A 118250-nucleotide genomic window follows, 5' to 3' on the forward strand; every position below is an offset into this window, starting at 1 on the left:
TAGATACAATCAAGAATCAATCAAAAAAATCAAAAGCAAAAGAGTGAAAAAAAAGTAAAAAATTAAGATTTTTTTTATAATCTTTTTTAGTATTTTAGGTTTAGATAATTATGATTTTCTCTTGAGAGTTCTGTGTTGAAGAAAAAAATCGAAAAAAAATACAAAAGACAGGCATTCAACAAAAATTTTTGGTAGCAAAATTTTTTAAAGTTTCTTATATGTATGTTTTAGATTTTTATTTGATTTTTGTTTAAACAAAAAAAAAATCACCATAAATGAAAGGCGCTAGTAAAGTTATAAATTATTTTGTAGAGAAACAAGAAAGAAGATAAGGTAATTTTTATTTTTTTTCTTTATTTCTATATTTCTATATGTTACTTAGTTGTTTTTCTTTTTTCTTTTAAAATAAATTTTTATAATAAATTCATAATTTCTATCAAATAATTAAAGAATTTAAATCTTGATTTATAAATTCTATCAAACGATTGAAGAATTTTATAATAAATTTTTAAAAAATAATTTTTTAATCTTATCAAATAATTGGAGGATTCAAATTTTTGTTGAATCTTATTAAACTATTGAAGAATTTAAAGAACTTTATTTTTAAAATTTTCACAAAAATTTTTTTAATAAAAATCTCATCAAACAATTGAGAGATTTGCATTGATCTAAAATCTTACTAAATGATTGAAAGATTTTATTGTTGGATTTCAAAAAAAATATTTCTTAAAAAATATATTAATAAACTCAATGACAAAACCTCTTCAGAGTAAGACAGACTTTTCATGAATACTCTTGAGATAAGTAAATTATCTTAAATCACTATCAAACGATTAGAGTAATTTTAAGATCAATTTTTAATAATTAAATTTACTTGATAAAAATTTAAAAATATTTTAAAGTTTGAATAACAAGAAATCAAATTGATACCATCATTTAATAAGCATTGTAAAAATACTATAATCTTCCTCACACGTGATCGTACTTTGAAATTTAATCTTGATTTCATAGACATAAAATCTATCTTTTAAAGATACCTAAGTTAAATTTAAAATTTCTCTTTAAAAGAGAATAAATTTACTTAGAAAACAAATCACAATTTAACAAAAAGATTAATGATAATTCTTAAAATCAAATCTAGCTATAAATTTATAAATTTATACCTTATGAAACTACTGCATAAGCATCCTAGAAAAGCACTATGTAACTTTCAAGCTAGAAAATTGATGGAAATCGGTTGTGACAGTTAATGGTTGAGATACAAAACTATAATTTTGGATTAAAAGCAAGTGGGGAGGTGGTGACACGCCATTATTTAGCTCCATCACCAAGCAAGCTTATCCTTATGCTTTCTGCCTTTTCTTTTTCTTCCTTATCTTTTCTGTCCTCAGGAATCATTATCAAGTCAAAAGTCACTTCATCTTTGGCATGAACAAAAGCCAATATTCTGGCAAAACCAAAGATATACAAAATAAGACCCCTTCTTGATAAAGTTTACAAACCTCAAATACATTATCGTAACACCTGCATATACACATCAAGTTATGATAACAACAGAATTACTTATGAATCTTTTTTCTTGATATAGTGATTCTAAAAGCATCCATTGCTAAAAAAATTTAATCCAAGTTGAGATTGAAGCAGTTTGTGGTCCTCTACGTGTTACAAATGTTGCAATCGGACGCAGATTGGACTGTTTCAATGTCAACATCTACATGAATTTTGATACTATTGGAAAAGAAGCTATCAGAGTACCCCACTTGGAAGTTTCCAGAGTATAGCTAGGCTTGAAGTGGTTATCCAAATACTAATTAAGATTCAAAGTGAAATCATGAGTCTTGAAGTGGATATTGTTTGATACAATTCAAAATGACGAAGAATGCAATTAGAAACCAATTAAATTCCAGGTATGCATTGAGACACTTATTTTTACTCCTTCCTTATCTAATTAATCATACTCGATCGACATACTTCATGTCATAAATTGCTTCACAAATTGCATCAACTTCGTCAAAGACTTCTAGTGAACACTAATGTACATTACTGATATTTGGTCTCCCGGCCGCGACCAATAGTTAGTAGTCACACATTTCCTCTACAAGGAAGCTTTAGATCAGGTTCAAATCTTATTCCACGAACTACCAAGGGAAAAAGAAGAAGAATAAGTCAATTAAAACTGAAAGTTGTATGAAGAACTATATACATATATATCAGTGGAGTTGACTTCAAAAAGAAAACTTCTCAATCTCTGTAAAAATCTATCCCAATCCCTATTTGTATTTGATCCATTAACAAACTTTTTGCTGCAGAAAAGGCAAAAAGAAGGTTGAATTTAAGAAACCATTGCTGCTTCGAATTCATCAGCAGGCAGAAAAACAGGAAGAGGCTGCTATATATGAGAGTTCGTGGTTATTATTAGAAAGATAATATATTTAGTACAACATGGAACTAAAAGCAGGAGATTAATTCTACTCTCCTTTATTCTGATCTCAATTGATAACATAATGAGAACATGTCTGACTCCAAACATAACATGTCTCTGCAACTTGATAATCTCAATTTGTGACAATTAAACTTGCTCTTTCATCACTTAAGACATAAAGCTCCCAGTCTTGGCATTATTCATCCTTGTCTTTCTAAAAGTCCCAAGTTACAGTTAACTTTATTTAGATTTAGCTTTAAACAAAAGCATGATCTGCCATGTTTTGTATAAGATTACAAAACTAATCAGACAATCGAGATATGGGTTTTGGATTTTTAAAACCTGCCAAAATGTAGTAAGCATATTCACACAACTAAAATAGGTAGGGCATTAGGGGAGTGGAGTTTTTTTTGTCTTTTCTTTTCAAAGTGGTTGGCAGTTAAGTTGCACTCAGGAAGATAGTAGAAAGCTCTTGGATCCTTTTGCTTTTAATTTTGTTAAGTGGGTCATCTAAATTTCCATTGACTTTACTCACCTCTCCCTCCTTACTGAGTGATTCAAAGTACCTTTTAACATTATTGTTTCTTATGCCAATGGAACCTCCATGTAAGGACAAGTCATGAGTGAAAAGTATTTTGTTTTCATTATCAGAAGAGACAATTTACTAATGAAAAGTTGAAAAAAAGAATGGTGATGGAGTCATTTCCAGAGAAACAAAGTACTCCTTTCTTTTTTTTTTTTGGTGGAAGGAATCAGCATGGATAATCCTTAATCTACAAGGTGTCTTTTATACTAACTTCTAACTACCCAATGATCAATCAAATATCTTATTGGTATTTCCTTCTTTGAGATTTGCATTGATGTATTATAGCAATTCCTCGGCTTCATCCATGATTATTATCACGATCGGATCGATCAAGAGCTACTAAGCTATAGACAGAGCTCTCTGAGGCCATGTATCAGACAATCCCTTTAGGGCCAATGCATTCAGGTTAGATCCATTATAGCATCCAGCGATCAGTGTGCAAATGACAGCATGGAGAAGACACCTTTTCGGATTCACATGACTCGTGTTGTGATATAATATAGACCAAAATGACAGCAATTTGTTTGGGAATGATTATAAGTTAGTTCACTGCACCATTCAATATTTTATTAGCAAAAAGCCAAAATTCAAGGGTTGGAATGCATAGAAAGTTGAAAACCAGAGGCCTGAAAAGAACCATTTCTAAAACCAATTCATTCCCCTAATCAATAAAATACTTGACAAGACTACGAACATGAACCAGAGTAACTTCATTGGACAGTAGAAAAAATTAGGCCAATGTGTTTCTGGTTCGAATGAACCCTCTTTCAGAGCTCCTATATATGGACAAAATGGGTTAATTATATAATCTGAGGCCACAGGTGGCTATCATTGCCATCAACAGCCGATCTAATTAATGGAATGATTACATCATCTAGAATCTATGTGTTTCCTATTTGGGTTAAAGCATTTATAGTGGATTTTTGAGATCCAACAATCAGCAGAGATCAGTATTTTATATCAGCTTTGCATAATGGAAGCTCTTTATGTAATCACCAGTAAAACATATCACATAATAAACCAACTTTCTTCTGTTTCTTGTTGTTTTTTCTCAGGTATATCTGGGTTTCAATTGGTTTTAAACGTTTCAAATCAACATCCAGATTAAGTGCATCCGCACCATCAGAGAGAAGAATTTATATAATAACCAGGGTGTGATGAGAAGAAAATGATAACAGCAGAATGTGTATGAAAACGAAATAAAAGTGCCAAGGAAAAAGTACATATACAGGTAATATGGAAGCTTGACAAAATCACACAGAACAAAAAAGGAACTTTACAGATGTAATAATCTAATAAGTATCTACTAAATTGAATATTTCGTATACTATAACGAGGTAAGATCTTGAGAATTTAATGTAGTTAATTTACATGGTCTGCCATTACTAAAAAGAAACCTATTATTTCTACATGCTGAACAAAAAAAAATGGATTTAATAACTCTTCCATGGTCAGCATGCTGTTACTTTTAATATTTTCAATCTCACATGCGCAGCATCGCCAATGGAAAGTGATATATATGCCTTATTTGCATGGAAAACCTACATTAAAATTAACTGAGAGGTGGAGGACTGATGTTTTCAGGCCTTGGATGAGCCATTGGTTTCTGTCATTTACAAGATTTAAAGCCAAAACAATATGTTAAGGAGGATGAGGCAAAAGCAAAGAAAGTGAAAAAACCAAGGAAAAAAGTTCCTACAAAGTTCACATACGACACCACTTTTGAGGCTGGATACCATAAGGCTTGAACATCACTTTTATTCTGTGTCTGCAAGTAATGCTTTCAGCATCCTTTAAGTGCAAATAAAGTCTCAACTTTCATAGCCATCAATGTAATTGCCACTTTAACTAATTCAACCAATATTGGCTAAATCTTTATGCTTTCTTGCATGTTTCTTTTCCATGGACACCACTAAAATCAAATATTTTTACCCCTATGTGTATCCAGTGGAAATCAGAATTTTAAGTGCAAAGCACTCAACTATCGATGAAATTCAGACATCAACTCATAGTGTAAATATGACTTTAAGCTAAAAATTTACTTTGGTCTCATTGTCAGCCTTTTTTACTAAACTCCGAATAGCCCATGTGGTAATTTGTAAATTGCAAAATAAGCATAACCAGATGGATGCATCCGAAATGAGTTGGAAATTATTTTTCAATTTCCACTATTGTCAGGAAAAGGATGAAGGAAACTGTAAATATGTCAGTATAGCCGCCAACTTTTTGATGATCAAACCTTAACTGTGGGCATCAATGTTTTAGGAGAATCTCTTTTAAGTGAATGCAGCTGTCACGAATTGACATTTATCATTACTCATACCAAAAATGAACTGACATCTGAACATTCTCCCAACTTTCATTGAACCAACATCTAATGGCCGGGTCCAATGCCACCTAGCATAAAGTTTTTGCAGAAAAAACTTTCTACTGAAGTTGACTACTTTAGCATCCTCCCCCACCCAATGCATATACATATACACACATAAATATACCAACTGGTTTACTCAGAGACCATATGTTCAAATTGAAAGCACAATGACCGATACAAATGATCTGATCCAAACATATGTATCAATATCCTACAAAAACAGTCAGTCGAATGATTTTCATTTCACAAAGTGAATTATTTTGCTTTTCTAAATGTGCGTATCTTTTTGATCTTCTTGTTCTTCAGAAAACAACAATATTAAGACATTGACAAGATTGATAAAATCATTACTCTTCATTATCTTCACTTTTCTTGGATAAGTGGAGTTGAAAATCAAGGTATGCAGAAAAACACAATGATTTGAATGACTTTGATTTTTACAACTTCACAAAAATAAAATTCATTTGGAAAACTTGCATCAAGTTGCAAGCCTTAGTGCACTACTGTTTTACAAGAAGAAATGATGAATCTTTAGTAGTTGCTAATGTAGTTCTATGGAGCTACTTGCTACAGGTATATATGTATACAAACCTGTTTGACTGATAGGGATAGCAAACAAGCCATTGGTTTCCTCTCTCAGGTATCATTGCAAAGTTCATTTTCTTCTATTCAAAATCCGAGTTCACTTGCTCCTATGCCTATCTCAATTTGGGCATATTTTGTTACCCAAGTTTAAGTTATATAAAGCATTTTAAAAAGACAGAATAGAATATAAATAGATTAAGGAAAGATCTAGCTTAAGTATCCATGTATAATTTAGGAGCCAAAGATTTTGCTATTTGAGTTAGAATTTTCTTACCTTATCAAAGATACTCAATGTGCAGATGATGTCTCTTCATCCCATTGATAAACAACAGAGTTAAAAGCTTGTTAGCGGTGCATTTCAGCTCAGAATCAAGATAATGTCTTGGAAAGTGAAAAGGTTGAGATATCAAGCTTCTAAAACCAAAGTGAAGAATAAAGTGAATAGGGAGTTATAGCAGACATTCTTCATAATTGACTACATATTACACAGATAACGGCTAAATATTTCTAACAGAAAACCAATGGATTTATATATTCAAGGCATGAGCCAAAGACTGAAATAGAAAATCTCTCTTAATAAAAGTTGGCAATGCTAGGTCAGGTGGCAAAGGTACAGCAATATTGGAGAAAAGATCTTAGTTTATTTTTTATTTTTCATTTTTTTGAAGTTACACTCATAATTAAGTTTTACATTCATATAATCAATTATTACATCACGGAATGATAAACTAATAAACTATAACTCAACTAAACAACCAAACCCATTTACAATGAGACTTGAACTAAGGAATTTAAGGTTTTAGAGCCTCCTCCTTACCACTAAGCCAAGGTCTCATTGACATCTTAGTTTAATCCTAAATGCTCTCTTAATATATAAAAAACAAAAATGTTATACTATAAACATCAAATAACCTATATTCTTAATAAAATATCCGTTCTAACCCTTTTTCACCTATATATTCTGATGCATAAGTTGACCAAGAATAGTCAGTAAAGCTTTTGGCTAACAGGATTTATGCCATAAGAGATAATACCCTTCAATCCCTTAGACCAATCACATTTTTAGAGTTGAAGAGAAAATCCTAACCTTTCAGAATGAAAGAAGTATCACCAAACCCTTTTATTACATAAATGTTGCGTTTAAAAAATTAATAATGAGAACACTGTTTTAGAATAAGTGCTATCTAATTAAGTATTATATTAGCAAGAGAGAGAATCAAAAGGATCAGCTATTGGAAGGGAATTTCATGACCAAGAAAAAGCCACATGAAAGTGGATTTTGTGACATATTAATGCAACTAATGATAACTTTAAGGAAAAGAAATTTTTAATGAAAGAGAAAGATGATAAGCTTTTCTTACACAAAAGTAGATAATATTTATCATAAATATTCCTCATTGGGTAAAATCTGATTTGAGGCATCCCACCAAGGATTGAGAGGAAATGGGAGAAAGGAGTGGTGAAGGGAATGGGTCGGTGTGGTGCTGGTAGTGGAAGTGATGGTGCTTTTATGTGTGGGACCTCATCAATACTTTCACTCCCACTGGTGATTTGACAAGAACCATATAAATGTTCTTGAACCAGATCTTCTCTACTCTCCATGGAATTGTTGGGCTGCAAGAATGTTGGCCTTAATTTCAATGGTTAAGCACAGAAGATAATCTTTGTTAATTTAACCCAAAAAATTTGTAAAAGTGATTTCAAATTTTCTCTAACATGCTTGAGAAAAAGCTGTATCTAAGCTTGGGTTTGGGATTTAACTAGTTTATTAATTAGAAAGAACGATGTTAAGTAATTTGTGTATCTGATTGGCTGGTTTACTGACAGACTTTGGTTGTAGTTTTGAAAGGAATAGATCTTTCAGCATTTTACATAGATATTAGTGGACATAAAGTTGGACTGCTAATTAATTTTCTTGATAATTTACAGGACATGCTACATTAAATGAAACACTAGAAACTAATTAATCAAAAACTAGATCCCTATGGAAATTCACCACACTATATGATTATACTAAGTTCCCTTCTCGGGTCGATCCCGGTCCTAGTCATAGTTACATTCTTATCTAATGATTTTCCCCCTTTTTGTAATTCATTAGCTAAGTTTTGCATCTTTTAGGCTTTAGCTATCCCAAACCCGGCGCCCAGAACCCAGAGTCTTAATCTTCCTCTTCACCAGGCTATATGATCATTGAAAATATTGAGTACCAGCTATTTAAGCTCAATTAATGTAGGGGATTTGTCTTTTTTTTTTTAAAGAATGTTAACTGTGAAGGGTTCGACTTGATTGAATTATTACCATGGACATTCCCTGATCTTGTCTGAGTGTGTCCATTGGATTTAGGCCTACGGTGTTTCCGAGATCAAAGCCCTCCATCATGTGGGCTCCACCGGTAAGACCCATGTTGACCCATATGATGAAGAGCCAAGTTCTTGGGCTACTGAACGGAGAGTGCTCCTACTAAAAATACAAAGATAAAAAGTTAATTTCTCTCAACGATATGGAGCCTATAAATACAAAGGAAAGACAGATTTCTGTCAACGATAATTTTACTCAGATTCATTACAGATACGGAGAAGGAAATTCCCAACATCATGAAGCACTTGACTAAATCAGTTCTTCACCGTAAATGTGAAACAGGGAGTTGAGCTGTAACAAACTTACTGCCGTGAATAGTATTCATTGAAAAACAGTTGGCTTACTAACTTCCAATTAACAGAAGCATATTTTTCACAAATTGTGGCAGTCTCACATGTGAATTCAATTTTGGCAGACAATATTAGACAAAATGGCCATTTCACAAGCAAATACGTTCCAGAAGTTGGGTTATCTAATTTTGAGTCCATAAATACATTAGGATAAATGCTATATTGAATTTAATGTTTACAGGCCACCAAATCTTCCAACAATCTGATCCAAGTTTTACCGCCACCATCATTCTGTCTGTGATTACAATGCCTATTTACATCTTTATACAGCAAATAACGTGACCGGGTTTTGCCAAGTGCAGCGTACCTGATATGGCAGTAAAATGTATCAATCTTCAAGCACAGAATCAAATCTGCAGAAATTGAAGGAAGAGAACACTCTGACATCCTAGAAAGAAAAAATTTCAGAGGTTATGTTTCCTCACCATTGTGGCACAAATGGTGCCATCCAAATTACATCATCTGCTAGAACTGGATACCTATTAACAATAGAAAAAGGAGCTAAGATGTGAAAATGAGCTATGTGGCAGATACTAGTGTAAATATTATGATGAGAATACGAGACAGATTGCCGTGGGAAAGCGATACTACTGTGTCTTCAACGTCTTGTTACTTGTTAGAGCATGTTTCTCCATGCAAGCACATGCCTTGGAAGATATGAATCAACAAGAAGACAAGCCAGTAAACACAATGATTTAAAAAAATAAAACACTAAAAAGGAGAACATTTCTCATTCCCCATGTAGAGCTATGGATACTGCAAAAAGTTGTCAAAAGCATTTTGAAAAGTTTAATTTCCATGATAGCTAAGGATAGCTGGTGTATGAAGTGTGAAACTATTTTCATTTTTCTAATTTCGAGTAATTTTGTAATATATTTCCTCACTGTCCCTTTGATGACTATCAGTTTTATAATGACACACAAGTAACCAAATTAAATTTTAATACCAACAATTATCAAATAAAATAATAGTACTAATCATCCAGAAACCAATGCTTACCTTCACATTAAGAAATTCTCTCTGTTAAAAATCCATAATCTGCAGTAAGGCTCCAAAGTCCAAACATCAGCCGTAGAGACAACAGTCACAAGAAATTTATAGCCTCCATTTCAGTAAAGAAGGTTTACTGAGACACATCATACTTATGTAAACAAAAGGTAAGACTGGAAATGATAACAAAATAGGATTTTCTAATTAGTTGGAAACAACTTCAAGCGGTGAACCACAGCAATAATTTGAATGACAAAAACACTCAGAAACCAATCCCTTTCTCCCGTTAGTGAGCCACTGCCAATTAAGCCTAACTCATAAATTGCAATCACCATTTATGCTGTAAACTTCACCTTTTGGTGACGAAACTTCCTTCATCAAATGGTTTTGTATTAAACCAGGAAGACATAATACATGAAGATTTATTATCACGTACACATTTAACACTTTCAAAAATTTTCACTAGGTGATTTGAAAAAGATTACATGGTAGATTAGCACCTAAAAGGAAGTTAGATGAAGCATGAAACTGGTTGCCAATGGAAAAATCAGTATTAAGGTATCACAGCATGCATCTTTTGTATTATTACCATGAAGATTAATTGTCACTTTTTTAGCCAACATGAAATTGTTTTTAACCACAACTTATCATCCAAAGTGCCCAACAAAATCCACAAAACCTCAGTTTTGCTCATCTTCTTCAGTCTCAAACCAAACAAAATTTGGATTTTACATTAGCAGATAATATAGAAAACAATCATAGACTAAACAAAGACAGAGAGAAATTGGGGAGTGATTATTGCTTACATGGATATTCAAGTAATAAGGTATTGATGCTGGAAGAAGCATCCCAAGTTCAAACACCTGTTAACAAGTAAAGAAAGGTCATTGGTTCATAGCTATCACATAAGAGCAAACATAAACATAGTCAAGTATTATATACAAATCCAGACATCATCAAATATTAGGTCAGCATAGGCATCTTTTTTTAAATTTTTTATGGCAAAACAGCTCCTTGATGAACAGTTTTAACATCAAGGATTTTGCCATCAGAGAGGACAGGTTGACCAGTATTCTTAGCTGTCCTTGTGAAAACTTTGGCATAGCTGTACTACTTTTCAAGGTTGTCCAAGTCATAAATTCTTCTGCGGGAGAGATGGATTGGATCATTCAAGTAAAATCTAAAGAACTAAGTATAAACAACAAAGAGAACAACAAACAGAGAAACATATAAGAAGAAGCATTTGCTGCTTCTGGTCCAGCTGCCATAATTTTTGGAGTTTTGAGACATGGTCAATGGATTTAGGAATAAAATGTGCAGAAAGAGAGATGGGAAAAATATTCAGCTTTCTTATGAAACTCAAAATTCAGATTTCTTATTCCTATTCAACCATGACTAAAAAATTGTAATGGAGAGCTGTACAGTATTCAGCCTCAGCTAGTTACTCAAAGAGATTAAAGAAAAATAAACTGATAACAAGCCTAGAAACAAAAATAATTAAGTAATTCAACCAAAGGATAAAGGCACTTGAAACAGAAAAAAAAAAAAAAAAATGATTCAACTTGTCTTTTGGAGCATCCCACAATGTGGATATCAAATTAATTTGAGACCACCATTGCTTCCAAAAGAAATATTAGTGTTTATAAAATTCAAGGCAGGGGAATTCAGTCTAGAATTCGTAACATTCTCCTCTATTATCACTTCAAGATAAAACCGATCCTGCCTGCCTAGCCCATAGAAAAACCTCGGTAATGAATAACCATCTTCCATGATAGCGTACTAACCGGACATTCATCCTGCCTGAATTAAGGCCATGCAAATAAATAGCTTTACATACATAAAAAATGCAGAAAACATAACCAACTATCAAAAACTCAATCTTAATATTCCAAAACAGTGTAGACATAACACCATCCCAATCAATTGTGACCCTTGCATCACACATAAACCACACCGTGCACAAGGTCAACTCAAAATGCATAGACAAAATTTCACATATGCATAAGCTTAAATCAGGAAAACTATGCGAACCTGAGAATACACCAGTGCATCTGGTAACAACGGAAGACAATCTTCCTGGAGCAAATATCTAAGGCCAATCTGATCGATCTCAACATGGGTAAAACAGAAACCTCCCCTTAGGAAGAAATCAAAAAAATAAAAGGATCTCCTTTTTGGCATCTTATCCCTAGGGAAAAAAAAATGAAGCGAAGAGAAATAAACAACAAGAAACAAGTACTGCTAAATTACTCACTTTCAGATTGAACAAATATTTGAAACATCCAATCCCACATAAATCATGTAAACAAATAAAGCAATATGTGTCGAAGTGCATGTTGTGCAAATAAATGTTTATATGGAAGCACATTTTGGTTACAATAAATATGCTTGTACAATGTATGTGTTTATATGGGTGTAGGCATCTGACTGAAACCAGATAAAAAGGTCCAAAATATAAATCTAGAAGTCTTAACAAAAACCAGCATAATTGGCAATAAAATACTGCAAGATGTTCACCATGCCAGCACCTTCCAGTATGAGTAATGACAGAAATACATGTTGCGCAAATAAATGTTTATATAGAAGCACATTTTGGTTACTACAAATATGCTGGTACAATGTATGTGTTTATATGGGTGTGGGCATCTGAATGAACCCAGATACAAAGATCCAAAATATAAATCTAGAAGTCTAACAAAAACAATCATAATTGGCAATAAAATACTGCAAGATGTTCACCATGCCACCACCTTCCAGTATGAGTAATGACAGAAATAAGCTCAGTGAGTTTCTTACCTCTCAACAGTATCAGTAAAAGTGTCTCTGACAACAGAATCTGAGAAGAAAAAGCTACCATCCTCTAGTTGAAGCTGACTCTCAAAGGCATAGTAAGGAATCAAGAGTAGAGAGTCTAAGCAAACCAACTGAATCAATCACAAAACACATAGTATCTAGATTTATGAATTTGTTTGTACTAATAATGAACATGAATATGGATTAGTTAAAAGCCAATAAAAACACCTTTTCAGACAAACTGCCCGCCTAGTTCGTACCATTGCTCCAACGGCAAGAAGATCATTGATATTCTGAAGAAAAGAAAGAATAAAGGAATCTAACCAAAGTTCAACTTCTATTGCAAGTAGCAATGACTTGCAATTTTCCCTGAAAAGGCCCAAAGTTTGAGGACAGAATGCAGAGAAAAGTGCCTTGGAAGCAGGAGCTAATGCTTAATATGCAGCAAGACATAGTGCAGCTTCAGTCTGATTTTAAGTAATCATATCAGTCAGTGAAACATTATAACAAATTATTACAAGTGAGGATAAAATGTCAAAAAAAAAAAGATCATATTTTGCAATAGACCAAAAACTTACCTCAGAGTTACAAGTCGGAGATGCAACAGAATTGCAGAAGAATTTCCACACAAAAGTAGAGGGAGAAACTTAATAGAATGCCGCTTCTATGTTGTACACACCAGGCATAGATACATGCAACAGCTTTAACAGAGATTATATGTTCATACACATGAAATTGACACAAGGCCTTCAAATTCAATAAAATAAAGGAATAGACAGCAACAAAATAATATATTTATAAATGAGAAATGGAGAAATGGAGAGCGAAAGAAGTTAACGACAACACCTTATGCAATCATTTCAAAAGATTTCTATGAAAAGTCTAGCAAGGAGGATTCATTTAATAAATATTCAAATGATCTTTCTTGGGGTCGAAGGGGGTGAGGCATATTAATGTGCTTGACAACACAAGCTTCTAAAATAGTTCTAAAAAAGAAATCAATTAATGAAACTAAGAATAGAATGTAACATACAGTTTGTAAGACAGCAGTTGTCAAAGAATTTGATAATCGTTGTTGACTAGGACCTTCAAGTTTTCCTCTTACAGAGCTAGGCAGAATCTTGTCCTCCATGTCAGAATCAGATGGAAATGTGGAACAAGACAAGTTGGCTAAGGAAACGACTTCCTCCTGCAAGCCAGACAACACATCTATGTACATCTCTCATAATAAAAAATTATATGCAATGCTCATCATTTGATAAATAACTTAGGAAGGCACAAATACCAATTACAGATTTGGCTTGAATGTTTTGCAAATGTTTGAAGCTTCTGCATCACTTGATTGCTTCTCTGTCTCCAGCAAGCCAATTTCAAATTTGGCTTGAATTTTGACACCACGTTTAGGAGTTCTGCTTTGCATCACCTGGATCTCTTCAATCAAGCGCAATATAAGGTGAGAAACTTCACAGTTATCCATTCTGAATGTTTATTTTGTTTACAAATATTTGTTTCATGATTGCAAAATCCAACATAAACAAAATGTAAAACTCCTATTGGGCAAAACGATCAAATAACATTTGGAAAGGAATGCCAGCATCTACAGCTAAACTAAAACCAAAACAGATATCTGTGCAAATAATTCATCAAGTAGTCAACCTGCAGAAAAATTTCCATGGAAAACATAAGCGATGAAGCTCTTCAACTAGACAAAATGCAGCAACTAAGAATCCAAACGGTCAACAAAGCACAGACATTATGGAAGAGAATAACACCAACATCCTAACAGGATTAAAAAAATGAACATATAAAGGGTGAAGTTGAAGGCAAACCGTTACTAAAGGTACTACAAAGAAGGTACTAACTGCGGTACCCTTTTTTTTTTTTAAATACATTTTTTGTTACATCTACCAATAAAATAATGTTAATGGAATCTCAAATTTTTGACCAAAATTTTATTATAAAATATGTGACTAAGTCAAAGTTATTTTTTATATTTAATTAAGCAAAATTTTTACTATAATATTTACATTAATAACAACGGTTTAAAACTAATATGATTTACAGCCTTACTATAACTATAGGCCAGAACTGTTTGATTATTCAATATATTTTCATATAAACAAATTAGATTAAAATCCTACAACAATCCTTATATTTTCTTAAATTTCTAAAAATAAGTTTTTAACTTTTTACTGTTTTTAATCAGGCCTTTAAATTATTATTATTTTTATTTAATTAAATTGTTATGTTGCATTAAAATTACTAAAATCTGTTAGACAAATATGAGTTTATTTTTAAAAAATACTTAAAAATAAATAGATAAAAATAATATTTTAAAGATGTAATTAAAAAAAAGAAAAAAAAATATTAAACCGTTACTATCCAACATACCCCTAGTCACTGATTTATTGCATCTTTAAAAGATTGCATTTTCTTTTCCTTTTCACTCAGACCTTTAAAACAAAATTGATAAGAAAATTACGCTGACTCAAATCCGTTAGCATATATCGAGGTCGAGATCAATCCAATTTAATCGAACTTCCACTAATATAAATTAATTAAAAAATTGAGATTAAGTAAATTTTAATTTAATATGACTTTGAGGTCATTTATATTAAATTGAAAGATTCTTCTTTGATTGATTTAAATTTAATTTTTAGGTTATTAATATTATTTTAAGTATTCGAGTAACGAGAAACTACTAAAATGTAAAAGTAAAAAAAAACAAATATATTTGGAACAATTTGCTCCGACTTGGGCCTGGGGAGCTTCCGAGATCAAAGCCCGCCATCATGTGAGCTCCAACAGTTGACACTGTTGAACCATGTGATGGAGATAATGTGGCAGTGAAATGTATCAATCTTCAAGCCCAGAATCAAATCTGCAGAAACTGAAGGAAAGGAACATTCTGACATGCTAGAAAGAAAATTTTCGGAAGTTATGTTTCCTCACCATGGTGGCACAAATGGTGCTATCCAAATTACATCACCTGCTTGAACCGGATACCTATTAACAATAGAAAAAGGAGCTAAGATGTGAAAATGAGCTTTATGGCAGATACTAGTGTAAACAACCCCATCTTCTGATTCTTCACTCCTACAAAAATGGCGGAACAGAATCCTCCATCACCCAACACTGGAATAAACAAACCTGAGAAAGCAAAGGAAAGAGAAAACAAAACCAAACCAATAAAAACATTTGGATTATTAAGTTAATAGTAGAGAAAATATGAAGGGAAGAAAGAAAGTTTGCGCTTTTTTTGTTCCTTTTTTTTTTTTTTTATAAACAATTTTTATATAAAATTTTAGCCGAAAATTTCTTTTGCGGTGATAAATTGAAAATGAAAGCCCATTTCGTTTTGGGCTTCTTCACCAAAAAACTTACCCAAACCCATTTACATAAACACATGATTGAGACAATCGTTTAAGCTAATTCCCTCTCTCAAATGGAGCATCTTCTCTCTGTTTCAGAGAGTTTAGCTTTGGAATAATCTTGTTGAGGCTAGGTGGAAGGGTGCATTGAACCACTTACGAGAAGAAAATGGGCAGGATTAAAAGCTGAGTTTTGTTGTTTGATATGTAAGATGAAAAGTTTAGGAAGATGAAGTTGCCTGAGAGTTTGGTTGATGTGATTCCCATGAAGTTGTCCATTTCAGTGACTAGGGATATGCTAACAGTGTTCGAGTATTACTTTACAGAAGCAAAGAATAGGTATTGTAATAGTTGGGTGAGGACACAGTACGCAGATGTGAAGTCTTGGAGTAAGTTGTATACTATAGATTTTCTAGGAGGAGGAAAGGTTTTTGGTTTGACTGAAAATGGTTAGCTCTTATTGGCAAAGGCTGAGGGTGGTGGAGGGTTGGAGAGTTTTGAGGAGTTTTAAGATCGATGGGAAACGGAAGTAATTAATTACAATTCTTTTGCTTTACCGTTTTAAAGAATTTTGTTACTTAGTCAAATGCTCCTGCCTTGTTTTTGCAGCCTCAGTTTTATCCCTCTGTCAGCCCAGAATCAGGGTATGGAATTATTGCCAATCATGTTTTGTGGTTTGTTTCATCTATCTTGAAAATTTCATGGATCACCATGTTTTCTGCTTGCTTAACCTTCATACCTCTATTCTTTGACTTGATTCCAAAGTGCTATGCATTAAGCACTAAAAACCATCAGACCACACTATATATTTTAACATTTGAGAAATTTATTCAATGAATTTAATTTTTCATTTAATACTTTAGTGTTTTACAAAATAAAATGATTTTAACTTCATAGCCTATGGTCTATAAGGCCTTCAATGTAGAGGTAAAAAGCTAAGCTGAGGCCTCCTCAGCTTGAAGTCCCTGCACCCTTATTTGTTGAAATCCCTCCTCAGCTTCAAGTTTATCAAATACGTATGCTTAAACAAATACATATGCTTTAGTTTTAAAAAAGAATATATGGTTTGAATTAATTACGATTTAAGTATAATTTTATTACAATTAGTTAATTGTTTAATAAAATAATTGATTTTAAATTAAAAAAATCAAATAAAGTGATATATTTATTTTTATTTATTATCGAACACATAATACTTCATATATGAATTTAATTAAAATGATTTATAAAAGTAAATAATAATAAAAAATATAATTAATGTAATTTTTCACAAATTCATCATATATCAACCTTTAAAAAGTTTCTATTAATGCAAATTATTATAACAAAAAATTTGACAATAAAATATAATAAAAACTTTGACTTAGTCAAACATTTTACAATAAAATTTTGACTTTGTCAAATATTTAAGATTCTATTAACATTGCTTTAATGGTCGATGTAATAAATAATCGTATTTAGAAAAAAAAAAGGGGCGCAGAATTAGGGTTTGGGTTTACTAAAAGTAAGGCGGTTTATCATAATTCCTAACATGTAGCCGTTAGCATAGAAGCACATCTTCTTCCCGTTGAAATCTGGAGAGTGAGAGTTGAAGAGAGAAAACAGAGTTTCCCTTTTCACTTTCTCTGATTTTCTTAGCAAAGATGAGTGGAACGGAGGACAATCCAATGGTTGCCACCCTTATCTCTTCACTCTCAAACAGCCTTCTACAAGTTCCTCCATCAGCCATTCCACCCATGTTGGATTGCATCTTAGCCTCCACTACCTTATATCCGTCGTCTCTTTTCTCTTCTCTTCTCGACGATCTCCCCAATCTCATCGAGGTAAGACTTCTTCTACCCTACAAAAACCATAATTGGCAAATTGCAAATTACTTTTTTTTTAAATTTTATGTAAAAGGAATATTGAGTTCTTATCCTTTTCTGTTTATAATTTTGACTGCAATTTAATGCAATTTTGTTTTGAATAGGATGCTAACAGGAATGGGAATCTGGATTCCGATCATCGTACCCAAATTGCATCAATGGTTGGAGCATTATGCCATCTTCTTTCTAAAGCGAGTGAGTTATTTTTCCTCTTGATAGTTTCCAAAATTAAAGTTAAAATCTAGGGTTTCAGTCTTTGTTTCTACTTTATAGTACATTGCTAAGAGACTATAGTGGCAAAAATAATGGACAGCTCTGGTAATTTTTGAGATTAGTAGTTTAAAATTATTTGGGTTTGATCGGTTAAGGTGAATTCTAAACAGATTTTCTGTTCTTGCTTTTTGGATGAATCAAAATTTATTTATGGAGCGCATTGCTAATAGTAATTTTATGCAGAGACTAATCATGAAGGTCTGCAGTATTTTTTATGGAAAGGTTTTATTCCACTGATGAAAATGGGACATGAATTTGACCGTGAGCTTCTTAACCAGGTAGAATAGTTGGGTTCTTTTATGTAGCTTATATTTACTTTTTTTTTTCTTTGTGTACATCTTATAACATGTATTTACTTCTTGCGTTCTTTCTAGTTTGGTTCAATGTGTGATGTTTGATATTAGATTGCAGATTCTGTCTTTGATGTTGTGCAAAAGACTAATGCCTGGGAAGTTTTGGAAGCAACTTTGGTGCCTTTTTTTCTAAGATCAATTGGCGTTTCTGCTGGTATAATTCAAAATGAAGAATTGGATGGTACAAGATGGTATAGAAGCTCAGTTTTCCAGGTCTCAAATGACTTTGTAAAAAATTGGGATACAAACAAGGATTATATGCTTTCTCTATCTGGATCTTTTCCATTGCCACTATCATGCCATGTTTTAAGCTTAATTTTGGATGCTGGACTTCGAACTTTTCAAGTTTCTCCAGCCACGCCCGTAGTTTTGGAAAATGGGTGCTGTCATGCTGAGAAGGTCACTGCTGATTTACTTTGGAATTTGTGTAATGTGACTGAAAGATTGAATTTACAGAGTTTGGAAAACCGGTCTTGTACAATTGGCTTTCTACTGCCTTTCATTTTCAAAGCATTTGTTTTTCGTAGCTCTTTTAAAATCTCAGTTCATGAGCAGACACATATCCTTTCCAGGTATATGGTTTCATGCAAATTGTGTTTGTTATTAATATTCTTTTTACCTATTTAGAATGAATCTGACTCCTATACATATATGTATGTATATGTATATGTATATGTATATGTATTTTCTATTCACTAAATCTGGTTGGCTTCCAGGAATCATTTCTTTATGAGAATGTGGACATGCTGTAAAATATTGTTCTCTCTTGGATCATTAGAGAGGAGAGATGCATACAGTATACTCTCCCTGTATTTTTCTTACTTCTCTTGCACTGAAACTTCTGAAAACACTGACATGAGTGATGGAGCAGAAGAATTTGATATAAGAAGTGAAAAGGAACTTTGGATTGAAATCAAAAGAGGATTGGTACTTGACCCAAACTTTTCCCCTCTTCTTGTTGATCTATGTTTATCTAGTAACTATAGACTATAGTTAACTGCCTTTACTTCTTTTTTGTTATTATTTCTTTATTGGTGGTATGACAGGTTGATGAGGTGGGCCTAGTGAGGAAGCAGTCATTGCATATATTGAAGACAGTTTTATGCATGAGTAGTGGAAACCAAAGCCATTCTGGTATTTCTGAGAAGAAATCCCAAGGGAAACGTTCAGTTCCTCATGGCATGACGAAGAGAGAGCTGTGGGCTAATAATGAAGCAAAGTCACTAGGAGTAGGGAAACTTTGCAACTCAGTTGATTCAGGGTTGAACAGTCAGCAGCAGTGGGAGGCTTTCTTGCTCTTATTTGAAATGCTTGAAGAGTATGGTACTCACCTTGTAGAAGCTGCTTGGAATCATCAGGTACCAGATAAAATCTGCTCTTGTGACAAAATATGGTTTGAGTTGGTTTCATTAGATAGACCTTTGTTCACCTGTGTTTACATTGATAGAGTAGAAACCTATGATAATGACAGAAGGATGCTGTTGGGGAGTTTTTATTTGGACTAATTAGCAAAGGTAATTTATTGGATAAGCTATCAATAACTTTAGAAGCAGATAAATAATGCAGCTCGGAAATGTAAAGAATGAAGAAAATAGTTACAAGTTGTCAATTTAAGCTCTGCCGAGGTCCTTTTATCAAGGACAACCCAATGTGAACTATTGTGCATAATGCTTGAATTTGAGAATCTTTAGGCATCCTGGATGTATAGCAAATGTTTGAAGAAATATTTTATCTAATCAGAAAAAAATTGTATTACTTTCATGGTCCTTTTAGGATTCTTTAATTACTTGTAGCATATCTGTAAGGTTTGTGCAATTCTCTTTATCTGAATTGGCTCAAAATTTCTTTCTCAGAGAATATTTGATGAAAAACTGTTGACATGCCTGTATGCCTTTAGTCGACTTGTTATTACTTGGAAGGGTTATCTAAGCAATCAATCAACTTACTTTTTTTTTTTTGTAGTTATGGTCAGCTTTTGACTTGAATGGCATGTGTATTTCTTTGTTCTCTAATGTCTTATGCTCCAGTTCCTTGCTGTCAAATTAGAAGAAACCTATATTTGCTGATGCTAAAGAAGATACCTTATTTTATCTTATCTATTGTCTTTAAATATTCATTCCTTTCTTTTTTGTGGGATGCAAAACTTTATTAGAACCTCAGTTCTACTGTGCCTACCTGCTTAATTGTTATGATTTCTTGCAGATAACTCTGTTGCTTCAGTTTTCTGTCTCACATGATAACTTTGTGAGTGCTATTAGCAGAGGTATTCATCAAAATCAGTCAGAAACTTGGGATGAAGTCTTTAGCTGGTTATCAATTTTGTGGAAGCGAGGCTTTTTTCATGATAACCCTCAAGGTATTGATGTCTTGCTACCATGATCTTAATTAGGGATATGTAAATTTATGATTTATCATAAACTTTGTGCTAAATGTTTGTGCTCTCGTTCTGTTCGGCAAAATGCAGTAAGATGCATGATCATGCAGTCATTTTTGGGTATTGAATGGACAAAATACGGAAGCTGTGCAAAGTCAGTACCCAAAAGTTTTATTCTTGGTCCATTGATGGAAGCTTTGAATGATCCGGTGCACCACAATGATTTTGGTTTGTCTTGAATCTGAATGCTTCCTTACTGAATTTTCTAGTAAACAATATTTTATGCTATCATATTACCAGTTGGAGTTAAAGAAGTAGATTATAGGAGATAAATCTTACAATTCAGTCACTTTTTCATGCTTTCCCCTGGCTCTTCTTTCTCAGTTTATTTGTGATCTAGGATTCAATAACGGTGCAGTTGTGGTATAGTGGCCGCTATTTTACGGTAGTGCCATCACTCGCCACCGTTATTTGAAAAATATCGGGTGAGAATTTGAATCTCATTGATAACGGAGTGTCGCAGCCGTGAAAAAATGATGTAGTGGTGAATAGCAGTAATGATGTAGTGGTGAATAGCAGTCTTAACGGACCGTTATTGCCGCTGCTCCATTTTTATGTAAGAAAACCAGAATAAAAAAAAATTGGCAGCTCTCAAAAAAACTTTAATTTGACATCAACCTCAATGCAGCCCCAAACAAACTCATATTTAATCTCAAATCAATCATCAATCCATCACAATCAACAGTTCAACACAAGTAATTAACTTTGTAAAAAAAATTGCAAATTTCTGTTTAATTTTAATGGGACTGAACCGATCGGTGAAGTTAGCCTCTCCGTCTTATATCTTCTGCTGAGTGGGGACTCTGACTCTAACGGTGAGGGATTGGGGCTCAGCCATCAGGGTGGGCCATTGGGTGGTGGTGGAGGTGAGTTTTCTTGGTTGAGAATTAGGATTTGGGATAAGGAAGAAAATCAGAGCCTAAGCAGAAGCCTGATGGATGTCGCCATGACTGAGTCGCCTAATCGATAGGGCCGTATCTGTGGGAGGGGGAAGCTTCTGTTTTGGACTTTTGGGTTGAGTTTGAGAGTTGAGAGAGTGCACATTGAAAACTGTGAAAAAAATTAAGAAATGAAATTGTGTGAAAAACTAAGAGAAAAAACTGAATGTATATTGAAAAACTGCTCATTTTTAATTATACAAGAATCTTAGGTTTATATACAACTAACTAGGGTTTAAACTAGGAAACTAAATCTTCCTTAATTCTAGGAATACAAATACTTAATTCTAGAGATACAAATATAAATATACAGATTACAAGATTACAACCAGCTGTAAATAAGTGTTTTCCTACACTCTCCCTCAAGCTGGTGAATAGGTGTTTTCCATTCTCAGCTTGGAAATAATTTCTTGAAATGTTGCACTGCTGAGACCTTTAGTCAACACATCTACAAGTTGACCCTTGGTTGATACATAAGGTGTACAAATCAACCCACTGTCTAGTTTCTCTTTTATGAAATGCCGGTTTACTTCAATGTGTTTTGTTCTGTCATGTTGCATAGGATTGTGTGCAATGCTTATTGCAGACTTGTTATCATAGTAGAGTTTTATTGGTCCATCCCACTTGATCTTCAAGTCTTCTAGGATAATCTTTAACCATAGTAGTTCACAAATTCCTTGAGCCATTGCTCTGAACTCCGCTTCAGCACTTGATCTTGCCACCGCATTCTGTTTTTTACTCCTCCAAGTCACAAGATTACCACCTAAGAAAGTGCAGTAGCCTGAGGTGGATCTTCTATCAGTGACTGAACCTGCATAATCAGCATCTGTATATGCTTCTAGAACTAACCCGGAATTTCTTTTGAATAAGATACCTCTCCTAGGATTGGCCTTCAAATAGTGCAATATACGGTAGACAGCCTGTAGGTGCACTTCTTTAGTACTATGCATAAATTGACTTACCACACTCACAGCATATGCTATATCAGGTCTAGTATGTGAGAGATAAATGAGTCTTCCAACTAATCTTTAGTACATTTCTCTATTTACAGCAGCATCTTCATTAGCTTCTCCAATTTTATGATTAGGATCTATAGGGGTATTTGCAGGTTTACATGCAAGCTTCCCAGTTTCCTTCAGAAGATCCATCACATATTTCTGTTGTGAGATAAAAATACCATGCCATGAGTGAGATACTTCAATTCCTAGGAAGTACTTCAATCTCCCTAGCTCTTTTATCTCAAATTCTCTAGCCAAACACTGTTTAGAGATTCTCTCTCTTTTTCATCATCTCCAGTTACAATTATATCATCAACATACACTAATAGAACTGTGACTCTCCCTGAATCAGAGTGCTTGATAAACAATGTGTGATCTCCTTGACTCTGTTTATATCCCATTGCTAGCATGACTTTGGCAAATCTCCCGAACCAAGCTCTAGGAGACTGTTTAAGGCCATATAAAGCCTTTTTTAGCCTGCATACTTTGTTTGCTTCTAGATGACCTCCAAATCCCGGTGGAACCTTCATATATATTTCTTCTTCCAAATCACCATGTAAAAAAACATTCTTTACATCAAATTGTTGAAGCTGCCAATTGTAATTTGCAGCCAATGATAACAAAATTCTAACTGTATTCATCTTGGCAACTGGAGCAAAAGTTTCCTGGTAATCCACTCCATAGGTTTGAGTGTAGCCCTTAGCCACTAACCTGGCTTTATACCTTTTAACAGTACCATCTGCCTTGTATTTTACAGTGAAAATTCATTTACACCCCACTGGATTTTTTCCTTTAGGCAACTCTACCAGTTTTCATGTCTGATTTTTCTCTAAGACCTCCATTTCTATTTTCATGGCTTGCCTCCATTTCTCACTGGATAATGCCTCAGATAATGTAGTTGGAACAGAAATAGTGTTTAGACTCACAAGAAAATTTTTGTGAGATGGTGAGAATTTTTCAAATGACACAAAATTAGATATTGGGTATAGTGGATGCTTGTTACATTCTTTGGTTCCTTTCCTAATGGCAATAGGCAAATCATAATCACTAGTTATAGTTTTAGGAGATTCATGCTCATTTTGAGAAACAGAGTCAAAAACTGTAGTTACCTCATTTTCAGAGTTAGGATCAGGTTCTTGGATTGGCACTGGTTCAGGATCTGGAACTTTTCTTCTTGAGTACACCTGTAATTCCTTCATAGAATCAAGAACAATATTATCCTTTGTCATATCTTCCGTATTTGGAATGGGTTCAGACTCAAATTCAGTGTTTGACTTGGGCTCAGCAGAAACAAGTTTTGACTCAGAAGAATTAATGGGTGTAAATGTTGAATAAGGGGGCAAATCAAGCAAAAAGAAGTCTTTATCCTTATCTTCCATGAATGAAGTCTCCTTCTGAAGATAAGGTTGAGTAAAAAATGGTTTATTTTCTTCAAAAGTGACATTTGCAGACACAAAAAATTTTTTGGTAGGAGGATGATTGCACTTATATCCTTTTTGAGTTGAAAAATACCCCACAAAAATACACTTAATCGCTCTTGGATCCAACTTTCCCCTGTTATGACTGTGAACATGAACAAATGATTTACAACCAAATATCCTAGGCGTGAGATTGTTTGTGGTATTGAGGTTGGGATAAAATTGTAAGAGTAGCTCCATAGGAGTTTTAAATCCCAAAACTCTTAAAGGTAACCTATTTATAATGTGTGTTGCAGTGAGAACAGCTTCCCCCCAATAAGATTTAGGTACATTTGCTTGAAAAAGAAAGGCTCGGGTTGTGGCTAGTAAATGGCTGTTTTTCTTCTCTGTCACTCCATTTTGCTGTGGAGTATTAACACAAGATGACTCATGGATAATCCTCTCTTTTTGGAAATAGGTGGATAGACTCTGGTTGAAGTAGTCTCTTGCATTATCAGACCTAAATCTCTTGATTCTTACTCTAAATTGATTTTGGATCATGTTTTGGAAGCTTAAAAACACACTATTCACATCTGATTTGGATTTAAGTAAAAAAACCCAAGAAACCCTAGTACAATCATCTATGAATGAAACAAACCATCTCGCACCAGAAATATTAGAAATTGTAGAGGGACCCCAAATGTCACTATGAATCAAGTAAAAGGGAGTAAAACTTCTTTTGTTACTGATTGGAAAAGACACACGTCTATGTTTTTTAAATTTGCAAATATCACAATGAAAATCCTCAACATTTAATTCTTTGAACAAAGAAGGAAACATGTTTCTCAAGGTTCCAAAAGAAGGATGTCCAAGACGAAAATGATAAAGCCAGATTTTGTCTTTATTGGAAGATTTTTCAGAAAGAAATGACAAAGATAAACTATTTTTGATACTACTTGTGTTATTTGATGTCTCAAGATAGTATAGTTTATCCTTCTCTTTAGCAAGTCCAATCATCTTCTCCGAACTCTGGTCCTGAAATTCACAATAAGAAGGATAAAAAGTTACTTTGCAATTCATATCTCTGGTAAGTTTTTGTATAGATATCAGATTAGTAGACAATCCAGGAACATGAAGAACATTTTTTAGAACAAACGAGGAATTAACTTGAACATCTCCTAATCCTGCCACTGTGGTAAGTGAACCATCAGCAACAACAATTTTCTTATTACTAGGACACAGGTTATATGTATTAAACTTTTGTGGGGAATGTGTCATGTGGTCTGTGGCTCCTGAGTCAATGATCCAAGAACTCGTAATAGGCTTAGCCGAGACATTTAATCCATGAGAACCGAAAGTTTTACCTGAACTAGAAACTTTACCCAAAGAACATACTATAGTAGGCTTTTCAAGGATTTTCAATAAGTTTCTCAGCTTTTCAATCTCTTCCCTGTTGAACACTCTTTGTTTGTGAGATATCTGTAGTACTCCAGTGATTTTTTCAGTTAACATTTCCTCAAATTGGGTGATAATGATATCTTTCTTTGAAAGGGTTCGGCAATGAAGGCCTAAACAGGATTCGGCAATGAAGGCCTAAAAAAATCAGCAATGAAGGCTGAAAATTTTGCTTCCCAAGAAGAGCCTAAAGCGCTGATACCATGTGAAAAAAATTAAGAAATGAAACTGTGTGAAAAACTAAGAGAAAAAACTGAATGTATATTGAAAAACTGCTCATTTTTAATTATACAAGAATCTTAGGTTTATATACAACTAACTAGGATTTAAACTAAGAAACTAAATCTTCTTTAATTCTAGGGATACAAATACTTAATTCTAGATATATAAATATAAATATACAGATTACAAGATTACAACCAGTTGTAAATAAATGTTTTCCCACAAAAACTAATGAGAAGTAAGAGGTTGAGATGAATGAGAGTGTGAGAATGAGACTGAAGAAAACAAAAAGGAGAGATGGCAAGAGAGGAGAGTGATTAGAGGGGAATAAAACCAAAATTTTAGTTCTAGGGTAGGGACCATGGGTTTTGTTCATGTGAAATTTTTTTTTTAGGAAAAATTTTGTTTATAGGAAATTTTAAAGGTTAAATTTTATGGTAGGAAAGTTTAAAATTAAATAAATTTAAGAATTAATATAAGATAGATAGAGAAATTTTGGAGAAATTAGATAAAAATTGAGGTGATAAATTTTTTGCATAACTTAAATGAAAATTAATTAAAGTTAAATGATTATATATTGATTTATTATTTATTATTTTATCTTTTATATATGAATTTTATTAATGATATTTTGTTTTGGTATTTGTATTGTTAATTTTTCTAGTATTAGATTAATTTTGATTATTATTATTATTATTGTGTACTTAAATAAAAATTGAAAGTTCAATCCCTTGTATAATAATTTAAAAATAATTTATGATAACAATTTTAAATTAATTAATGTGTAAAAAATTAAAATACTCAATAAATTACTGCATTTCAAAATCATAAAATAATAAATATTTAATAGATTATTACATTTAAAAATCAAGTAAATAAAAGATATGTGATATCATAAACTATTTTAAAAATCATAAAATAAGAGTGTTTATAATTATAATTATAATTACAATATTTTATAGTATATTATGCGAAATTAAAAAAAATTTCACGACCACAGTAATTGTGATGACCGCAATAGCCTTCGTTATGTCCGCAATCGTGATAAACGTGACGTGACCAAAAACACGACCGCAACCGCAATTTAAATTCCTGTTTGTGACTTCAATACACAAACAAATCCCCATTATTTTTATTCTTTTTTTCTCTTTATGTTCAAGCTCAAATCATTCGCGTGCAATCAAATGCAAAATACATTTTTTTATAAACTTCCTCATATGTTTCAATCCAAGTTTCCAAAGCCTCAAGTTGTGTTAACTGACTGATTATGTACATTTGGAACTGACTTAGGTTGAGCATCTTCATAAATGGTGTCTGCCTTTCCTTTTCTTCTCCCTTTCTATTTCTATTTTATCTTTAGCCACTAAGTAAGATGCTTTTATATAAAATTTTCATGTAATAATATTTGAGTTGGTTCATGCTTTATTAATTGTAATCTCACTCTCTACATTAATTAGTGCAGCTGTTGGTTTACTACCACTATTTTGACAGCTTAATACTGCTTTGAATCTTGTGAGCTAAGATAAATATTTCACTTAATTGTTCTTTTGCTCAATTTTTTAGGTGTTAAAGGAGTTTACTCTTCAAAAATGATTGACGGAGCAGCTCAATTTTTGCAACAATATTCTAGTTACCTGGATGCAAGGTATGCATTTATATCTTGATGAATTTTGTTTATATATTGGAACGCAACTTGTAGAAAACTATAAAACTGAGTTAACTTTGCAAGAAAGTTTTATGTATATTTATTCTTTTTTCATTCTCAGTAATGTTGTCACTTACATGCATTTAGTTGGGAATAGGCGGTGCAGAGTAGTTGGTAAAATTATGAATCTTCTTGGTGAGCTCTGCCACTCAAACCCTTTTACTCAGACCTTTACCTTTATGCTGGACACTCTTATGAATCTTCTTATGATTGTTGAAGTAATGGCTTCTGGATACTCTTATGTGGTCATTTTGACTCTTTTAGGACGTTTCTTAGACATATATGGTAGCTGAAAAAACTATATTTCTTTAAACTCCTTATTGCAGCTTTTAAAAATTCATTCTTCCCGTCTCTTTTTTCTTATTACTTTTTATGTTCTATTTGGTTGAATTTTAGGTCCTTTTCACAAACCCTAAATAATTGTTTGGGTTGAAATTGATTAAAGATTTTGAAACTTTAGATCACTTAGCTTCATATTGAAACTGATTAGACATTCTCTTGTAAATACCCTAAAACAATGTTTGTTAGTGGACTGCCATGGGTGTACATGCATACCCATGATCGAATGTATGCACAAATGAAAGAGAAAGATTTGAATTTCTTAAGCAGTGGAAACTTTCTAAGCTGATAGATTGGACAATTACTGTTATGTTTGATGCTCATATGATTTAACAAGTTATTTCCCTTTCTTCGACCTTTGGGCTCCAGTAATCCTACATTTTCTCTACGTGAATAAGCTTTATAACAATTTTTATTAGTGGGGCACCACAGCTGCACTTGCATGCCTATCATTGCTGGTATACACAAATGAAAGAGAGTATTTAACCTCTGGAGCAGTAGAAATGTTTAAACTGATAGATGGACAATTACTGTTCTGTTTGGAAGTTTTTAAGTTTTTAAGTCTGATATATTATTGTTACAGGGAAAGGATTATCTTTGTAAACAGCTTAGCATCCCTCGCCAAAAGGAAGTCTTTTAGTAGAGCTGGATTGATGGGTCTTGCAGAATGTATCGCTGCATCTGCTTTTGGGGTGTGCAAATACAACAATAATAACTCAAAATCTTGTGAAGATGGTCTTGTTGATAAGGTCCAACAGGAATATTCTTTGGAGAGTTTTTTGCATGATGATGGGACAGAGTTGCTTAATGTTCTTAGATATGTTCTAGAGAGCAGCAAACAACATTTCAATCCTAATTACCGTTTTCGAGGTCACTAATCACTAATCTGGTTAGATTTTGATGAATTATTTTATAGTTGCATATGTACTATGCAACCATTGAAGGTTGTAACAGAATCCTTGTGACACCTTTTTTCTATAATTGTCAGTCTGTGAAAAAGTACTTGAGGCTGCTTCTTCATTGGTGCCTGCAAGTGATGTTCCTCTTGACATTCTTTTGCACTTCATTTCTACAATGCCACAGGAAGTTACTGATTATGGTGGTAGGAAAAACATTATGGCTTACTCTTCTATTTGCTTGTTCCTTCATGTGTTTCCTTATGGCTATCTTTTTCTTGTTGCTGGTGCATCTGTCCATCCTTAATGACATTTTGCCACACAAATTAAGTATGATTTATGTTGTTTCTCAAATTTGTTTGTTTTAGATCTTAAGGTAAGATATAGTTGAGTTGATTGATTTTTATATGCCAAATGGAGCTGAAAGCTTTATTTAGTTATTGAACTTTGTAATCACTCACTTAGTTTTTTACTTTTTCACTTGTTTCAACTTTCCTTTGCCTGAGTGAAAATATGTTTTTTCTTCACTGGAGTTGAGAGATTAGAGTTTACAAACGTACTACTTTCAAGAGGTCTTTATCAAGGAAATGATTGTTGCATTATGTAGTGAACACTTTTGGTGTTCTGTAGCAAGCTTTTAGCATGGAGACAACCGGTTTCAGAGGATTTTTAAGCCTGATGGGACACCCTTGGTGCCATTTTTTGAGAAAAGCATCAGCAGTGGATGAGATTGATTATCGAAATTTCTTATTTTGCCATGATAGATTATGTGGAGAAGATTCTTAAAATATGCTTAGTCAGAGTTATCCCTAAACTATTGAATTTTGTTTTAAATTTTATTGCTTGTTTTACTTGTTAACTTAGGATCCAGATTTTTTCTTCATCTCATATTACCTTCTTATGGATCTTCCTAAATCCTTATTCCATGAATTTGTTTTGTAACTTACATTTGCTTGTCTACTGTCTTCAAGGAGGAGCTTCTTTCTTTATTTTTTTTATGTATAAGATTTCTCCATCTCTTTAGGTTCTCTACGTGTAAGAGTACAAGACTGGCTTTTGCAGAACCATCACACTGCTCATTGTGGTGGTATCCAGATGAAGCTTTTGGAGAGTCTCAATGACTTTCCAGAAAGGTTCATTATTCATCACTATTTGGTTCAAAATTTCGATGATGAAGACTTGGATGCATGGGAACTTGAAGTGAGAAGATGGGCAAGAGTACTCTTTCTCGTTATCAAGGAAGAACATCAATTAGTACCTTTAGTAATGGTTTGCCTTCAACTTCACCCTTTATATGCTCAATTTTTTTGCTTTTACTTTTTATTCTTCTTTCTTTGTTGGTTGGTATAAATTTTAGTTTATAGAATGCAACTGAAAAAAAATTTAATCACATTTTTACTTAGATATTATTGGTTATACTCTTTCATATCAAAGTTTTAAATTGCAAGCACGAATACTCGTGTACTCTAATATGATATGTCTTTTATTGTATGGAAAATGAATGTTTGGATATCAAATTGAAAAAAAAAAAAGCTCTAATTTATTGTCTATCTTGGTCCTTTGTTGGTTCTCATTCTTTTCATCTATCTTATCCTGTTAGGATGTTGGTGTTATTCTCTTCCATAATGTCTGTGCTTTGTTGAACATCTGAAATCTTAGTTGCTGCATTTTGTCTAGTTGAAGAGCTTCATCACTTCTGTTTTCCATGAAAAATGTTCTGCAGGTTGACTGATTTGCATAGGTATCGGTTTTGATTTTAGTTTATATGTTGATGCTGGCATTCTTTTTGAAATATCATTTGTTCGTTTTGCCCACCAGGAGTTTGACATTTTATTTATGTTGGATTGTACAGTTTATACAAAATCATGGAACAAATATTTGTAAACAAAATAAACATTCAGAGTGGATACCTGTGAAGTTTCTTACCCTCATATTGGGCTTGATTCAAGAGATCCAGATGATGCAAAGCAGAACTTCTAAACGTGGTGTCAAAATTCAAGCCAAATCTGAAACAGGTGGCCTGCTGGAGACAGGGGAGCAATTAAGTAATGCTGAAGCTTCAAACATTTACAAGATGTTCACTGATCCTTTACTGCTTATATTGGTATTTGTGCCTTCTTAAGTTTTTATCAAATGATGAGCATTGCATATAATATTTTTTTTTAAACAAAAGAGCTGTACATAGATGTTTTGTTTGGCATGTAGGAGGAAGTCGTGTCCTTTGCCAACTCCTCTTGTTCCATATTTTCATCTAGTTCTGACATGGAGGACAAGATTCTGCCTAGTTCTGTGAGGGGAAAACTTGGAGGTCCTAGTCAACGACGATTATCAAATTCTTTGACAACTGCTGTATTACAAGCTGTATGTTCCATTCTATTATTAGTTTCATTAATTGATTTCTTCGTAAGAACTATTTTTAAGCTTTTGTTGTCAAGCACATTAATGTGCCTCACCCCCTTTCACCCCAAAAAAGATCATTCAATTCACTAGATGAATCCTTCCTAGGCTTTTCATAGAAACCTTTTGAAATGATTGCATTATGTGCTCATTAATTGCTCTCGCTGTCCATTTCTCATTTATAAATATCTTCTTTTATTGTTGTCTATTCCTTTTTTTTATTGAAGTAGAAGGCCTAATTTGTTTCAATTTCATATGTATGAACAGACAATCTCCGTTAAAGCTGTTGCATGTATCTATGCCTGGTGTGCACAACTTAGAAGTGGCATTCTATTAAATTCTGCTTTAACTTTTGTGTGGAAATTCTTCTGTAACACTATTGCATCTCCAACTTGTAACTCTGAGGTAAGTTTTTGGTTATTCTTTTGCAAAATATGACCATTTTTTTTACATTTTATTTTCATTTTTAATAATTTGTTCTAACATATCACTGACTATGAGTACCTCAAATCAGACTGAAGCTGAAGTATGTCTTGCTGCATATGAAGCATTAGCTCCTGCTCTGAAAGCACTTGTCTCTGCATTCTGTCCTAAAACTTTGGGCCTTTTCAGGGAAAGTTGCAAGTCATTGCTACCTGCAATAGAAGTTGAACCTTGGTTAGATTCCTTTGTTCTTTCTTTTCTTCATAATATCAATGATCTTCTTGCCGTTGGATTCATGGCACGCACTAGGCGTGCAGTTTTGCTTAATTGGAAGGTAATACTTATTTGTTAAATTTAACTTTGCTTTATTCTTTTTCATTTAGTTTGGTGTTTAAACTCATTTGCAGTCATAATGTTGATCCTGATGGAATCCAGAAATTCGATGACATAGATAATAACTTTTTTTTTTCTTTGTGTATCTATAATATTTTTTAAATTCATATTCTTTTTCCCTTCTAATTTTGCCTTAAATGTGCATAGATAATAACTTAAAATGTCTGTGTGTATATCTATAATATTTTTCAAATTCATGTTCTTTTTCTAGTTTTGCCTTTTGTAAATATATATATATATATATTGCATGAAAATCTTTAAATATTTATGTTGAAATTAGTAAAAGAGATATGCTTCTTAATGCATTTATTTTCATAGCGTAATGGAGAGTTCAACTTGCATTAGTATAAGTTTTGAATTCTAATGTCAGCCAATCACTAAGTTCCAGTTCAGATGAATTTTTAAGTTTTACACATTTTATTATCCTTGCTTCTGTATAGTGTAGTATTCAAACATTTACTATTGTGGCCAATACAAAATCATGATTAAAAGAAAAATTCTTTTCGCACTACTTTTAAGATTCTTATTTGAAACTATATTTGTCTATAATGAGCTGTTCTATACTTTTAATTTGAATTTTTATAGAGGATAAAATTTTCCAATTCAAATATTCTTGGAAAACGAGTTTGGTAAAATTTTTATTTCTAAAATACTAGAAAGTATTAATTTTAAGGTTTTGAGAGGTAAAATTTTCTACTCGCATATAAAGGTTTCATACAATGAGTTTTTTTTTTTTTTGGCCGGAGGTGTGAAGTTTGTCTGAGAGGGTGTTTTTCTTTCAGCTTTTAACTAATACATATTCAAGTTCATTATTAGTAGTAACAAATTCATAAATCTGAATACTAAGTGTTTTGTGATTGATTCAGTGGGTTTGCTTAGAATCTCTACTCTCTATTCCTTACTATGCTTTTGAGAGTAAGCTTCAACTGGAGTATGGCAACCTTTTCTTCTCAGATTCTGTTGTTAGACACATTTTTACTGAGATTGTTGAGAGGTAAGAAACTTACTGACCTTAATTCTGTCATTGCTCATGCTAGAAGTTGGTTGCATGTTGAATATCTTGCAGTATTTTGTTGCCAATTATGCTAGTTTTGGTTAGACTGCTAAATTTATAGTTTGGATCTTTTTACTCTGGGATTATTCAGATGCTTACACCTGTATAAACACATATATTGTACCAGCATATTTGTAGTAACCAAAATGTGCTTCTATATAAACATTTATTTGCACAACATGCACTTGGACACATATTGCTTTATTTTTTACATGTTATATATGGGATTGGATGTTTCAAATATTTGTTAAATCTGAAGGTGAGTCATTTAGCAGTTCTTGTTTCAGGTTGTCTAGTTCTCTTCACTTCTTTTTTTTTCCTCCATGGATAAGATGCTAAAATGGAGACTCTTTTATTTTTTTTATTTCTTCTTAAATAACCTTGCAGTCTTGAGAATGCTGGGGAGGGTTCTGTTTTACCCATGTTGAGATCTATCAGATTGGCCTTGGTGCTATTTGCTTCAGGAAGATTATCTTCGGTTGGTTCCAGATGCACTGGTGTAGATTCTCAGGTGAATTTTTGTCTGTGCATTTTGAGGTAACCTTGTGCATAGTGTGGTGCAACAGTCACGATTGATTGGGATGGTGCTATGTCTACACTATTTTGAAATATTAAGATTGAGATTTTAATTTGGTTATCATTCTTGCACTTTTTATGCGTGTAAAGCTATTTATTTGCATGGGCTTATTTCAGGCAGGTTGAACACCCAGTTACACTATCGTGGAACATGATTATTCATTACCGAGGTCTTTCAATGGGCTACAGAGGCAGGGAGTGGTTTTATCTTGAAGTGATAATAGAGGAGAATGTTACTGAAGAAATCTCTAGAATAAAACTATTTTATTCTTCAATATTTTTCTATTACAATACTAGAATTGCATGAAAATATATAGGCTAAAGACTGGATATTCTCAGCCTTAAAACCCAAGATTTTCATGCATTAAAATAGCTAATTAAAGGAGAAATTTACTCTCTACACATAATAGGAAAATATCTAATGGATTTGGTGTAATTACCCAAATCACTCCTTATTCTAAAAATAAGAGACTTGACTAAAATAGATAAAGTCAACTAATTGAGGAATAATGAAGATTAGATTTCTACACTCCATTTCAAGCTAGGTGGTAGATGTCAACCATGCCCAACTTGGACTTCAGATTCTCGAAATTGTTTCGAGAGAAAGCTTTAGTGAGTATGTCTACAATTTGGAGCAATGTGGGAGTATAAACTAATCTAACAATTCCTTCTTCTATCTTCTCTATGATGAAGGGAAAATCAATCTCTACATGTTTAGTCCCATCATGATTAACAGGATTCTTTGCTATACTTATGGCAACTTTGTTTTCGCAGAATATCTTCATGGATTCTTTTGTAGAGACCTTTAACTTCCCTAGCAACCTTTCTAGCTAAATTCTCTCACATATGCCATGAGACATAGCTTTAAACTCAGCTTCCGCACTACTTCTAACCACCACAGATTGCTTCTTGCTTCGCCAAGTAACCAAATTTTCTCACACATAGGTACAATAACCAATAGTTGATCTTTGGTCAGTAATAGATCCAGCGCAAACAGTATTAGTGTAAATTTCAACATTTCGGCGTGATGTCTTCTTAAAAAATAACCCTTTGCCAGGACTCTTTTTTAGGTACTGTAAGATTCGACACATAGCCCTAAAGTGTTGCTCGGTTGGGTTGTTCATGAATCTACTTACCATGCCAACCGAAAAACTGATATCTGGACTTGTATGAGAGTGGTAGATGAATTTCCCAACTAGTCTTTGATATCTGCCCTTATCTGTTGGTGGACTTCCTTCCATTCCTACCTTATTCATTGTGTCCATAGGGTTGTTAGTAGGTTTGTATCCAAGCATTCTAGTTTCCTAGTACATCTAGGACATACTTACGTTGTGAAACAGAGATGTCATTCCCTGAGCAAGCTATCTCCATGCCAAGAAAATATTTGAGGTGTCCCAAATCTTTGATTTCAAATTCTTTGGCTAGGAGGTTCTTTAGGTTGCTAATTTCTTCCACAATCTCCAGTAAGAATAATGTCATCCACATAGACAATAAGAATGGCTATTTTTTCTTCATGTGAATATTCGACAAACATGGTGTGATCGGTCTAGCATTGTGAAAAACCATACTTCTTTACCACTTTTGTTAGTCTATCAAACCATGCACATGGGGATTGTTTGAGTCCATATAAAGACTTTTGAAGTTTACATACCTTGCCAGAATTGTCTGGGTTTTTGAATCTTGGAGGGATTTTCATGTAAACTTCTTCTAGGTCGCCATTAAGAAATGCATTTTTGACATCTATTTGGTGAAGTGACCAATCTAGATTTGCTGCCAATGATAATAACACTCAGATTGAATTAAGTTTAGCAACTAAAGCAAATGTCTCCTCATAGTCAACACCATAAAATTGAGTAAATCTTTTTGCAACAAGGTGAGCTTTGAATCTGTTAATACTTCCAACTACTTTGTGCTTGACAGTAAAAATCCATTTACACCCAACTGGATTTTTCCCTTTAGGTAATTCTGAAATCTCCCATGTTTTGTTCTTTTCTAGGGCCCTGATTTCTTCCAAAACAGCCATCTTCCATTTTGGTTGCATGATTGCTTCATGAATATTATTGGGAATTCGCATATTGTTTAGTGTGGTAACAAAAGCCCGACAACTAGGTGATAAACTTTCATAAGAAACCACATTATAGGTTGGGTGTTGATTATATGATCTCATACCTTTCTTTAAAGCAATCGGATGATCAAGATCATCAAAAGATTCAATTGATTCAATTGAATCAGATACAGCAAAAGTCTTACCTGTGTTGGTTTCAAATATCTCTAGAATCAGTTCAAATTCTTGGCTTTGCTTTGAAGGTGTACATTCTCCTAGATCCTTCTGAGTTTTATGTCTTCCTGAATAGACAATCAATTCTTTGTTTGTTTTCCCTTGTGTGGACTTCGGGCTTGGAGGATTGGGTTAAATGTTTTGGACTTGAAAGGAGTTGGAGAAGTGTTTGGTGGTTCGGTAATAGGATCTTCCCAAAGCTAATATTCTCGTGTGATTTGATTCTCCCCCTGAATAGCAATTTTGGGAAAGTAAGGTTGATTTTAAAAAAAGGTAACATTCATGGTATGGCAGAATTTCTTTGTTACTATTGAGTAACACTTGTATCCTTTTTTATTCTGGGAGTATCCAAGAAATATGCATTTGATGGATTTGGGATCTAATTTACTTTGGTTTTGTTGGCTGGTAAGAACAAATGCAGTGCATCCAAACACTTTAATGGGAATAGACAAGATGATTTGAAGGTGAGGATAGGAACTGAGAAGGGATTGGCAAGGGCTTTGAAATTTCAGGACTCGAGAAGGCATTTTGTTTGTAAGATATGTAGCGGTAAGAACAGCCTCACCCCAAAAATGCTTAGGTACATAGCTAGCCATCATGAGGGATCTTGCAACTTCCAACAAATGTCAATTTTTTCTTTCAGCAATGCCATTGTACTGATGAGTATCAATACGAGCTTTGATGAATTATACCATGCTTCATTAGATATGATCCAAGGATTGAATTGTAGTATTCTTTCCCATTGTTAGTTCTCAACACTTGGATTTTGGTTTTAAATCGAGTTTAGATCATATTGTTGAAGTTTTGGAATAGCTGGTCCACTTCTGATTTTTCCTTCATAAGGAATACCCAAGTTACCGTGATGTGATCATCAATAACTGTGACAAACCATTTAGAATCAGTGATGCTATTTACGCTGGAGGGACCCCAAATGTCGTTGTGTATCATTAAAAAAGGATGGGATGATTTGTGAGGTTGATTAGGATATGTGGCATGAGAATGTTTCGATAGTTGGCAAACTTCTCATTGAAAGTTGTTAGGATTTTTATTCAATAATAAGGGAAACAACCTTTTAAGGTACAAAAAGTTTGGATGACCTAACCAATAGTGCCACAACATGATAGTACTATCTTTATTAGTATTGGAAGATAAAACCACACAAGAGGTCTTCTGATATTCTTTTTCAAAATCATTAGCTCTTAGGATATAGAGTCCTGCACACATCTTAGCATTACCAATCATCTTCCCCGAGTCTAAATCTTGAAATTCACTCATATTTCGAAGAAATTTAGTAACATACTTAAGGTCTCTTGTAAGTTTGCTTATAGATAGTAGATAGCAACTTAGATTTGGGACAAACAAAATAGAATCAAGTGCTATCTCTTTGGAAATAATAACAGAACTTGTACCGGCCACTTTTGAAAGTGACCCATCAGCAATTCGAAATGTGAAGTTTTTATGACATGGGTTGTATTTACTGAATACAAATGCATCCCCGGTCATACGGTTTGAAGCTCTTGAATCCACAATCCATGAATTTGACTTCTCTAGTTTTACACTCAAGGCACTTAAAAAATTACCATTTTGTGCTAAAGAACCTATTCCAATAATGCTAGCTCTGGGGTTAGAGGTAACCTCCCACACCGGGCTCTCCTTTCCGCTGCCATGCTGGACTCCAAGTGAAAATTTTCAAAGGTTCAGATCGCGTTCTAATATCATGAGGAAATCTCTAGAATAAAACTATTTTATCCTTTTATATTTTTCTATTACAATACTAGAATTGCATGAAAATATATAGGCTAAAAATTGGATATTCTCAGCCTTAAAACCCAAGATTTCCATTTATTAAAACGGCTAATCAAGGAGAAATTTAATCTCTACACATGATAGGAAAATATCTAATGGATTTGGTGTAATTACTCAAATCACACCTTATTCTAAAAAAAAAAGAGACTTAACTAAAATAGATAAAGTCAACTAATCCAAGTAATAATGAAGATTAGCTTTCCACAGATACAAATTCTAGACAAAATTCCCCTGCCTTGAATTTATAAACACTAAAATATTATTTTTGTTAGCAAAGGTGGCTTCAAAATTAATTTGATATTTTGTGAGGAAGATCATGGTTTTAGTAATCTGTGTGCGTGTCAGAGATGACTAGTAGACAGAGTCATGCTATGCCTCAATGTATGACATTCATCTGTGTTCTTTCCATCATTTTTCTTTTTTGTGTGCATTATTTTTATTTTCATTTGTTAAAGGGGAGTAATTTTATTTTAGGGTATGCGCCTTTTGAATAATGGAATTTGCTTCCACTAATTTAGCATGCAGAATTGATTCCTCAAGCATATAATCAAATGCTAAACTCTAAGTATTATCAGCCTTTTCTTTTTTGTTTTCAATTTCTGAAGATATTATCACTTGTGTCTGTCGTTTGTAATCTTCACTGATATTTTCTTTATTTTTCTCTTTGTAAATTGCATTTTGATATTGCCACTTTTTTTTTTTGTATGCCTTGTATTCATAAATTTAAACATCTTACTGTAAATGCTAAGAAAATAAGAATGTGTAGGGCTACTGAGGAGTATCAATTCTTCCAAAACATTTGCCTTTTACCATCTCAGTCTCATAATATGTTTGTTTGATCGGAAGAAGCTAATTCACATATTGTCTCATGACTTGATGTAGATGATTTGGCGCTTGGTTCGTTCCTCTTGGATATTGCATGCCAGCTGCAACAAGCGGAGGGTTGCACATATTGCAGCACTTTTATCTTCTGTCTTGCATCCTTCCTTGTTCAGTGATGGGGACATGCATGTTACTGATAATGAACCTGGGCCCCTGAAATGGGTGTGTGGTTTCTCTCTTTTGTGTTTGCGTGTTTGCATGAATGTACGGATGTTGGTGTGAGTGAGCGTAAGGGGGTGTTTATTGTGCACATGCTTTGTCTTTGTATGTGGTGGTTCTATAGGACTATATCATCTTTGTCTTTACATCAATGGTGCAGTTTGTTGAAAAGCTTCTGGAGGAGGGCACAAAAAGTCCCCGGACGATTCGTCTTGCAGCTTTACATTTGACAGGGCTCTGGCTCTCAAATCCAAGGACCATAAAATACTACATAAAAGAACTGAAGCTGCTAACACTCTATGGCTCTGGTATTGTCTCATGCTTGTCCACTTTCTGGGTCATTCATGTTATTTATTATTTTCTTTTTTTGGTACATAATGTTTTTTATTTAACTTGCCTTATACATAAAAATAATGTATGAATCTGAAATTTTCTCCTCCAGTTGCTTTTGATGAGGATTTTGAAGCTGAGTTAACTGAAAACCATGGTGCAAAAAGTGAAGTTACATTATTGGCCAAAATCCCAGACTCTGAATTGACTGAAGTAACCTCTTCAATTTATTGTCTCATTGTGTCCATAAAATTCAATAGTTTTCATGATACTTATAAAAAAAAATTAAATATTGCCCTTTGGCCCAAACATAATGTTTTGTTTTGCAATATCTTTATTTATTATCTTATGTATTAGGGTTTCTAAATACGTTTAAAAGAAACACATTTGATTTTGTAAAATTTCTATGCTCTTTCTGGAGATTATACTCTGAAATTATTTAATATTCTCTAACTGTTTGATCATCTTGGAGGAACTTTATGTCTAGACTTTCCATAGGTTTGGTGGGCATATATGGATTGCATGCTACTGGGCATTTAGTAAAATTTTTCTTGTGGTGGTTTTCTTCATTTCCATTGCTTTCTTTGAGTTATTGAATATATCAACTTCTCTTTATAGGCATTTATCAACACAGAGTTGTATGCACGTGTGTCTGTAGCAAATCTCTTTTACAAGCTGGCTGACTTGACTAATAAGGTGGGATCACCAAGTGGAAATGAAGATTGCCAGGCAGCCTTTGAATCTGGAAAATTCTTTCTGCTAGAGCTTCTGGATTCTGTGGTATTGTTCTTTTTTATCAACATCAATTGATTGTTATTCCACATTGTCAATGAAGTTAATATGTTCAACTAGCTAATTAACATAAGTCTGTAGCCTCTTATTAGACAATTAATAGGTTCTTGTTAGAGTAAACTGAGTTTGTTGACAATGTGAAACGAAGTTGCCAAAGGAGGAAGTAGGCTTATGTTTTACAATTTATTCTTGCATGAGTCTTGTGACTAATTTATAAGGTTGTTCTTAAGAGAAGTGTAGTGTATGTTTGTAGAATCCTATCACAAAATAATAATTTTTTTTTCCAATAATCATGTTATCACCCTCCTGAGCTTAGGGAGCATGTCTACAATCATGGTTAAATTCGCTGCATTATTTATTTAACCATTTACATCCAACTTGCATGAAAAGAAAGTACATTGTGCTGTTATGTATTCGTTGATAATAGCAAAATTTCCGCATCAAATTTTTGGGTTCTAGTTTTCATGGCATTCATTTATGATGCAGGTAAATGATAAGGATCTTGCAAAAGAGTTGTATAAGAAATACAGCGCGGTAACTGATACTTTTCTGTTTATTTTCCTTCGTTTTGGTTTTTTCACCAACTGAAATTGAGAATAATAAGTGAAGTAAACGTAGTGCAATAAGATGTAAAACATTGAATGAAGGAATTTTTAACTGTAGTTTGGTTCTCCGTCATTCTAGGAGTTTTCTGTTGATGATGCATGAAGTATGAGGATATATGTATTGAAATTTTGTTACATTTAAATAATGAAAAGTTGCAAATGATTAAATGTTGTATTTGTTCAAATGTTTGTCATACGTTTAAGTGTAGGTTCCTATTTCGATCTTTTAAGCTTTATTACAATGGTTATTATCTGTCCTGTCATTTTTAAACAGATCCATAGGCGAAAAATACGTGCTTGGCAGATGATATGTGTTCTGTCACAATTTGTTGATGATGACATAGTTGGAGAAGTCATACATTGCTTGAACATAGCTCTCTATGTAAGTAACTGCTGCTTCTTTAGAAAAATCTAATAGTTCGGTCGTGTATTGTTTGCAATGTGATCTGAAGTTTCATAATATGATGAGTTCAGCAAGTTGTTTTGGAGAGAATCAGGTAATTTTCTGGTTTTGATAGAAATTTCATGAAAGCTTTCCTCAAATAATTGTTTCTGAACGTCTGCTCCATGTGTGTATTCAGAATTTTTAGTTTCCCCTACTTTCAAATGGCAGAGTGCTTCTATTTGGTGCTGACAGGTTGCTGTTAGGTTTTTCCATAAATTATGCCATGTTTACACATGAATGCTTCTTGTTTTGCATCATGTCACTAGTATGTGTACTTACTGTCTAATTTTTGATTCTACAGATCTGATGATGTGATTTAGTTGGTTTGACCAAGGGATTAATGGGAAATGTTATATTGATAATTTAATTGTCTGCTTTATATGTGATTTCTTTTCGTTCGACTTTTCTAAGCAACGGGCATTTACTGTTTTACTCACAACCTTGTGAACACATATACATGATTTTTTTTACTACCTAGAATAAATGTTCTGTGAGTACAGCTTGCTACATACTGACTCATACTTGCCATTGTCAGAGTTTGTAGAGTTTAGTGACAATTTTAACTCAATGTGCCTGAATGGTCTTTAATTATTTGACTTTGGATTGCGTAAAAATGTTCAAGCATAACTATATTAATAGAATCTTTGTAGTTCAATGGTTTTTATTTTATTTTATAGTTTTGTTGATCTTCACTGATTTGCTTCTCATGTCTCTTTTGCAGAGAAACAACTTACCCTCTGTTCGCCAGTACTTGGAAACATTTTTAATTAATATTTACTTGAAGTTTCCATATTTGGTAATGCATTTTCTTTATTACAAGGGACACATCTTCAATTTGTTTACAAAGAAAGCTTAAACTTCATGCATGGGATGTGTGGAGAAACACACATGCTCCAAAATTCTACATGACTGAGGTGTCAAATATCTGTTAAAGTGGGAGCAAAACAAGCCTGTCCACACACATTCACAAAAAGAGGCCTCTTAAGAATTTTAACTATTTTGGTATGACATCATTTGCTAAAAGCTTGAATGATGCTATTGCTATATAGAAGGAATAGCCACATTTTTCTAAGTCATCTTTGAATCTTTATTACTTGACAAAGAATGGAACTGACAAAATGTTCCTGGCTTCTATTAACTTAATAGGTATTGCTGAGTCATTCAGCTGGTTTTATTGATTCTTATAATTATATCGCAGGTTTCAGAGCAATTGGTTCCCATATTACAAGATTATGACATGAGACTTCAGGTAAATATTGCAATAAGAATAACTGAGCTTCCTCTGCTTAAAGTTTTGTTCAGAGTGTAGATTTCACAAGTTCTAATTGTTTGAAGTTGCAACAACTTTCATCCCATATTTAGAAACCCTTTTTAGTCATTGCTTTTCGAGAATCTTGGGAAATTTACCATACAATCTTGATGGCTTAGTATCTATGAAGAATGATTTATATGGCTTGAGTGATTACAGATTATATGCAGCATGTTCTATACTATATATACAGATAGAAAAGCATCTACCTCTTTCACAAATGCACACACAGGGACACATGCACGTGCACACAGCTAAGCCTTTAAACAATTTTCCTAGTCTAGTTAGATGCAGTGATACTTATTGTAGGTGGGAAATATTAACTATTTCTTTCACTTATTTACATTCTGGATTTTTGTGGTGTATGCAAATTTAGTACTGCTGCTGTATGCATACTGTATTAAGCTTTATGCATCAAATGCAGGCGCTTTCTTCCTATGTGTTCATAGCAGCTAATGTGATCCTCCATGCTTCTAAAGAGATTCAATTCAGGCATTTAGATGATCTACTTCCTCCCATACTTCCATTGTTAACCTCACATCATCATAGCTTACGTGGCTTTACACAGGTCAGTTTCATGGAAGTTGATGAGTGCCACATTCTAAATTTTGATTGTCTTTGCTTGTTAAAGCATTTTTCATTTTTGAAATTCTTTTGCAGATTTTGTTACACCAAGTATTTTGCAAAATTTTTCCTCCCATGAATCCTAGAAGCTCTGAAACTGTACCTTTGGAAAAAAGGTGCTTTGAGGATTTGAAATTATACCTGGCAAAGAACTCTGATTGCATGCGGTATGTTATTTATCTACATTTTCCTGTATCATACATTTGGCAACTTTGCGATTCTAAGAACTTTGCACAATGAAAAAGCTGCTTCCAGAAGTTTTGTCAATTAAATTTCATTTGCAATGTTAAATGTTAAGTTAATGACCATCATTAAATTTTTACCATTTCTCTGGCCATTTGACAAGGTTAAATAAATAGATGGATGGTATTAGTACAGAAAGAGAGATGGTAGCCTTTAATAAAGTTTAGTGATTAGAAAGTGCAACAATATTGGATGTATGAGATTGCAGTGCAATACTTTAGATGTCTGCATTACATGCTGCTGCCAAGTTATATATTTAATGTTTAAACTGCCCTTGACATGTTGATTTGGTTGCCTCTCAGCTTGCGAGCTTCTATGGAAGGTTATCTTGATGCTTATAATCCAAAAACCTCTGTTGCACCTGCTGGAATTTTTGTTAGCCGGGTAGAGGTATGGGATTTCATAAATGCAGCTGGCTAACTTTTGAAATTTTTGGAAAATGAAGAGTTAGTTTCTCAATTCCAAGTTGGGCTTTCTGAAAATTTTTTTTAATGAATGAATTATCCAGCAGATAAATGCCTTTTTTTTTTCTCTCTTGATCCAATTGATAAAGTAGATTATGATTGATGTTCATTGGATAAAATGCTATTGGTGGAAGAAATTTCTTTCTTTCGTGAGGGTTTGCAAATTACTGTGGCTCTGTAATTAACTTAACCTGTTGACAGTCATTTTCTTCCTGAAATTAGGAGTTTTTATGGGAATAATCAGGGTTGCAAAATTACTTGTTGCATGTTGATTGTGAGCTGTGAGCTCAAAAAGTTAATATGAGGAGGCGTGTATTCTTTCATTACAGTTTTGCTTCTCAGAATACCTTTTTTTTTTTTTTCTCTTTTTCTTTTTACTCCCCTTTTCCTTGTATGGTAAAAAATGCAGGAATTGGAGTTTGAATGTGTTCCAACATCCCTCATGGATCAAGTGCTCACCTTTCTAAATGTAAGCAGTTGTAAGCTTCTATTGCTTTTTCATGCTTGGTTGATCTAATTTTCTGTTACTGCAGGATGTGAGGGAAGATCTGAGATGTTCAATGGCAAAGGATACAGTGACAATCAAGAATGAGAGTCTAAATATGGGTGAAAGTCCTGGATCAATTGAGAAACAGTCTACTGCTTGTGAAGAGAAATTGTTTACTGAGTTGCCGAAAGATGCTCATTTGGACTTCCAGAAAAAGATTACTTTCCCTAAGCATGAGAAGCAGGACATGGATTCCAGTTCATTACTGGGCAAGGGAGAAATGTACATGCAATTTCTAGGTATGTATTAACTTTTAGAAGTAAATTATTTGAAGGTTAAAGTTCTTAACAGTTTGTTGACACTGTATTCGTGAAATTGCATGTTTTGGGCTGCATTGCAATAGAACTGATGATGTTTGAGTTTTTACCCCTTCTATCCCTTTCTTCTTTTGATAAACAAATGTTTTAATTGCTCTATTGCGTCAATAATAATGTGCAAAAGCAGAAATGGAAAATGAAGATGATCTTCTTGATCAATTGTTAAAGTCTAGAAGCTTGGCTATGGAAAGGATTAGAGGAAACCGACAGCATATTATCCTAGTAGCATCATTGCTCGATCGTACACCCAACCTTGCTGGACTGGCACGTACTTGTGAGGTATGTTATGCTGGTTATTAAGTTATATTTCTAAATGCTTAGTGGCTTAATTCTTATTTAATATGTCTTCTTATTTAGATGTTAGTATTGGCATTTATTTAGCATGCCTTCTGCTCATGCAAACACACCCAATTGTTGTTCCTTTCAGGTTTTTAAAGCATTGGGATTAGCTGTTGCAGATGCAAAAATAGTACATGACAAACAGTTTCAACTCATCAGGTTTTGATAGATAACTGTCATTTGTTCTGTAACTCTTTATATAACCCATATTTGCTTGGCTTTTATCATATAAGACTAAAAAGAGGCTGCTTCACGTTAGGTGAATGGTTGGGTTCTTCAGGCACTAGCGTTACAATCTGCTCTTTGTAAAACATTATAGATTTTAATGTATCATAATTTTGGAATTCATGATTATAAAGCAGGAGCATGGGATTGGATTCAAAGTTTTAGAGTGCATATAACACATGATTTTCCTATACCTTTAATTGAAAGCTTCAGTTTTGCCTGTCAGAGCTTGAATAAAAGTATGGTTCCATGATTCTGAGGTGGTTCTAATATCAGACCTTAATGTTTGAATGGCCTTTTGTTTGTCAGATTTATTACGGAATCAGATAGATCAACTTGTCTTCTGCTGGAAACTTTGGTTTCCATAATTTGATTCCATTGTGCTATTTAGTGTTTTAAGACCATTGGACCATATGCAAGTATTTTTAAAAATATATTGATTTTAACTTCGGCTATCAATCGCTCACATTATTTGTGCTCTGCAGTGTGACAGCAGAGAAGTGGGTTCCTATCATAGAAGTGCCAGTAAATAGTGTGAAACAATTCTTGGAGAAAAAGAAGCGTGAAGGTTTCTCAATCTTGGGATTAGAGCAAACTGCAAACAGTGTACCTCTTGATCAGTATATCTATCCCAAAAAGACTGTAAGTTGTCCTTTAAAGCACAAATTAATTTAGCAATTTGCTATTAATTATTTTTTCCTTTCTTAATGCTTGCTTTGAATTATGTTTCTCTAGACTGATAAAATATTAAGAAAGTTTAATATTTTAACCATAGTCCAGGTGTTATTTCAACATTTCCATGTGGACCTTTATGCTTGCATTTTGAGTTTACATCAGCTCTCCATTTACTAAAAAATTTACTAGTGACTTTAATTGATGCTGAGGGAATTTAAGCAAAACTCCCCGTTTTATTATTTTGCTAGGTCTTGGTTCTGGGGCGTGAAAAAGAGGGTATACCTGTGGACATAATCCATATGTTGGATGCTTGCATCGAGATTCCTCAGTTGGGGGTTGTACGATCACTTAATGTACATGTCAGTGGAGCCATTGCTCTTTGGGAGTATACTCGACAGCAACGATTATAATAGTTCACTACGCTTGAGGATATAATTTATAACTTGCAACTCTACTTGCCATTATATAGTTGACATCAGCAGTCTTCGATATCTTTATCCTTTCCATTGAATAGCTCTTTTTAAATGAAGAGCATATTTTACCAAATATCTTCAGCTTCTATTAGTCGGCCAATTGTATTTTTTTTTTGTTGTATTTGATTGTAATTTGATTATGTACTATTTTTGGGTGTTATGGCCATGGACCTCTCATTCTTCTTGATTTTAGCATTTCAGCTGAAGAAAGCAGGTTATGTACGTGAAATTATCAAGTCTCATGTATTTGTTTTTGAATCAAGTCTAGGTCAGGGATGCATTTGGTTGATTAACATCAACAGGAGCCTTCCAGATTTCCGGAACCATATGACTATTTTGATTATCATATTTGCGTGAATGTTTGCTCTCTTAATTCACTACACTGGCACTTGAAGAGATCAGACTTGGTGTTGTTCAGCTGAAACTCGCATGAAATGATCTTGTATTAAAAACGATAATTGTTGATCTCCTTGATTAAACTGGGATATTGGCATGATGAATATCCACATCTTTTCACTTTTAATTGAGTTTGAATTGCCATTGGGTTTTTTCCCCTTATCAGAATTATCTCTTTTTCTTTTGTTGTTAGGACTAATTCATCTTTACCATGATTTCTAGATTTTTCTCGTACCTGCCTATGCAGTTTATGCTCTAATGCCAGAGAGAATGTACGCCAGCATGATCAAGGTGGTTTGAAAATAACAGATACATGTATGGTTGTGTTCCATTGCATGAAACTAGTTTGCATCCCATCAACCATCTTTCCTACAATTTATAGACGGTTTGGGATATTTCTTCCTTGAGTCTCGAGTACATTTCGTACATAAGCAATACATCACCGTAACTGAACCGGTTCTCTTATGCCTTTCTCATATATTTTACTATTACTAACCAATTCATTTTCCCACCCTACTCTCTAGCTTAATGGCTAGTTGTGCATTTATAACATGCTTTGTTGGGCATTGGAGCTTACACCTCCCCCCTACCGTAGCACATTAGCTGGTTTATAACATAGTTTCATTAGGCATTGGAGGTTACATATCTTCCCTACTCTTTTAGCATAGTTTTTATCTATTACTCATCATTAGAAGTTCTGCATTTGCACTAATGTGACCTTGCAATATGCTGCAGAACGTTCAATGATCTATGTGGGAAGAACAAATGGACAAAAAAACTGCAATCCAACTAGTTATTCTTGGAATTCGTGTCATCCTGCCAGGTTGCTTGCCATTGCTTGTCATAAAAGGTTGTCTCTTCAATCAGCTTCTTGATGTTATCAAAATCCTCATTTTTCCTGATTAAAAGCACTCCCACAACAGCTACAAACAATAGGGTCTTGCAAAAGAAGTTGCCCATTTGGTCAACCAGACCTACTCCAGTCAAGCTATCAACCAGATATGCCATGAAGAACCCTATCATTGCCGCACGGCCTGCATAAAAAAAACTCATACCAATGAATTAAGGTTAAACAAGCCACTGTGTCAAAGATTAATCTGTCAAGAAAGAGAATAATATAGATTCTCACAAACCATTCACCAATTCAGCTTCAGGTAGATGGAACCTCTTCATCCATGCCCACCAAGGTATAATTGAAGTGTCAAACACTACAGGGTTATCATTACTGGTAGTTTCAGGATTATCCTGGAGCCATTTTCTCCGTCTGACCTCTGAGAAGGTGTTCAAGGAAGTTTGTTACAAACAAAGGATTCACAGAATCAACAGGAAATATTAGATTAGAATGTCAAATATAGCATATATATGCCTCAATGGATCCACCTTCCTTGAAATCAAGCAGAAATAAGATATAAGGGGCTGACACTAATAACCTATACCTGTTTTTTCCCTAATTAATTTCATTCACGAAGCTAATATATAAATTTAGTGAACATCAGGAATTTTCACGGGACTCCACAGGAACATCCTTTTCTGTTTAGATGTTATCTGAGTACAGATCCACTTATGGCTTTTCTCAGTAACACTTTGAACTACCATTCTTTCTCATACTAGCAATAGTTCTAACAACTACCATTCAGAAACTACAGTTCTTTCTCATACTATTGAGAACTCTTAACAACTACTTTTCAGAACTTTGAGAAAATATGGCCTTTCAGGGGATCTGTTTTTGAATCAATAATCAACCATTTCATCCATCTGCAATCAGTTAATTATTTGGGAACTCCACCACCATAATTCACAAGAAAATTCACAAGAATTGCAACGTTATTATACTATTGTGTTTTCTTGGGCAGAAAACAAGAAATGGTTACTTCCTCCGTGAAAATGGAATTAATAAACTGTCAAGAACCAATTAAATTAGAAATTACCAACGAAATTTTCAGAAAGAAAATCTTACCAGCATCAATAACAGCATCCCAGTCAGTGCTTCCATGTTTCTGAAACTGTTTCAAGTCCCAAGTTCCTCCAATCCACCTAGGATCCTCAAACTTGCCCAAAACCTCAACTTCTGAGCTCGTAGCAGCGCCTTTAGGCCCAGAAGACCCCTCCACGGCCTCTTCAAGTACTGGGTCTGGCTGCTTGGGTTTTGGGTCTTCAACAGCTGCAACTGAAGCTGAACCTCCAGCTCCATTGTCTGGTAAAACCTTGGGAGTGGAAACGAAAAGAAAGGGTCTCTTGAGAGGAAGAAAAAGAGTGGATTTGTGGGTGAAATGGGGTTTGACAGAGAAGGATGTTGGAGGAGGAGAAAACGAGGCCATGGATATGGACATTGATTTGTGTTTTTTGTTTCTTGAGGTTTGAGTTTTTTATGATATGATATAGTGATGAGCTTTTGTTTCTTTTCAGTTTCGGTTCAAGGCTGAGTTTCGTTTGTTTGGAGGTGGATGGGGTGTTCGAGGCTGTCAGCTATCCATCTTTTGACTTTAACATTAAATGAAGTTGGGAAGTTTTTTTTTTTTTGGGGGGGCGGCGGGAAGGGGGGGGGGGGGGGGGGTGTGTGGCTGATGCTTATTTTACAGTTAAACTTCTCGGTTCTTACATTATAAGATAAGATCATAGCCTTGCCCATTTTGGCAGAAATAGGCACCTCTTGCCCTTAAAAAAATCAATCTAAAATAAAAAGAAATAGGCTTGTAAAGTTATTATCATGTGTTTTCATATTCTTTAATTTGAGTAATAATGAATGCTGAATTTGAAAACCATTTTTTTCCTATTTAGATAGATACTAATATTTTCCATTTACTTATACCAATAGCATAAGCATATGGAAAAATCATAGATGTTAGGAGTTTATGCTTGTTTATTTATTTTTCTCTATTAATATCACATCAAATAGGTGAATGATAAATGTTACATTCATGCAACAGCATTAGAAAGTAGGTTTGAATATGACTAATTATAGAAATGATTTAATGCAACAGTAAATGCAAAGTAGATGCAAACTTTATTGATGAATTTTTACAAGTTGATGGAGAAAATATGAATTTTTTTCTATTTCTTTAATAAAAAAAAAAGGATTAACACAAGTAACTGTCCTATAAATTAGAACTTAGAATTATATAAACTTATTAAGAAGCAATTAAAAAAATTTTATTGTCATTTAAAAAAACTCTAAATGTAATACAATTAACATATAATTATGAATTTCTGAGTACATGAACTCTCCATTTATATACTAGTATGACAAAAAGGTTAATGATGCCATTGTCTATATGTTAATAATCATATAATCTGTTAAAAAAATTAAAATTTTAATTTAATGACAAAGATTCAACTATATCTAAAAATGAGAAAATAGAAGTAAGAATGTAAATTGGGCCTGTTATCCACAATAAGAAAATGATGTTTGAATAACTAACTAGATTTTTTTTTTTTTTTTGAACTTGTTTTTCTACAAACAAAGAGCTTAATTGCACTTGCACATGTCAATTTTTTTTGCTGTAATTTTAAATTTAAAATTTTAAGTATACAGGCACATTTGATTTTTTCAAGGACCTAATGAAAATCATTAATAAAGTAAAATGAAAATTTATAGGAACTGTTGATTAGTTGAAATCAAAGAGTTTTGGTTTTGAATTGACCTTTTTTTATAAGAAAATGGTTGAATTAACCTTTCTAAAGACAGCATAATATTAGGCTCATATTGAAGGTTCTCTCGAGTCCCAACCATAATATATTGGACTCAACTCCCGGTAAGACTGGTTAAAAAAGGAAAGAAAAAAAGACCAGTTAGATACATGAATTATACCAAGTAGTCAACATGAATGAATATTATTGTGTTGTGTGCTAGCAGAAAAAATTACTTGGTTGACATGATTATTAATGTTATTCATTCTTTGTTGACGTTGTTATAATTCAAATCCAAAACCATGTTCATACATGTTTGACCAGTTCAAAATAGAAGCTTCTAACAATTATTCATGTTATGCTATTGATTAGCACCAAAGTTGACATTTCTGTTGTTTGCCCATTCTTTCTGTTCTTGTTTCCATCCTGTTTTCGTGACTGCAATGCCCTTTTTTTGTTCATAGGATTTGGAGATAGGAGAGGGGATGGCTTGGAAGAACCAAGAGCAACTAAGAAATAGCAGTATCTATCAATTACAAGGATAGCATGGCAAGCTTGGATCCTAAACCAACCATGATTAGCAGCTACTAATATCAACCATGTTTCTTCCACATTCATTTTTTTTTCTCTGGTATTTGCAACCCATGCTGTAGAATCGCCAAGTGAAAGAGTAGGAAGAAGAGCCACCTACCCACTTCACAAAATAGTACAAGAATTTATATTTATGCACACTTATCCTCAGAAAAAATCACACTCGTAATCTTCTTTCCAACTGGCCGACATCAATTCAAACGTGCCAATGCTTAAAAATTTTCAAGATCAATTTGTTATTACAAAACCTGCAAAAAACAGAGGAAAAAAAAAAAAAACAGTGCTCTCACCCATAATTTTGAAGTCTTTAACTTAAAATTCTCCACCACAAGTGACATTACTCTAAGAGCTTAGATGATGGCTTTTGGGTGGGTTATTGCAGCTGTTATTAAACTAACGCTTTTCTCTTCTAAGTCAGTCAACAATACTTATCAGCTTATTAAAGATGGTACTGCTGGCTTAAATTTGATAGAAAGACTTGGTGTTGGTGGGATTTTCCGATTCAAATTTTATTTTTGACTAAAAACAAGCTACGTTTAAGAGGTAACGTTACATGATTCCATGGTTATGTAAACATATTAAGAGTTCACTAAAGTCACTCTATTCCATATTGTTGTTATTGTCCACAAAGACAAGAGGAGCAACGTCTCCATGCCTTATTTTCCATTGACCTGCAAAATGTCCAAGTTTTTAGTTACTTTCCGGTAGAAAATGTTGAATATGTTAAGGTTTACCGGGTCTTTCACGTTTGCTACGCTAATTTGTTAAAATCTTCGAATTGTCACAAGGAGTTCTGCTATGTTCCTATTGACATCTTCAAGATTAGGCTATTCACAGATTGGTGCAAAAACTTCTGTTTCTGAGCTTAGAATGGATCATAGATTGAAGAAGGCTGCTGAGAATGGAGATGTTGATATGCTATATGCGTTACTCGCTCAGGATCCATACCTTTTGGATCGTATTGATCAGATTCCAATTGTTGAGACTCCATTACATGTTGCTGCATGCTTTGGGATGACTCATTTTGCTTTGGAAATTGCTACCTTGAAGTCATCTCTTGCACTGAAGTTGAACCATATTGGCCTTAGCCCCATGCATCTGGCTCTACAAAATGGGCATATCCACACGGTAAGGGGGCTTATAACAATTGATCCTGAGCTCATTCGGGTAAAAGGAAGGGGGAGGATTACTCCTTTGCACTATGTAGCTGGAACAGAAGAACTCGATCTCTTGGCTGAATTTTTATCAGTTTGTCCAGGTTCCATCGAGGATTTAACTGTTCGTTGTGAGACTGCAGTCCATGTTGCTGTGAAAAATCACAAGTCTAGAGCTGTTAATGTCCTGGTTGGTTGGCTTCAGCGTGTGAACAAGGAAGAGATCCTGAACTGGAAGGATGAGGATGGTAACACTGTCTTGCATATTACAGCATGTACAAATCAACCTGAGGTCAGTAATACCAGTCATAGCAGCAGTTACTGCATTATATTAAGTAGCCTGCAAATGTTGTCCTTGTCCTAACATTAGTTGCTATTTTCCATTGCATTTCAGCTGGGAACATGCTAATTTCTAAACATCCATTAATAACTCTGAATATTATTAGCTCAAGACACAGAGTTCCCCTGTCTTCCCCAGTTCCCTTGCTTATCATCTCAATTTGAAGAAGTCTTTGCATCATTCATGTTATTTTGTCTTGAAAACCCTAAATATCATTCATATTAATTTGATTAAACATTTAATCAAATTATGTCTTCCTCTTTGTGAAGGTCATGAAGTCAATTATTAGGAATGTGAATGTAAATGCAAAGAATCTTCAAGAATTGACAGCTATGGACATCTGCCTTCAACACGAATTACAACGGACAAAAGTTGGGGATATTCTTCGCAGTGCCAAAGCTAAACCGGCTTCTTCTCTTGCTACCTTTACCTTAAGCCTTGCAAATTACTTAAGTCAGGAACTATCACTCCTAGAGAAAAGGGACAAGTACCTAGGGCTTAAAGGCCAAAATGAAAGGAAATCCCCTAGCAACATCGGAAATGTAATACTTGTGGTGGCTATATTGATTGCAACGGCCGCTTACCAAGCTGTTCTCAGCCCTCCTGGTGGATATTGGCAAGATGACTACAATCCTCCGGCCAACAACACCTACAATCTCTCTGCCACCAACCTGGGGAAAGGAGAACAGCGACCACATCGGGCAGGAAATATGATCATGGCCCCAACGAGTGTCATCTTCTTTTTCACCCTTAATAGTGTGGCCTTTTATGCATCCGTATCCACCATTCTTATAATCATAATGGGCCTCCCTTACTCTACCACATTATATGTTTCAGCATGTTTTTTCTTATTAGCTTATTCGTCTTTATTGGCACACTCCTACCCCTATCCGCCACATCAAAGTTTAACAAATAAAGTTGCAGGTCTTACATATGTGCATGTAACTTACCTGTTCTCGGCAGTCATTATTGTGATTTCTTTGGTGGCATTTGTTCGACATAAGAGGCAGAAGTGGAGAGTAGATTTTCTGACAAGAAATCTAAAGGATGCGATATAAACATGGAAAAATAGCATACAATTTTGTCAATAACTTTGACCTCTAGCTAGCATGGGGATGTTTCAAAATTTATGCTACAACTGAAATCAACATCGAATTTGATTTTACAGCTGTTATGATCGGAACCTTACTTTTGACTTGCGTTGATTTACTTTTCACTTGTCATTGATTGAATATATTAGTATGTAAAAACTAAATTCATCTGTCTTTTACGTTTAAAAAATAGAAATAAATTTCCAAGAATAAGGCGAAGGCATGAAAAGCTTGAACTTGAAAGACTTCCTTGAAAACGACACGTTTTGCCAAAAATAAAAGGAAAAACATTTATGGTCTAACCCGAACCATTCCTAGATTCCGGGTCGGACATGGTCCGGATATGACTCCCCTTTATTCTTCTTCCTTGTAGTTGCTATTCTGGAACACTCTTTCCCAAAATACTGCTCTGTCGAAGCACAATAGCCATCAATGGAGGTCGTAACCGCAATCGCAGTCGCATCAAGCTTCGCTCTCCACGCGTATGTGTTATCACCCCCAACCTCCGCTTGAACCGTAAACCCTAACCGAACCCCTAACGTCTCCTCCGTCGACTTCTCTCCTCGCTTTCCTCTTCACTAATTTCCTCTCCCCCTTTCCCGACATCGGAAGCGTCTTGGGAGATTTATCCAGACTCAAGCTACGACCCGACTCTCTCAACCTCGCTTCTCTCTCCCGGTCCAAGCCCGAACGAGGTGTCATCACCACGGTACACTTTCAAATCATTTTAATTTAATCTAAATTTCCTTACTTTACTTATCTAGGGTTTTCAAAATGTTTACTAATTGTGCTAAAACTGCTGATAGTTAGAAAGTAGGCAATTTTATTTTATAAGAATGCTGAAAAGTTAATATTGATGCTAATCTTAAGTTCGGGTATCGTATCATAGTGGAATTGCCCTATTTAAGGTCAAGTTATACGAGATTAGACAAGGGTGAAATTGAATAAATTCATTTTTTGGCGTTGGCCCAGAATTTTGTGGATAGGTTATTCCATTTTCGAGGGGAAGTACATGGGAGCAACCTCCACCGGACTTAGCATCATATTTGTACAAGAATTGGATAGTTTACTTGGGAATGTCGCTTGTTCCTTCTGACACAGAGTTGATAGTGGCTGAGTTTCTTTACCTTCAGTATGAAGATACGGAGAAGCTATTTACTTGTACATAAACTTCGCCGGAACAACCAAGGTATAATTTTGCTTATCGGAAATTGGAAACCATGTTCTAGAGGCCCAAATGTAGTTTTTTCTGTGATTAGTGGCATCATAATTTTCATTGGATGTTAAATGAATGGTAAGAAATTCAAACTTTTGTTTAGAAAGTATTTTGAACCTTTCTTATTTTCATCGCATGCTAAATGTATTGAATGTGAACTTAGAAAGTAAAAGAATTCTCTATTACTTTCTCTTTTGCATTATTATGGTGCTTAAGAAAGGAAAGAAAATGTTGCACTAGTTTGCTTCATATTTAACACTTTTAATAGGATTTTTCGCCATGGATAGGGACATTCATTTGTGTTTTCAGTTTTATTTTGTTTTTTAAGGTTTGAGGTTTTTATGATGGTGAAGTGATGAGCTTTTGTTTCTTTTTTCTTTCAGTTCATGGCTGAGTTTAGTTTGTTTGGAAGTAATGGGGTGTTTGAGGTTGTCAGCTATCCGTCTTTTTGACTTAAACAATTAAATGAAGTTGGGCAGTTTAGGCGACTCATGCTCTTTTTTTAGTAAGACTTCTCAGTTCTACAATCTAAGGTAAGATGATAGCCTTGCCCTTTTTCTCTTTTTGGTAGAAATGGGTGCCTCTTGCCCTCGATATTATAATTTTCATTAGTAATAAGAGGGAAAATAAATAAATAGAAAAAGGCCTGTAAAGTTTTCATCATGTGTTTTCATATTTAATTTGAGTAATAATGAATGCCGAACTTGAAAACCATTTTTTTTCTTATTAACATAGATACTAATATTTTCCATTTACTTATACCAATGGCATAAGCATAATGAAAAATCATAAATGTAGGGAATTTATGCTTCTTTATTTATTTTTCTCTATTAATATCCCATCAAGCAGGTAAATGATAAAATGTTACATTCATGCAACAGTATTAGAAAGTAGGTTTGAATATGACTAATTATAGAAATGAATTAATGCAACAGTTAATGCAATGTAGATGCAAGCTTTATTGATGAATTTTTACAAGTTGATGGAGAAAATATGATTTTTTTTCTATTTCTTTAATAAAAAAAAGGATTAACACAAGTAACTGTCCTATAAATTAAAACTTAGAATCATATAAACTTATTAAGAAATAAGTAAAAAAATTTTCTTGTCATTTAAAAAAACTCTAAATGTAGTGCAATTAACATATAATTATGAATTTATGAGTACATGAACTCTCAATTTAAATACTAGTATGACAAAAAGGTTAATGATGCCTTGGTCTATATGTTAATAATCATAAAATCTGTTAAAAAAATTAAAATTTTAATTTAATGACAAAGATTCAACTGTATCTAAAAATGAGAAAATAGAAGTCAAAATGTAAATTGAGCCTGTTATCCACAATGAGAAAATGATGTTTGAATAACTAACTAGATTTTTTTTTTAACCTGTTTTTGTATAAACAAAAAGCTTAATTGAACTTGCACATGTCAATTTTAAATATACATGCACATTTGATTTTTCAAGGACCTAATGAAAATCATTAATAGAGCAAGTAAATTAAGATTTATAGGAACTGTTGATTAGTTGAAATCAAAGAGTTTTTGGTTTTGAATTGACCTTTTTTTTTATAAGAAAATGGTTGAATTGACCTTTTTTAAGACAGCGTGTTATTAGGTTCATATTCAAGGTCCTCTCGAGTCCCAATCATAATATATTGGACTCAGCTCCCTATGAGACTGGTAAAAGAAAGAAAAAAAAAAAAAGAAAAGAAAACTAGTTAGATACATGAACGGTACCAAGTAGTCAACAGGTATGAATATTATTGTGTTGTGTGCTAGCAGAAAAAATTAATTAGTTGACATGATTGTTAATGTTATTTATTTTTTGTTGACTGTTGTTATAATTCAAATCCTTAGTTGACATGATTGTTAATGTTATTTATTCTTTGTTGACTGTTGTTATAATTCAAATCCAAAACCATGTTCATGCATGTTTGACCAGTTCAAAATAGAAGCTTCTGACAATTATTCATGTTATGCTATTGATTAGTGCCAAAGCTGACATTTCTGTTGTTTGCCCATTCTTCTTTCTGTTCTTGTTTCCATCCTGTTTTCGTGATTGCCAATGCCTTTTTTTGGTTCACAGGATTTGGAGATGGGAGAGGGGATGGCTTGGAAGAACCAAGAGCAACTAGGAAATAGCAGTATCTATCAATTACAAGAATAGCATGGCAAGCTTGGACCCTAAACTAACCATGATTAGCAGCTACTACTATCTACTATGTTTCTTCCCCATTCGTTTTTTTTTTTATCTGGTATTTGCGACCCATGCTGTAGAATGGCCAACTGAAAGAGTAGGAAGAAAAGCCACCTACCTACTTCACAAATAAAATAGTACAAGAATTTATATTTATGCACACTTACCCTCTGGAAAAAACACACATGTAATCTTCCTTCCCGCTGGCCGACGTCAATTTAAACGTGCCAATGCTTGAAATTTTTCAATATCAATTTATGATTACAAAACCTGCAAAAACAGAACAAAATTAAAGAGTGCTCCCACCCCTAATTTTTGAAGTCTTTAACTTAAAATTCTCCACCACAAGTGACGGCACTCTAAGAGCTTAGCTACTTGCTTACTGGTTTGACAGTCGTGGCAGTGCGTTGCAACCCACCGAATGATGGCTTTTGCGTGGGTTATTGCAGTTGTTTCTAAACTAGCGCTTTTCTCTTCATGGCTTTTGGGAGGGTTATTGCAGTTGTTACTAAACTAACGCTTTTCTCTTCTGAGTCGGTCAACAATACTTATCAGCCTATTAAAGATGGTACTACTGATTTAGATTTGATAGGACAGACTTGGTGTTGGTGGGATTTTACGATCAGATTTTGTTTTTGACTAAAAACAAGCTACGTTTAAGAGGTAACGCTACATGATTCTATGGTAACGTAATCATATTAAGAGTTCACTAACGTCGGTCTACTCCATCTTCTTGTTATTGTCCACAAAGACAAGAGAAGCAAAGTCTCCATTCCTCATTTTCCATTGACCTGCCAAATGTCCAAAATTTTAATTACTTTCCTGTAGAAAATGTAGAATATGTTAAGGTTTACCGGGTCTTTCACGTTTGCCACGCTAATTTGTTAAAATCTTCGAATTGTTGACAAGGAGTCCTGCTATATTCATATTGACATCTTCAAGATTAGGCTATTCATAGATTGGTGCAAAAACTTTCGTTTCTGAGCTTAGAATGGATCACAGATTGAAGAAGGCTGCTGAGAATGGAGATGTAGATATGCTATATGCGTTACTCGCTCAGGATCCATACCTTTTGGATCGTATTGATCAGATTCCAATTGTTGAGACTCCATTACATGTTGCTGCATGCTTTGGGATGACTCATTTTGCTTTGGAAATTGCTACCCTGAAGCCATCTCTTGCACTTAAGCTGAACCATATTGGCCTTAGCCCCATGCATCTGGCTCTACAAAATGGACATATCCACACAGTAAGAGGGCTTATAACAATTGATCCTGAGCTCATTCGGGTAAAAGGAAGGGGGAGGTTTACTCCTTTGCACTATGTAGCTGGAACAGAAGAACTCGATCTCTTGGCTGAATTTTTATCAGTTTGTCCAGGTTCCATCGAGGATTTAACTGTTCGTTGTGAGACTGCAGTTCATGTTGCTGTGAAAAATCACAAGTCTAGAGCTGTTAATGTCCTGGTTGGTTGGCTTAAGCGTGTGAACAAGGAAGAGATCCTGAACTGGAAGGATGAGGATGGTAACACTATCTTGCATATTACAGCATGTACAAATCAACCCGAGGTCAGTGGTACCAGTCATAGCAGCAGTTGCTGCATTATTTTAAGTAGCCTGCAACTGTTGCCCTTGTCCTAGCATTAGTTGCTATTTTCCATTGCATTTCAGCTGGGAACATGCTAATTTCTAAACATCCATTAATTACTCAGAATATTATTAGCTCAAGAAACAGAGCTCCTGTCTTCCCCAGTTCCCTGCCTTGCCATCTCACTTTGAAGACGTCTTTGCATCATTCATGCTATTTTGTCTTGAAAACTCCAAACATCATTCATGTTCATTTATCAAATTATGTCTTCCTCTTTGTGAAGGTCATGAAGTCAATTATTAGGAATGTGAATGTGAATGCAAAGAATCTCCAAGATTTAACAGCTATGGACATCTGCCTTCAACACGAATTACAGCAGACAGAAGTTGGGGATATTCTTCGCAGTGCCAAAGCTAAACGGGCTTCATCTCTTGCTACCTTTACCATAAGCCTTGCAAATTACTTAAGTCAGGAACTATCGCTCCTAGAGAAAAGGGACAAGTACCTAGGGCTTAAAAGCCAAAATAAAAGGAAATCCCCCAGCAACATCGGAAATGTAATACTTGTGGTGGCTATATTGATGGCAACAGCCGCTTACCAAGCTGTTCTCAGCCCTCCAGGTGGATTTTGGCAAGATGACTACAATCCGCCAGTCAACAACACCTACAATCTCTCTGCCACAAACCTGAGGAATGGAGATCAGCGACCACATTGGGCAGGAGATATGATCAACTCCCCAACGAATATCATCTTCTTTTTCACCCTTAATAGTGCGACCTTTTATGCATCCGTATCCACCATTCTTATAATCATAATGGGGCTCCCTTACTCTACCACATTATATATTTCAGCATGTTTTTTCTTATTAGCTTATTCGTCTTTATTGGCAGACACCTACCCCTATCCGCCTCATCAAAGTTTAACAAAGAAAGTTGCAGGTCTTGCATATGTGCATGTAACTTACCTGTTCTCGGCCATGATTATCGTGATTACGTTGGTGGCATTTGTTCGACATAAGAGGCGGAAGTGGAGAGTAGATTTTCTGACAAGAAATCTGGGGGATGCTATATGAACATGTAAAACCTGCAGACAATTTCCTCTAACACATTATGTTTCACCCATAGTTAGCATGGGGCTGTTTCGACTTACGAGTTTCCGCTGTAACTGACGGAATTTGATTTTATTGCTATGATCGGAACATTTTTTTTAAATTATAAATATAAAAAAAAAATTACACTTATAACTAAATGTTATATTATTAAATAATAAAAAAATTAATAGGCAAATAAAAATTAAACATAAAATCAAATCAAACTTACATACGAGATTTGAATCTACCTTAAAATTATAAAATCTTTTCCTTACGACTAAATAAAAAGTTCATTGGCTGATTTTAATATTACTTCAAATTTTACATATAAATTGAGTTCATTTTTTATACATTCACAATATAATTTTTTTAGAACTCTTGTATTGTCCTTAGCCTATCAACATGAAGAGATTAATAGTTTTAGTGTATTTATTCAGCAAATTTTTTCATCTGTTTTTTACTTCAATTTTTTTGGCCAATTCATCTGTTTTTACTATTAAAAAATAGAAATAAATTTCCAAGAATAAGGCGAAAGCCTGAAGAACTGAAACTTGAAAGGCTTCCTTGTAAACGACGCCGTTTAGAAGGGAAGATACGAATGAAAAGAAGGAATCCTCTCTCCCTTTCCCGCCATCGGAAGCGTCTCGGGAGATTTATCCAGACAAAAGCTACGACCCGACTCTCTCAACCCTGCTTCTCTCTCCCGGTCCAAGCCCAAACGAGATGTCATCACCATAGTACACTTTCAAATCATTTTAATTTAATCTAAATTTCCTTACTTTACTTATCTAGGGTTTTCAAAATGTTTACTAATTGTGCTAAAACGGCTAATAGTTAGAAAGTAAGCAATTTTATTTTATAAGAATGCTGAAAAGTTAATATTATACTAATCTTTAGTTTGAGTATCATATCACAGTTGAATTGCCCTATTTAAGATCAAGTTATATGAGATTAGACAAGGGTGAAATTGAGTAAATTCATTTTTTGGTGTTTGCCCGTAATTTTGTGGATAGGTTATTCCAATTTCAGGGGAAGTGCATGGGAGCAATCTTCACCGGACTTAGCATCATATGTGTACAAGAACTGGATAGTTTACTTGGCAATGTCGCTTGTTCCTTCTGTTACAGAGTTGATACTGGCCGAGTTTCTTTAACTTCAGTATGAAGATGCAGAGAAGCCTATTTACTTGTACATAAACTCCACTGGAACAACCATGGTATGATTTTCTTACCGAAAATTGGAAACCATGTTCTAGAGGCATAAATGTAGTTTTTTCTGTGATTAGTGGCATCGTAATTTGCATTGGATGTTAAATGAATGGTAAGAAATTCAAACTTTTGTTTAGAAAGTATTTTGAATCTGTCTTATTTTAGTTTCTCTTAAGAATTAAAACGTATTGAATGTGAACTTAGTAAGTAAAAGAATTCTCTTTTACTTTTCTTTTGCATTATTATGGTACTTGAGAGATGAAACAAAATGTTGCATTAGTTTGCTTCCCTTTTAACACTATTAATAGGATTTTTCGCTTTTTTCACGGTGGCTAGAAGTTGGGTTATGAGACTGAGGCTTTTGCGATCTATGATGTTATGGGTCCACTACGCTTTCGGCTTTTTAATTCATGCTTTATTTCACAGTTGACTTGTTTTATGAGCGGCACAAAATATGCGCTTATTAAGTGTTGGAATAATCTGAATTCTCTTCCTGGATTCAGGGCAGTAGTTTCAGCCTAGATATCAAAATACAGCAGTATCAATTACTATCAAATATTGAATGCATTATTCTTTGCGAATGATGCTGGGTCCTTGTACCTTCCACATTTCTATAGGCAGTATGTTATTTAGTCATGGTGAAGCCTAGTTACTCGTAGATTTTCTTCTTCCTAGACGCTACTTAAATACTAAATGCCTTAAGCTTGAAAATGTTTCTGAATGTATAACATTTACAAACCTCTGTACATCCTTGTCCTTCCATAACAGCTTCCAGGCTTTATTTTTTGTGTTTCTGATTACTTTCTTTCACTGCAGGTATGTCAAGCCTCCTATTTTTACTCTCTGTGTTGGTAAGGCTTGGGGAGAAGATGCATTACTTTTAGCTGCTGGTGCAACAGGAAATCATTCTACACTTCCTTCATCTACAATAATGATAAGGCAGGTTGGTTGTTGGACAGTGGATCTCTGATGCTCTAAACTATCAATTTTTTCTGTTATTTTGCTTTGACACATTTAACCTGAATGTTTATTATTTATTTTTTTTTCCTCTACCAATCTGCAGCCAGTTGCTAGATTTCAAGGTCAAGCAACAGATGTTGACCTTGCAAGAAAGGAAGTAAAGAATGTGAAAACAGTGTTGGCAAGAAAATGATCTACCTAGTTAAGGATTCTGATTATACACCAGACTTACATTTAAAAACACCATGGTCCTACTTAAATAACTTTGTATTTGCTTGAAATTCTATGACTAAACTGCAGACTGTAGACTGTATATATTTGTTTTTAAATCTACTCTTTAAAGCTGACTTTGCAAACTCTGCTGGTGGATTTCCATCCCAACTTGGGCTAATACAACTGCATGTTTTTATATGAATTATACTCAAGGTTGACCTCTATGCAAAACACATGGGAAAATCAACTGAGCTGATTGAAGAAGATATGAGGTGCCCAAAATATTATAGCCCCAGTGAAGTAGTTGAATATGGCATCATAGGTAAGGTTCTTTTACTTGAAGGAGTTTTTTGGTCTATTCTAATTTTGATGCACTGCTATACTATATTTATCCGATAACATTCTTTAGGTATTATACAATGAAAGGAGTGCTGAAGACTGTGGTGTTGTTTCTGACCTAAAAAAGGCACAACTTATTTGAGCATAGGAGAACTTGTACTTGTGACTGTTAAATCCGCTGAGGTAAAACAGTTTTGTTTTCTCTTGAATTGTCTGATTGATTCATTGCTTGTTATATGTTCTCTGATTGATTCATTGCTTGTTATATGTTCTAGATATCTTTTTCCACAATAGTTCTTCAGTAACAGAAAATGCATTTTTAGAAGGAATTATGTCTAAAGGATAGCTGCATTTTATCCTGGACTCCTTTTTGGTCACTCGTAATTATTTGCACTACAGTTTTTTTTTTCTTTTTTTTGTGTTCTACAATTTTAATTGAACTTAGACTGTAGTAAATTGAGGGTACTTGTTACCACAGGATCCAATTAATCTATTGTCTACTTGAGCATTGATTATTTTTAGAAGTACTGATACTTAGATGCATTTCAACTACCCATGTGGCTTCTAGTGTTTTTAGATGTCACCAAGCAATATACCATGATTTTGCTGGGTATTCGTTATCTTTTTTGTGAAATCTCTACCTCTTAAATGAAATGATTCATTGTCCTGCTTCTTGACGTATAGAGACTTTGATTGCTAATTGTGAAGGATGAAAGAGAAAAAAACCTTTATAGACATGTTATGCCTTAATTGAACATTAGCTCTTTGATCTCTATCACACGCCTCTCTTTCCATTTCCACACCCACAATGGTTCTAGGTTCTGCTCGTAACTGGTACATTTCTGTACAAGTGTGTTGTGGAATAGAAATGTATTTACTTGTTTATTGTCTCACCACCTTTGCTATTATTGCTCTTTCTGTCCAACCTAAAGTCTGTAACGAGAGACACTTAGAAAAGTGCATCAGCTATTGTTGCTTGTTTGACTATATGTTCATCTGCTTTACACCTTGCATTTGCTTTTTAGTGGTTCCGTTAAGATTGCTGGGGTTGTATTGAGAATGACCAAAGAGGAAATTTGGATAGTGGTGTGCTTTGTTTTACAAACTTGTTAGTTTAGCTTCCTCATTGGATAACCTTTTGCTCCTCCCTTCATCCTAAACATCACAAGCGTCAGAAGGAGATTCTAAGTCGAAGATGGTATTTTGCATGTGGATCATGGACGTATTTTGGTCCCCACTTCTCAACAGTGTCTTTTCCATTATTTGCTCAAGTGGCAAGAACTTGTTAATGGAGTGATCTCATTATTTAAGCCAATAAAAGTGGCAGTCACTATCTCAAAACTCTTTATCAATCCTTCTTACCTATCTTTCTGAAATGTGAAAGTATCAATTTAATCGAAACAAAGTACATAATACATGTTTATGAAGATCAGATTGTTTGTCAAAATTTATCATAAATTTTTAAATATTTTCTAGCTGATCTGATATGCTGTTTATTACAACAGTATAGATTGAGTTGAAGCATGACTATAGAAGCTGAGAACAGTCTGTACTTTGTTGGGGGATCAAAGCCATGGGAATGGGAATCATAATAATGGATATGCTGTCTCAGCAGGTGTATCAGTCTCATTTGTAGCAAAAAGTTATTTGCTCTGTTTATCTTAGGTTCAACAAATTCTATTTTAGTTGTTTAAACATTAATTAATTGTAATTAAATTTTTATTTTATTTTTTCCTTTCTCCCCCTCTTTTGCCAAGTGTGTATGGTTTACTTTAACTTTAGTCTCTTTACATTGCTAGTCTTTGCTGAGATAATCTCCTTAGATGATTTAAAAATAAGAAATTGCCATGTATATTAACATTTAAGAACCTGCAATGATTTTTTTTCAAACAGAAAAATTCAATCGGCATGGATGGATTTATCAAAGTTTCTCTTCATGTACTGTGTGGAAAAACAGCAGTACCTATCAATTGCAATGAAATCTGTTAACAATAACTCATTTGGAAGAAGCAAGAGCAACTACCATAAAATCACTGATCCAAAGGCGTGAAGGATAGCATGGAGCTTGGACCCTAAACCAACCATGATTAGCAGCTACTACTACGTTTCTTCCCCATTTTTATTTTTTTTTTTGTTATTTACAACCCAATTTGCTGTACATTCGCCAAGTGGAAGAGCAGGAAGAAAAGCCACCTATCCACCACTTCACAAATAAAATAGTACTACAATAATTTATATTTATGCACACTAACCTCTAGAAAAATCACACTAGTAAATCTTCTTTTCCACACATGCCGACATCAATTCAAACGTGCCAAGACTTGAAAATCTTCAAGATCAATTTGTTATTACAAAACCTGCTAAAACAGAAAAAATTAAGAGTGCTCTCACCCTAATTTTTTAAGTCTTTAACCTAAAATTATCCACCAGAAATGGTAGTATTTTAAGGTTATGTTTGATATACAAAATAATATAAAATAAGATTAGATTAAATAATATCATCTTATTTTATGTTTAATATATATAAAAATTAAAATAAAATAATTTATTTATTTATTAAAATTATTCTTCTTCAATATTTATATAATTTATTATTGATGTAATTTTTAAAAGTATAATTGAACATGTAAGTTTAATCTTATGAATTAAAAGTAATCCTCTTCACTTGGAGAGGATGAATAATCCTATATTAAGAGGATATTAATCCTCCTTACAATCATTATCCCTTTTTTTAGATATAAATCAAATATGATATAAAATGATTATCACTCTCTCCCATCATTAATCCTATGTATCAAGCATGACCAAAGAGCTTAGCCACTCAGCTACTGGTTTCACAGTCGTTGTAGTGCGCTAGAACCAACCGAAATGATGGCTTTTTGGTGGGTTATTGCAGTTGTTGCTATACTTAGCCAGCGATTTTCTGTTTTGAGTCAGTCAACGTAACTTAATCAGCTTATTAAAGATGATTCTGCAAGTTGAAATTCGATAGAACAGACTTGGTGTTAGTGGGATTATCCGATTAGCTTTTTGTTTTTGACTAAAAAAAAGCAACGTTTAGGAGGTATTGTTACATGATTCTATGGTAATGTAATCATATTAAGATGAAAATTTCAAGTTTGTATCGCTATCCCAAAGTTAAAGAACTGAAAATATTCTGGATCTTAAAAGGATTGAATTCTAAATCCAGCTAAACCTGCTGATGGACATTACCTGAACATGGGAAAATGATGACTTTTATTTTACGGAAATGGAAAATTGTAATGTTTTCAGTCAGCTGATTGTTTTATCTCTATTCTTCATGCTTTTAACTTCTTCAGGCATCAATGTATTTGGTGCAATCTTTAAGAATGAGGCTGCTTTGTCTTATAATTTCGTCTTTCAATTAGTTTTCTTGATAGGTGGGGATGAGGAGATATTGAGAAAAAAGAATACAAATATCTTGCCTTTAGTCTTTAATATATAGTTGAAACCAATAGGATAAACAAATATTTTGGTCCGTACAGCACTAATTTGTCACGCCTAAACTTTCAACATCAACCAGAAGAAATATACACGAAGCTGCCAATAAGTGAAGGGAATGTTTACAGAAGTTAGGCAGAATATTTTTCAATAGAATACATATCCAAATTCAAGCAAGGGTCTTAAGGGGGTCAATAATGGGGGTCTACATATGATACATGTATACACATCATTCATCTTAATCCTACTGCCTTAAACCCTTTGTGTACTGCACCTAGCTAGCTCTAATTGGTGGAAGAAAAAAGGTATAGCAATTTGCTCAACAGCAGCCTCTTGCCCTCAGCTATAAATATGGGATTCTGATTACTTAGATTCCCATCTCAGTAGCTCATTCAACTTCTCTCTCTTTAATACCAAGTTCTTCTCTTTTCTTGGTTACATTGCTATAAATTTTGTAGCAGAAACATGGGGTTCTCCCTAAAATTTCATTGTTGCCTTGTGTCTGTCATGGTGCTCTTGCCTGCACTGTGCTACTCTCAGGACTATTTCGTACGGTCCAGAGCAACTTACTATGGCAGTCCTGACTGCTTAGGGACTCCAAGTACGCACATTTCTCCAATAATACAAGCATATTTATTGCATGTTTATTAATTACTAGTATTTGCATATAACGTAAGGTATCTCAACACCACGAGTTTTTTAAATTGACAAGTGAATATACACTTTAAATTCTCAAATTACATGTCTACAAGTGGGGGGTAAAAGCACATGCGCATGCAATGTTTATAATATCGTTATATGTGAGGTAACAATTGATTATGTGAATTTAGGTGGAGCTTGTGGGTTTGGAGAATATGGAAGGACTGCCAATGATGCGAATGTGGCTGGGGTTTCCAGGCTCTACAAGAACGGAACCGGCTGTGGTGCTTGCTATCAGGTAAAAACTTCAAGACAATCATTTTGTCAGCTTTGAAAGTGACGGATAAAGCAGGCAAACAGCCAAAGGAGTTCGGCGGAAGCTTCCTCAAATCAAACCAATTTCCACTCAACCTTTAAAATATATATATGTATCTTCCCCACAACTACTTAAAAGTAATTAAAATATCATGATCATTAATTAATTTGGCACTAATAAATGAACAAGTGGCTTCTTATTTTATGTTGGTAATTAGTGACACTTGATATTGTTTAACTAAACAACTCTCAGGTTAGGTGCACAAACCCTTACCTCTGTACTGATAATGGGGTGAACATAGTGGTGACAGACTATGGCGAAGGAGACAACACCGATTTCATCCTCAGCCCCCGTGCGTACGCAAGGATGGCACGATCAGACACCGCAGCACAGCTGTTTGCTTATGGCGTAGTTGACGTAGAATACCAGAGAATCCCATGTAGCTACGGTGGTTACAAGCTCCAGATTAAGGTTAACGGACATAGCAGATACCCAAGTTACCTGGCCATTGTAATCCAGTACCAACCTGGCAGCAAGGAAATCCTAGCCGTTGATATTTGGCAGGTAAAACATTGTTACAATGCTAGTAGAAACTGAATTCAGTAATTTCAAAAAAGCAGAAGGAGTCAAAAGCATGTAGCATTTATACTTGTTGGCGATGTGCAGGAGGATTGTAAAGAATGGATAGGAATGAGGAGGGCGTATGGGGCAGTTTTCGACATGGCTAATCCGCCATCGGGACCTGTGAGTTTGAGGTTCCAAGTGCATGGCAGCCCCGGCTTGACATGGGTGCAGGCACCAAATATCATTCCCGGTGATTGGAAAATTGGAGTTGCTTATGAATCAGATATTCAGCTTGATTAAAGTGCATCAGAATTGCACCACTTCTAAAAAAGATAGCAAAGTGCTTAAGCTTTGCTTGTGCTCAATAAAAAAAGTTGCGTATATATATATATACTTTTGCTTGATGTATGTTGATCAATCAAAAAAGTTGCACTTGAAAGACATTTTCCTTATTTTTTTTTTATTAATTGTGTATTAATTTTTATAATTAAGAAAATTTTAAAAAAAACAAAAGTATTAAATATTCAAAAATAAAAATGATATAATTTTCTGACATTCTAAAAAATGAGAGATCGAGTAAGCAGCAAATAAGAAAATTTTTGGTAAAAACAATTATGGGCTTAGTTTTTGTACCAAAATAGTGATTAGACTCAATTTGCTCTACGTTCCCTTTTTCCCATATCACAAATATGTCTTCGTCTTGGGCTCTTATGAAATTTCTCTCCATTTGGGTTTGGACAAGTGGGCTTTCATGGGCTTCTTTTGATCGGATTGTATATTTCAAATCAAGCAGCCACCTCTATTGGAAGTTGCCAATGTGTCAACATCCTCCCCCCGTCCCATTTTTTATAATATTAACATGCCCATTTGACTGCAAATTGTAATTGTTTTTGGTTTTGGTTTTGGTCCTTTTGGAGGAGCAAATTAATTACACTGGCTAAATTTTGAAATGAAATTAGCCCAAACAAAAGTACGGACAGCATAATGGCCTCGAGCACAAATCAGTGTAAATCGATTTAACTCAATTTGATCTAACCGATTTTGATTATAATTAATTTTTTAATTCGATTAAGTTAATTAAATTGATTATTTTTTATTTTTAAAATTAATAATTAAATTAATCAAATTAATTGATTTTTTGATAAATAAAAGTAAAAATATTGAGGTAAATATTTTTATTTTTTTATTAAAAAATATTATTAAAATTATTAAATTTTTTAATATTTAATTTAAAATGATACTTAAATTTAAATTTTATTTGATTAAATTTATAATTAAATAATTATTTATAATATAAAAAAATAAAAAATTTAATTATTTATCATAATCGATCAAATCAAATTGATTTTAATCAATTGTTATGATCAATTATGTTTAATTATTTAAAAATTTTTAATCAATTCCCTTATTTGTTGAATTAAATTATTTGTTAAAAAATAATTAATTAATTCTTTTATTAATTTTTTTAATCAAACTGATAGAATCGATTAATTGTTCACCTCTACAGCAGAATTTCTTGGACCGGATAATCTGAGGAACAAGAGAGAGAGAGAGAGAGAGAGTACAGCCACAAGCCCACTTTTTATTTCTAGTATAGTTTCAACATAAGGTCATGACTCATGACAAAGTGACGCAGCTTCAACAACAAAGAGAAAACAGTAGTACCTTTATATAAAAAATAAATAAAACAAAAAAAGAAAACAGCAGTAATTTATAAGGTCCAAACTCTAAATAAGTTCTCCATGAGATCCTAGTCCTATCAAGGTTGCTCCATAATACACAAAGCACGGCGAAGTTACATAAGTCAATTTTCACTTCCTCCCGATTCCGAATTTCTTTCTGAAGGAGAGAAAAAATCGACGATTGGAAAAAAGCACAAGGCCCCGAAGTAGTAATATGACAAAAAATATGAACAACCCGAAATTAACCAATGCGCATTTGAGGCTTGGCGATATGACTGTTGAGTTGAACAGGTAGCACGCAGACAAGAGAAGTAGGGGTAGAGTCAATAGCCGGCCATAGAAACCATGTGGGAGGAGAAGAAAGATAGTTATGGTTGTCACCCAAAACGAAGTACCATTGAGAATTAAGAAAATCATGTATAGCCATTCTTTCATGACTACCTTCCCTACCTTGCTGAATGGGAGTGAATCACTTGCACTGTCAGCCTGCCGAAGTCCACCAGGCGGGCTGAGAACTGCTTGGAAAGTGGCTGTTGCAACGAGTCCAGCCACCACTAGCAAAGGATCGCGTGATTCCGCTGAGATACTTGTTTTCTGGCCTTTTAAACATCGTATCATGTTTTCTAAAAGCGTAGGCCTTGATTTAAAACTCAATTGCTTCGTGGAGATAGTGTCAATTGAACTTCCACGTACAGCTCCTGCTTGGATTAAGAGTTTTCTCATGCCTGTTTTAACTGGTTCGGAAACAATGTCCAGAGCCGTTAAACCATCCAGACTTATGGCATTCACATGGACGTTACACTTTAGTAACAATTTCATCATCTGCAGGGTGGACTAATTAACCAAAAAAACATCATGAGTAAGATATCTATACCTACTATCAATTTCTTATATATTGGCTAGAAGGCGTAATTGAGATTGAGGATAAAAGAGAAACCATTAACACCTGGAGTTGATTCATTTTCGCTACAGCGTGCAACACAGTGTAACCCTCTTCATCCTTCCAGTTGAGAACTTTCTCCTCCAAGTGTAGGGCGTCATCATTCCAGGACCTTCGAAGGAATGCCAATAGAGCTTCTAAAGCTTCGGTATTTCCCTTCTTAACAGCGATGTGCAGAGCAGTTTCACCCCGATTCGTCGTGTCAGTGATGGAACCAGGGCTAACGGATAGAAACTCATTCAGGAGTTTGAGGTCTCCCTGTTCAACTACATAATGCAGAAGAGTAACACCCTCCTTCCCTTTGACACGGACAAGTTCTGCCCCATTGTCCGTCTCTAGGAATCGATGCACAGTCCGGATCTGCTTTTTTTCCAATGCAAGGTGCATGGGGCTCAACCCTCGTGCATCTAGCTTCTTGGAAAAACTTGGCTTAAGCCTCATGATCTCTATAGCAAAATTGATTTTCCCCTGACTTACAGCTCTATGCAAAGGGGTTTCAACAACTTTCATTTTATCAAAATAGTCGAAAGCATGAGGATTTTTAGCCAACACATGATAGAGCATATCTAAATCTCCCTCATTAGCAGCACGTTGCAATTGATGATCCATCTGAAGAAAACACTAAATCAGAGACAGCAATATCATAGCTTGTAGCTAGATTAACGAGATTTCCTGAGCTGAGCACAAGAATTAGTATTCCTTTCTACTACTTAAGTAGGTAATGGACCATGCATGGTCTAGGGCACTGGTACAGGGCAAGCTAGTGGCACAGGAAGCGTACAATAAACGCGTAATGTTAAATCACTGGTCACCATAAGGCTTTATTGGCATTTATTCGCGATTTGATTAGTGACTGAACCAATACCATAATTGACTTTGCTCTTGGCAGGAGGATGCAGAAGAAAAAGAAATTTTTTTTTTTAATTTCAATCATAATCAAATATTATATTTATATAATTAATTGAATAATTAATTGTTATATCTTATAATCATTAAATAATTAATTAACAAACAAAAATTTAGACAAGCAAACAAGGACATAATAACTGAACTTAAAATCTCATAATTTAAAAAAAAAATTATTATTAAATCAAAATTGTATTAACAAAAAAAAATTATATAAATGTAATAATTACACATCTTTCAACAAAATATGATAATATAAAAACTAATTAATGTAAAAATAACATGTGAATAATTTATGTTTATAGCACTTTTCATAATCAAGATGACAATCGATCAAATCAAAATAAATCTTTACTTGCTTCAATTTTTATCTAATCTCTTAATATTTATATTTGGTTTTGATATGACATCGAAGTATTAATTTTTTATATCAAATCCTATCTAAAACTAATTAAATAATTTTTATTTAATATAATATTTATAAGATATTTTTAATATAAATTATATTTTAATTATATATAAATATAATATTTTTATTAAATTATTATGTAATAATTTTATGAATATAATATATAATTAAATAAATAATAAAAATTATATTTTTTTTATATACTTAGATCGGATTCAGTTAAATCTAGACTCCAATCCAAACTTGATTTTAGGGAAAAATCCTAACCAACCTCTTATTTAAAAAAAAAAAAAATTATTCCTGTCAAAAAGAAATATGTCAAAAATCATCAAGGAGAAATTATTTTGTCATCTTTATTTATAATAAAATAAGTAATAAAACAAATTAATAATATTATATTCATATACGAGATATACATATATATATATATATATTTAAATAAAATATATTTTTATATATTCTGAGCGGCTGCCCCCTTACTCCACTCTGCATCGGAGGTTCAGTTGAATCCAGGGGGGTCGAAGATTTGATACACCTACATTTTCTTTCTATGCTTTTAGAGAAGTTTAGCGTGAAATTTAGGCAACTGAATCTCTACTGGAGATTCAGTTGAATTCTTTGACACACCCACATTTTCTTTCTTTTTTCTTAAAATATAAATGTTTTGAAAAGAAAAGTTTCCTAATAGTTTTTTTTGCAAAAGTAGGTAATTTTTATAATTTTTTAAATAAAAGTACGTTATATAAAAATTTTGAAAAGACATAAATATAACTATTATAATATTTATTATAGTACGTTCTTTATCCTTGATAAATTTTTCAGCTAGATTATCTTATTTCATTGGTGACATTAAATTTAGTCAAAAAACTTTAACAATACTAGATCTTGTGGCACTCACTTAGTAAGAGAAAAAAAATTAAAGCAAAAAGCAATAATTTTTAAAAAATAATTTTTTTACAAAACGAATAATAAAAAAAAAAAAAAGTAGCTACAAAAGTGATAGGAGTACTTTATCTTTCAGTAGGATTGTAAAAATGGATTGCAATGTGGAGGCCGAATGGGGAAGTTTTCGGCATGGCTAATCCGCCCTTTGGAGCTGTCAGTCAGAGGTTCCAAATGCGTGGCAGCGCCGGCTTGACGTGGTTGCAGGCACCAAATATTATTCCCAGTTGCTAGAAAGCTGGAGTTTCGTGCGAATCAGATATTCAGCTTGATTAAAGTGCGTTAAGAGTTGCACTTCTGAAAAAAGAAAGTAGCGGTTGTTTAAAACAAAAATCATTAAATCAGACAACTTAGTTATAGTTGCTTATGTCATTAACTACGTTTTTTAAGGCAGCAAAAGTGCTCAAAACTTTTCCTGCATGATTATTCTTCTCATCTACCACTGAAGGGAAGGATGAAACGAGCTGTACACCTAGATTGGATATTCAGTAAACTGTTCCAAACATAAAACGGGGGCATGTAAGACATCAAAGATGAACGAAGTTTGAAGAAGCTCCCAAATTTTTTATAAAAATTAGAAGCATTAAAGAAATTCAAACCAACAAGGCAGTCAAAAGCTCAGAAGTTACAAATATGATTTAATGTTCAAGGTGGAAGACATAGTCCGTCAGGCGCTGCAATTTGCCAGGATCTAGTTTCTGCTCTCTCACAATAGCCTGCCTCGTCACAGTTAGCATATGAGAAGCAGGATCAACCGTCCAACCTTGCCGGAGTACATCTACATTGACAACCAAAAACATCTTGACATTAGTACATACGACCAATACTGTTGTCATCAACAACCCAAAACACAATGTGCATATTAGCACAAATAAATAATTCTATTTAAGAAAACAGAATGTGGAACATTCGGCTGAAAACAGGGTCGATAGTAAGAGCCATTTTACCATACATACCACCTCAACCACTAAAACAATTGCAGAACATGAAGAACAAACCCCAAGAGCTAGCTCAACACTCAGAAAACCTTGTAAGCCTTGAGAAGGTAACAAACTCGGAAGAGTTATGATAAGCAAATATCTTTTATCTTTGATCTTTTAAAGCCCAAATGCAGAAGACTTAGCACTAAAGGAAGCTAAAAACAACCCTCAAAAGGAGTACATTGGGGGCTTGGAGAAATCTGGGAGAGCCTATGATCCTTTTTTGCCAAGACCAAATGAATGACCCACTTAAAACATAAGCCATAACACCATAATTTCTGACCTAGCAAACAATAAAGACGAAAAGCAAATCAATCTTGAGCATGGAAAGTTAACAGTAATTAAACTATTTATATAATTGGACTTGGATGGTAGTCCATATGATTACCATTATCTGAGCCTAGGGTTAGCCTATAAACAGAAAAGGTTCATCATTTTTCAATGAGAATTTAGTTTTTTATGGCCATCAATCTGCTTGAAAAAATCAAGAACCAAAGACAATATATTAGTAGTAATAGGGTATAGAATAAGATGGCTTTCTTTTGCCACAATCATCGTGACTCTCAAAGTTTTATACATTTCACGTGTATGGGGAGCACAAATGTTCAGATGTTTGGTAAGGCAGACGTTTCAAAGGCTAGAGATGTTGAATTCAAATCAAACATCTAGAAATAAATAATAAAACAATAGAAGCTTCACAGCATAAACATAACAAGCAATGAGTGTACTTACAATTCGTGGCATCTTCCTCACTCATTCCAAGAAATTGAGCTGCATCTTGGATGGTTATTGTTGAATAAGCAGATTGCAGCAGTTCAAACATCCTCTTAGTGTAAAGCTCTACAAAACAGATGGCAAGTAATGACCACAACTGCTATATTGCCTACACCTTTAACAGACATTCTATTATATTAACTGTTGATTTCACTCCTGTTTCATGCATCTTAATCAAAACTAGCAGTTCATCTATGAGCCACACTTCATTGCTTCTGTACCGAACCATAAAGTTTAAATTAGATATTACTTTTTATAATTAGCACCTTTTAAAACAAATATATTTTATTTAATTATCTAACTAAGTAATTTAACTACTGTGAAAGCTACTATAAAGAAAACTTACTGCGAAAGCTATTATAAAGAAAACTTGCCTGAGAAAGCAGCAACAAGAACTTGTGTTTCTTGAGTCCAATCAAAGCCACGAATAGCCTCATAGACACCAGCATAATCTCTAGTCCACAGCTTCTGACCTATTTTCCAGGCTGCAACCAACTCCGGTTGGCTCTCCTTGATTGCCACAGGTATTGATTTCCAAAGAAACCTTGCACTATTACTGCAAAACCATCCCACTCCAAGTATAAAATCCTAGACTAAATTTGTGAAATTTTAAAAACAACATTAATTCCAAAATAACATTTTTGAAGAAACTAAAGTCAAATATAAATATAATCCCAAAAATATAAATTTATTAATCAAGCAAAGAAAGAAAGAATAAATGGACTTACATATCATCAACGTAGATGTGGCCAAGAAGATGAATTACGAAAGGCCATTCGTCTTGAAAAGGAACGCCCTCCGCTGCTACCTGGTTTTATATATAGAGAGACCAAAGTTTTATATATATATATATATATATATATATATATATATATATAGGGTTCAGGGAATTCCTAAAGGAAAAAAAATTGAACAGTTGAATGAACCATCTAAAATTAGATGGACCAACCATCAGGAAAATATAAATAAAAATAAATCAGAAGGAGAGAAAAGAGAAAGTACCTGAAGCATGAGATTGTCGCATAGATCAGCGATCTTATCGAAGGATTTGGAGTCCAATCTTTCATTGAGAACACTAAAATCCATCTCTGCTTCTTCGCTGCTTTTCCTCTTCTGATCTTTTCTCTTTTTGGGGATAAATTTACAGAAAATAATTTTTTATATATCAAAAGACTCTTAGTTTTTGTTTGGGGGTTTTCCTTTTCTTTTCGATGGGCCGAACGGAACGGCCCATGATGTGGGCTGCATAAAGGCGACGGCTTTTACCCTTTAAAACATCTAGCGGAGAAAATACTTGTTCTCAGTTAGATGCCCAATTTGTCCAATTGAACCATGGGATCGCTGTCTTGCCTTGTTCTAAACACCTGGAAGCTTGGAATTCGGCCAGCTCAACTCTTTGTACTGCCCACCACGCTCAGAATTTTCTATTTCTTACCCTTCATTTGTTTTCGTAATTAAAACCAAAAAAAAAAGCTTTCAACTCTCCCTTGCAAGTATTACCCAAAAAAGAAGCATTCTTATATTTGACTATTTTTCCAGATTTTATCTGTAAGTAATACATCAATAATTTTTAGATAGCACATACAAGTCTACATCATCAACACTGCAATTAGCTTCCTCACATACATCCTAGTAGAAGCATTTTGCCAAAAGGTTGAGTTCTAGGATCGGCTGTTAAGGATGAAATTATATAACCATTTCCTGAAAATTGATCCCAAGCAAGCAAGGCTCAAGCACGAAATTTGAATAGCAACATGAAGCATAGAGTGCAGCATCTGGGTACTGCAATGCCTGCGAAAATATGCAGCAGAAACATTAGCAGCAGCTAACATGAGCACAGGCGTTTTAGCAGAGCATCATTTACAGAAATTACAGCCAGATAGATTGTTTGCTTTATGTCAGAAACCTATAAAGGTTAGTAAAAATGTGCATTTAAACATATTAAAGTTTTGGATCCATACAAATCATGAGTGTCATTTCCACAAGCAACAAGGATTGCCATAGATTTGAAGACAAAGACATAGCACTGATTTGTGTGTGGAACCATTATGGCCTGCAAATGTGTGCCCATAAATGCTCTTACATATGATCAGTTTGTATACATCCACATACAAGCAACCATAATCACATATATGTTTACAGAAAAAGATCATAAGTAATAAATCAAAACCAAGAACAATATTAAATTCATGTCCACGTATATACAGCCCTTGCATATCTATACATGTACATGCATACATACATACATACATAAACACAAGCGCGCTCATACACATATTTATTATAGTTCAATACATAAATTCCTAATAAATTTTGAGGATACTTGAGGGAAAAAACACTTGCAATGCAAAAGGTCAGTGCTTCCCGAATCTAACCAGTTTTTAGTGGCGTGCCTTAATACAGCCTACCAGTACACTCTGAAGAACCACAGTGGCAAATTTTCTTCTTTATGTTACCATTCTCATCACGAACCTGATCTATCATATAATTGTAATGATAAGTCAACTCTTGCAAGGGAGGAACATTCTCAGCAGCAAAGAACATTATGTGTGGGATTCTCCTGTCGTCATGGTCATAAAGGACATTTTGTGCATACAAATTAGGTGAACAGCTATGGTTTATGAATCTCCCTATATTGCCACATCGTGCTGCATCGATTGTGAAACCACTGTCAGGTACAACTTGGCAAGTACTTGAATGTGCATCAGGCATTAGGGTTGAAAGACCATCCCAGAGAGAACTATCACTGTAGTTATTTCCAATATCAAACAGATACTCATCATTCCCTGTTCTTTCTTCAGCTTCCCTATCTTCAAGTAGCTCTCCAGCATACTCACAGATAAAACTTCCGGAAGGGATAGAATTTAGGGATCTAACACCCCAGCCTCTTGATTCTGTTTTAAAGATTTCAAGCTGAAATTTTATGCCATGTTGGCTGACTCTATTATTGCATTTAGCAGGACAATTGCAAGTAGGACCACATTCATAGACAATGGGCTTTGCTTCAACAATGGCGCCATTATGGTTATATGGGATCTCTCCTCCATTCCTCATCACACAAGAACATTTCCCTGATTGTGAACATCCATTGATACAACCACAACCTTTGGGAGGAATAGGACGGCACCAGTCAGGGTAGATCATGTGAGGTTCATACACAAATAGTGGAGGTTTTTCACTATCTATGGTGTTTATAGCACAAATGGGGATTATCTCTTTCCTTTGTGAGATATCATGTACACAGAGACCTTCCCGCAATTTAGATTTCTTTACAACTTTCCAAGCAAGCTCTGGTTGACCCTGAATTCTGACCAGCTTAAATTTGTAGACCAGCTTACCATGCGGCCCTGGTTCTTGCTTAAACTCCTCCACCAAATAAAGTCCATCATAAACATATGTCTTACCTCTACCTTCTGACAAATCAGAAGACCTTGTCTCACCACGAATCACCCTCACTGGATTCTTAACAAATCTGCTATTAGCCAAAGCAAGGTTTCCTCTTTCGAGCTTCTGGTCTTCTGGCTGCTTACCTTTCTGCATCACATTTCCTCCCTGACCCATGTAACTCAAGACATCTGAATTATCCAAGTCATCCTCATAGCCCCCCGATGCTATAATACTAGTAGCAATGATCTTTTCACCTTGCTTTACATAATCTATACCACCCTGACTTTGGCGATGAAGGCCAACAATATTGAGCTCGACAAAATACTGAAACTCATCACCAACTTCAACACCTGGAACAGGGCCAATGATCTGTTTGCCTGTGTTAACGTATTTCCCTTTCTCTTTGAGAATCTTTGCAGCTTGGCAATCCACCCTCTTATGAGTCTTTCCTTGCTCCTTCAACTTTGATTCTTCTTCCTGTAAGAGCTTCCGACAGACTGCTTGGAACAGACGTAATGTCTCTCTCACTTTGTTCCGACTAGTCATTGCTTCATTATCATGACCCATAGTACTTGGACAAGGAGGAAGACTCACATCATAACTGTATGATCTCCAAGCAAAATTGTCATTTGTGTGTTGCCCATCCTGCTGGAATGAGTCTTCCTTGTTCCAAATAACCACTTGGCTGAGATCTTGACGAGCCCTTTTGTTGGAAGAAGAACTCTTCTTGGCATCAGCTCGTGGTAGCAATGTGAAGTTGTTCTTTTTCTTTTTTTTAAACGAACCACCAGCCAGGTCAGATTTGCAGGTGACTTTCCCTTGTTGCCAGGGACAAGTTGATGAAGCCATGAGGCCTTGCACAATCGAACTATCCGATAAAACTTCTTGACTCCCACGATTCTCCTCCAGCAATAGATCCTCAAAGGCAGATGAATCAGAAAGCTTTTTCTCAAAACTGTTGACCTCTTCATAGACAACAATATCACGTATGGGATTTTCCTCCAAACCTCTAATATATCCATCCCTTGTCTCAGTTACTTTCTTGGACTTGCTATCAAATTCATTTGGAAAAGTTTCACAACAAGACTTGATGCTATTTTCACCCATATCTTCCGCATCCTCCATATCCCTGGAAGAAGCTTCATAAACACCTTGCTTCCTCATTTTTTTAGAAGCCAGATCTTCGGGTTTAGATTGAAGTTCTTCTGCAGAGAGTCTAGTAGCACTACATTCTATTTTACCTTCTAAAGAAATTACATCCTGAACATCCTCTATCACTTGTTTCACATTAGTACATATAGTCTTTTCCAATGGTTTTTCTTCATTTACAAACTTCTCTGTGTTGAAACCCTTGTTCTTTAATGAGGTAAGCCATTTCATGCGCTCCTCCTCACTAAGACATGGAGCATTTCTTCCACAAAATGGAGGGAAGTCTCTCACAACAGTGACTCCTCTCCGAGGACAATAATTTCTTGTTAAAGTATTTTCCAAACTGCTCTCACCGGGATGGGAATTCATACTAATTTGTGTAACCACCTTCTCTTTGGAAGCAGCAACATTTTCCTTACGCAAATCCTCCTGCAAACCAGAAATTTCATTTACCAAGCACACTGCAAGTTGAAAGTCTCCTGAAAAACTCCTTTCAGGCTCAACCTTATCTACCCGATCAGACAATAATGCCGGGTTTCCTGACTCAGAAACCACCTGCCCTTGTGCTTGCTCACTTGGTATGGTGATTGGCGCAGCCAACCTTCCACACCCTGGTGGAAAATCCCGAACAGCAGAAACTTTACGCTGCTTATACTTGGGTACGGGGGCAAAGTGACCATTTTCAGTCGCCATTCTTCCCACCCTTCCCTCAGAATGACTACCACTTGCCACCTTTGATGTCTCTTTATGCAGCATGTTATCGAAACCCCCATTTCTAACTCATTTATTACAAATTGCACATAAAGCAACCTAAAAAACAAAAAAACATAAATATCATTCAACTGCAATTAGCTCAAACCTCAAAGATTAAACAACAATTAACCTAATTCCCTATTTCTAACCATGAATAAAGGTAGAAACAGAAGAATACTGAAAACGAAACTCATGGCCATGATACTTTATTTTCTAAAATTAGCAAAATTCTAAGGCTATATCAACAATCAAATCAAGCCACGAAATAACCTAAAGCTACGCCCCAATATCGAAGAACATGTCAATCGAAAAGGTCGATAAAAAAAAGCAAATAGTAAATTTCAAAAAGGAGGAAAAATCAAACTCCGTATTCAACCAAATAGTCAAAAAAAAAAAAAAAGGCAAGAAATTAAAAGAGTGATGCGATTCATAAATCTATTTTCTCGTAAGCTCTCAAGCACCTAATGATAATAATCAACCAAACAGGACTCATAAATTCAGACTCGATATTCATCGAAAGGGGAAAAAACAAAAGGCTAGGTTACCATGCAACAGAAATTGTTCAGAAAGTTGAGACTACAAAATCGATGATAGATTCTTAAGTTTGGATTTGAAATAGTCAAAATCTCGAGAAAGTAAGCAAACAAAACTTATAGAGGCAAAGAGAAGTTTTACCCGAAAATCTTGGAGAAAACAGAACAATTACGAGAAGGCCAAAGAGAAATGAAAGAGGAAAGAAACGGACGGTCACTGATGAAAAATGAGAAGGCATTGGAATGAAATCAACGGTGAAGATCGAGTGGAGTTTCAATTGGAAGCTGAGTCCTGAAATGGAGCATTTTTTTGGTCAGAAAATAGAGAAATGGAGGGCTTTTAGCTAAAGGGATGAATCAGAACCATGTCTTTCTACCGTTTTGGCTTGCTTTTGCACGGGCTGTTTGCCTAAAAATGAAAGCCGCCGTTCTAAATTCTGCAGTAGCAACGGTGTCGTTTATGTCAAATGACTGATGACCTCCATCCTGTTTTACCAATTGAACTTTTTATGGGAATAATACCTTGATCTAATACTTCCACTTACCATGATTAATTTGATTTTATATACTGATATAATAATTTTTTAATTTTAATATGTGCCATTTTATTAATTTCGTTTGTAAATTTTAAAAATTTTATTAATAATAAATTAAATAATATTTCATTAATTAAATACAAAACTTTATTTTCATCAATTAGTTTTTCCAAAAAATCCTTATCAAATACTATTTTAATACGATTATGAGTGTTTTAAGATTTTGTGCAAACTAAATCCTTTCTTTAAATAATTTAAAATTATAATTTTTAAAATTAAATAATATATTGAAATTTTTTATTTTAAAAATACTCTCACAAATATAATAACAAACCTTGATTGACAAAAATAGAAATTTTGAAGGAAGGGATTCAATAGGAATCTTTCAACTACTTTTACTTAGATATAAACTAAGATTAGCATTTAAATTACTACTTACAACAATTTTATCAAAAAATGAATAAGGAAAAATTAAAAGGAAATATAATTTCATTTGTTACTTTTTGCATTGGAATTTTTAGTGGTTTGAATTTGAATGATTAGTGATTATATTTCATTATTTGTAATAATAATATAGTTAAAATTATAGTAATATTGCTTCAACATAATTCCAATTTCTTATGTTCTTCAAGATGGGTAAGGCTTGGATAAAGACTAACTTGACTTATTGTTAATATTTCAAGGTGGGCCTCACTCATTTATATCATTGTAGGGAAACATATCACTTAAAACTTTTTTATTATGATATCATAATTATTTAATAATAATAATAATAATAATATACGGATCATCTACTTATAAATATAGGATTCAAATAAATTTTCGATAGATTTTTCATAATTTTAAATTATAATTAATTAATTATATTATAAAGTGATATGCTCATATAATTATAGCTCTTTGATTTTAAGTATATACAGCACATTTATATGTATGTAGAATTAAGAAAAAAAATAAAAATCAATTTTAAAGTTATTATATTTAGTTTGACTCGATTTGTTTCTTACTCGGTTAGATTTTGATTTGGATATTAAATGTTTTATTTTAGTTCGAGTTTCAAAATATGAAGTGAAAAATATAAAATATTCTAATTAAATATAAATTTTTTATTAATTTGTATATAATTTGTATATTTTTATAAAAATAATTATTTTATATTTAAATATATTTAAAATATATTAAATATAACATTAAAATAATATAATATTTTATTTAAAAAAAAATTATAAATCAAATTGAATCGATAAAATTAAAATTGTATTGGTTCAATTTTAAAATAAATTTGGCTTTTGAATATTCAAAATATTATGTATTAACTAGACCTGAATAAAAAAATACTAAACATTACTATTATTTATATCTTACCTACAAAATAAAATATAATATTTTATTACAGGTGTGTTTGGTACATAATACTACAATAGAATACGATAATATAATATTATAAATAAAAGTTGATTTAATAATATTATCATACCTTATATTTATATTTGACATATATAATGATTAAGATAAAATAATTTTATTTATTGGTTAAAATTATTATTTTTTTATTTATATAATTTAAATATAAGATATAAGTTTTAAACATATAATAAGATATGTAAGTTTAATATCATGAATTAAAAATACTCCTATTTACTTTAAATGATTGCATTATTCTATGCCAATACAATGATTAATATTTTTTACAATCCTATTTATTTATTTACATATAAATCAAATATAATATAAAATAATAATTATTTTATTTTATCTATTATCTTAGATATTTAATGTATAATCGATCGAATTTAAAATTGCGAAGCTAAAAATTATGTTTAAATTCGATTGAATTTTAGTTTTTTAACTCAAACTCGACTCAATATGTAAATTGAACTATTCAAATTTGTTCAATTAAACTTGATTAACATATAAAAATAAATTCGATTATTCTATTCGACAAAGCTCGATTATTTGTATTTGAGTTTGAGTTCGAAATATTTTATTAATTAAAATAATAAAAATATATAAAAATATAAAAATTCAATTAGATTTGTAAGTTATTCGAGTCAAATATAATAATGTTTAAACTCGGCTTGATAAATAAGTTAAACTATTCGAGTTTGAGCTTAAGTTTTATTCAATAATAATCGAGTCGAATTTGAATTTTATTTGAGTCAAATCTAAATAATTTATCATTTACACCCTTATTAGATACCAAATATGATTTTTATATATTATTAAATACATTTGTGTACGTGTATTTACACACTAAATTGCGATTTTCATATGCCATGACTAATTGTCATTTAGGTGTTAGAAGGTGATGTGATATAATTTTGAAATAGATATGGTTTTACACATAAACATCGTGTATATATATATTTTATAAGTTTGTTATATATATATATATATATATGAATATAAAGAGAGAAAATATCCAGTTACATTAATGTAATTATTATATTTTTTATTTTTGATTTAAATTAAAACAAATAAATTAAATTTTAATTATTTAAATTATAAAATATAAAATATAAAACTTACACTAAAATAACTATATGTATACTCGCATATATTACAATCAATTTGTTAGATGCATCTTGCTTTGTGTTACTGGCTTGAGAAAACTTTTATTTTTCTAAATAAGTACTTTTATAATAATAAGTAATTTTTTAAAGATGTTTCATTTTACTAAGGAAGTGCATTAAATATACTCTTAAAAGTTAATATAAATTATTACATAAAATAATATAAATTATCATCAAATACACAAAACATTATTAATGTATATCATTAAAATTGATAAAATATATATTTAATATAAATATTAAAAAAAAAATAATTAAAATATTTTATTGACATTATAAACATTGTTAATATCTTATTAAGTTATTTTCATCCATGAATAAAATTGTCATGTATATTTAATATAAAATTATTAATATAAATAGCATATTATATAAATTTAAAAATACCCTTATTAGAAAAATAATCCTTGTTAGATTCTTTTTAAAAAGGGTAAAAATATTTAAAAAATTTGAATTATTTTATATTTTTAAATAAAAATTTATATCTTATTGTATCTAAATAAATTCTTTTTTTGCTTTATATTTAAATAAATATTTATTTTAAATAAAAAAATTAATTTATGGTAATGATTTATTTATGTAAAATTAAAGGTTAAATATTTATTTAAGCATAAATTAAAGTTTAAAAATTTATTTAAATGTAATTTATTTAAATAAAATAAAAAAAATATTTTTATCATTTTAACCTTAAAAGAGCAATGTTAATTGATGTCTTATAATACAAATTAAGATGATATTTTAAAAAATACAACTAATTGTATTATTTTTAATTTAATAAAAGCAATGCTAAAAAGTTTTTAAAAATAATAATGAAATAACCAATAATAAACTATGCATATTTGATAATTTCTCTTTCAAAAAATATATACTTCTATCGAGGCGCGTCATGTCATGTAATGTCCAACGGTCAATATCAAATCAATAAAAAAGGCGGGAAACCTCCACAACAAAAAAAAAAAAAAAGAATTTAACATGCTTCTCTCCAAGTTATATACGGCTCGGTTCGTGAAAGCATAAAATAGGCTCTGCTCTCAGTCTTATTCAAAACAACGAGACTCAAAATCGTTGATGGAACCAGGCGATCCTTTTGGTTCGATAAGGGAGGTCTGCCAGATGTCATCCTCTAAGGAGTCCCGCTTACGTCGTTGTTTTTACTTTTGCCAGTCGGATTCTGATGACTCCAACCACAACTCGAGCTGGCGAAATCCGCTCGATATACCGCTCGCTTCCACCAGCATCACAATGGTGTCTCCTCCGGAATCACAGGAAGACGAACTGCCAAATGACCAATATACCTTTCCGGAAGACCAGGAAATCTTCCACACCCCTCTTGATTGCCACGTGGAAACCGAGGCCGTTGATGTTGATAGTGGGGGCAACAAGAGGGCCGTTGATTTGGGGAAGGACACGAACCTAGGGTTTTCGGAAGTGGAAGTGGATTCGAAGCAAAGGATTGAAGCTAATTCGAGTCCAGACGGCATGTTTCGAAGGGAATCGGAAGAAATTAGGGTTTCGAAAAGAAGATTTTCACCTAAAGGGCAATCATCAACTGAATCTCCCTCTAAAAAATTGAAAAGTTTGGATTTTGAATCTCCAAGCGTACGTTTGGGAACTCCAAAAGAGAGAAAACGGTCATTGCCTTCATGGGCTGATAGCAGAATGGAAGGTGATAAGAGTGTTTGTGAGGAATTGGAGATTAATGAAACAGAATTTCCTTCTTGGACTGATGGGAGAGTGGCGGACGATGAGAGAACAGATAAGGAACTGGATGTTAATGAAAAGGAGATGGTCCATTTAGATACAGATTCAGATAGTTTAAGTGGGGATTTTGAGGAATTTACGCTTTTGGATGTATTGATGAAACTGGAAGAGGATTGTGAGGAGGATAGGACTCTCGAATGTCTTAGTCTTCTGGAGGTTGCAGAGAGAAAATGGGGTACTATTTCCTCAGTCAAGTGATGGGTCGCATGAGGAATCTAAAGTGAAGAGATAACTCAAAGAGTAATTGGGCCTTTATGGGGTGCATTTTGGTAATGATAGGTGACTGACTTTTTGGGTTTGTGAAGTTTTCTGGTAGGAAATAAATGGAAGGAAAGCTAAAAAAATCTAGAAGGAGATTGTATGAAATTGTTTTTTTGCTTCATATGCAGGTAAATAGAAATATGTGAACCTGGAAAACTCTAGACTAGATATTACAGTTCAAGTCTATGCTATATATGTATGGTTTGCTTGTATATAAATGAAAATTTTGAAATATATTAAGGCATGGAAATACTTTTGGTTTCTAAATTTGATTGCAAAATTTCGCTCGTGATTGTTTTAGTTGTGTTACTCGTGTGTGAGTGTCTGTGTGTGTGGGGGGGGGGGGGGGGGGGGGGGGGGGGGAGGGGCGTTCGTGTGCATTAATGTTGGATTACTCTACAGGTGTGCTTATGCACACGTGTTATACCTTGGTTTGTTGGGTTATGGAAATGGACCATTAAATCAATATCTAGAAATTATTTATTGTTTGAAGTCAAGCCTTAAGCTTGTGGATCAAAATTCAGGGCCTGAGATGTAAAGTGATTTGTGATAATGTTTGTCACACAAGGAAACAGATGAAAGGTACTTCTTTTTCTCCTTTCTCAGCATCAATTAAGGGATTTGTAGTATTAAAGTACTTACATTTGCATCAAAGCATAGTCTAGTAAACTCCATTGTTCATTTTCACTAACTCATAAGTCGCACTAAAAGAATAGCAGCACTTGTTTCTTGTTGTCTAGTTCTCTTCATTTCATTTTTTTTTTCTATCGATAAGATGCAAAAAAGGAGATCCTTTTATTTCTTCCTAAATAACCTTGCAGTCTTGAGATTGCTGGGGAGGATTCTGTTTTACCAATGTTGAGATACATTAGATTGGCCTTGGAGCTATTTGCTTCAGGAAGATTGTCCTTGGTTGTTTCCAGATGCACTGGTGTAGATTCTCAGGCTCACATAATTTTCCCATTTAAGGGTATGCTTATGTGAATTTTTGTCTATGCATTTTGAGGTGACCTTGTGCATAGTGTGGTTTATGTGTGATGCAAGGTCACAATTTATTGGATAGTGTTATGTCTACACTATTTTGGAGTATTAAGATTGAGATTTTGATATTTGGTTATCATTCTGCACTTTTTATGCATGTAAAGATATATATTTGTATGGCCTTAATTCAGGCAGGTTGAATACCCAGTTACAATGTCATGGAACATGGTTATTCATTACTGAGGTCTTTCTATGGGCTAGGGAGGTACGGTGTGGTTTTATCTTGAAGTGATAATAGAGGAGAATGTTACCAATTCTAGACTGAATTCCCCTGCCTTTAATTTTATAAACAATAAAATATTACTTTTGTTAGCAGTCGTGGCCTCAAAATCAACTCGACATTTTGTGAGAAAGTTCATAGTTTTAGTAATCTGTGTGTGTCAGAGATGACAAGTAGATAGTCATGCTATGCCTCAATGTGTGGCTTAAATCTGTATTCTTTACACCAGTTTTCTTTCTTGTCTGCTTTATTTTTTATTATCGGTCGTTAAGGGGAGTCATTTTGTGTTAGGGTATTCGCCTTTTGAATAATGGAATTTACTTCCACTAATTTAGCTTGCTGAATTGATTCCTCAAGCACACAATCAAATGCTAATCTCTAAGTATTATCAGCCTTTTCTTTTTTGTTTTCAATTTCTGGAGAAATTGCCAGTGTTTTCTTGTATCAAGTGTGTCTGTCTTTTAAAATCTTCACTGATCTTTTCTTTATTATTCCCTTTGTAAATTGTATTTTGATATTGCCATTTTTTTTATTGTCTTCTGTTCATAAATTTAAACACCTTAGTGTAAATGCTGAGAAAGTAAAAAATAAAAATGTATAGGGATACTGAGGAGTCTCAATTCTTCCATAGCAATTTCCTTTTACCATTTGAAATGGCATTCGAAATGGGTGTGGTTTCTCTCTTTTGTGTGTGCATGAATGAATAGGCGGGAGTGTGGTTAAGGGTGTGTTTATTATGCACATGATTTTGTTACGTGATCATTATCTTTTTCTCACAAAACCGGTTTATTGAAATGTAATTTTTTTTTTTAATTTGATACGAGATTAATGCACCATAATGTCATTATCTTTTTTCCGTAAAACCAGCTTATTGGAGTGTGACTTTTTATTTATTTGATGTAGAATTAATGCATCTTATATACTTCTTAAGGGTTCTTGGCGTGACACTCTGTTTTGTATGCAGTGGTTCTGTAGGATTATATGAAGTCTTTGCCCATTTTCAGGCACTTCCTTTGAAGTCAATGTCGTTGATTATGCATTGTTTCTAATTCTCCTCGTCAGAAACTATTTACGCAATCAAATTTATATGGCTCAAGGAATTTTCCTTCATCCTTTCTGTTTCTCAAATTTAATTGAGTTACTAACATAAAGATACACTTCAAGAAAGAATGATTCAAATTGCCGATTTAACCAAAGTTGGCTTCGAGCTATTTGCCTGCAATTTGCACAACTAGGACTCTGGTTTGAGAAGTTGTAGGCAAATCCATAAATTTCAAGCACGCTTGAAGATTGACAGCCAACGGGCAATTTCTAATTTACATGGTATCTTGCACTTTCTTTCTGTTCCTTTCTGTGTTCTACGAATAAACCTCCATGGGTTTGAGAAGTTACTGCCAACTCCAGGTCTTTGCTTAGAAGAAAGACGGAAAGAAATGAGAATGAAAATTTTATTAATTTAATGATTAAACTCTAAAATAAGAAAGTTATTGTTAATTTAATTATTAGATTAACAAGCTTTTTATCCTCTTCTCTTTCTATCGTTTCTATCAAGCAAAGCCTAAGAGTGGGTTTTCTATCGATTTTCAAGAATAATCAGTCATGAACACTAATCTTCATATGGAATCGTCTTATGCAAAACTAGTCAGAGATTTTCCTCAATGAATTCTGCATTCCATCACATATTCACGTTCTAAAGCGACCACTTCAAAGACACCCCTTAATCCCTTCTCCCCATTGCTTATCCTAGGGTGATTGCTTGAAAGGACAAGTTCTTAGCAAGGACCAGTCAATCTAACTGATATATGTAGGTATCCAGTATCCTCCAAAAGGCACGGGTAAAGCTATTTTCATATCCCTTTGATTCTATTTATCTTTTCCCACTCAGAAAAACCAAAGGGGATAAGCTGCAAATTGACAAAAAAAAGTAAATAAAATTATGTTTCTATGCAAAAACTACATTGGCATGCAAAACTCTGCAAATTACCACCTCTTCTGCAGTTTTTAAGCTATATATTACAATCTGTTGTCAACCTATACAAAAAAAAAACCCACTCCAAATTCATCCCTTAGCATTCCAAGTTTGTAAAGGTCAAGGGGAGAAAAGAGCAACCATCAAACCTCATTCACAGACTTTGGTGTTTGGCATGTAAAATATGTCGATCCCACTCATGGGATCTTGCAGAAGGAGCAGACCTTTATAGTTCTAGTAATTAACAACCATTGCTAGGGATAGACAAGATGTGAGTGTGCTGAGCTACTACTAGTGCTTGCCTGTTTCCCAAAACTTAAAGTAGGATGAAGCAATTCTGCCTGTGGGAATGAGCCATTGGGCGGCACATCCAGCAACAAATCTTGTTCAAAACTTTCATCTACAAAATGAAGAGAATCCAGCAGGAGGGAGCTACCATCAGGAGGCAAGGCAAAAAGGCTTCTCGGGCTAAAGCAAGAACCATCATTGTCTATGAGATCTTTGCTTTCATAAGTTGACTTCATGATCACCCGTTTGGGACTCTTTAAAGTCCTCGCTTCTGAGAAATGAAAAATATGTTTTACTTAAGCAAAATGCCAGTGTAACTCATAACAACGACAAAAAAACACACAAGATTAAAACTCGACTTAAGGTGAAATTTATTTGGTTACAGAGAAATTTTCTTCATATGGCTTCATGTTATTATTAACTTTAGTTCTTTCACCCAATTTTAATGATTAATTTGTATAACTATTCTGATCTGGTTTTATTACTTTCCTCGTCATAAAACCCAAGCTGAGTTATTTTCACTTTAAATTCAATGTCATCGTGTAATCTTTAATATAATTTAACAAGGTTTATTTCATACAGAGCAATAACAGCAGAGAATTTTCGAACCTGGAAAATTTTGACTATGGCTGTCACATGATCTCTTCATAATTACCAAATTATTCGATGTAATGGCATTTGGTCCGCTAGCAGTCACGGACTCTCCAATACTACTTTTACATGCCTACAGCCACAGAAATGCTAACATATTTAGGCATCCAATGAGCAAAATAAGTTCATGCCAAGATGTACCTATTTAAAAAATCAATTCAAACCTTAAGCACGTGATAGCGTTCCACCCAGTGGGATTTTGTCAAGTTGAATAATGCAAGTCTTTTCAAAGTCATGCAGTCTTCAGTTTTCACCCCTGGGGCAGAGATATTAAAGACCCCTTCCTCAAGCAGTTGCTGAAAGTAACACAAGTTCTCCTTGAATCGAGGGCTTTCAAACATGCTTTTGAGGCTGCAGGTACAAGGACAACTATCAGTGATTCCACATCATGTTTCAACTATTGGCCATCTCTTTAGATAACTAATAGCCATTTCTGGTTTTTTCCTTTTTTATTTTCCTCAATTATCTAATTTCCACAACATGTGCATCAGATACTATCAAAATAAAAACAGGATTATTATCAGTAGATGCATTCCATTATACACAAAACATGAACTAGAAAGATGTTATTTTCCACCTCTTGATAATAGAGTAAAAAAGATACCTATCAGGGAGTTGGGCAATGTCAAGTGGAGGTAGATACTGCAGTAACTGCTGCTGCTCCTCATTTGTTAAATATTTCACAAACTCATCAAAGTTGAGAATATCCTGCACCACACAAAAATATCATCACATAATGGAGAATGAACATATGTGCTGTGATGTGAATTGCTCACGGTTAACTCTAACTTTTTCTTATGATGAAGAAATTAAGTGAAAGATTTGTGAAACATCCTAGTCACTAAATGCATACAACATTACAGGTTCCTAATGCTCAATTGAGATTTTTGTATACAATATAGCAGCTGTAGAATTGAGGTCTAAAAACAAATAAAAAAAAAAAGAAATAAGGGAACTTACATTCAAATCTATGTTACATAGTGGTGAATTATGACTTTCCAGCATTAGTGACTTCTCATGTTGAGCCTTGTCCCTGTCAAATGTGAAAAAGAAACAATATATATTAAATCAACATGAAAGCACCATTCTCCAATTTCTCCTCCCATTGCACAGCAGCTATGTGCTTTTAACTTATGGCCCATGAATCATGATGACACTAGATACTAAAAAGTCTTCCTGAAAGACTGTAGGGTAAGACATTACTACTTGGAGCTTTTGAGATGAATTCCACACCTTCCATCATTGTACAAAACATACCTTCTCTACTCCCACAAATATAATTATCTTAACCTTTTTGGTGCCATGGTAAATTTTCGTAATATTTTCAGTTAAAATACCACATGGTCCACACTGATTCTAGTTTCATAACAGGCAGATTCTGTCGCAACTTGTAAAATATTTATAGTGAAAGATTTACCTCTTAAGTTGCTCGTGCTGCATCCCTTGTGCAGCAGGGTTCTTAGCCCTTTCAATTCCACATCCTGAAAATTTCATCTTCCTATCATTATACACAGGAAAGCTTGAAGAATGTGAATAAGCCTCATTCATTGAATATTGTTTGTTTTCAACTGAGAGGGAGCTAGCTTCCGATTCCTCTTCTCGAGCTATTGAGCTTGGATGTCTAATTAGAACGCTTCCATGTCCAATCTCAACAGAAACCATGGGCATTTCACTCTCAAGAAGCAAATCCTCCTCAGAAGATCCAGAGAAATATGAAGACTGTTGTTCATGTAAAATAGTATATAAATCTTTTGTAAGTTTCTCGACTGAAGATGGCTTTGGACGATTTACACAGGTTCGTTTCTTAGAAGGTACCATTGAGTCCCACACGTTAGATTGAGCAGGCCCTGGAGAGAGATTTAAAAAAAAAAAAAAACTTAAATCAGTATTTGGAACCATTTTAAAAGTACAAACATGCAGCTAGAATGAAGCCATAGGCATCAGTGAAGATCAAGTCTGCAATGAAGATAAACTCCGAGGATGCAGATTAAAACTTAAAGATGAACCACTAAAAAGGAGAAGATTTAATATAATAGAAAGAGGTACAATCAGAATCACATTATTAACCACAATTTTTCCACTTATAACTACAGTCTAAAGTTAGTTGTCTCAAAGATATGATAAACATTAAACCTTTTCAATTCTGTTGTTCATTTGGAAAAAACATTGGGTAAGTATGTGCATCATGAATTGGAAAACCATAATGATTATATTTTTTAAGAAGATATAAAACCATTTTCCAAAATCATTTTCAATTATGCCATGGATGGCAGTCATGAATCCCCAATGAGTTCACATGATGGACTGAGATGTTCCATTGAATTTAGTATATGATCCACCAGGTCTCCTTTCATGACAAAAAAAGAGTAATTTGCTCTCATACATTCAAAACACTGATGGCATTGTGTACAACCTGTCAAGTCACTAGCATCTGCACTGCCAAATTGGGCACAGCTTTCAGAATTAGATATGGCTGATCCAGAACTTGATCTATTACTAGCATCTTCTTCCACAAACTTACGGAAACCCAGGTTGTAATCAGGGACAACAACTGCTGTATCATGATTTGGTTTTCTTTTCAGCACTTTTACTTCTTTGTTCTTATTTATAGATATGCTCTTCATTCTGGAAGCCCTATGATCCTCGTAACCATCAGGTTCACCCCGAGCATGAAGTGGGGTATAATTTGCGAGTGTCCCTTTAGTCCTCCACCGCGATCCACATGCATTGCACAATACTGGCTTCTCAGGAGGTCCGTTGCGCCAAAGAGGAGTGCCTATCACAATGCATTGTTGTTAGCAAGTATAGACTGATTAAGGACAAAGAGATATTATAATTAAGATATGCTTATAGCAACAGCCATTAGCCAAATTTTACAGATATTTTAAAGCATCAAAACCTTAAGGAGAGAACAAAAAGTTCATCAGCGAGTTCAGTATATTCTTGGCCAAGTTTAAAGACAAAAACACCATCAGATAAATCTTCTTCAAATTATTGCCAATAGGATAGACATTATCAAGAACAGACTTGAGTAAGAACCAGAGTCAAGAGGAACTTGCATTTTTCCTCACAAGTTGACATTTGATAACACCATTTTGAAGTGCTTAATGTTGGAAGCAATCCCTAAAACAAATTAAAGATTGATGCTCTTGCCTTCAGCAAGGCATAAAAGGACAATTGGAGTTTCCATTGACACTTCTACTTGAGAGAAATTTAGCAATCATTCAATGACCAGCAAATTTAGAATACAGCTGAAATAGGTTGAGTTGCAGTAATTGGTGCAAACACACTAAGTTCTAAGACTATAAAACACTTCAAATGTTTGAAGAATGGTGCAATGAATTTAACACTCAGAAGCCATTCAGAGTGTTTAAATGCAAATGATTCTTATGAGGTTGAACTGTTTAAAGGCTTAAGAGGAAAAACAATGAACTTCAAATAGAATTGAATGTTATCCGGTGCAGAAAAAGAATAAAACAATGGTTTAAAACGAACACAGGTGCACTTCTTGAAAAGTGGTTCACATTAAAATTCCGGTCCAATGGAGGTCGACAATTCCTATCAACAAAAGACCAAAAAAATGTTCAGAGCAAACATGAGAGTACTTGCTCATTGGCATTGAATTTTAAACAAGAGTTTATTTACAAAGAGAAAATGTGCAAGAAATCCATCAAGAACTCAATGGCAAATGCACTCATTACGGAGTCAAAACAATGGTGTTGCAAGAAAATAAGTTCCGTTCAATTGAATCGAAGAGGACAGAGGTTTGACTTAATATTCAAGCTTATAAACATCTATGGAGCAATGGGAAAGCAATACCAATTTAATGTTGAATCTGAAACAGCCCAGAATTCAACAATATAGACTCTGCAATTCCCCAGTATTGAATAGAATTAAAACTCACTTTCCTTCGTGAGATATGTTGGAACTTTGAACAAGGGTCAAAGAATACCAACTCCAAGAGATATAAGACTAGGAAAATGAATGAGGTTGGAAGAAACAAGCGAATTCATTAACAAACTCAAAATTCAAAGCAATACAAGGATTGAGAAAAAGGACACATGTTGTTCTAAATCAATATACAAACAGAATAACACAAAGAACAGCATATATTCTAAAATTTATTATCTTTGTCCATACAATCTTTTCCTTTTCTGCATAGAGTTATTCGCCTTCCAAATTCCAATGATATAATTATTTATCCAAGCGAATAAAATCATACACCAAAAATACTGATTTATAGAAAAAGGTTGAACATTTACATATATCCCAGAACTCAAAATTCTTTTTTTTTCTTTTTTTAAACTTTATATCCAAAAAGTTAACTGGAGAAACAAGAACTCACTTGCAACTCCACAGTGATAGCAAGGCCCTTGCTTGCCCATGCCTTTCTCTTTTGCTCAAGGGGAAGGAAAATAATTTTTTTTAAAAAAAAGAAATTTTGGAAACAACAAAGAGAAAAAAATAAGAAAAAATTATTATTGACAAAAACTTTGACTGAAAATTGAGAACTTTTTATATAAATTAGATTGGTTTCTTCAAGCTTTGTATGACATATTCAACTAGGTATTAAAGGCTTTTCTGCAACAACCCAGAAAGCTAGTTTAGTTTGTAGAACAAAGCAAAAGCCAAAAAATGAAAAATACCCAGAAGAGTTTTATGTCTTTTTTATCAGTCCAAGAGACATATCAAGAAAAAGCAATAAAACAAGCCAAAAAATCAAGAAGAAAGGAAAGATTTCCGAGATGGGTATTTGAGCTTGGAATCTGTACAATCCAATGAAGAGAAAAAAAAAAAAAAGGAAATGACTAATTGAGAGGAATCTAATAAATGGCCATGAAAAGAGGAAGATGAAATGGGAAGAAAGAGAAAGAGAGACAGTAGTGTGTCTTGTGTTTGTGTTGATATATGTCTTCTCTATGTAATTTTTATACAAGTAAAACATAAAACTATTCAGCTTTCTTTTGCATTTAGTCATTTATACCTCCATTTTTATTGATTTTTTAATTGATAAAAATTACAATTATATTATATTAAAAGAAAAAAAAATGAAAAATATTCAAAGAAGGGTAAGATAATGGGAATATTATTGTATATGTCATGTTGACTATAGACTTTTTCAGCTTTGTTGATGTCTATAAAAAATAATTTCTCACCAAAATAAAATTTTAAAAATAAATATTAAATAATGGTTAAAGAAAAAGAAAAGCCACCGTAAGACAACAAAAAAAAGGAGAAAGAAACAAAGAGAGTTTGTTTGGTTTCTTTCTTTTTCTTTCCTTTTGTTTTAATTATATTTTGGTAATTTAAGTATATTATTTATTTATTAAGATTTTTGTTTGTGTATGTGATGACATGACGTTGATAATTTTTTTTAGTGGCTTTTTTTTAAAAGAATCAACCTAATCTCCACCGTCCCGTGTTGTGATCACCGTCACAATCCATTGTACACCGTCTGATGTAATTAAAAGCTTTGTCAAATTGGGTCCCACTTTAACATTTTTCTTTTGCTTTAGCTTTGTGTTTTAGTTAGATCTCTAATGGAGGAGGCTGTGACTCTTTGTTAAAAGCAAATGTCCAAATACAAATTCCCGTGAAAAAAAAAAAAAGGAAAAGAAACTCGAAATTTCCTTCTATAAAATGTTTTAAAATTATTTTCACTATTTATTTTATAAACATGAAAAAAAATAAAATTTGCTCCGTTAATTAAAAGCATTAGATAAGAAGAAGATGGTTTTGATCAAAAGGATTTTTACACAAAACCAACTGATAAGAAATCATGATACAAATCGGACGGCTGAAATTATCATTCAATCTTAGACTGAAACAAGGGATGGGTCAATTCGCCAAAATGTCGTACCAATGGCCAATTACTTTATTAGTATTATCATTTTTATTATCTTTAATACGTGTCCTATACGTGTGTTCTAAGTGTACATTTCAAACTTTTTTAAATTTTATTTCATAAAATCTATTGATTCAGTCACTTAAATTTTTATATGGATCCGATCCATTTTTTTTTCAATTTTGGCTATTTTTTAATTAAAAAATAGTAGTACGAAGTTTATTTGAAAATTGCTTGTGACTGTTATATATATTAATCACATTGCTTAGATAATTTGTTCTATGTAATTATAGGCAATACACAAGTAATATTTTTAATACTATTTAAAAAAATTTTAATTCTTTGTATAAAGAACAAAAAAATTAGTTAAATAAAAAAAATTATAAATTAAAAAATTATTAAATATGTTATTTTTATAAAAAATTATAATATAAAATTAAAAAAAATTAACATCAAATATTATTTTTTAAAAATAATTATAGAAATAGACTCAACTAAAATTTAAATTTACAGTATTTTTTATTTATTTAACATTGCTCAGGTTAATTAAGTTTCCATTACAAGAGTTAATAAAATGGGACCCAATTAGTAGTATCATTAACAAGAGCAAGAAAAGGGAGAAAGGAAGGATAACTATTTCCTTGTATAAAATTAATAGTATTAAAAATAAAATTAAAAAAAGAAAAAAGAAAGAAAGAAGAAAATTTAAATTTAAACTAAATATAAAATAGTAAAATCTGGGTCATGGGTGGGACCCAATAGGAAGTCATAACTGCTGGTCCTTGATCGACCGGTTCTTCTCCTTCGCTCCTTTTAAACTAGCTTACTTCATAGACTGCTTTTGGGCAAATATATTGTGTATCCACTCGTACCTTAACATTTATTTCCACTAGTAATTATATTACAACATTTATTCCAAAATTTAACTATAAATTATCTTTGATAAAAAAAAAGGAAGATATCAATCCTTAACGCAATTGAGTTCTGATTTTTTATATATAAAAAAAAAGAAGCCGTCTTTAAGAGGGCAGAGCGACCTAATCCCCGTGTAACCAATGAATAAATTTCACTTTTTTTTTTAATGGAAATAGATGTCCCAAAGCAAAAGCTATGTTGAATTTCCAGATTGGCCCCTGGTTTGATTTTTTTTTCTTTCTTTTTTTTACTGAAATTCCCAAACAATCCTTTCACCAACTACTGCACTGTGTAGTGCTAAATGCTAATGTTATGGTGGTACATCAAAAAAGTGTTCAAATGTGGTGTTTATGGTGTTGTCATTAGCACTAAAAAAGTGAGGTTTATCAGATAAATCCCTTTCCAACACTATCCTCGTTACCATTTTTTCCTTCTATTTCACATTTTTCCATTAATTTGGGGTCTAAAATATCGGATTTAATTTCCAAGCATCTTGATTAAAAGCTTTTTTTATCGATTAACAATTTAGATTTTTCTATAAAATTAAAAATATAAATTATAATCATAATCAAGTATTACATATTTAAATAATCAATTAATTTAGATTTGATTAATCAATAATTATATGATTTATTAATAAAATATTAAATTTTTAATTTCAAATATAAAAAAATAAAAATAAAAAACTGCACTTTGATTGACTTAACACTTTTTTTTTTTTATGTGTCATGGACAACCATTTTGAATTGAATTAATCATTCAAAACAATCAAACTGACAACGAGAAAAGTACTACTATATTAGAAAAGTCTTTGGTGAAAATTAATAACTATTTTTTTATTAAAAAAAAAGTCGTAATATAAAAATAAAAATATATATATTATAAATGTTAAATTTTGAAAATTAATAACCATTTGCATAATATATAAGACCAAAAAAAGGGACATTGGTAGAGGCCAGTTGGTGGGATCTCTCTAATATGCTGTTTTGAGCTAAATTATGTGAGAAACAAGTCTATACATTAGGTGGTTTGATGTATCTAGCAATATAATATATAGTTTTTGGCCTCATATCCCCTCACTTTCTTCAATTTTTTTTTTTTTGTTTTTTTTTCTTTTTCAATAAAAAATCTTAGTTTCTGCACAATAAATGCAAAAATGGTCCAGATTTGTGGGTAATGGAACATGGGGATTGTCTCCAATTTTTGTATTATTATTACTGTATTCCTAAATGATAAGATATACATTGATGGGAAGGAATTCTGTAAGTGATGTTTACAGCCAAAGTTTAGTGGCTGTAACTTCAATGTTCCAAATTTATATAAGTTGTTATCTTATTTTACAAGTAAAAAGCATGATTTAGATACAAATTATAAATTACCAAATACTTTGAACATTTTGTTTAATTAGTTAATTGTAATTGTTTGAATCTTTTTATTGGAAGAGTTGAGTTCGAATTTTTTATTTTTAAATAAAATATATATATATATTAAAAATTTTATATTTAATTAAAATAATGTTATTTTGTTTTTAATAATAGGTTTTAAACTTTCTGGTTGTAGAAATTATAATGCGTTTAGTTTTTAATTTCTATTACTCCAAAATGTTTGATAAATTATTTCTAAAATTTTCAGTCCCCCGTCCATCCTACGCCAAATCGGTGATCATGGACAAACTTTATGTAGAACCAAAAGATTGAAAAATAAAAAGCATTAGATTTCAATTCAACATTTTCCTACCCTGACACTTTCCAGTAAATCCGCAAGAAAATTTTGCATCCATTAACCTGGTATTATTATGTTAGCAAACAAAGCAACCTAGTTACATTGGCCTTTCATTGCCAACCACTGCTGAGAAAAGAAATCAAGTAGGCCCCGTGACTTACAATTCACAAATCCTTTGATCACACGTTCTAGGTCTCACAAACAGGTTTGTCAATCCATGTGTAATTTGACCACAACCCATGCTGTTTTAAAGTCTTATAATCTTTGAAAAACAGAGACACCCAATCCCAATATTGAGCATCGTGAGTGGTGAGTATTGGGCCAGCTGATGGCAATGGCACCCCACCTCTCAGGCTGAGCAGGAGCCACCATCCATTAGACAGGCGCCTTTGTTGTTGCATAATGGTTCACACCACTCTCATACCTACCTGGCGCCTATCAACCAATGCTCACCAAAAGCTTTCATTACAAAATTCATTTTTAGAGTCATGGACTGGAATACAGGTAAAGTTACAAAATTCTATAGTAATAATATTGAGGTTATATTTAGGTGGATAATAACTTGCAATTAAAAATTAAATAATAAAGTTAATTTAAAGTTTATTTTAATCTATTTATGTAATCACTTTTAATAAAAAACATAAAAAAATTTGAATTCAAATTTCGATACATATAATTTTTGTTATATTCTCAAACTGTTATCTTTTTTATAAAAAAATTTAATAATTAAGAAATAAATTAAAAATACAGAACAATGTATCCCACATAACCGTCCATTCAAACATAACCTCACAAATAAAAATATACAAAAAATTAATAATAATAATGGTTCTATTCTATTAGCTATGGACACCAGAAAGTGGAAAGTTTAGTTTTAGGCCGACTTGTAATACTATATTGTTAAAATAAAGTCATATTTGCACCATTCGCCAATTTGGAACAGCCTAGATGGGCTTACTTTCTTGAAAGGTACTTTGCATTGAATGTAGAAATAACAATACTTTATCTTTCTAATAATTTGCCCTTTTAATCAACCCTCTGTCCCCAAATTTGCCCAAGTGGCTTTAATGCTATTCACTCCCTTTCACTTGGTAAATATATTTTTCTTCTCTCTCAATAATATACAAGTAATGATTAGAATTAATTAGAAAAAGACTCATGCAACAATTTGGTTTGTATAGTCAATGTTACTTGGCATTTCATGAAAGGATTTCTTACCATTTTAAAACCTTTTTGAACGACATAATTAATATGGTTATATGAATTCTAAAACTGGGTTGTGATGCTTTACATTTATAATAAGGTTTTTGGTTGAATTTTGTTTCATTTTGTGCCTTTGATTTACATAGATATTCATTGAATTTCGTCTATACGAAGCCATCAAAGGTCAAGCAAAATGAACTTTATCCGTTCTGTGATTCAAGTTCCTAAAACATTTGAATAAGTTGAAATTGGAAGATAACACTAATCCAACCACCCAATTAGGCCTAAATGGGTGTGATTAAAAGTCAAGTGAAAGAAGCTTTGGTTATGTAAAATACGAATTCTAAGGAAAAAGATGAGTAAAAAACAACCAAAAACATAGATGGTGGGCTCTGATCAGGATTTGCAATTGACAAAACAAATGAGTATGGGACCAAAAAATAAGTTAGGAGTCAAAAATCTTTTCTTTTTTCATAAAGATATCCTTATGTTTAGCTTTAAAATCATGCACTAATCATGTAATTAGGCCTGTTTTGGGGGGGGGGGGGGTACCCAATTGTGATACAACTTTTCTTTTAAAAAATGAAAAAGAAAGAAGTTTCCCACTTTTTTTTTCCTGTTCATAGTGGTGGAAAACAAAAGGCATTGAAATTCAGATTACCAAAGTAAAATTGAGAAATGGAAACCTTCCATGGGAAGATAAGTTGATTCCCTTTGGAATTTAGATACAGCAAGGACAGGCTGTTCCAAGCAAACCTCTGGGCCACCCTGAAATGCCCATTTGAAGAATGGCCCTTCCTTTTTCAACCAAGGCTGGGCCTTTTTTTTTAATTTTGAGTCAAAATTTGAGTTTGAATGTTAAGTTTTGATTGAAAATATTTAAATTTTTTATTTTATTTTATTTAAGTGAAGGCATAATCCTTACAAAGAGAAAATAGGAGAAGATTTTGGCTTGAAATCAAAATCTCTATATCTTCATAAAACCTCCTTAACCATTAAATCAAGAGGTGGAGGATCATATTTAAGTATTTTAAATGCCTAAATTATTCAATTTTCTTTGAAGGAATCATCAATTATGTAATATATATGTATAGTTTTCAAAGTAGACGAATTTGGGTATCTTTTATTAACTTTTTTTAATACAAAGTTTGGGTTTGTCTAATGTTACGCTGAGTTTGAAAGAATTATCATTTAAAATTAATATTGTTATTCTTCATTGACAACAACGTGAATTTCATTAGGAAACATCGGCTCATATGCTAATTTGCTGTCTGTATCTTTTTAGATGCTTTCTCTAACTTAAGGATTAAGGAAATTGAGGACATTTAGGTAATTTGAAACCCCTTTCTTCCAAGTACTAGAAGAGCTCTTTGTAATGATAATAAATTATGATAATAATAGCAATAACAATAATAAAAAAAAAAAAAAACAAGAAAATGACATTTTTGCTTGTTGTCCATATCAGCCCAACCAAATAATAAGGTATAAGACTTTCATATAATGGTTTTTTATTTTACTTGGAGAAAAAGGATTCGAACTTTGTTAAAAAATAAAAGATTACGCATTAACTAATTGAATCAAATGCTTAAATGCATATAATGTTCTTTAATGATCTCTTCTATTCTCATTAACATCTTCTTTTTTTTTATTATCATTCATGTTATTTTAATCATTGAAAAGTTCTAATAAATCTCTTTGCTTATCTTATTTTTTAAGTAGCTAAAGCTTGATCCATCAAAAGCTATGGTAGTATATTTTTATATTAAATGATGATGTAGCACAATCCATTTACCATTTTTTTTTTCATTCTCCACAAATTCAACAACAGAAAAAAAAAAAAAAGGAAGAGATTTTCCTTGCTTTTCTTTGCGTTTACTTTCTCACGGGTTTGGCTTAGCCAGGGTGAGAATTTGTGAAGATGATAGATAGCCTTTTCTTTTTTTGATTGGGACATGGAGACCAATTCATGCAGTTTGGCGGTGGATTAGTTACGATAAAATGCCAAAATGTAGAGTCCAAGGTGCTGATCTTTACTATAAAGTGGCTTGACAAAATATAATAAAATTTTCTTTTATGTCTTTTTTTTTTTGAGATATTGAAATTATTTTTTTGTTCATATTAAAGATTTGCCATTTTGATTTAGGCCCATATTGATTTTCTCTATCTAATGGAGTACTCGGGGGCTGGTGCCTGGGTAAGTGTAGGTAAATTGAATGCTGAGACAGAATCTGAAGGGAATTGTATTGAACTGTGCCCTATTCCATCATTTTGATGTTTATTTTGTCCAATTTATTTATATTTTCTTTCTAACATTCTTTTCCTTGATAAGAGGGCCCTATGACATTTGTAGATTGCACTTCATAATTGGGCCAAAGCTGCTATATAAAATGATTTATTTTGTTACACCACTTGGGGCCTCAGCCTATCAAATGTAATAGCTTTGCCAACACGAGTTCACTAGCCAAATGATTTGCCGAAATCAGATAGTGGGTTATTTAGCCATGACTCATGAGCAAGCACTATCTGGCTGCTCGTCTATCATTTGAACGTGCACTCACGCAGCGGGCAACCCTCAAGGACTTGTCTCATGGCAACATGCCTGCACTGCGTGGGCCGGACTCCTGCCCCCGTTGCTTTAATGTTCCTGAGCAAAGCCACAATTATAACGTCATGGCACCTCAAAAGTTTTCTTTGTTTCCATTTTTTGCTAATGCTGCAAAGTCCGAAGAAGACGTGTAGGTATTTCTAACACACTCAAGTTCTAAAAATTAATCATAGGTTACCAAAGTGCTACAATAAGTCTCAAATCAATTCAGATTGCTCCTTCAGAAAAAGTTGCAAAGCACATTAATTTACCTTATAACAGCAGGAGTACAAATTCACTGTCTTATCTATGGTAACTGCCACAGCAAATCATCTCAATCCAAGACATAGCATTCATAGCGATGATTATATTTCAGAACTATACTAGCACAAAGAAAATTTATAGAAATTGATGACACTGTGGCAGCAACTACAGTCTAAGCTCCCTCGTTGACTTTGAACTTAGACGAAGAGGCCAAAAGAACCAAGGCCAATCTAATCTCCGCTCACACAGCCTCTACATCCACAATGCACACATTCAATAACCTTTTCTTCCCTCAAGTGTTTGGGCACACGGCAGACACAAGTTGTAGCAAAGTTGTGATCCCGTGGCTGCATGCATCTCAAGCAACACAAACGTTCATAACCTGGCTGCAAAAAGTAAAAAAAGAAACCATAAAGATCTACTACTACAAGATTAAATTAAAGAATCAGAAAGATTGAAAGCAAAACAGAGAAGGAAAAAGGGAATATACAAGCGTGTGGTGTGATATATGAATGTATCTATAGACACACATAAATTCTATATATGACTTCCAAAATTTCACATAAAGTAACCCTTAATACGAAATAATTAACTAAATAATTAAACACTACGAGTCTATGCCTTGACAGATATGCCTAATTATCTGTGACCACATCAATTCAAGAAAGACAGTAAGATACTATATTTGCCAACATTTGTCTATATCCAAGGCTTCTTTCTGAGTTCTGATTGCTCAAGAACAAATATGTTAATCATGAAAGTCTCATATGAGTAAAAAATCAGATTGGAGAACACTTTGTGCTAGTGAGTAAACATATGGAGGGAGCAGAGACAAACCTTCTTCCACTTCGCAATAAGATTGCGGTCAGCATAGCCTTGGTCCAAACAGAACTCATACAATTCCTTAGATATTTCCTGCCTCCGGTAGTAAAGGTCAAAAATATAGCGGCTCTTCTGATGCGCTATTTTGAAAATAGGCCACAATGTCTCACATTTTCTCTTACCATCGTGAGGATCATTCTCAGCTGTCGAAAGCGTAGATAATTAGTTCAACACATTAAGATGGATTCAAGAATCAAGTAGAGCATACATGATGCAGAAAAAACCCCACCTTCTCTCATCTTTGCTTGTAGCTCACGAAGCGTAGGCTCAATCAATTCCCATCCTTCTGGATATTTCACACGGTTTGTCTTCACCTTCGGCATTGTTCTACCTGTCATCATCAATGCCCATTATAAATTTCAACCACATCATGCCACAAACCCTAGAGTCAATTTAAGTGGAAACAGAACTTCCCCAAATTGAAGAGGAAATTTCTATAGGAATAAGGCAGATTCCTTGCTTGCATTACCCTAAATTCAACTTTTAGTTGTTTACCCTATTTTTCTTAGGGGTTGCCATGAAAGAATTCGATTGAATGAACACGAAAGGCACAGATGAGAGCAAATGCTAAATTCAAACAGGAATCAAGCTTTTTTCCTATCAATTTTATTTTAATTTCAAAAAGGCAAAGTTTATGCAAGGTATCAAAGGAGAGAAAGAACTCAATGCACCTGTCAAGTACGGAGTTTGGGATGCGAGAAAGAGGATGAGGCGAATAGTTAATCAATCTTGGACAGAAGCCGATCTGGGTCGGTTGCGTCACGAATCGGGATTTTAGATAGACCTATGTCGGTTTACGCCGCGGCTGTTGATGGCGGTTTTGGGCTTTGATTTTGCGGTGTTGGGATGGACAAGCTGCGCCTGCTGACGTGAAGTGAAACAAAGAGAGGGGATCCACCACACGCGCAGCAATTGTAAGTAGAAGGAAGAGTTGGCGTGTCTTGGAATTGTATAATGATTAATGGTAAGTGCTCTAAACGACATCGTTTTGGTTTCAACATTTGTAAGAGCCTCAATTGTTCAATCTTTTCTCTCAATAAACACGTACAAACAAACCCAAAGAGGAGAAAAAAAAAAAAAAGAAGAAGGTGCTGATGGAATCAATTTTGACGATTATTTTATCTCGTTTGAGCATGTTGACTGCTGCTTCAGGTGGCATCCTGGTAACTTTGGTTTGTGCTTGGTTGATGATTATTTGTAATGTTTCAGCGTCAGCTTTCTCAAGCAAGGCCAGTTTCTGCAGTGTTGCCACCATTTCTTTCATTGTCTTCTCTTCTCCTTCAAGCTGGATTTTCATTATCATCTCAACTTCCTAGTCTATTGGTTTGAAGTACAAGTACAAGTACTCATCAATGGCAGCTCCCTGAACGTAAACAATATCGTTATGAATAACGAAAATTATTCTGAAATAGACATAAGGAAATAAAAAATGCCTCATAATTCAGAAACTACCAGTGGAATGATTCCCATCATGATATGTGCTTCTGTGAAATACCACGTAGGCAGTATTTGGACAAAAGTGATCATTAGATTTTTTATGGGAGGTTTCAATAGTTTTAGTTAGACAGGATCTGAAACTTGCAATGGAACGGCACATGACCAAGCAAGGAACAGATAATCTAAAGACTTGAGCCTTTATTGGATTTTAACTTTGATAAAATCAACCATAATGGGTCGAACATGCAAGAAATTTTGTCTTATCGAACTTCAAAATTACAAGCTTACTAACATATATTCTACAAGAAAAATATCACGAAGCAACAGTGGCAGGAACCTCACAAATGGATGTTTTTCTTTACAACTTGAGCAATGAAAAGTCACACAAGTTAAAGCTCTTTGGTTCATTTTCCTCACCGATGAATAGAGGTTATAAATGGCAACACTGAATTAAAAAAAAAAGTGATTAAAAGAGCTTCAAAAATCAACTATATGCAAATTTTAGGTTGCAAAAGCTGTAATTTTGCAGTGCCTTCCTTTCTTGTGCCTGCAAAAATGAAGAGAGAAAAAGACAGCTAACATTAGGATTTTGGGACAACAAGTTCCATAGTTACAATCTGCAGACAATGTCTACTTTAGTCCTAAATTTCTGAGAAAATTCTTTTCAGTTACATATATATATATATATATATATATATAGAGAGAGAGAGAGAGAGAGAGAGAGAGAGAGAGAGAGAGAGAGAGAGAGAGAGAGAGAGAGAGAGAGAGAGAGAGAGAGAGAGAGTGCTTTAGAAGGTTGAAATTTCTTTGACAGAAAAAGGGTCCAAATTTCTCTTGATAAAATTTCCCATGAAATTATTCAAACACTAGAAAATCAAAAGACAAGTAGTTCTCTTCTTCTTTTTCAAACTATTTTGTATTCAAAATTAGAAAATATAATCTTGCTGGAATTAAACATTTTTTTTTGCATCTTATGAATTTTACATTTGTAAATTAATTTTATTCAAACATCATTATCAGTTTAATAGAATCACTATTAATGATAAATTACATATGTGATAAAATAATCTTTAATTGCTTATAAACATTTAACTCAATGATTGATATATGATCCTTTACTTTAAGAATCTAATTTGAATTCTCTTTTTTCAAATAAAAATAATAAGAATAATAATAATCTTTAAATAATAAGCTTTATATATTAATTTGAAAAACAAAGATTCAAACTCTACTCTTTAAGTATGAGATCATATATCGATTAATTAATATAAATGATTGAGTATGGTAAGTTCGTATTTGAACACTGTATAATGGTTGCGACATGAGGCAAGGTAAAACATTAACCAATAGATCCTTTTGAATTCCTATGCCGCACCTATCACACAATATTAAAATAGAGTTTTCTCTTGCTAATCATCAAAATACATCGTTAAAACCTTTAATATTATTAGCTTTGTATTTGAACACTGTGTAATGCTTGTGGCATAAGCACGAGCAGGTAAATTATTAAAACCCACTTTGAATCCCTTATACCACATGCATTACACAGTATTAAAATAAAGCTTTCTCTTGCTGATCATCAACATACGTCGTAGAGTCCTTGAATGGTATTAGCTCTGTATTTGAACACTGTGCAATGCATGCGGTATAGAAGCGAGCAAGTAAATTATGCATATAAAACCTATTTTGAATCCCTTATACCACATACACTGCACAGTATTAAAATAGATCGCTTTCTTTTGCTATCATCAAAATATGTTGCAGAATTCTTTGAATGGTATTAGCTCTATATTTGAATACTGTGTAATGCTTGTGGCATAAGAGTGAGCAGGTAAATTATCATATAAAACCTACTTTAAATCTCTTATACCACATGCATTGCACAATATTAAAATAGAGCTTTTTTCTTAGTTTTTTTTTTTTTTTTTTTTTTTCACTCTTGATAATGCAGGAGAGACCTCTGGCCTGGGGCAATTTATAGCCAATGGGACTGCCAACTAATACCCATCCTTTCCTTAAATGCCCAATTCTAAAATGGGGAAGTATTTTGAAATTCATGGTTAAGAATCCCAGGACCACTATTTTTTGCAACTAAATAAATGTGTCAAACAAACCTGCATGCATGGCACCAGCTGGTTCTGAGGAAATATGCTAGAAAATATTTAATCATTTTGCTATTTATAATTTTCAAAAAAGGAAGGTAATCTGCTATGAATTGTCTGTCATTTTACAATGATTTGATTATAGGAATTAATGATTCATGGTTTTTTAGTGCAAAAATGACAAGAACAATATATAATACAACTGTAAAAATTATTATTCTAGGATAGAAATGATCTTGTGGGTTTTAGGGACATGTTATATTATACTTCAGAATCTTAAACATTCTTTCACCAACTATTTGATGAAAGAATGATGGAGATTAATAGATTGAATTACAATTAACTACTTTATTAATACTTTTAAAAGATTTTACTAACTGAATTAACGTCTCAAAAGAAAAAAAATAAAATTAGTATGTTTTTATTAACTAAATTAACGGCTCTAACGGAAAAAATAAATATATACTAAAATTTAAATAAAAATACATGGATACATAAATGGAACCAATTAATTTAAAAATTATTGCATATAAAGTTAATATCTAGTCTCCTAACTCATAAAAATGCAGACAAATGATTTCAACATTGAAACATTAGTTAGTTTTGAAACAAATTTTAGTATGATATATAAAAGACTATATGGTCGAGAAACTGGCCAATATTCACTGGTTTGATTCTTTTATATATATATATATATATATATATATATAAACATATTTGGATTAGTTTTTATTTTCAGTTTTTTATCACTTTATCATATCACATTATTTGTGATTCTTTCAGATTCGGCTTTCTCAAGCAAGGCCAGTTTCTGCAGTGTTCCCACCATTTCTTTCATTGTCTTCTCTTCTCCTTCAAGCTGGATTTTCATTATCATCTCAACATCCTGGTCTAATGGTTTGAAGTATTCATAAATGGCAGCTTCCTGAACGTAAACAATTTCGTTATGAATAACGAAAATCATTTGAAATTGATAGATAAGGAAAACAAAAATGCCTCAGAATTCAGAAACTACCAGTGGAGTGATTCCCTTCATGATATGTGCCTCAGTGAAATATCACTTACGCAGTATTTAGACAAAAGTGACCATTACATTTTTTATGGGAGGTTTCAACAGTTTGAGTTGATCAAAGTCTGGAAGTAGGGATCTGAGCCTCGCAATGGAAGGGCACGTGACCAAGCAAGGAACACATAATCTAATAACTTGAGTCTTTATTGGATTTTAACTTTGACAAAATCAACCATAATGGGTCAAACATATATACAAGAAATTTTGTCTTATCGATCTTCAAAATTTCAAGCTTACTAACATATATTCTACAAGAAAAATATCACAAAGCAAAAGTGGCATGAACACCACAAATGGATGTTTTTCTTTACAACTTGAGCAACGAAAAATCACACAAGTTAAAGCTCTTTGGTTCATTTTCCTAACCGATGAATGGAGGTTACAAATGGCAGCACTGAATTAAAAAAAAAAAGTTAATAAAAGAACTTCAAAAATCAACTATATGCAAATTTTAGGCTGCAAAAGCTGTAATTTTGCAGTGCCTTTCTTGTGCCTGCAGAAATGAAAAGAGAAAAGATAGCTAACATTAGGATTTTGGGACAACAAGTTCCATAGACACAATCTGCAGACAATGTCTACTTTAACTTTAGTCTTTAAATCTCGAAATCAAGATAATAAAATAGATATAAGTTAACTTTCCCAAGTTTATATGCATATTAGAACATACCCTTTTCAACTACAAACTCGATGCAGTCACCTCATTGCCTAAATAATGCTTCTTCACCATTCACACAATCCTAAGTTTTTGAGAAAAATTCTTTTGAGTTACATATTTTAGGAAGTAAAAATCATAACATACTCAAAAACTTTGTGATATTATAAGCGATTAGGAGCAGCTGCAAACAATGTATGTTTAGAAGAGAGCAAGGCAATTTCCATGTTCAATGTCAAAGTTACCATCAAAATATAGCTTTAGGTCCATAAATATATAGCAATTAAGAACAAAAAAAAGAAAATAAAAGAGTAATAAAAGGTGAGTAAAGAAAGTGAAAGACCTATTACAGACGTTTCTCGAGCTGCATTCATATTCGGAAAGAACCCTCACATAGAACAATGTTTTCTTCCAAGATCTCTCAGTTTGTCCATTATATATATATATATATATATATATAGATTACTTTAGAAGGTTAAAATTTCTTTGACAGAAAAAATTAAGGACCAAATTTCTCTAAATAAAATTTACCAAGAAATTATTAAACCATTAAAAAAAACAAAGGACAAGTAGTTCTCTTCTTCTTTTTCAATTTATTTTGTAACCAAAATTAAAAAAATATGATCTTGCTGGAACTATACATTTTTTTGCATCTTATAAATTTTGTACTTATAGATTAATTTATTCAAATATCATTATCATTTTAATATAATCGTTGCTAATCATATATTACATGCGTGATAAAATAATTTTTAATTATATTTAAGCATTTGACTTAGTGATTGATATATGATCCTTTGTTTCAAGAATCTAGTTTGAATCCTTTTTTTTTCAAATCAAAATAATTATAATAATAATCTTTAAATAATAAGCTTTATACATTGATTTGATAAAAAAGATTGAAACCCTACCCTTTAAGTAAGAGATTACATATCGATTAACTGAAATAAATGGACGACTACAGTAAGCTCATATTTGAACACTGTGTAATGGCTGCGGCGTGAGGCAAGGTAAAACATTAACCAATAGATCCTTTTGAATTCCTATGCCACACCCTGCACACAATATTAAAATAGAGCTTTATCTTGCTAATTATCAAAATACGTCGCGGAATCTTTTAATATTATTAGCTTTGTATTTGAACACTATGTAATGCTTGTGGCATAAGCACGAGCAAGTAAATTATGCATATAAAACCTGCTTTGAATCCCTTATACCACATGTGTTACACAGTATTAAAATAAAGTTTTCTCTTGCTGATCATCAAAATATGTCGTAAAATCTTTGAGTGGTATTAGCTCTGTATTCGAACACTGTGCAATGCATGCGGCATAAGCATGACCAGATAAATTATGCATATAAAGCCTACTTTGAATCCTTTATATCACATACACTGTATAATATTAAAATAAAGTTTTATTTTTTGCTGATCATCAAAATACGTTGTAGAATCCTTGAATGGTATTAGCTCTGTATTTGAATACTGTGTAATGCTTGTGGCATAAGAGTGAGCAGGTAAATTATCGTATAAAACCTACTTTGAATCTCTTATACCACAAGCATTGCACGGTATTAAACTAGAGCTTTTTTCTTAGTTTTTTTGTTGACTATTGATAATGCGGGAGAGACCTCTGGCCCGGGGCAATTTACAGCCAATGGGAATGCCAACTATTATCCATCCTTTCCTTAAATGCCCAATTCTAAAATGGGGAAGTGTTTTGCAATTCATGGTTAAGAAACCCAGAGACCACTTTTTTTTTTTTTTTTTGCAACTAAAGAAATGTGTCAACAAACCTGCATGCATGGCACCAGCTGGTTCTGAGGAAATATGCCAGAAAATATTTAATCATTTTGGTGTTTATAGTTTTCAAAAAAGGAAGGTAATCTACTCATGAATTGTCTGTCATTTTAGGTTTTATGATGCACTGATTTGATTACAGGAATTAATGATTCATGGTTTTTGAATGCAAAAATGATAAGAACAATATGTAATACAACTTCAAAAAATATTATTTTAGGATAGAAATAATCTTATGGATTTTTGGGACATGTTATATTGTACTTTAAAATCTTGAACATTCTTTCACAAACTATTTGTTGAAAGAATGATAGAGATTAATGGATTGAATTGTAATTAACTACTTTACCAATACTTTTAAAAGATTTAATTAACTGAATTAAGGTTTCAAAAGAAAGGAAATAAAAATAATATAATTTTATTAACTGAATTATTGGGTCTAACGAAAAAAAAAAAAGAACTAAAATTTAAGGAAATATACATGGATACATAAATGGAACTAATTGATCTGAAACTTGTTGCATACAAAAGTTAATATCCAGTCTCCTAACTCTTAAACATATAGACAAATCATTTCAACGTACATTAAAACATTAGTTAGTTTTGAAACAAATTTTAGTATGACATATAAAAGACTATATGGTTGAGAAGCTGGCCAATAATAACTGGTTTGATTTATATATATATATATATATATATATATATATATAAAACATATTTGGATTAGTTTTTATTTTCAGTTTTTTATCACTTTATCATATCACATTATTTGTAATTTTTTCAGATTCAGCTTTCTCAAGCAAGGCCTGTTTCTGCTTTCTTTCATTGTCTTCTTTTCTCCTTCAAACTGGATTTTCATTATCATCTCAACTTCCTGTTCTATTGGTTTGAAGTACTCATCGATGGCAGCTTCCTGAAAGTAAAAAATTTCGTTAGGAATAACGAAAATCATTCCGAAATAGACATATAAGGAAAGCAAAAATGCCTCAGAATTCAGATACTAACAGTGGAATGATTCCCATCATGATATGTGCCTCAGTGAAATATCACATGGGCAGTTTTTAGACAAAAGTTACCATTAGATTTCTTATGGAAGTTTCAATAGTTTGAGTTGATCAAAGTCTGAAAGTAGGGATCTAAGCCTTGCAATGGAAGGGCACATGACCATGCAAGGAACACATAATCTAATAACTTGAGTCTTTATTGGATTTTAACTTTGATAAAATCAACCATAATGGGTCAAACTTATATATAAGAAATTTTGTCTTAACGATCTTCAAAATTACAAGCTTACTAACATATATTCTACAAGAAAAATATCACGAAGCAAAAGTGGCATGAACCTCACAAATGGATTTTTCCGTACAACTTGAGCAACAAAAAATAACTCAAGTTAAAGCTTTTTGGTTCATTTTCCTCACCGATGAATAGAGTAAATGGCAACACTGAATTTTAAAAAAAAAGGGATTAAAAGAACTTCAAAAATCAACTATATGCAAATTTTGGGCCGCAAAAACTGTAATTTTGTAGTGCATTGCTTTCTTGTGCCTGCAGAAATGAAGAGAGAAAAAGACAGCTAACGTTAGGATTTTGGGACAACAAGTTCCATAGATACAATCTGCAGACAATGTCTACTTTAACTTTAGTCTTTAAATCTCATAATCAAGATAATAAAACAGATATAAGTTCTTTAAATCTCAAAATCAAGATAATAAAACAGATGTAAGTTAACTTTCCCAAGTTTATATGCATATCAGAACATACCCTTTTCAACTGCAAACTCAATGCAGTCGCCTCATTGCATAAATAAAGCTTCTGCACCATCCAAACAATCCTAAATTTCTGAGAAAAATTCTTTTGAGTTACTTATTTTAGGAAGTAAAAATCATAACATAGTAAAAAACTTTGTGATGTTATAACCGATTAAGAGCAGCTGCAAACAATATATGTTTCCAAGAGGGCAAGGCAGTTTCCATGTTCAATGTCAAAGTTACCATCAAAATATAGATTTAGTACATAGAAATTAACAAAAAAAAAAAGAAAAGAAAGTAAAAGAGTAATAAAACGTGAGTAAAGAAAGTGAAAGACCTATTGCAGACGTTTCTCAAGCTACAATCTATAGGTTCGAGTTCTAGGTTCTTCATATCCGGAGACAACCCTCACATAGAACAATGTTTTTCTCCCAAAATCCCTCAAATTTTCCATTCCATTTCTTGATATATATATATAGTACTTTAGAAGGTTGAAGTTTCTTTGATAGAAAAAAGGTCCAAATTTCTCTAGATAAAAGTTATCAAGAAATTATTCAACCATTAAAAAACAAAAGACAAGTAGTTCTCTCCTTCTTTTTCAATTTTTTTTGTATCCAAAATTAGAATATAAGATCTTGCTGGAATTAAACAAAAAATTTTTTTTTTTTTGCATCTTGTGAATTTTGCAATTGTAAATTAATTTTATTCAAACATCATCATTATTTTAATATAATTACTGCTACTGACGAATTATATACGTGATAAAATAATCTTTAATTATATTCGAACATTTGATTCAATGATTGATGTATGATCTTTTATTCAAAAAATTCAATTTAAATCTTCCTTTTCCAAATCAAAATAATCTTTAAATAATAAGCTCTATATATTAATTTGAAAAACAAAGATTCAAACCATACTCTTTAAGTAAGAGATTATATATCGATTAATTGAGATAAATGGTTGAATATAGTAAGCTCATATTTGAACATTGTATAATGGCTGCAACATGAAGCAAGGTAAAACATTAACCAGTAGATCCTTTTAAACTCCTATGCTGCATCTATAACACAATATTAAAATAGAGCTTTCTCTTGCTAATCATCAAAATACGTCGTAGAATCTTTTAATATTATTAGCTTTGTATTTGAACACTGTGTAATGCTTGTGGCATAAGCACAAGCAGGTAAATTATGCATATAAAACCTGCTCTGAATCCCTTATACCACATGCATTACACAGCATTAAAATAAAGCTTTCTCTTGCTGATCATCAAAATACATCGTAGAATCCTTGAATCTCTTATACCACATACATGCATGGTATTAAAATAGAGCTTTCTTTTGTTGATCATCAAAATACGTTGTAAAATCCTTGAATTGTATTAGCTCTATATTTGAATACTGTGTAATGCTTGTGGCATGAGAGTGAGCAGGTAAATTATCATATAAAACCTACTTTGAATCTCTTATGCCACATGCATTGCACAGAATTAAAATAGAGCTTTTATCTTTGTTTTTTTTTCCCACTGTTGATAATGCAGGAGAGACCTCTGGCCTGGGGCAATTTATAGCCAATGGGACTGCCAACTACTACCCAGCCTTTCCTCAAATGCCCAATTCTAAAATGGGGAAGTTTTTTGCTATTTATGGTCAAGAATCCCGGAGAACACTATTTTTTGCAACTAAATAAATGTGTCAACAAACCTGCATGCTTGGCACCAGCTGGTTCTGAGGATATATGTTAGAAAATATTTAATCATTTTGCTATTTATAAGTTTCAAAAATGGAAGGTAATCTACTGATGAATTGTCTGTCATTTTACACTGATTTTATTATAGGAATTAATGATTCATGGTTTTTGAGTGCAAAAATGACAAGAACAATATATAATACAACTTCAAAAAATATTATTCTAGGATAGAAATGATCTTGTGGGTTTTAGGGACATGTTATATTGTACTTCAGAATCTTAAACATTCTTTCACCAACTATTTGATGAAAGAATGATGGAGATTAATAGATTGAATTGCAATTAACTACTTTATTAGTACTTCTAAAAGATTTTATTATCTGAATTAACGTTTCGAAAGAAAAAAAATAAAATTAATATGTTTTTATTAACTAAATTAACGGTTATAACGGAAAAAATAAATATATACTAAAATTTAAATAAAAATACATGAATAAATAAATGGAACTAATTAATTTGAAAATTATTGCATATAAAGTTAATATCTAGTCTCCTACCTGATAAACATATAGACAAATCATTTCAACATTAAAACATTAGTTAGTTTTGAAACAAATTTTAGTATGACATATAAAAGACTATATGGTTGAGAAGCTGGCCAATATTCACTGGTTTGATTTTATATATTTATAACATATTTGGATTAGTTTTTATCTTCGGTTTTTTATCACTTTATCATATCACATTATTCGTAATTTTTTCAGACTCAGCTTTCTCAAGCAAGGCCAGTTTCTGCAGTGTTGCCAGCATATTTTTCATTGTCTTCTCTTCTCTTTCAAGCTGGATTTTCATTATCATCTCAACATCCTGGTCTAATGGTTTGAAATACTCATAAATATGGCAGCTTAACGTAAACAATTTCGTTATTAAGAACGAAAATCATTTGAAATAGACATATAAGGAAAACAAAAATGCCTCAGAATTCAGAAACTACCAGTGGAATGATTCCCATCATGATATGTGCCTCAGTGAAATATCATTTAAGCAGTATTTTGACAAAAGTGACCATTAGATTTTTTATGGGAGGTTTCAATATTTTGAGTTGATCAAAGTCTGAAAGTAGGGATCTGAGCCTTGAAATGGAAGGGCACATGACCAAGAAAGGAACACATAATCTAATAACTTGAGTCTTTATTGGATTTTAACTTTGATAAAATCAACCATAATGGGTCAAACATATATACAAGAAATTTTATCTTATCGATCTTCAAAATTACAAGCTTACTAACATATATTATACAAGAAAAATATCACGCAGCAAAAGTGGCATGAACCTCACAGATGGATTTTTTCTATACAACTTGAGCGATGAAAAATCACACAAGTTAAAGCTCTTTGGTTCATTTTCCTCACCGATGAATAGAGGTTATAAATGGCAACACAAAACTTTAAAAAAAAAAGGTGATTACAAGAACTTCAAAAATCACTATATGCAAATTTTGGGCTGCAAAAGCTGTAATTTTGCAGTGCCTTGCTTTCCTGTTCCTGCAGAAATGAAGAGAGAAAAAGACAGTTAACGTTAGGATTTGGGGACAACAAGTTCCATAGATACAATCTGCAGACAATGTCTATTTAAACTTTAGTCTTTAAATCTCAAAATCAAGATAATAAAACAGACGTAAGTTAACTTTCCCAAGTTTATATGCATATCAGAACATACCCTTTTCAACTGCAAACTCAATGCAGTCACCTCATTGCATAAATAAAGCTTCTTCACCATTCACACAATCTTAAATTTCTGAGAAAAATTCTTTTGAGTTACTTATTTTGGGAAGTAAAAATCATAACATACTCAAAAACTTTGTGATTTTATAAGCGATTAAGAGTAGCTGCAAACAATATATGTTTCCAAGAAGGCAAGGCAGTTTCCATGTTCAATGTCAAAGTTACCATCAAAATGTAGATTTAGGTCCATAAGTGCATAGAAGTTTAAAAAAAAAAGAAAAAGAAGGAAGTAAAAGAGTAATAAAAGGTGAGTAAAGAAAGTGAAAGACCTATCGCAGACGTTTCTCAAGCTACAATCTATAGGTTCGAGTTCTAGGTTGTTCATATCCGGAGACAACCCTCACAACATAGAACAATGTTTTTCTCCGGAAATCCCTCAAATTTTCCATTCCATTTCTTGATATTCATATATATATATATATATATCTATATATATATATATATATATATATAGTACTTTAGAAGGTTGAAATTTCTTTGATAGAAAAAAGGTCCAAATTTCTCTTGATAAAATTTATCAAGAAATTATTCAACCATTAAAAAACAAAAGACAAGTAGTTCTCTTCTTCTTTTTCACTTTTTTTTTTATCCAAAATTAGAATATAAGATCTTGTTGGAATTAAATAATTTTTTTTTTGCATATTGTGAATTTTGCATTTGTAGATTAATTTTATTCAAACATTATCATTATTTTAATAGAATCACTGTTATTGATGAATTACATATGTGATAAAATAATCTTTAATTATATTCGAAAATTTGATTCAATGATTGATATATGATCCTTTATTCAAAGAATTCAATTTGAATCCTTCTTTTCAAATCAAAATAATAAGAATAATAATCTTTAAATAATAAGCTTTATATATTAATTTGAAAAATAAATATTCAAACCATACTCTTTAAGTAAGAGATTATATGTCGATTAATTGAGATAAATGGTCGAATATAGTAAGCTCATATTTGAACATTGTATAATGGCTGCAACATGAAAGCAAGGTAAAACATTAACCAATAGATCCTTTTAAACCCCTATGCTGCACCTATAACACAATATTAAAATAGAGCTTTCTCTTGCTAATCATCAAAATACGTCGTAGAATCTTTTAATATTATTAGCTTTGTATTTGAACATTGTGTAATGCTTGTGGCATAAGCACAAGCAGGTAAATTATGCATATAAAACCTGCTCTGAATCCCTTATACCACATGCATTACACAGCATTAAAATAAAGCTTTCTCTTGCTGATCATCAAAATAAATAGTAGAATCCTTGAATCTCTTATACCACATACACTGCATAGTATTAAAATAGAGCTTTCTTTTGTTGATCATCAAAATACGTTGTAAAATCCTTGAATTGTATTAGCTCTATATTTGAATACTGTGTAATGCTTGTGGCATGAGAGTGAGCAGGTAAATTATCATATAAAACCTACTTTGAATCTCTTATGCCACATGCATTGCACAGAATTAAAATAGAGCTTTTATCTTTGTGTTTTTTTCCCACTGTTGATAATGCAGGAGAGACCTCTGGCCTGGGGCAATTTATAGCCAATGGGACTGCCAACTACTACCCAGCCTTTCCTCAAATGCTCAATTCTAAAATGGGGAAGTTTTTTGCTATTTATGGTTAAGAATCCCGGAGAACAGTATTTTTTGCAACTAAATAAATGTGTCAAACAAACCTGCATGCATGGCACCAGCTGGTTCTGAGGAAATATGCTAGAAAATATTTAATCATTTTGCTATTTATAATTTTCAAAAATGGAAGGTAATCTACTCATGAATTGTCTGTCATTTTACACTGATTTGATTATAGGAATTAATTATTCATGGTTTTTGAGTGCAAAAATGACAAGAACAATATATAATACAACTTCAAAAAATATTATTCTAGGATAGAAATGATGGGTTTTAGGGACATGTTACATTGTACTTCAGAATCTTAAACATTCTTTCACCAACTATTTGATGAATGAATGATGGAGATTAATAGATTGAATTGCAATTAACTACTTTATTAGTACTTTCAAAAGATTTTACTAACTACATTAACATCTCGAAAGAAAGGAAATAAAATTAATATGTTTTTATTAACAGAATTAACGATTATAACGGAAAAAATAAATATATACTAAAATTTAAATAAAAATACATGGATAAATAAATGGAACTAATTAATTTGAAAATTATTGCATATAAAGTTAATATCTAGTCTTCTAACTCATAAACATATAGACAAATCATTTCAACATTAAAACATTAGTTAGTTTTGAAACAAATTTTAGTGTGACATATAAAAGACTATATGGTTGAGAAGCTGGCCAATAATCACTGGTTTGATTTTATATATTTATAACATATTTGGATTAGTTTTTATTTTCAGTTTTTTATCACTTTATCATATCACGTTATTCGTAATTTTTTCAGACTCAGCTTTCTCAAGCAAGGCTAGTTTCTGCAGTGTTGCCAGCATATCTTTCATTGTCTTCTCTTCTCCTTCAAGCTGGATTTTCATTATCATCTCAACATCCTGGTCTAATGGTTTGAAATACTCATAAATATGGCAGCTTCCTGAACGTAACAATTTCGTTATTAAGAACGAAAATCATTTGAAATAGACATATAAGGAAAACAAAAATGCCTCAGAATTCAGAAACTACCAGTGGAATGATTCCCATCATGATATGTGCCTCAGTGAAAAATCACTTAAGCAGTATTTTGACAAAAGTGACCATTAGATTTTTTATGGGAGGTTTCAATATTTTGAGTTGATCAAAGTCTGAAAGTAGGGATCTGAGCCTTGAAATGGAAGGGCACATGACCAAGAAAGGAACACATAATCTAATAACTTGAGTCTTTATTGGATTTTAACTTTGATAAAATCAACCATAATGGGTCAAACATATATACAAGAAATTTTATCTTATCGATCTTCAAAATTACAAGCTTACTAACATATATTCTACAAGAAAAATATCACGCAGCAAAAGTGGCATGAACCTCACAGATGGATTTTTTCTATACAACTTGAGCGATGAAAAATCACACAAGTTAAAGCTCTTTGGTTCATTTTCCTCACCGATGAATAGAGGTTATAAATGGCAACACAAAACTTTAAAAAAAAAAAGGTGATTACAAGAACTTCAAAAATCACTATATGCAAATTTTGGGCTGCAAAAGCTGTAATTTTGCAGTGCCTTGCTTTCTTGTTCCTGCAGAAATGAAGAGAGAAAAAGACAGTTAACGTCAGGATTTGGGGACAACAAGTTCCATAGATACAATCTGCAGACAATGTCTATTTAAACTTTAGTCTTTAAATCTCAAAATCAAGATAATAAAACAGATGTAAGTTAACTTTCCCAAGTTTATATGCATATCAGAACATACCCTTTTCAACTGCAAACTCAATGCAGTCACCTCATTGCATAAATAAAGCTTCTTCACCATTCACACAATCTTAAATTTCTGAGAAAAATTCTTTTGAGTTACTTATTTTGGGAAGTAAAAATCATAACATACTCAAAAACTTTGTGATTTTATAAGCGATTAAGAGTAGCTGCAAACAATATATGTTTCCAAGAAGGCAAGGCAGTTGCCATGTTCAATGTCAAAGTTACCATCAAAATATAGATTTAGGTCCATAAGTGCATAGAAGTTAAGGGAAAAAAAAAAGGAAGTAAAAGAGAAATAAAAGGTGAGTAAAGAAAGTGAAAGACCTATTGCAGACGTTTGTCAAGCTA

At 33.0% G+C, this 118250-nt stretch overlaps 11 protein-coding genes and 1 pseudogene across 39 annotated transcripts; 5 read left to right on the forward strand and 7 right to left on the reverse strand.

The window, feature by feature from the left end:
- Positions 1-8629: 8629 nt before the first annotated feature.
- LOC149515965 (uncharacterized) lies at positions 8630-15727 on the reverse strand. Of its 10 annotated transcripts, none has more exons than XM_089767572.1 (8): positions 13034-15727; positions 12684-12922; positions 12459-12586; positions 11694-11850; positions 10469-10525; positions 9672-9774; positions 9098-9151; positions 8647-8979 (listed from the first exon to the last, which is right to left on the reverse strand). In XM_089767572.1, the coding sequence occupies exons 4-6, from the start codon at positions 11841-11843 to the stop codon at positions 9757-9759; spliced, it is 225 nt and encodes a 74-aa protein (XP_089623698.1). In that variant the 5' UTR covers positions 11844-11850; positions 12459-12586; positions 12684-12922; positions 13034-15727; the 3' UTR covers positions 8647-8979; positions 9098-9151; positions 9672-9756. The 10 variants fall into 10 exon arrangements, 3 of the variants coding, with proteins under 3 accessions (XP_089623699.1, XP_089623698.1, XP_089623697.1); XR_016346134.1 differs by lacking the exon at positions 11694-11850 and having other exon boundaries at positions 8651-8979; positions 9672-9798; positions 13034-13644; positions 13741-15723; XR_016346138.1 differs by having other exon boundaries at positions 8651-8979; positions 9672-9710; positions 13034-15723.
- Positions 15728-17297: 1570 nt separating this feature from the next.
- On the forward strand, positions 17298-46244 carry LOC111289259 (tRNA/rRNA methyltransferase (SpoU) family protein). 7 transcript variants are annotated; one of them, XM_022880142.2, is made up of 35 exons: positions 17298-17649; positions 17796-17886; positions 18148-18242; positions 18369-18889; positions 19034-19244; positions 19364-19675; positions 20520-20673; positions 20782-20919; positions 27325-27406; positions 28389-28675; positions 28794-28907; positions 29726-29970; positions 30554-30805; positions 30907-31062; positions 31366-31503; positions 31613-31855; positions 32781-32908; positions 33356-33479; positions 38511-38672; positions 38830-38977; positions 39112-39212; positions 39618-39779; positions 40278-40325; positions 40671-40778; positions 41563-41637; positions 42040-42090; positions 42575-42718; positions 42811-42941; positions 43320-43407; positions 43891-43950; positions 44015-44267; positions 44473-44624; positions 44773-44843; positions 45395-45551; positions 45833-46244. In XM_022880142.2, the coding sequence occupies exons 1-35, from the start codon at positions 17470-17472 to the stop codon at positions 45992-45994; spliced, it is 5544 nt and encodes a 1847-aa protein (XP_022735877.2). In that variant the 5' UTR covers positions 17298-17469; the 3' UTR covers positions 45995-46244. The 7 variants fall into 7 exon arrangements, with proteins under 7 accessions (XP_022735877.2, XP_022735878.2, XP_022735883.2 ...); XM_022880143.2 differs by having other exon boundaries at positions 29726-29964; XM_022880148.2 differs by having other exon boundaries at positions 17807-17886.
- Positions 46245-46898: 654 nt separating this feature from the next.
- On the reverse strand, positions 46899-48926 carry LOC111289261 (light-harvesting complex-like protein 3 isotype 2, chloroplastic). Its single transcript, XM_022880151.2, has 3 exons — positions 48411-48926; positions 47587-47724; positions 46899-47487 (listed from the first exon to the last, which is right to left on the reverse strand). The coding sequence occupies exons 1-3, from the start codon at positions 48781-48783 to the stop codon at positions 47243-47245; spliced, it is 756 nt and encodes a 251-aa protein (XP_022735886.2). The 5' UTR covers positions 48784-48926; the 3' UTR covers positions 46899-47242.
- Positions 48927-50480: 1554 nt separating this feature from the next.
- On the forward strand, positions 50481-56833 carry LOC111289693 (ankyrin repeat-containing protein BDA1-like). Of its 2 annotated transcripts, XM_089767575.1 has the most exons (5): positions 50481-52117; positions 52435-53965; positions 54229-54445; positions 54856-55005; positions 56561-56833. In XM_089767575.1, the coding sequence occupies exons 1-2, from the start codon at positions 51470-51472 to the stop codon at positions 53221-53223; spliced, it is 1437 nt and encodes a 478-aa protein (XP_089623701.1). In that variant the 5' UTR covers positions 50481-51469; the 3' UTR covers positions 53224-53965; positions 54229-54445; positions 54856-55005; positions 56561-56833. The 2 variants fall into 2 exon arrangements, with proteins under 2 accessions (XP_089623701.1, XP_022736676.1); XM_022880941.2 differs by lacking the exon at positions 54856-55005.
- Positions 56834-57406: 573 nt separating this feature from the next.
- On the forward strand, positions 57407-64306 carry LOC149515966 (ankyrin repeat-containing protein BDA1-like). 3 transcript variants are annotated; one of them, XM_089767576.1, is made up of 6 exons: positions 57407-58238; positions 58541-60084; positions 60361-60563; positions 61372-62050; positions 62138-62250; positions 63961-64306. In XM_089767576.1, exons 1-2 carry the CDS (start codon positions 57663-57665, stop codon positions 59327-59329), a joined length of 1365 nt encoding a protein of 454 aa, XP_089623702.1. In that variant the 5' UTR covers positions 57407-57662; the 3' UTR covers positions 59330-60084; positions 60361-60563; positions 61372-62050; positions 62138-62250; positions 63961-64306. The 3 variants fall into 3 exon arrangements, with proteins under 3 accessions (XP_089623702.1, XP_089623704.1, XP_089623703.1); XM_089767578.1 differs by having other exon boundaries at positions 60377-60563; XM_089767577.1 differs by lacking the exon at positions 63961-64306 and adding an exon at positions 63578-63807.
- Positions 61377-64306, forward strand: LOC111289695 (ATP-dependent Clp protease proteolytic subunit-related protein 4, chloroplastic-like). Its single transcript, XM_089767580.1, has 5 exons — positions 61377-61498; positions 61619-61696; positions 61942-62055; positions 62138-62250; positions 63961-64306. Exons 1-4 carry the CDS (start codon positions 61487-61489, stop codon positions 62207-62209), a joined length of 276 nt encoding a protein of 91 aa, XP_089623706.1. The 5' UTR covers positions 61377-61486; the 3' UTR covers positions 62210-62250; positions 63961-64306.
- A 1260-nt stretch (positions 64307-65566) lies between these two features.
- On the forward strand, positions 65567-67489 carry LOC111290971 (expansin-like B1). The gene is made up of 4 exons (XM_089767579.1): positions 65567-66130; positions 66360-66466; positions 66737-67048; positions 67151-67489. Exons 1-4 carry the CDS (start codon positions 65995-65997, stop codon positions 67346-67348), a joined length of 753 nt encoding a protein of 250 aa, XP_089623705.1. The 5' UTR covers positions 65567-65994; the 3' UTR covers positions 67349-67489.
- Positions 67490-68741: 1252 nt separating this feature from the next.
- On the reverse strand, positions 68742-72134 carry LOC111290033 (ankyrin repeat-containing protein BDA1-like). 2 transcript variants are annotated; one of them, XM_089767582.1, is made up of 4 exons: positions 71995-72134; positions 69677-70279; positions 69181-69564; positions 68742-69005 (listed from the first exon to the last, which is right to left on the reverse strand). In XM_089767582.1, exons 2-4 carry the CDS (start codon positions 70277-70279, stop codon positions 68853-68855), a joined length of 1140 nt encoding a protein of 379 aa, XP_089623708.1. In that variant the 5' UTR covers positions 71995-72134; the 3' UTR covers positions 68742-68852. The 2 variants fall into 2 exon arrangements, with proteins under 2 accessions (XP_089623708.1, XP_089623707.1); XM_089767581.1 differs by having other exon boundaries at positions 68742-69552.
- Positions 71888-75161, reverse strand: LOC111289320 (COP9 signalosome complex subunit 8-like). Of its 5 annotated transcripts, XR_002690166.2 has the most exons (7): positions 74684-75161; positions 74410-74489; positions 74056-74237; positions 73640-73747; positions 72557-72705; positions 72308-72420; positions 71888-72224 (listed from the first exon to the last, which is right to left on the reverse strand). XR_002690166.2 is itself a non-coding variant. In XM_089767584.1 (6 exons), the coding sequence occupies exons 1-5, from the start codon at positions 74765-74767 to the stop codon at positions 72566-72568; spliced, it is 594 nt and encodes a 197-aa protein (XP_089623710.1). In that variant the 5' UTR covers positions 74768-75161; the 3' UTR covers positions 72097-72224; positions 72557-72565. The 5 variants fall into 5 exon arrangements, 4 of the variants coding, with proteins under 4 accessions (XP_089623710.1, XP_022736006.2, XP_089623709.1 ...); XM_089767584.1 differs by lacking the exon at positions 72308-72420 and having other exon boundaries at positions 72097-72224; XM_022880271.2 differs by lacking the exon at positions 71888-72224 and having other exon boundaries at positions 72291-72420.
- A 16-nt stretch (positions 75162-75177) lies between these two features.
- LOC111290034 (histone-lysine N-methyltransferase, H3 lysine-9 specific SUVH6 pseudogene) lies at positions 75178-79886 on the reverse strand (annotated as a pseudogene). 2 transcript variants are annotated; one of them, XR_016346140.1, is made up of 3 exons: positions 79646-79886; positions 76057-79027; positions 75178-75472 (listed from the first exon to the last, which is right to left on the reverse strand). The product of XR_016346140.1 is annotated as a histone-lysine N-methyltransferase, H3 lysine-9 specific SUVH6 pseudogene, transcript variant X2 (transcript). The 2 variants fall into 2 exon arrangements; XR_016346139.1 differs by lacking the exon at positions 75178-75472 and having other exon boundaries at positions 75838-79027.
- Positions 79887-87806: 7920 nt separating this feature from the next.
- Positions 87807-93682, reverse strand: LOC111289454 (GATA transcription factor 26). Of its 4 annotated transcripts, none has more exons than XM_022880509.2 (9): positions 93149-93682; positions 91217-91579; positions 90619-90650; positions 90221-90522; positions 89764-89836; positions 89408-89511; positions 88968-89154; positions 88762-88876; positions 87807-88423 (listed from the first exon to the last, which is right to left on the reverse strand). In XM_022880509.2, the coding sequence occupies exons 1-9, from the start codon at positions 93186-93188 to the stop codon at positions 88119-88121; spliced, it is 1521 nt and encodes a 506-aa protein (XP_022736244.2). In that variant the 5' UTR covers positions 93189-93682; the 3' UTR covers positions 87807-88118. The 4 variants fall into 4 exon arrangements, with proteins under 4 accessions (XP_022736244.2, XP_089623713.1, XP_089623712.1 ...); XM_089767587.1 differs by adding an exon at positions 92299-92361 and having other exon boundaries at positions 90221-90650; XM_089767586.1 differs by adding an exon at positions 91703-92361 and having other exon boundaries at positions 90221-90650.
- Positions 93683-101286: 7604 nt separating this feature from the next.
- Positions 101287-103140, reverse strand: LOC111289762 (protein BUD31 homolog 2). Its single transcript, XM_022881063.2, has 4 exons — positions 102890-103140; positions 102448-102549; positions 102174-102361; positions 101287-101722 (listed from the first exon to the last, which is right to left on the reverse strand). The coding sequence occupies exons 2-4, from the start codon at positions 102539-102541 to the stop codon at positions 101567-101569; spliced, it is 438 nt and encodes a 145-aa protein (XP_022736798.1). The 5' UTR covers positions 102542-102549; positions 102890-103140; the 3' UTR covers positions 101287-101566.
- Positions 103141-118250: the final 15110 nt, after the last annotated feature.

This window comes from Durio zibethinus, chromosome 11 (genome assembly GCF_047325235.1).
Source record: "Durio zibethinus cultivar Kanyao isolate XHJ-2024 chromosome 11, ASM4732523v1, whole genome shotgun sequence".
Lineage (NCBI taxonomy): Eukaryota > Viridiplantae > Streptophyta > Magnoliopsida > Malvales > Malvaceae > Durio > Durio zibethinus.

Bases quoted from the DNA above. Each gene is read 5' to 3' on its own strand.
- LOC149515965 (XM_089767571.1), bottom strand. From the start codon at position 13,674: ATGTACATAGATGTGTTGTCTGGCTTGCAGGAGGAAGTCGTTTCCTTA. The intron at 13,120-13,488 runs GTATGTTACATT...TGTACAACATAG, and splicing joins CAACTGCTGTCTTACAAACT to AAGCGGCATTCTATTAAGTT. The intron at 12,923-13,033 runs GTAAGTTTTTGG...ACTTAAAATCAG, and splicing joins CTCCGACTTGTAACTCTGAG to ACTGAAGCTGCACTATGTCT.
- LOC111289259 (XM_022880142.2), top strand. From the start codon at position 17,470: ATGAGTGGAACGGAGGACAATCCAATGGTTGCCACCCTTATCTCTTCA. The intron at 19,676-20,519 runs GTACCAGATAAA...GATTTCTTGCAG, and splicing joins AAGCTGCTTGGAATCATCAG to ATAACTCTGTTGCTTCAGTT. The intron at 44,844-45,394 runs GTTTTGATAGAT...TGTGCTCTGCAG, and splicing joins AAACAGTTTCAACTCATCAG to TGTGACAGCAGAGAAGTGGG.
- LOC111289261 (XM_022880151.2), bottom strand. From the start codon at position 48,783: ATGTCCATATCCATGGCCTCGTTTTCTCCTCCTCCAACATCCTTCTCT. The intron at 47,725-48,410 runs GTAAGATTTTCT...ACACCTTCTCAG, and splicing joins GGATGCTGTTATTGATGCTG to AGGTCAGACGGAGAAAATGG. The intron at 47,488-47,586 runs GTTTGTGAGAAT...TTTTTTATGCAG, and splicing joins TGAAGCTGAATTGGTGAATG to GCCGTGCGGCAATGATAGGG.
- LOC111289693 (XM_089767575.1), top strand. From the start codon at position 51,470: ATGTTCCTATTGACATCTTCAAGATTAGGCTATTCACAGATTGGTGCA. The intron at 52,118-52,434 runs GTCAGTAATACC...CTCTTTGTGAAG, and splicing joins CATGTACAAATCAACCTGAG to GTCATGAAGTCAATTATTAG.
- LOC149515966 (XM_089767576.1), top strand. From the start codon at position 57,663: ATGGATCACAGATTGAAGAAGGCTGCTGAGAATGGAGATGTAGATATG. The intron at 58,239-58,540 runs GTCAGTGGTACC...CTCTTTGTGAAG, and splicing joins CATGTACAAATCAACCCGAG to GTCATGAAGTCAATTATTAG.
- LOC111289695 (XM_089767580.1), top strand. The intron at 61,697-61,941 runs GCAAGAAAATGA...ATTATACTCAAG, and splicing joins AGAATGTGAAAACAGTGTTG to GTTGACCTCTATGCAAAACA. The intron at 62,056-62,137 runs GTTCTTTTACTT...AACATTCTTTAG, and splicing joins AATATGGCATCATAGGTAAG to GTATTATACAATGAAAGGAG.
- LOC111290971 (XM_089767579.1), top strand. From the start codon at position 65,995: ATGGGGTTCTCCCTAAAATTTCATTGTTGCCTTGTGTCTGTCATGGTG. The intron at 66,131-66,359 runs GTACGCACATTT...ATGTGAATTTAG, and splicing joins TGACTGCTTAGGGACTCCAA to GTGGAGCTTGTGGGTTTGGA. The intron at 67,049-67,150 runs GTAAAACATTGT...GGCGATGTGCAG, and splicing joins TAGCCGTTGATATTTGGCAG to GAGGATTGTAAAGAATGGAT.
- LOC111290033 (XM_089767581.1), bottom strand. From the start codon at position 70,279: ATGGATCATCAATTGCAACGTGCTGCTAATGAGGGAGATTTAGATATG. The intron at 69,553-69,676 runs GTGTTAATGGTT...TCCACCCTGCAG, and splicing joins CGAAAATGAATCAACTCCAG to ATGATGAAATTGTTACTAAA.
- LOC111289320 (XM_089767584.1), bottom strand. From the start codon at position 74,767: ATGGATTTTAGTGTTCTCAATGAAAGATTGGACTCCAAATCCTTCGAT. The intron at 74,238-74,409 runs GTAAGTCCATTT...ATGGTTTTGCAG, and splicing joins CACATCTACGTTGATGATAT to TAATAGTGCAAGGTTTCTTT. The intron at 73,748-74,055 runs GCAAGTTTTCTT...TCTGTTTTGTAG, and splicing joins TCTTGTTGCTGCTTTCTCAG to AGCTTTACACTAAGAGGATG.
- LOC111289454 (XM_022880507.2), bottom strand. From the start codon at position 93,188: ATGGGCAAGCAAGGGCCTTGCTATCACTGTGGAGTTGCAA. The intron at 91,580-93,148 runs GTGAGTTCTTGT...GCATTGTGATAG, and splicing joins CTATCACTGTGGAGTTGCAA to GCACTCCTCTTTGGCGCAAC. The intron at 89,837-90,220 runs GTAAATCTTTCA...CACATTTGACAG, and splicing joins CAGCACGAGCAACTTAAGAG to GGACAAGGCTCAACATGAGA.
- LOC111289762 (XM_022881063.2), bottom strand. From the start codon at position 102,541: ATGCCGAAGGTGAAGACAAACCGTGTGAAATATCCAGAAGGATGGGAA. The intron at 102,362-102,447 runs GTGGGGTTTTTT...CGCTTTCGACAG, and splicing joins ACAAGCAAAGATGAGAGAAG to CTGAGAATGATCCTCACGAT. The intron at 101,723-102,173 runs GTTTGTCTCTGC...TACTTTTTGCAG, and splicing joins TTATTGCGAAGTGGAAGAAG to CCAGGTTATGAACGTTTGTG.